The following is a 124797-nucleotide window of genomic DNA, read 5'->3' as shown; positions in this document are numbered from 1 at the left end:
GTGAATGGGGTACGGGCAGGTGTCTTTCCCCTGCAGCCCGACAGACTGGGAATGGGTGGGGTGCCTTAATCGGGTTATGCCTGGAGCCCTATGACTGGGTAAAGCTGGGAGGCCCGAGTGTGTGCAGGGAACAAGTGTGGGTGTTTTTCGTGGCCGAGGAGTTGGCGTGGGCGTGCGGTTCCTCATTAACTCCCCTGCTCCAGCAGCCCAGCTGCAGTCTCATGGGTGGCTGCCTGGCCCTTTAAAGGGAGGCGGCTCGCAGCCCTTCCGGGCCCCAGCCAGCTCACCTGGTGCTCTGCTTCTGGCCTGGCCTCTGGGCTAGAGAAGGGAGAGCCGTGGCCTGGGCCAAGAGATCCCAGGGACTTCAGCAGGGGCCTGGAGAGACAGCAGAGCACGGGAGAGGTGACTCCAGCAGCTGGGGGAGGGGCAGGGCATGACCTGCTGGGGGGCTGAGGGAGTGAGGCTCGGAGCCCGGGCAGGGAGCCCGGGTGGGCAGAAGGAGGGGTGGGAGGTGTCTGAGTGACTGACAGAAGGAGGGGCTGGGTGCAACCTGAGCGGGGCCAGAAGACTCTGAGGTGTGTGTTGTACACCCAGCTGTGACACAGCCAGCAGGGGGGGAGGTGCAGCAGCACCTGGCCAGGTGCCTCTCCCGAGCCAGACCAGACAGCCAAGTCATGGAGGGGAAACTGAGGCAGGGATGCTGCAAGGCCACCCCATGCCATGGGGGGTGCGCCGGAGGCGGTGACCCCGTTACCTGCAGTGCTATGGTCAGGGCCAGGAGTGAGGGAGCGCTGGAGAGCGGGGCCCGGGGCTGCTGCAGCCGGGAGAGGCACCTGGCCAGGTGCTGCTGCCACCTCCCCTCCTCCCCCCGTGCCGGTTAATGACAATGGCTGTGTCACAGCAGAGGCGGATGGGGCTCCCGGCCCAGCCAGGCAATGGGCAAGGGCTGGGGTAACGGGTGCACGGGGAGGCAGGGCCCCAAGACATGGCACTGGAGCTGCAGAAGGAAGGTGAGTGGCCAGCCGGGGGGCTGGGGCGCTGCTTAGTGGCTCTGCAGAGGGGTTTGCCACGCCCCCCTCAGTCCCTTCCAGGCCCCCCTAATCTAACCTGCCAGGCGCCCCCACGTCTCTGCCCCAAGTCCCAGGGGGCAGGATGCAGAGTGGGGGCAGCTGTGCTGCGTCACGTACCTGCTCGGAGCACGCCGGCCCCTCGCGGCACCAGGGGGCGGCCCCCACCCAAAGAGCTTTTCGGGGACAGGTGGGGCCAATGTGCGGCTGGAAGCAGCGGTGGGGCTGGCAGGAGAGCTGCGGGCTGGGCGTCAGGAACGGGCTGGAAATGGGAGAAGGTGGGTCAGGCCAGGCTCCCGCGGGGTTTGCTGCTGCGGAGGGGTGGGGGGCATCTCTGTCACCCCCCATGGATCCCTGAGGCCCTGGCCAGGGGTCGGGGCCAGGATCCAGGGGCGCCCTGCAGGGGGCAGCAAACCCAAACGCTTCAGCCCCGTCCCTTCCCGCGCTGTGTTCAGTGCCCAGGACTGGCCCGGCAGGGGCGCAGGGCTCAGCTCCCTCCAGCCTCTGCCCAGGGAGCTGGGGGTGCTGGCACCCAGGGGTGCCCAGGCCAGGAGGCCCCCTCCCCAGATCAGCAGCCTTGCCCAGTCTGGCCCTGGGTAACCCTGTTCCTGACTCCAAGGACGGTCCCCCCAGGCGATCCCGGCTGGGCAGCCGAGCCAAGAGCTTCCCGCCCCAGGCCACAGCTGATGGGGCATGGCCAAGGTCCTTGAGCGGAGCAGACAGCTCCAGGCCAGCCCTAGTGTGAAGGTCACATGACTGACACCCCCCGCCCCCCAGCTTTGTGCTGGGACCGCCAGGGACTGCCCCTCAGGGGTCTCAGACTTCGAAATATTCGGCTGCTTTGTCCAGCCTGGCCCAGAAACCTCAGTTTGAAGGGCACCGTCTCCTCCGACAGAACCAGGGCTGAGCAGAGACGCCCCAGGGCCGCATGGGGTCCCTGCCCCCTACCTATGGGCCACAGGCCCTGTGCCCACAGCGTGCTGTGGGAAGTTGAAGCAGCTCCAGGGCCAAAGGCAGCTGCTGGTGCAGCTGGGGGCCTGGGCCGTGTGGCTCACACGTGAGAGCGGTGACGGGGAGATGGTCCCTGCCCGCTGTCCGCGTCCCTGACTGTGTCATGCTCCCCCCGCCTGTTGGGCCGGTGCCCGGCAGAGCCCTGGCTGATCCCCTGGGGGGTGCAGAGCTTGAGTGCCAAGGCTCCCCTGGGCTCTTCAGGGCACCGGGGAGGCAGGGAATGGCCCCAGCACCCAGAGCCGAGCAGCAGGCATACAGTGGTGGGGGCGGCAGGAGTGTGTTCTCTTCTGCCCTTGATCCCTGGCTCTCTGCAGGGAGACATGGCTACCAACGCCGTGGGCAGGGAGGTGAGCAGCCCCGAAGGGTGTATGGGACCCACAGCTCAGCTGCAGTCCCCTCTCCCTCCCTGCAGGCCAGGACTCGCCTCGACAACCTGTCAGCCCAGCCTCTGCAGTCCTGTGCTCTGAGTCAGCCTGGGGCGGGGAGCCAGGCTCTGTCCCTGGATGGCAGCACACAGCTCATCTCCCCCCTGCCCTGTGGGGCTCACCTGGGAGGGGAGGGACTGCGGGACTTGGGGACAAAGAGGAAGGGTGCCACTAAGTTCTACACCTGGCCCCTCAGAGGGCAAGCCCGAGCCCGTGGCCCTGGGCAGCAGGCGCAGAGGTGGCTGACCAGGGTGAGACGAATTGTTCTTTTTGGGGTTACCTGCAGTGCCCGGGGTGAATCGCTGCCTCCTGCTCACGGCTCCCGGAGCCCAGCTCTTTCCTGGCACTAGCTAGCTATGTACACACCCCACTTGTCTGCTGGACACCGGCACCGTACCTGCTCTGCTGGTTTCACCACCTGTCTGCGCTAGAAACCTAAGTCGACCTAGATCAGTAACTACTGGGGTGGTTCACATCCACGCCACCCTCTTCGGGTCGGTGCTGCGCGTCCTCACCAAGAACGCTTCTACCGACCTAAGCGGGCAGCGTGGGGAGTGGATGCTGGCAGCTCCCAGTCCCTGCCTGCTTCCAGGCTCCTGGTGGGCTGCCCCCCACTCCACGTTTCCTGTGGGAAGCAGGGGGAAACTACCTGGGGCTTCTTGAGCCCCCGTCTTCCCCAGCCCTCCAAGAGCTGGGCAGCCTTGTCAATTCTGGGAGTGGGGCCTGAAGCCACCTGGGACTTCTCACCCCGCCCCAGCTCTGAGCCCAGAGCAGGATCCAGCCGTGAAATTGACAAGACAACCAACAGCTGGCGCAGCATCTACACAGACACTGCATCGCCCTAACTCCACTGAACACCTCTGGAGGGGTGGAGTTCTGGCGGTGTAGTTGGTGTCGGTGTTACATGGCAGGAGGAAGGCTGTTGTGTAGACACTGACATAACGAGGTTGACATAAGCTGCCTTATGTCGACCTAACTCCGCGTAGACCACCTCAGTTCAGCACTCTCCGTCGCACCAGCTGCCTAGACACGGCGATGCTAAAACCCAGTTAAAGTTTATTTAACAGAGCTTGAGAATAACATGCAAATTACAGGCAAGTAGAGGGATTTGGAAACAGTTACAGGGACGAGAAAAGCAGGTGATGCACTTTATAGCCAATGCTTATTAATGAGGTCTCAGCCTGGCTTAGACAGGCTTTCTCACCCAGTGGTTGGTCCTTACAGGAGACGGGATCCCCTTTTCACAAGAGGCTCCTGCTGGCAGAATGATACCCCGTGAGGGATAACATCGTCTGCCCTCTCGCCATCTCTTGGACAGTTAGGGAAAGGCCCGTCCAGAGAAATTTGCAGCCCTGGTACATCATGTTCATTCGCCCCGTGCTCTCCCATTTCACTTTATTTACACACGTTACAGATGTTTGGGGGGCCCTGAGCCCCAGGCCCCAGTTCAGTTGTCCCCACTTTCCCCCACTCTTGTCAGCCCTGGGCATAGACCATTGCCTCTCAGCCCAGGGTCCCCTATTCAGAGACGGTAACATTCAAGCCTCCTGTGTGCGCTGCAGACAGTAAACACAGGCCGTGGGCTAGTGGCAGTGGTGCTCCTTGCTCTCCGTGGTGATTGAGGCAGGACGGAGACTCCCCCACCTGGGGTGATGAGTTTCGCTCCCCCGTTGGGGAACCCAATAGGCCGGGCGTTGCATTGCTCTACAAACGTCTTGCAATAACCGTCACATTCAGTTAGCAGGGCCCTCCACGCCCCCCTGCGGTGGAACACAGAGAACACGGTCAGATGTCACTCCCTGCTCCTGTGAGATGCACCATGGGCAACGAGGGGTGGCCACCCCCTCCATGGCACAGGGCCTGGGTCTGGATCTGGTGCTGGGCACTGGAATCACACCTGGAGCAGCACAAGGGAGCGCATAGCCCAGTTTCCTGCGCTGGGACCTGGCTGCTGGGGGGGATTTTTGCCCTTGTCCAAAGCTGTGAGGAGTCCTGGTTTGCCCCGGGCAGGGGCAGCATCTCTCCTCTTTCCTGCCCAGCAGGGCAACTGTCACAGGCCGAGAGCGGGACCCAGGTCTCACACAGGCCCCTGACAGCACTGCACTGCCCGGGGGCTGTGCCAAAGACGAGGCGCTAGGTTTGCTTCGTCACTGCCGTGGGAAGCAGGCAGGAAGGGGGGGCAGACCCACAGCAAAGGCCTAGGGGATCCCAGGGGGTTCTCTCAGCTACCCCTTCCTCCACCCATCTTACATTCTCCCCCCAGCACCACCACTGGGCAGGCGGCACCTGGGATGTTGGCAAATACCCACTTGGGGCCGGGGGGTACGGGAAAGCCAGAGCCCGGCTTCCACGGCCGCAGGGGAGGGATACACAGGCTGCGCTCTCCACTCCCAGGGCGTTTCGGGGGCAGATGGATCCAGCCGGGCCTCGGGCCCCCCACCCCACAAGGTCACCATGCTGGGGGCGGATTCCCAGCCCTGCCACCCCCACCCGCCTGGACACAGAGAGCCTGGGAAGTCCCCTGCCATCACTGTCAGCATGGAAACCCCCCTTCCCGGGGAAGAGGCCCAGAGGGACTTTTCTCTAGTTTCACTTCCTGGATCCGCTGGGTCCCACAGGCAGCACTTCCCAGTTCCCCCGGTTACCAGCCTGGGCAGCCCTAGAGACGCCTGGTCGCTCAGACGCCCTGGCTGGTGCCCACAGGCAGCTCTGCACCGGCCCCCGTGTGCCGAGGGGGCACTTTGAAGGGTCACAGCTTCCCAAAGGGGCATTTCCCCTCTGCTCCTGTGCCATGTCAGCCAGGCGAGGGGCCGGAGCAGCCCATCTGCCTCGCACAAGCCGCCCTGGGAGGCAGAGAGCAGCGTGGGGACCGGCGGCGGGGCCCAGGGGCCAAGTCCTGCTCTGCAATTGCTTTTCCTTCCACCTGGGAGCTGGCGCAGGATGCAACTGCCGGCCTCGTCCGGCCCCATCCCCGTCTCCCTGCCCAGCACAAACTGCCTGCCAGGCTGCGGGGCCCTCCCAGAGGAGCAGGACCAGCCGCCTGGGAGCCCTGGGCATGGTGGCATGGTAGCCAGCTGGAGGGCAAGGGGTGAACGTGAGGGGTGTGTCTGGCCCCCTTGGCTCCGAGCTCTGGCCCCTGGCACAAGGCTGAGCGGCCAGGATCCTGCTGGAGCCCCAGGCAGCGGCTGAACGTCAGCGAGTGGCTCTGGCAGCCCCGGCCTTTCCCTGAGCCTGGGGGCAGCTGGAGCCCAGTCCCCAAAAGCGGCCTCTCCCCTCCCCCTCCGGGGACACACACGCGTCCCCCTCATGCACATGCTCCCTCGCGCGCACACTCCCCGCACCCACTTCCCCTTCACGTGCGTGTGCACACACACACTTCCCCCCACACGCATACACCTCCACATGCTCCCTTGCGAACACCCCCCTGCACACCCACTCCCCTTCATGTGCGTGTGCACACACACACTCCCTCCTCACACGCTCCCCCCCACACGGACACATTCTCCCACACACATTCCCCCCAATTTCCCCTCCCCCTCCCTCTCTCACACACACACACACACACACACACACACACCAGCTGCCTTGGGTTGCCAGGATTACTTTAGCTCTGCTGGGCCCAGACCCTTCGCCAGCTCTTGGCAGGAAACCAGTTACAGCTGAGTCAGCAGATCCGGCCGATTATTGCTGGGCTGCTGTTCACGGCGCAGCCAGGGCCTTGGCTTCTCCCAGCCCGGGGCCTTCCCTGGGCTGGCTTCTCTGTGCTTTTTGCTAGCCACAGAGCACCTGCCAAGGCAAGAGAGGCTGCGAGCTGGCCTGGGGAACAGACGGCTCGGGGGCATTGTCCCAGGGGGTAGGCAGCCAGAGGGGGGGCTTGGCTGGGGAACAGCCACCGTCACTGCTGCAGGGCCTGGCCAGTGTGCTCTGTGCTGGACAGAGCCGTGAGGGGGCTCTGTCACGCCCAGGACAGGGGGACAGGCGACAGATTCTCTTGTGGTGCCGGGAAGGGAGCAGGTGGGTTAATGGGCCTTTAGCTCCCTATTCTGCGGTCTGGCAGCAGGAGACAAGTACAAGACCCCCAGCAGCCTGTGTGCAGCCCGTCCCCCAACCCCCAGCACCCCCAGTCAGTGCTCAGCCACTCCCCGCAGCCCATAGCCCCAGCAGGACACAGCATGGGGGCCTCTGCCCCCCATACACTTCTGCCCTTGGCCATGGCCGCCAGCCTCCCGGCGCTGCTCAGCTCCAGTGGCCCAGGCTGGCTCAGACCTGCTGGGAGCCGCATGGCCTGGGAGAGTGGGCGGAAAGCTGGCAAGCCTTGCTATTTCCTGTGTGTGCATCCCGGCCCCCACGGGCTGCTCCCAGAGACATTTTTGACCCAACAGCTGTAGGAAACCCAGCGCCAGAGGCTGAGGGATTTAACCCCTTCGGAGCCAGAGCAGGCGTGGGGAGGAATAATACAGGCCTGAGAGCGCCTGAGCACGCAGAACCCAGGGATTCAATCAAAGGAGGCCAGCCCAGGCATGAGGGCGACACAGCCACGGCTGCTGCTTTTGCTGCAAGTGGATGCTGGCATTTGAGGGTGGCTTGGGTCACAAGGGCCCAATCCAGCTGCAGTTCATGTAGCTGCAGCTTGCCCCCGTGTCGAACCACTGTACCTCCGTGCAGGGGCTCTGCTGGGGCTCACAGCAGGGCGGCTGTGTGGCCATAGCAACCTCAGGGCAAAAATCCCACCTGGAGAAAGGGTTAGAAGCAGGTTGCCTGGGTGGGTGACCCTGCAGGTACTGTGCAAGAAGGATCCACACGTGGAGGGCTCATGGGCCCTGTGGGATCCCCCCATCTGCCCAGCTCCGCTGCAGACTCTGCCACTGCCCTGGAAAGGACCCCAGCAAACACCTCTAAGGGACGTACACTCAACCGCTGTGCTCCACTTGGACTGGCATAACTCCTCCTTCCCTGCCTGCCTGCCTGCTGGGGGGCCTGCCTGGGGAGAGCTCAGACCTCCCCCAGTGTGAAGTGCCTGGTGGGGGGAGAAGGGAGCATCTTCCCCAGCCAGACACAAGTGTTTCCTGTGGTTTGATCTCTCTGGGGCTAGGCTTTCCCGCCGCTGCTGCTTGGCGCTTGTGGAGCTGGTTCTAAATTGTCCAGCACTAGCTCACGTTGCGATAGATGTCTCGGAGCGGATGCTAGACTGATTGGCTTAGATGGGGCAGGGGCGGGCTGGCTAGCAGGGGTGTGTGGGGACAGGTGAGATACGGCTTGCTGTATTTCTCAGCCCAGGCAGCGCTTTGCGATGGCACCGTCAGAGCTGGGTTGAGTTTCCTTCACTCTGGATTTTCAGAAAGTCGTTTCCTTCAACGAGCCCTTTGAAAAATCCCTGCGAGTGTTTGTTACACGCACACATGCACATGCACACTTAGGTGCACGCACACGCACGCATGCACACACCTGTATTTAAATGAGGCTGGGGGCTGAGAGAAATGGAGAGTGAACTAGCTGCTCCTGCTTTCTCTCACCACAGGGTCCCCCTGGGCGTTAGCTGCCTCAGTGGGTGGGTCTGACATGGCCTTGGCACAGCCGGGCGAGAGCAGCAGTACTGCACGGCCAGTTTAAATTGGGTTTGACATCAGTTCTGGTTCGAATGTTTGCACGTAGATAAAGAGTATCTTGGGTTTGGGGCTGGGTCAGCTCGTAACCCACCAATGCCCACTGAGGAGACAATGCTGCTCCCATGGCCGTGTGTCTCCCAGGTGCGTTCCAGGCAGAAATCCCAGGAGCTGCAGTGGGAAGTCGCTGCAGTCCTTTGATAACCCACAGCCTCCCTGACATAGCTACAGGCGGAGCAGCACGGCGTGTAGGGGCAACCACCACGTGTGGACGTGACTCAGTCAGTTGATTCTGGCTCCTTGGGCCAGTTTGGCTCTTGCACACACGGTTCATTTGAGAGCCAGCCAGAGGTGGGGGGGTGGGGAGGCTCCGTGGCCTGCGATGTGCAGGGCTCAGACTAGACGATGGTCCCTTGCTGGCCTGAGTCACTAAAGCAAACAAGCAGCAGCCCCTCCCTCCCACTTTCCCTCTGGCTGCACAAAACACTTTGCAAATGGTCATTTGACACAACCGGGTTCCCCGGAGCCATGGGAGCAACAAAGGAAGCGTTTGGTTGGGTTTGGTTCTCTTGCTTCTTGTCACAGCCCAGCCCTCCAGCCCGGATACTCTGCTGAGACTGGGGAGAGGGGGAGAGTTCTCCAGGCCCTTTTGCCAGTCCAGCGACCTTCTCCCCCCGTGATGTCAAAGCCCTCTGCCTGTGACGTCAGCTGTCGCTGTGGTGACCAGCAGTGAGGTCACAGGACAAGGGAGTGAGCTGGGGCCGGGCCGGGCCGGGCCGGGCCGGGGAGCTCTTTGCACAGAGTCCGGAGTCTGGCTGGCGGGCGCCTTTGCTCTCCCCAGCAGCCGGGGCTGACTCAGCCTTTGTTCCTCCCCGGCCTGTACCATCATCCCAGATGGGCCTACGCACGTAGGCGGCTCGGCTCGGCGGGACCTCGGGGAGCGGGCCAGGCTTTCCCCTTCCCTCCCCCGGATCCCCCCCGGTGTGTGAGCGGCGGGGTGGCGGGGGGCCGTGGCAGGTCAGACCCCAGGCGGGGGCGCAGGCAGCGACTGAAGACAAAGGCCCCACCCAGGGGCCAAGCTCTGCAGGGAGCCTTAGCAGCATCGGGCCGAGCCCCCCCGCCTCGAGAAAGCTGCTGCGTTGCCCCCCGCGGAGAGCTGGGGGGGGGGGGGGAGTCCCAGACACGAGTGGCCACATTTTCCCGTGGGGCGCGCGCTGGGAAGGGGGGGTGACTCTGCCGGCACCGTCCCCCCGCCCGACAGGGCCCATGATGCAAGAGGCCCCGGCTGCGGGCGGGTCTCCTCGGGCACCTGCCAAGCGATTGGCTGCGCCCCACGACGCGCCCCGCCCGGGGGCGGAGGGAGGCGGGCCGGGTCCCCCCAGTCGGGCTGGGTCGGGCCGGACCGGGGGACTGGAGCGGCCAGCGGGAGGCCGAGGCTGCCCGGCCGGATCGGGGCTCCGCAGCGCACCAGGCTCCCCGGCCCGACCAGGGCGCACCGGCGCTGCCCCGCCCCGCCCCGCAGGGGGCCCGGCCGGCCCGGGGTTGCTGGATGCCGTTCCCGGGGGGGCTCTGGTGGCTGCTGTGCTGCAGGCAGGGCTTCACGCTGCTCCGGCGGGACTATGGGGAGCCGGACAAGGAGGCCGAGGAGGACGAGGAGTCCTTCGAGCTGCGAAATAAAGGAGAGCAGGTGGGCAGCGGGCCGGGTGCCCAGCGCTTTGCGCCCCCGAGGGGGGAGGGAGGGAGGAAGGGGGGCCGGGGCTGCCCAGCGCGCGGTGCCCCATGGCCACTGGCTGGACGTTTGGGGGCTTGGCAGGGGCGGGGGGCGCTGCGCTGCGCTGGCCCGGCGCTCCCCCGCTGCGCGGCGCGCTCCCCCGCTGCGCCACTTGGAGAAGGGGGCTGAGCCCCCCGGCGCCGCGCCGCGCCGGCCGGGCTCGGAACGACCTGCCGCCGGGAGGTGGGGAGGTCCCGGCCCGGGGCACGGCCCCCGCGCCCCCCCTGCCCGCCCCGGACGCAGCCGTTGCACCCGCCGCCTCTGCGCGCTGGCGGCTCCCCGCCGTTGTGCGAGTCTCTTCCCGGAGCGGCGGGAGCCGGGCACCGGCAGCAGCGGAGATGCGGCGTGAAGGCCCCGCGGGCCCGGGCCCGAGCTGCGCTCAGCCTCCGGGGGAGGGGACCCGGGGTGTCTGCGGGGCCAGCCGCAGCGCCGGGCTCGGCTTGGCTCCGAGGGGGGCTGGGCGCGCTGGGGCTGGGTCCCGGTGCCGGCAGGGACCCCCAGCCCCGGCTCTGCGGTCCGGGCACCATCTGCCCCCTCCTCCCTGGAGGCCGGTGGCAGGTTGAGGTGGGCGCCCGCAGCCCTGGCCGGGCTGACCCAGTGCCTGGCTCTTTGGGGAAGGGCTGGTGCAGACCCCCTGGGACCTGGGGCACCCCACTCCCGGTACCCCAAGGCAGAAGGGAGGGGCAGCAAACTGTACATCAGGAGAGCAGGACTCTCCCTGGGTCCTAGCTTCCTGGGCCGCTTGCCAGGCTCCTGCCAGCCCTGCTGTGGGGCAGGTTGGGGCTGGTAGGTCTCCCCAGGCTCTGTCCCGCCTGGCCCGGCTGGGCTGCCCTAGGAAGCTCCTGCGCCCCCCTGGCAGGTCGTGCTGCGGTACAGACCCTCCCGCCTGGATCCTGGCACCGCCTGTGGGAACAGAAAGTTACTTTGGACCCTTCTCAAGTGTCAGGGGAAGGCTGGAGTTGTCGTCTCCCCCCCTTTCCTCCCCCCCCCCTCGCTGCTCTGTGCCCCAGGGCTGGGTTGGGCCTGCAGCTCTGTGTGGCAGTGCCGGGGGGTTGGTCTGGTGCTGGGTTCGCTGCTGGCGTTTGGGTTGTCCCCGGGCTGGCTACGCCATGTTTCTTTGCACTGGTTTCCAGCCCTTCCCTGGCGAAGCAGCGTGCGCTGGAGTCCCCTTTTCTCACCTTCCCAGGCAGGCGGCTCTGCAGAGGGAGCGTGTTGAGGCAGGCACCCCTGAGCTACCGGAGCCAGCCCAGGCTCTGGGCAAACATTACTGAACTTCTTCCTGTGGTGAGAGGGGCTGGCTGGGCTCTGGGGACCCGGCTCAGTTTCCTGGCTTGGCCTCAGGCTCCCCGGGGGCCTCTGGACAAGTCGCTCCGGGCCGGATTTGCACGGGCTCAGCACCGGCAGATGGGGCCGGGTTTACAGTGTGCCGAGGGGCCTGGATCGCTGGGCCTCGGTTCCCTGCCTGTGAAATGGGGATGATGAACCTGCCCTGCCTCGCTGTGTCTGTGCAGAGCCTGGCTCAGGCCTGGACCTGCCATTAGCTGCTGGATTCTGCCCCCCTCCTGTCTCGCCGGAGCCGGAGCCGAGCCTGGCATGACGAGGCCCTGGTCTGTCTGAGGCCTCTGGGCGCTGCTGCTGCTATCCCGAAATGCTTGTTGCTCTCTGGCATTTTCCCTTCCAGGACCTACGAGGGGAGAAGTCCCACGACTGCTTCCTTTGCTTCAGAGCCTTTGGGGGAGGGACCCTGTGGAAGACCCTGAAAGTCCAAGTCCACTCTCTCCCCTGGATCGCCTTGTCCACGGGCTTAGTGACCCCAATGGCAGGATCTCCCTTCCCAGGGGGCTGAGGCCCGGGTCAGACGTGTGCAGGGACTGGGTGTGCCCCGGTGCCTCCCTTTGCAGGTGTGTGCAGAAGGGGGGCGAGATGCCCTGTCTGCCGTGCCGTGCGAGGGTCTGGCCCAGCACAGCCAGGTGAGCTCAGCGCTCAGATCTCGGTGTGCGTTGCTGGTGATTATGGGGAGGAGCCTCGCTTGCCTGGGGCTCTCCAAGACGTGGCTTATCCTGAGCCTTGAACAGAGGGGCCAGAATCCTCCACAGAACCCCAGACCAAAAGGAGTCTCCCGCTGCGAGCGCCCCAGGCTGCCCCAGGCAGCTGCCCCAGCTGGGTGCGGGGCAATCAAGGGCAGAGCCTTCCGTCCCGTGTTGTGACTTGCTCGCTGGCCAGGCCCAGACCGCTGCTCACCGGCTAAGGAGGCTGGGGGTCTGCCCCAAGGCGGGGGGAGAGGGAGCTGCTTGTTTCTGCCCCTTTAATGCCACTTTGGTGTGATTCAGAGCATGTGAGAGCTGGCGCGGGGCCTCCGGTGCCAGTCCCCCGGGGGCTGAACGCGTGAGCTGAGAGCTAATCCTGCCCATGGCGGCGATGGGGAGCGGGCAGCCCCGCGCCGCCCTGTCTGATTGCCCAGCACAGCTTCCTCTCAGCCCTGCGCCACGGCCCCAGCCTCGGGCTGAGATCGCCAGCGTTCGAGCTGCCCCACGGTGGTGTGGGGGAGAGGGGAGACGGTGCCCCTGCTGCCCCAGAACTGCTGCTGGGGGGCTGGGGGATGGAGCCAAGTGCCCCTGCAAATTCCTGGCTAACCAGAGTGACCGGGTGGTGGGGCTGCTGGATGGGGGGGGCAGGGGGTCATCGGCTGCTGGCCCTGTGAGTGGTCGGGGGGGGGTGTCGGCTGTGAGCCAGTGGGAGGACACAACTGGGGCTGGGCGAGCCCGGGCAGGCGTCTTTGCAGCTGCAGCCTCCAGGCACTGCCACCTGGGTTAGGGTGTCCTCACCGCAGGGGCTGAGGTGTGGCGGGACCCTCCCCCGTGGGCGGTGTGTCAGGGGCAGCCCCCGTCTTGAGCGATGGCTGCCCTTGGCGCCTGGAGCACCCGGTAGGTGGGGGCAGGGTGGTTGGGTCGCTCTGTCCCGGTTGGCCCAGCTGTGCCGTTCCCAGCCAGGCTGGCGGTGCTGGAGGTCGCTGGGAGCTGAGCCAGAGCCCCCCCTTCCCCAGCCTGTCCTGGAGCCAGGGGCCAGAGCTGAGCACAGCAGGCCCTGGGCTGGCCGGTGTCTCCCAGCCGGGTCTCGGCTGCAGCCTCTGCCTCTCGGATCCCTCCATGCTGCCCGGGACAGCGTGGGCCGAGGATCCTCCCATGCCAGCGCGCCCGGCTCGGCTGGGGATGGCTCAGAGCAGAGGGCGGGTGGAGACGGGTCCCGTCGGCGTGCAGGGACCGGCAGCTCCCGCTGCTGCTTCCTCCGGTCCTGAGGGCAGAGCGGAGCCGGGGGAAGCTGCTGCCTGCGGTCAGGCTGCCCGTGTGCAGGAGGCTGATAACGCGGGGAGCCCTGCAGTGCTTGATAAGATTCTAGGTGCTTCCCGTTTCCCAAGGCCTGAGCAAAGGGGAGCTCGGGGGACCCTGAGGGCCTGGGTGACAGCTGTGCAGCACCCCGTCCAGCTGGGGCGGGCCGAGCGGCAGGCCGTGCCCTGCCCCCACCGCGCGCTGTGCGGTGAAGATGTTATCAACGCAGGACGGGTCATGTGCTGCCTGGGGCGGGGCCGCCCGCGCTGCCCTCCTGGGGCCCCGCTGGGTGAGCACCTGTCTGCGGCTCCTGGCCCAGGGCCCAGGTGGGCGGGGACGATTGCCTGGCGTACGGGGCTGGGACCCGGGGACCCCGGCTCCATGCAGTGCAGCCGGAGGGGGTGCGAGGGAGGCTGGTGCCCTCCTGGGGCGCACACCTGGGCACCTGTCGCCAGTCAGCTCCCCAAGGCTTGGCACCTGCCATTATCCAGGCCTGGTGGGAGCAGTGACTCCCCGTGGCAGCTGCCCAGCTGTGGCTCTTCAAGGGGGGGCAGAGCTGGGTCCTGAGAGGAGTGACGCTGGCTGCCGTCCGTGCTGGGAGCCGCCTGGGCCGTCGCCTGCCTGGGGAGCTGGGCTGGAGGCTGCGACTAGGTCGGGGTAGTGGCTGCACCAAACGTCCCTCGGGCCAGCTTGGTCCTTAGAAACCTGGCCATGCGGGAAGCCCCCCCCCCCCCCCCCCTCCTGGGAGCAGCCCCCTCAGCCCGGCGTATGGGGACGGTCTCCTGCACGTTATTTATATCGCTGAGAAAGCACCCACGGCTCCCGCACGTCTGGGAGGTCAGCCAAGGCCCCCCCTCGGCAGAGGCATCTTCCGGGAAGCTGTTCTGGTGGGACGGGGGGGGGGGGGGATCCTCCCCCTGCCCTGGGCTGGTGACAGGGGGGCCCAGCCAGACCTCCCCGGTGCTGCTGGGCGGCTGTGATTGAAGAGCCAGGCTGTCAGTGCAGGGCTCCGGTTATATTCGTAACAGGTGCTGCTAATGCCACAGGTCAGCCGAGCTGGTCTCCCCTGGGCGCTTCTCAGTACCTGCTGGAGCGCCGCCCCCCCCTCCCCGCCCCGCTCTATTTTTAGCTGCAGCCTCCTTTGCTTTGCTGGCGCTTCCAGTCAGTTGTGTCGGTTCCCGCACCCGCCTGAACCACGAATGGCCCATGAGCTCCTCCCTCACTGACAGGCCAGGGCTCCTTGTGCGGCTTTGTTCTCGCTGTCTACATCTGCCAGTGCCCACCTGCAGCCCCCCGCTTTCTATTGCGGGGGGTGCCCTCTGCCTGAGCTCTGCTGACACCCCTTGGTGCCCCCACCGTGTCCCCCCACGCCCTGCCTCTCAGCCCAGCAGCCTGGGGTTTCACAGGCCCAGAGCGGGGAGGGAGGTGGCGTCCGGCTGCAGGGCTTGGCTCTACGCGGAGGATCCTGCTGCTGGGCCGGGGACGCAGGCGGGCGGGAGTTACCGTGGGACTTTGTGCCGGGAGGGAGCGTGTTACTCAGCAGCCAGCCTGTGCGGCGCTGCCCGGGACGGCGCCTGCCGGGGTTAGCTGAGGATATAGGGCCAGCTCACCGGCCGCTGCCCCGGGCCCTGCGGGGGATGGGCCCAGCTTTGTGGTGTATGGAGGGTCTCCAGCCAGTGTCCAGGGGCCAAGCCTACATTTGCACCCACCCCCCGCCTCGCGCTCCCCCCATGCAGGGCAGGAGGGGTCTCGGCAGTGACCCCCAGCTGCCCTGGGGAGGGGGGCTCTGTACCTGTGGGGGAGGGGAAGGTGTGAGGCCTGGGGGGGGGGGGCGCAGGCTTGGCTCCACCACACCCCCCTCTCCACACTTACCTGCTGCTGCGAGGTGCCTGCTTCTCTTGCTGCAGCCTGGCACCAGCCTGGGGTGGGGGGCTGGGCCGGCCCTTCACGACGCGTGGGGGGAGGGGGCGCGGGAGGCTCTGAGGGGCGGCGGGGGGGGGCGCGGGAGGCTCTGAGGGGCGGCGGGGGGGGCGCGGGAGGCTCTGAGGGGCGGCGGGGGGGGGTGCGGGAGGCTCTGAGGGGTGGTGGGGGGTGGGCACAGGAGGCTCTGAGGGACGCTCCTGCGTGTCGTGAAGGGCCGGCCCAGTGCCCCGCCGTAGGCTGGCCCCCGGGGGCCTGGCCCCCTGCACTCTCCCCTTGGTACGCCGCTGCTTTGTGGGTTCCCCTCACTTCCTCCGTGGCAGTGTCGGGGGGGGGGCCGCGGGGGGGTTCACCCGTTCCCATGGCAGTGGGCACCAGCCGGGCTCTGTGCGAGGCCTGATGCGGGGCCGGGGGGCGTTTGCGGGCGGGGGGAGCTGGACTAACCCTGCCTTTGCTTTCCCCCCAGGGCCTGCTGCCGGTGACCTTGACCCAGCCCGCGCATGCCAGCAGCGGGGCCGAGCGGTGAGTGACCGGACAGCCCAGCAGCCCCGTCCCTTGCCCCCACCCCCCCCGGGTGACGCCAGCCCCTCTGTGGAGCTGCCGTGGGCCCAGACTGGCGGCTGCTCCTGGGAATGGCCCAGCAGCGCCAGGAAACCCCCCGTGGGGCCGGGGTTAAACCCTCAGCCTGGTACGGCCACCCGGGGGGGGGGAGGGGAGCTAGTTTTCCCCTTGGCTCGTGCTGCTTGAGCCCGGCGTAGGAAAGGGGTCCCGTGCCCAGCCCTGCCTGCCCATAACCAGCTGCCGTGTGGCTGGGGCCTGGCTCAGTGGCTCCTTCCCCAGGGGGATCTGGTGGAGCTGGCCCCCGTCCGGCCCCTGCTCCTTGGACGGCAGGTCCCGGCTGGCGAGGAGATGCTCAGCGAAGGGACTGTGACGCCCCTGCCCGTGGGCCCTTGCCCACATCCGCCCTTCCCTCTGGGCCCCTCCCCACGGTGCAGCTGGCTTGCTGGCACCCCGAGCCCCGATCAGCCGTGGCCCAGGCACCGCTCCTGGCCCGTGTTCCCCTCCCAGGGGCTCTGAGCTCCCTCCAGGCGGCGGCTGTGCAGGAAGCTCTGGTAGCAGATCCAGCCCTGCCCGGCGTGACCCGCTGAGCGGGAGCCGGGTTCAAAGGGCGTCGGGCTGGGGTTGGCTTTGCTGGAAGCGGGGCAGTGCCGGTCTCTCGGGCTCCTCGGGCGGCCCAGGCTCTCTGCAGTGGGTGCTGCTGCTCGGCTCTCCCGGAAGTGACTCACTCACGGCTCATCTGCTGCCCACCTGGGCCTTGGTCCCTGTGTGGGACCAGGAGGGGAGCGGCTCCTTATCCAGACGGCAGGCTGGGGGCGGGGGAGAGACGCGGCAGGGGCAGGACCTCGCTGGCTCCCCGGGCCTGGGACGCCATCCCTGGCCTCTATCCCGCTCAGACAGCAAGGCCAGCACTCAGTGCCAGCAGGGGCGGGGTGAGGCAGCATAGTCTAGTGGGTAGAGCAGGGGGCTGGGAGCCAGGACTCCTGGGTTCTATATCCAGATCTGACTCTTTGGGTGACCTGGGGCTTATGTCCCTTCTCTGCCTTTGTTTCTCCTCTGTGGAATGGGGTCAGACTGGCTGCCCCGGGCGCTGCTGGGAGGGCTAACGTGTGGGGCTCGCAGCCTGGCACAGAGCACGGTTGCTGGGCGGGAGACTCCCCTGCGGGGCGTTGGGACGAGCGCGGGGGAGAGGCCTGGGGCTGAGCAGAACTGGGTGCTCTGGCTGGGGTCCAGAGGGGGGTGTTGGGGCCTGTGGGTCTGCTTGGGGGGCAGGTTGGTTGCTGCCCAGCCGCTGCTGCCGGCATTTTTCCTGCTTGTTCATTTTCCGAATTCCTTGGCCGGCCGGGAGTGCAAACAGCGTATTTTTAGCCGGGGTTATCTGCCGCCGATGCGCGGCTGCTTTCCCACCGGGGGGTCGGTCCGCTCTGGATGTGCCTGCGTCATCCCTGCCCCGGCACTGAGGCGTGGGGCGGGAGGGGGCAGGATCATGGGGGCTGACGGCCCCTCTCCTAGTCTGGGCTGAGGCCGGGTGGTTGGGGCTAGATGCTCCCCCCCAGTGGCCAGTCCTGGGCGAAGGCCCGGTGGGGATGCAGCTGGCCTCGCAGGGATTTGTTGGGGGGCTGGGCTGACATGAGCCATGAAAACACACACCCCCACACCCCCACACACACACACACACACACACACACACACCGGCCAGGCGAGGGTGGCCACGTGTCCTGGTTTTATAGGCACGGCTTTGTGATATGGAGGCGCCTGTTCCTCCCCGGCCCAATTTGTCACACGTGCGATGGGTCACCCTAACCTGCCGGTGCCCCCCAGGCTCCTTGGTGGGAGCTTGCAGCTGGGGCGTTGACAGGGTCCCCCCACCTGCCCGTTGAGCCACGCGGGCGGGGGGCGGCACCGGTCTCAGATCAGGCCAAGGCAGGTGAGCTACAGCCCCCTCTGGGGCCGGGCGCTGCCCCGGGAGAGGGTTTCGCTGCCCCCTACCTGCTGCCCCGGCCTGGCTGTCAGCCCGAGGGCGGGGGGCTGAGCGGTCCCACAGGGCCGGTGCCCGGCAGGCAGCGTGGGGTCCCTCGCTCACCCGCTCTCTTGGCCGCAGGTCGCTGCCGGTCTCGGAGGAGATGCGCTGCCTCATCAATGAGAAGGTCCAGGGGCCGGCAGAGGAAGATCCTGACGCCATCGTCAAAGGTGGGGGCGCGGCAGCCAGCAGGGTGCCCTGGCCGGGGGCGGGAGGGGGCAGGAGGGAAGCCGAAGGGCGGACGGATGCCTGGGCAGTGCCCCGCTTCCCGCGGCAGGGGAGGGCTCCAGGCTGGCGGACGGCTGAGCCAGCCCTGCTGGGGCTGAACCGAGGACTCCAGGGAGCCTGGGGTCTTGAGCCTGCAGCTCGGACAGCGGGGCCAGCCCTGCAGGTGCCCACTGCCGGGGAGTGGCTGTGGTCCCTGGCAGGGTGGGAGCCCTGGAGACCCCGGCGTGGCGTGTCTAGGCCCAGGCCCAGCTGGCCTGCAGCCCCCAGCTCTGCTCCCAGCTGCCACCCGGGGTCGCGTGGGGCTGGGCTGTGCAGCCCCCCCCAAAGCAGGGTCTGGTGTTGGGGAGCGGGGGGGGTCTGGCTGCCCATTGCTCTGCAGCGACGTGCCCGCCCCCCTCAGGTCAGCCGTGGGGGTGGAGTGGGGACAGCTCAGTGTTCTCCCCCTGCCCTCCCCCCACACCTCCTCCAAGGAGAGCCGCCGCGGGGGGGTTGGGGAAGAGCTGCCCACTGGTGGGGCCCTGCGGGAACTCACCCTCTGTCTCTGCCCCCAGGCTGGCTGCAGAGGGAGGCCCGGGGGGGCGTGAAGACCCCGTGGCTCCGGCCCCGGAAGTTCTGGTTTGTGCTGACCCAGGACTCCCTGGATTATTACAGCAGCAGCGAGGCAGGGGCCAAGCGCCTGGGCACCCTGGTGCTCACCAGCCTCTGCTCCGTGCTGTGGCCGGACAAGCAGAGCTACAAGGAGACCGGTACGGCCCTGCCGGGGGTGCGTCAGTCTGGGACACAAGCCTTGGCATGGGGCTGCTGGGAAAGCATGCTGCCTCCCTGGCCCTGGCCCCTGCTCTGGATGCTAGGCCCTGCCCCGTGGGGCCCGCCTGGGGGGTGGGCAAGGCCTGGGCCCAGGCATTTTTGCAGGGGGGGGCCAGCCCTGATGGGGGGGGCCCCCTGCAGTCTGGAGCTTGCCTGTGGCTTTGGCGAAGCAGGAGCTGCCTGGTGCCGGAGCTGGGGGCGAGCGGCGGGGGGCTGGCGGGGTGGGGCGGGGGGCCTGCGGGGTGGGGGGCGAGCAGCGGGGGCCCGGCAGGCTGTGTGAGCTCTGCCCTTCGCAGGCTACTGGAGCGTGACGGTGTTTGGGCGGAAGCACTGCTACCGTCTGTACACGGAGCACCTGAACGAGGCCGTGCACTGGGTGTGCGCCGTGCAGAAAGTCATCCACAGCAAGGCCCCCGTGGAGACGCCAACGCAGCTGCTCATGCGTGACATCGAGGTAAGCTGGGAGGGGGCGCGGGCCTTGAGATCCCCCCTCAGCTCCCCGGGACCTGCTCTGCAGCCTGGCCTGCTCCTTTGTCTCCCCAGGAGCATCGCGGGAGCCCGGAGATCCTGGCACAGATCTACCGCTGCAACCCGGTCCTGCGGCACACGGGCAGCCCGCTCTACGCGCCCCTGCTGCCCTTCCCCTACGGCAGCACCAACCAGAGCGGTGAGCGGGCGAGGGCCAGGGCCCAGCTCTGCGGCTCCGGGGGGGGGGTGGACGCGCTGACCGGGGGCGGGGAGGGGGCTGGACACGCTATTGCATTTAAGGGGAATGCACCGGATGCTGGGCGAGTGCTGGGGGGGGAGGGAACCGATGTGCCGCCCCAGGAGCACAGGGGTCCATGGACAGTGTGGGGGTGGGTGCTGCCCGATGACGGGGGGCTCTGAGGGCAGGGGGGCTGGGCTGCCAGGTGGCTCTGTGCTCTCGGGGCTGAGCCGTGGGAGCTGCTGCCCGGCGGCCCCCCCCCAACAGCTGTCCGGGAGATCCAGGGACTGGCCCTGCTCACACGGGGCGTGTGGCGAAGCAGGGAGCCAGACCTGGGCCTGCCCCGGCTAACGGAGCCTCCTGCCCGCAGCCCCCAGCGCCCGCGGCTACACCACCCTGCGGGACGAGGCCGTGAAGCTCTTCAACTCCCTGCAGCAGCTGGAGTCGGAGCGAGACCCGGTGCCCCTGATCCAGGGCATCCTGCAGACCTGCCTGGACCTGCCGCCCCTGGTGGATGAGATCTACTGCCAGCTGGTCAAGCAGACCACGGAGCCGCCGGCGCCTGGGGGCCCGGGCAGCCTGTGCTGCTGGCAGCTGCTCACCTGCATGAGCTGCACCTTCCTGCCCTCGCCGCCCGTCCTGCGCTTCCTGCGCTTCCATCTGGGCAGGCAAGTGCTGGGGGGGGAGGGGCCACGCTGGGCCTGGGGTGTGCTGGAGGGAGAGGGGCTGAGGTGGTGCATCTTTGCCCCAGAGGAGGTGCCATTGACGAGGGGTGAAGGGCCTCGCCCCGTGGGGAGCTTGCCGTGAGGCCTGGAGCAGGGGGGCAGGTGCCCCCTCCACTGAGGCTCTGGCTGCCCTCGGTTCCCATGTCCGTGTCTGAGCCCCTTTGGGTCCTTCTGAGCCTCAGGCTCAATTTGACCTTGTGGCGGTGAGTTCCACAGGTTAATGGTGCTGGGTGCCCCTAGACCCTCCAGCTCTGGTGTGGGAAACCTGGCTCCTCTGTCAGCAGGGAGAAAATCTGGCTGCTGACATGGCCCCTGAGCTCCCAGCCAAGCCAGGAGATGGGGGAGATCTGGGCGCAGCAGGGGATGGAGCAGCCACGGGGGCGGCATGCCGGGGGCCTGGTGCAGAGTGAGGGCCGAGGTGCTGGCTCCAGGGCACCCACGTTGTGTCGCCCGTGGCGTGGCTCCTGGGGTTGCAGGGATGGTGGTGTGTCCCTGGCGGCTGGGTTCAGGGCGGCACCGTCTGTACTGCTCCTTCTCTGATGCCCCCATGTCTCCTGCCGCAGGACGGAGAGCGAGTTCCCCGGCTCGGAGATGGCAGAGTACGGGCGCTTCATTGGGGCGGCGCTGGGCAAGACCAGGGTGCGGGAGTGCGTGCCCTCGCTGGACGAGATCATGGTGCTGATCCAGCGGCAGGACATGGTCTGCACCGTGCACTGCCCGGGCGCCTCCGCCTGCACCGTGGCCATCAGCTCCCACACCACGGCCGAGGAGGTGAGCGGGGCTCGGGGGGGCAGGGGCTGGCGCCTGCTGTCGGTGCCTGAAGGGCTGGGGGGGCCTGATAATGCAGCACTTTAGTGGGTGCTGGCTGGAACCCCACGTGCCCAGGCTGGGACGCCAGCTCTGAGCCACGAGCCGGCAGGTCCCTCCGTACCCGAGCCCTGTGTCGGGGGGCAGGCGGGGCCCTGGGGCGGGGGGCAGCCCTCGTGCGGGGGGCGGGTGGGAGCGGCCGGGGGGCGTCTCCGATTCCCGCCGTGACCTGTTTGTGTCCCTTTGCAGCCCTGAGAGCCGTGGCCCGGGGCGCCTAGTCACCGCGTGGTTGCCTTTGTCTCGCCCCAGGTGGCCCAGGAGCTGGTGGCTCGGCTGGGCTTGTCCCAGAGCCCCAACGTCTTTGCGCTCTACGAGCAGGGCCGGCACCACGAGCAGCCCGTGGGCAGGGCCACGCTGGTGGCCGACGTCCTCACCAGGTTTGAAAAGTAAATGTCCCCTTGTGCTGCCATCGTAGCGGGGGGCAGAGGGAGGGACGGCGGGCGCCCTGGGGAGGGAGGAGCCCCGTGGCGCGGGGTGGGGGTGACTGGGGGCTGGTCCCCATGGCGATAACGCGGTCCTGCCGGGGCGGGATGGGGGTTGTCTGGGTCCGTGGGTCCTGGTGCTAACGGTGCTTTGGCCTCGCCCAGCCTGGCGGGGGAGGAGACTGCGCGGGACTCGACCCGGAGGCTCTGCTTCAAGCACTACGGCTTCGTGGACACGGAGAACGTGCCTCGGGACAGCGTGGAGTTCGCCCTCCTGTTCGAGCAGGTGGGAGCCGGGGCCCCGCGCGGTGGGGACGGGGTTCCCGCGGGCCTGCCCCCGGCCGGGCGAGCCAGTGCCGCGGCTGCCCGGGACCCCCTGCGCTTCCCGGCCCACCCGCGGGGCCGCGTCACGATGGGTGGGGGAGACGGGCGGCCGTGCCCCCCGGGGGCTGGACGGATTAACGGGTGCGGGGCGTGGCATGCGGGCTACCCCCCCTTCCCTGCCAGCCCCCCTTTCCTGGCCTGAGCCCCCCACGGGACCTCTTGCTGGCTGAGCCCCGCCGCTCTCCCGCAGGCCCACCAGATGGTGATCCGCGGCCACCTGCCCACCTCGGAGGACACGCTGCAGTCCCTGGCCGCCCTGCGCCTGCAGTGCCTCAACAGCGACTTCTCCACGCACGCCCCGCTGCCCCAGCCGGAGGAGCTCTTCCCCGTCCACGTGCTGTGCTCCCGCCTGCGGGCCGCCCGCCCGGGCCCGGCCAAGCGCCCCGGGGCCCGTCTGCGCGCGGGGCTGCTGGCCGGCGCCCTGCCCTGGGGCCACGCGCTGGCCAAGCAGCTGGCCGAGCGGGACCAGCGGCTGCGGGGCCGCCTGCGCGAGGAAGGCGCCAGCGTGATGGCGGCCATCGTGGACAAGTGGAAGCTGCTGCAGGGCATGGGCCGGGCCGAGGCCATGGCCGCCTACCTGGCGCTGGTGCGGGAGTGGCCGGGCTTCGGCTCCACCCTCTTCGACGTCGACTTCCACACGGTGAGACCCACACACCCACACCCACACACCCCCCCCCGGGCTGGGGTCCCTGGGCGTGCACCTGTTCTGCCCCCTCTGCAGAGCTCCCTTCCCCACCCGGTCCCCCCAGCATTGCCCTAGGGCCTGGGTGCAGGGACCGGAGCTGGGGAGTGATGGGGCTGGCCCTGGGGGGGGCAGGACTAGGAGCTGGGGGGGTGGGGTGGGCATGGCGGAGCTGCCCTTGACTCGCTGTCTGTCTGCAGAGCCCGGAGGGCAGCTGCCCCCAGCGCCTGTGGCTGGGCGTCGGGGCCAAGGCCGTGTCTCTCTACAAGCCCGGGGAGGCTGAGCCCTTCGACAGCTTCTGCTATGGCCACATCTCGTCCTTCGGCGTGTCCGACAGCAGCACCTTCCGCCTCTCCGTAGGGGACAGGGACCTGCTCTTCCAGTGCGCCCGGGTAAGGCCCTTCCCGCGCCCCGGGAGCCCGGCTGGGCTGTGCCCCCCTGCAGGAGGGCAGTCCAAGAGCCCCGCACTGTGGGTGTGGGGGCAGGGACGTGGGGCAGAGGGCTCCTGGCTGCCAACCCAGGGCACTGGGCCAGGCCGGGCATCAGCCCCTGACAGGCCTTTGCTCCCTTACAGGTGGACGAGATCGCGCAACTCCTGCACACGTACCTCACCAGCCTGGGCAGCAGGGAGACGCCCCCGGGGGAGGTGCTGGCCGACGGCTGCCGCCCTGGGAACTCGCCGGCCTTGGGGCCCCCGGCCCCGCAGCAGAGACTGTGCCACCAGCCCGACACGGACTCCTTCCCCCTCTAGCGCACTGGCCCCGGCTGACTTGCCTTGGGCTGTTCCTGCACCAGCAATGGCCCTGGCGTGGCTCGCGCCCTGCCAGCACTGTGAGCCCCGGCCCACCTGGCGGTGGGAGGCAGCGGGGCCTGGTTTGGGCCGTGGGGTCAGAGCCCCAGTCCTACGTGCTCCATTCCCAGCGTGGCTTCGGTAGCCCCGGCTCTGAGCGGGCTGGGCTGGGGCGGGGAGTCCCAGAGAGACTCTATGCCCCGCTCAGCTGGCAGGTCGCTAGTTTATTTCCTTAATTTATTTGTAGACAAGCCAGCTCCCTGCACTCTGCCGGACACCCCCAGCGGGGGCAGAGGAGGCTGTGGGTGCCCGGCCCGGTGGTGCGCCAGACACTGCTTGGCACCTCTTCTTTCTGGCTGTGCCTTGGGTGCCTGCTCGGGGATGGGGGGGGGAGAGAATGCTGGCAAGGTGCTTGGTGCCGGCGCTAGCCCTGGGCCGATTGGTTTGTGGTAGTGCCAGTCCCTGCCCAGGCTGGGGATTCACCCGTGCGAGCCCTGCTTGGCCCGTGGGAGGGGGAGTGGCGGTGCAGCCCCTGCAGTCTGTTGATGCTGCCGGCGACGGTGGGCGCCAGCGCTGGTCTGACGGGCCAGGCTCTGCAGATGAGGCCGGCCCAGGTGCCGTGGGGGTGGGATGGTGGCCCCTTCGCTAGCACGGGCTGGGCTGCTGTCGGAGCCCGTGCTGGTCAGGCGGTGCCTGGGGCAGGGTTACCCTTCCAGCGCTGGCAGAAGTCCGGGGCCTCGTTCAGGCCTGCCTGGGGCCCTTGGTTGGGCGGGCCGGTGACAGGTGCCGGGGGGGGGGTTGTTTCCCAGGTGCCTTTATGCTGTTATGCCGGACCCCCTGCAGAGCACAGCCCTGCACCCACTGATAACGCAGCATGCTTCGCCCAGGGCCAGAGCGCTGGCGACAGCAGCATCGTCCGTCCGTCCGTCCGTCTGTCCTGTGTGGCAAGCACCTTCCCTCTGCCCCAGAAAGCTGCAGGCGGCTTTTGGCCCCTCTGCATGGTGGCCGGTTACCGTGTGCTGTCCCCCCATGCTGTGCTGGCCAGGCTGCCCTGGATATGGACTAGCCCCAGAGGGGCAGGGCACTGGCCGTGCCCATGTTGGGGGGGCCTTTGTGTGTGGAGGGGGGGCTCACGCCTCTTACTGTTGCCTCTGTAAAGTTCTGTTCTGTTTTTTTAATAAACGCCCCAGGAAAGCGCAGGGCCTGCTCTGTTCTGCCACGCCGCAGCCCCGGGGAGCTGGGGGGGCCTCAGGGCAGGGCTTGGACGGGGCCCGGGCGGGGTGGGATGGCAGCCTGGCCTCTCTGCTGAGCCGCCCCTCATGTCCAGAGTCTGGGCCTGCTTGAATGACCGTCCCCTGCCTTTGTGCCTGTGATGAAACCGGGGCCAGAGTGTCACACACAGCAGCGCCTGCCTGAGTCTGCCAAGAGCCTGTGCCCCTCGCTCCAGGAGGGGAATCGCCTTGGGCGTCAGGGAGCTGGCGCCCTCAGGAGCCGAAAGCTTTCCATGTCCCGTGTACTGAAGCAGGTGCTCCCGGCACGACCGCGGCAGGATCTCCCTTCGGGGGCAGGGGTGAGTAGCCTGCCTGGGCTCAGGTACTTGCTCCACCGTTTGTGAAGGAGTCCTGCCCCCGACGGGAGGGAGGGGCATGGGGACCCATGGGGGCAGTGAGGGGAGGGCTGCTGTGCAGGCCCAGGGGCAGAGGGTGGTGCTGGGCCGGGAGGGTAGGTTGCCCTGCGCCACCGTCAAGCTGCACGCTGCCCCGGGGACTGGCCGAGGAGCTGGGCCCCCCTGCACTCTGTGCCCCGAGGGCTGGCCGGGCCCGGGCTAACGCAAGGGGCAGTGGCAGCTCCCCAGGCCGCAGGCTCCCTTCACACAAGCAGGGCACCAGCCTCGCCTCTCCCTCACCTTTGGCATTTAATCCGCACTGCAGCCGCCTCACCCGGTGCCCGCCCAGGGAGCAGGGGGAGGGGGTGGCCCCCCGCTTCTGCAGCAAGGGCCACCTGCGCCTGTGCCCAGGAGGGCGTGGGAGCCGGCCTGGGCACATGGCAGGGGACTATTTTTAGCTCTGTCTCTGTGCTGCTGGGGCAGAGGGAGCTGGGCTGGAGCCAGTGCCCTCCCCTGCCTGGCTCCCATGGGGCCGGCTGGGCTGTGGGGGAGCCCAGCCCCTCCTGTTAACTGCTGCTAACTCCAGCCCCAGCTGGGGGGCCCACCCCTGGCCCCCTCTTCCTTGGTCTGGCAAGGAGGGGGCTAGTGGCTCATGGGCCCCAGGAAAGCCGGGCCCCAGGCATTAGCCACTGCAGCCTGACCCCTTGCTCGGGGGGCAGCTCTGAGCCATGGGGGGGAGGCCAGCGGGGTGGCTGTGCGGTGCTTGTCCCAGCAGCCCCATCGGCTGGGCAGGTCCAGCACCCGTGGTCCCCCCGCGCCCCTTCCTGCTGGGCATGAAGCGTGGCTGGGCTGGCTCCACAACTGCCTGGGGGGGAAGGCGCAGCTGAGACGGGGCCTGGGCTCATGGGGGAAGCTCGGGTTAGTGGGGCTAGCGGGGCAGAGGGCTCCACTCGCCCTGGGCCTTCTGGTACGTCACTCGCTGCTGCCAGCCGCGGCAGAGCCGCAGCAGCCTGGGGTGGTGCCCACGCGGCAGGAGGGAGGTGGACAGAGCCGAGCTATGCCAACGAGCGATTGGGCAGGAGGCTGCCTGCCGCCAGCCGCCCCAGCGAGAGCTTACGGGGGAGCTGAGCCCAGGCTGCAAGACGCTGCGTGGGGAACACGCACTGGCTGAGCGGCTCAGCCATCTGCAGAGGAAGGGCTCCCGCGCCCATGGCTGGAGGTGGGCGAGACCAGTCCAGACTGGGACTCGGGCCGTGAGCGCAGTTAGCCCTTGGGACGCTCGCCGAGGGGGGGGTGGATTCTCCGGCAGGGGAAGTTTTAAATCCACCCTGACGCAGTTGGAAAGACGGGCTCTAGTTGAAAGGCCTGGGGGGGCAGGGCTGCCCCTGCGTTATCCAGGGGCTCGGGCTAGATGGTCCCAGGGGGCTTGGGTCTGTCAGTCCAAGGCCAAAGCCAGCGGCCCCCCTCTGCCCTCCCCCCGTACTCAGCGAGGCCCAGCTCTGGTCTGCCCACACTGCCCTTCACCCAGTGCAGCTGGCCCCAGCTCTGTGCCCTGGCCCCCAGGAGCAAAGCAGGGTTAGACTCCCCATGCTCAGGGGGAAGCCCTTTGACCCAGAGGAGGGCTGAGCTCCGCCCCCCCGAGTCAGTGGGGGCCCCCCGCAGCAGGCCTGGGAGGGGCTGGGGGAAGCACAGGGCTGGCCTCCCCTAGGCAGTTAGGGGGAAGCTGGTTTCGCAGGCCCCCCCGTCCGTCACCCCAGCGTGGTGGCCCTGGCAGTACTAGCTGGGGGGGTGGGGCTGTGGTCACCCCCTCCAGGCCCCAGACCAGGTTCAGTGCAGCAACAGCCTTTATTGACACACAATGATCTACAAAAATAGATACAGCCCCTCCCCCCGCGCCCGCTGCCCGGCACACACAGAACAAGGCTGCATGCCCGTGCCAAGGACCAGGGGTAGCTGAGGGGTCCGGCTTAGCTCAGCCAGGTCCCACACCTGCCCCTGCCCCCCAGTCCCCTGGAGGGGCTCTTAGCCCCTGGCCCTCTCCAGGCTGTGGCGTGTGGTTCTCGCCCTCCCCCCGAAGGGGAGCGCTTGGGGCCCAGCATTCCTACTCCCCCACATGTGGGGTGAGCCACTGCCCCCACTCCCAGGGCAGGTGCACGGCAGAGGAAAGGGAGCCCCCAGCACTGGGGCTGGTGTCCTGCTGTGAGCAGGGGCCTACAGGCTCTGCCCCACAACGGGGTGACTCGTGGGGTGCAGCGCTGCTGTCAGCGAGCCCCACTCTGTCCCTCCCGTGGGGCTAGAGGAGACACACGGGGGCTGGGGTCAGCAGAAACCATGAGGATACTAAACGGGGGCACGGTAGCTCCCGGCCCCTGAAGTGACAGGGAAAGTGGGCCAGGCCCAGCAGCAGCCTCCAGGCGCTCACTGCTCCTGCGTGCCCCACGAGATGTAGTCGGGGCGCGTGGCCGCGTGGTACTCGTCGATCAGCTGCTGCACGATCTCCCGGGAGTTGTCCAGCTCGTCGAAGTTGTCCTTGAAGATATCCTCCTTGCGGAACTGCTCCAGGAAGGCCTCTCTCTTGCGCAGCTTGTCATACTGCCGGCACGTCCGCTCGAACAGCTGCGCCAGCCCAAGCCGCCGTGAGTACGGGGCATGGCCCAGCCCACGCGTGAATGGTCCCCGGGCGTCCCTGTGGCCACGGCTACCCCGGCCCGTCCCAGCCCTGCCAAGGCACTAGGCCAAGGGCTCAGACCAGCACTACTGGCTGTTTCCAGACTCTCCCAAAAACTCTGCTTGTGGGGTTCCTCCGCAGCCAGGCTGTGACCCCCCAGCTGCTTTCAGCAGAGGGCTTCATGCTCGCCCAGGGGACAGGAGACTTTGCCAAGGTCCCAGAGGCAGGGGCAGAGCTGGAAAGTAGAACCCTGGAGTCCTGCCGCCCAGCCCTGGGCGTTAATCCCACACGGAGGCTGTCGCTCAAGCCGCAGCCTAGCCCCATGGGAGGAAGGAAATGCACCACAGGGTTACCGTACAAACCCCGCAGGCAGCGTCTGTGCCGGGCCCAGTGGTGGGGTCCCAGGGCCAGGATGTGGGGGCTGGGAACTGTGCCCAGAGTAAGGGAACACAGGAGGGTGACTAACTGGTTCCATCCCCCACATCCAGTCGCTGCCTTCTCCGACCTGGCTGGGGCCTCTCCTGGCTGCAGCAGTGAGCGCGGCCTGCTCTGGAAGGGCTGGGGCGGGAGGCAGCCCCCACCCTCCGCTCCCCTGCGGATCCCACTGCAGACAGCGCTGGCCGTGTGGGAAGGCACGTGGGAGCGGCTGAAGGTGGAAGCCCCCGCCCTAGCACCCTCCCCGTCAGGCATGCGGCAGGTACGTCTCGCTGCACGGTGCTGACAGCCGGCGGGGGAGTGATGGGGCCTGGCCTGGCACTCACCGAAGAGATGTTGGTGTGGTTCGCCATCATGAGGCCGCTGACCCGGTGAGCAGACGGCAGATACGGGGACTTCCTGGACAGCGCCACCTGGATGCTGGCAGGGCCCCAGGGGATGAAGTTGGCCAGCTTCCGCTCCCGGATCCTCTGCAGGCTCTTGTGGACCTGGGGAGACGAGAGCAGGAGCTGGCAGGGGGGCCACAGACCCAGCGACGCTCGCCCCAGCCACCTGCCCCGGCCAGATTCACTGCAGCAAAGGGCTCCAGGCCTGTCCCGGATGCTTAGCCAGGCTGAGCAAGGCACAAGCGACAGGCCCTCGGTGCAGCCCACCGGGCAGGGGGCAGCCCGCTGAGGGGCACAGTCCCCACGCTGCTCGTGGGGCAGGGGCTCAGCAACCACCTACTGGCAGAGGGTATGAAGAGGGGCGGCACCCCTGCAGCGAGGGCCCCAGATGCACCTGCAACGTTAGCCCTTTGGCTGGCTATGCCAGCAGCTGCTTCCCGCAGGGCCCTGCCCGCTCACACTCCAAGGCAAGGCCTGGCCTGCTCCTCTGCTGCCCACGTCCAGCCCTAGCAGCATCTGACTGCCTGATGCCCAGGGACGCACCACAACGAGCTGCCCTTTTCTCTGGAGCCCCCCAGCGCAGGGAGAGGGTCGCAGCTCCCTCACCTGCGTCGGGTCCACCTCGCCCTGGATGATGTTCAGGATGGCGATGTAGCAGTGGTTGGTCTGTCTGTCCCGCCCGGTGGAGACCATGACGTTCTTCGGCTGCAGCAATCTTCTCATCACGTCCAGGACGGTGGTTTTGCGCACGCTGGCCACCTGCAATCCAGCATGGGGCACTCAGGAGGGCCTGTGCCCTGTCCAAGGGGAACCGCGTATACACACGGGGAAGGAGGCTGTGTGGCCTCCGGCCCAGCCTCCGTACAGCCCACCACGAGAGAACCGCACGCCCCTGTGAGACGGGGCCAGTCGCATGCACAGGACCGGCGCCACATGCAGGACAGAGCGATGCCTGCCGGCCCAGGAGAGCAGAGGCCAAGCCTGAGTGCTTGGAGCTAGGCCCTTTCAAGTCAGCGCTAGGGAGCCAGTCACGTGTCCCCCCGCCCCCTCCCGGCACGGCAGGAGTCCGCTTTATTCTAGCTCAGAGCTAGAAAGCAAAGGCCTGGGACCTGGCCAGCGAAGCGCCTTGCAGGGCGTCAGCACCGCAGGGGCATGGCCTTGTGCTGTGCGGGGGGGGACCCACTGGGAGCGGAGCAGCCAGCCTGTAGCGCGGGCCTGGGGCCAAGCACAGCTGGGTCCCGGAGGGGGGGAGAATGACTGCACGCTGCGGCATTCTGGCCTCTGCTGCCCCCCCATGAGCACGGGAGCAGGGCGGGGGGTGGTGGGCTCCCACGCTGGGAACACTGCCAGCTTCCCTTCCCCCACCCCCTTCTCCACAGGGTGCCCGATTAACCCTGCGCACACCAGTCTTGGCCGCAGCGGTCCTGAAATTCCCGTAATGCCCCTCGGCTGGCTGCCGCTGGGAAGGGTGACTCAGCCGCTGCAATCCCTCGGGCACAGGCCTGAGGCAGGGCCCATGTCCTGGCCCTAGGCTGGGGCAGGGCTGCTCTGGGTGAGTGAAGGGAGCACTGGCGGGGCTGTTACGAAATGCCGCGGCACTGGGGCATTGGGAAAGGCTGGCTCCCAGGCCGGCAGGCATGAGAACAGCCAGCCTCCAGCTGCTCAGCCACTGAGTGCTCTGGGAAAACAAACCCCCTTCTCGCCCCCACAGCCAGGAGCCGAGGCCTCACTGGGAGGCGTGTGAAGGCCCATCCCCGCCGACCCGGGCTGGGCATTCTGCACTCCACTGGCCAGGCTTCTGGAAGTGGGGCTGGTCAAGAAGCTACAGCAGAGCGCCCCCCCCCGGCCAGGAGAGGACACACCACACTCGGTACCCGTTTGAGAGCCTGCAGCCTTTCAGATTTGCTTCTCTGAGCAATGTCCTGGGGAAATGCACATCGACAAGAGGAGAGAGGGCACGGTTAGCTCAGCAGAAGAGTGACGTGGAGCCAGGCCAGGGGCGTCATCTTCCGACCCAGAATGCTGGCCCAGCCTCACTTTGCTACGGCCCAGGGGGGTCCTGCTCTGGCTGGGCTCAGATCAGGCGCAGCACAAGCAATGGCCTATGGCAGCACAAGCGTCCTGCTCACCTGACCTCGGGGGTAATGACACCTGCAGAGTGGGTAGGTGCCTGTGCTCACCATGGGGGATCTCTGGGGCCGGGCTCTGGTACTCCCATCCGTATCCGTGCATGGCCAGGCACCACGGAGTCCGGACCACTTGGCCTGAGAATAGCCCCACTGGGACGGACGGGGCTGCCAGTGGATGCCCTTCCCTGAGGCATTTACAGGAGCATGGCGTGGGGCCAGGCAGAGCGGGGGCAGGGGTCCCAATGTGCCCAGGGGCCAAGTGAGGAGGGTGGGGTTCACGCTAGCACACAAGAACAGAGGGAGGGAGAAGCTAAGCTGCAGGGAGGTTCAGGGACACAAAGGAGGAGTTTGCTGACGTGCGGGCGTGGCCAGGAGCCCGTGTAGGGATGGCCCAGGGGAACTCCCACCAGGCCCGGGGCAGGACGGAGCCCTGGGAGAAGAAGCGGCGCGTACCGACTGGTCGGTGGTGAGCGGCGTGTACCCCGTCATCAGGAAGTGGAGCCTGGGGGTTGGGATGAGCGAGGCGATCAGCCCAATCAGGTCGTTGTTCATGTAGCCGGGATACCTGAGCGTGGTGGTGCTGGCAGACATGATGGTGGAGACCTGTGCCGAGAGGTGAGAGACAGTCAGGCCGCAGGGCACCGGAAGGACTCCCTGGAGCCAGAGCTCAGCTGTGACTGCCCTGCTCTAGCCAGTAAAAGCACAAGTGCAGCAAGGGAAACAGCCCAGCTCCTCCCCGCGGTCCCCAGTGGAGTTATTGGGCAGCGAGCAAGGAGAGGAGGCCCAGCCCACAGATGAGGGCCTTCACTGCTGGCTCCCGGCCCAGTGGCTCAGGAAGATCCAGGCCCTGTAACTCTCGATGGAGGCAGGTTTGACCCACGCTGAAAGACACAAGGCTCCGTCGCCAGTGACCACGCCCCAATGGGGCCTGCTCACCAGCTGGTTGATCTGGGAGAAGGATGGGTTCTGGATGTGCAGCCGGTCTGTGGCGATCCGATTCAGGGCTGTGTTGTCCAGGACCACCTACAAAAAGAGTCGGCCCCGTCAGAGCAGCTCTTCGTGGAGGCGTGTGGCCAAGCCACAGAGCAGGTCAAGCAACTGGCTGAGGCCAGCGCCCCAGGCGAGAGCACGGAGATCTGTGCAGCCCAGCAGGCACGTGACACCAGGCGCTGACTCTCTCCTGGGGCGTAACGGACACTGTCAATGGAAAGTTCTCCTCCTCCATCTCGTGTGCTCCCCGGAGCCCTCCCAGGACAGCGCAGGCCCAGCACATCCATCCTCTCAGCCCAAGGTGGGGGGAAAAGGGAGCTCTGTGCAGCCTGCCAGGGCTTGCCAGGTCCCTCAGCCCTGCTACAGCGCATGTACCCTGAGGTGCTCTGCGGCTGCTGGCCCTCGCCTCGCAGGGGGCTGCGTTTCAGGGCAGTTACTGACTCAGGTTGGTCTGTGCAGGTTGGAGCCTCGAGGGCTCTGGTACGGAGAGCGATGGGCAGCTCGGGGCGGGCTCCGTTCCGGCTAGCGGCAGGACCCTTACCACACAGTCGGCATTCTGAGTCAGCCTCTTGAGCGTCAGCAGGGAGTTGTACGGCTGGACCACCACATCGCTCATCTCGTCCTGGTTGGGGAAGACCGAGTAGGTCTGCACCAGCTTCTTGGGATACCTGAGTGAGGAGGGCGCCCGGCCATCTACATGGTTAATGTCACGGAGCCAGCTGCCTAAGCGCATCCCTCTCCCCAGCTGCCCTTCAGTCTCCACCGTTCAGGGCGGCAGTGAGTCACCCGCCCGGCATGCCAAAGTCTGCTCCAAGGGAGGAAAGGAATTTGTCCCAGCAACGCTGCATCTTACAGCACAGGGGGAAGCTGCCAGACAAAGCCACGGGCGAGGTGGAGCCAGCCAGCGGCTGATTAAGCAGCTGCTCAGAAGCCTTTTCTTGAGGCTACATGCTGGGACAGGCAGGGACGGCAGCACAGGGACCTTGGCTGCAGCCTCCCACCTTGCCCAGAGTGGGCAGGCTGCGGAAGGCCGCCATCCCCTAAGAGTGGTTCAAGAGGAGAGCATGGCTCTGATTCCAGAGCTTCCCCAGGGCACCCCAGGAGCCGGCCCTTCCCCTGGGCAGCCCGCCAGGGATTGCACAAGAGGGTGTTTGGGTGGGGGCGGCGGCCCCTGCTCTGCGTCAGCGTTCTCCAGCTCCACGCTTGGCAGGCCGCCCAGGCAGGGCCAGCCTCCGCCAGCGGGGGACGGGGCTAACGCTGAATACTCACCTGTCATTCAGTCGCTCCAGCAGATAGGAGCCCAGCCCCGAGCCTGTTCCACCAGCAATGGAGTGGCACAGCACAAAGCCCTGGAACCAAAGGGAAGGCAGGCAGCTTCGAGGGGGGCTAACCTTCCCAGGCAGAATGGAGCACAGAGGCTAGCCCCCCACTGGCTAGGCCAGGCAGATGGCAGCTGCCTCCCTCTGGATCTGTGCCAAGGAGCGCTGGGAGGGATCAGTTACTCACAAAACACCCCAGCTTAGTCCCTGCCTCTGCCCGAGGCAGAGAGAGCTGCCAAGCAACTGCACCGCTTCTGTCTGCACGGCAGGAACTCGTTCTCTGCAGCCGCTGACAACAGAGAACAGTCTGTCGCTCCGGACCTGCCCCCCACCAGCCAGAGCTCAGTGCGGCCCAGGTGCCAGCCGGGCGCAGGAAGGGGCGCTGCCACCCCAGGGCCTTGTCAGTTAAACAAAGCGAGCTCAGGCTCCCTCAGCCTGCACCTGCCCCACAGCCCAAGCCCCCTCCCCACCTGCTCCTTAGTCCTCTTGCCAGCTGTTCTCATTTCCCAGTCACCTTTCCTCTCCCCCTGCCATGCAGCAGCCAGATGTAAACAACCAGGGCTCTGCCTATTCAGAGTAAAGGGGAAACTGCTGACAGCCAAGGTGGTATCAGACGCACAGAGTAACCAGCTGAAGGACAGAGATTCCCTCCTCCCCCCACATCCAAGGTACAGAAATCTCAGGTTCAGACAGTCAGGCCTGCAGGCGGGGGCTGAGGGGCTGAAGCCCTTTTAAACCAGCTTGAAAAAGAATGCAGCTACAGCTGCCCTGGGCTCGTCAGACCCGATTGCAAGGCGCACAACAGCCTACGCTGGCCCAGGCCCTCTCGAAAACAGCGGCACGCTGCCACCCCGTGGCACCGAACTGAACATCTGGCAGACTGCGCCCAGCCCGCCAGGCCCAGGCAGAGCCGGCAGATGCCATTTCAGCAGAGCTCTCCCTAACTGGAGGAGGGTGTCAGTGGAGGCCAACCTGGAAAGATGGCCGCAGAGAGCACAGGCACCGTGCTAGCAGGTTCTCCTTCTGGAAGCAGAGAGAGGAATGGTTCAGGCTGACACTAGGGGAGACAAGCGGCAGGAGTGGGATGAAATGACGAGACAGTAAATGAAGGCCAAATGTCTCAAACCCTTCCTCGGGGTGAGCTCTGCTAAGTGCTGATCAGCTCCCCTGGGAAGAGCCCGACACGGGTTATTTTTAACTGGATTTGTGGAGCGCACAGGAGGGACAACTCCTTCCTGCCTCAGGAGGGCCTGGAGTTGAGGGAAGGCTGAGAGGACGCGGTAGGAAAGGGAAAAGTCTCCTTTCTAGGATTAACTCTCTCCACATGCCTATTGCCTAGTGCCCTGCCCCCAGAGACCGTCACGCCTGCCAGGCTTCCCTAGAGACTTCGACTCCATGCAGACAAACCAGCAGAGATCTTACGGGGGCGGCTCTCCCTCCAAAAACAGCAGCCTGGCTCACAAAACAATGGACAAGGGAATCTGATCTGTGGCCTCCTCGTTTACTTACCTCTAAGCTGTCACTCCCATCAGCCTCTCTGTCTATGATGTCAAAGATATCTTCGTGGATTTTTTCACCCTGCAAGATAAAACCAAAGCAAGCTTCGGTCTATTTACTTTCCCCAGAGGCAGCCACAAGGAGATGCTTCCCAGGCATAATGCAAAGCCAAGTCAACTGGGAGACAAAGCTTCCAGCCCTGCCAGCAGATCCTGGTGGTGGCGAGTTCTCTCCCAAGAGTCCCTGCCATGGTCTGGCACTTGCTACAGAAATCACATACCAGCGTCTGCTGGGAGACAAGGAGTCCTTGATTAAAATCTCTAGCCCGGGATCTGAAATACAGTTGCACACGGCAGCTCCAGCCCTGTTACCTGCGAGAAGCCGCTAGCCCAGTTGTTCCCAGCCCCCCCGCCATGCTCGGAGAGGTAGATGTTTTCCGGGTTGTACAGGTTGGCGTACGGGGAGTTCAAAATGGAATGGATCACTCGAGGCTCAAGGTCCAACAGCACAGCTCGGGGGATGTAATGTTCATCATCCGCCTGTAACGGAAGGACAAGAGGGCCTAGGAACATGCCAGGGTCACAATTCCTGACACTGTCGCACTGCATGAGAGAGAACGTGACGGGGCCACCCGCGGGTTGGAAAGGCATAACACAGACCTCTACTGGATCCGGCCCCGGGGGCTGAGATAAAGGAACTAATATTTATTGTCTGCACTGCAGCAGACCTACTAGCCCAGTCATGGGCCTGGCCCCCAGCACGCTGGGCATTGTATCCCAGAACAAAGAGCTCACAATAGGAGTAATTATGTAACCAGGAGGAAATGTTTCTTGAATCCCCGCCCTCCATTGCACAGCAGGCTGCAGGACAGGACAGCACGCAGATCCCGGCTGAGATGCCAGTGAAGGAGATGAGCCCGGGGCTGGATTGAACTTGCCAGCCCCTTTCACACTGAGGGCGGGCGGGGCTAAAACCTCCCCAGTGTGTCCTCGGCAGGAGCAGCCGCTAGAGAGGGGGTTTGTTCTCAGGGGAGGAGAGAGGATCCCTCAACAAGGAAGGGTCCAGACTGAGGGATGGGCTTCGTGAACTGAAATAAGTGGGTCTCACTACTGCTGAGCGCACAAGCCAGGCTGGCTCCAGCCCGCGAGAACACGGGACACGTGCACCAGACGGTGGGGGGGTTGCAACTCTCAAGGAGAGGCAGCCCCGAGGGAAGGAAGAGGGCGTCTGGCCCAGGCGGGGCTGGAGCTGAGGGCTGGGCTCCTGCCGGGGACGGTTCAGAGCCATGCTGCGTGTGCAGCGCAGAGCGCGCCAGGCACGAGCACCTGCCTGACCTGGTAGAAGAAGACGTCTTTGCGGTCGGTGCCCTCGGTGGCGAACTCCTCGACGATGCCCTCGGGGCTGATGCCGTGCTCGGCGCACAGCTGCTTCCAGAACTCGAACCCGACTGCAGGAGAGACCAGCCGCCTCAGCCGGGGGGGGGGAAGGGAGAGCCCCCCCGCTGCCCCAGCACCAGACCCCCGCCCCCCATGGGGCCAGGACACCTGGCATCTGGGGCCAGCTCCGCCGCTACCTGCCTGGGTCACAGGGGAGGGGAGAGGAAGGCCCTGCTCCGTGCCTCAGTTTCCCCCTCCCCACGGCACCCCCTCTCCCTCATAAGCCCCGCCCCTTTAGTATAAGCCCTTCCCCTTTAGTATAAGCCACTCCCCCCTCCGCCCAGGCCCCGCCTCCAGCCTCACTCTGGTTGCCGCACTGGCCCAGCTGCAGGGTGATGATCTCTCGCGGCATCTCGGCCGCTGCGCCCCGGCCCCGGCCTCGCTGCACCCGCCGCCTTCACGTCCCCCCGTGCTCCCGCCCGGCCTGCCGGCGCCCAACGGAACTGAGCATGCGCGAAGCGCACTTCCGGGAAACCGCCGCCAATCCGGCCCTTGACCTTCGTCTTGACAACGCGCATGCGCAGTAGGAAGACGCTGTTCTTCCGTATAGCAAGATGGCTGCGCCCTGTCTTTCCCCATGGGCCCCACCATGTCGCTCTCCGCGCCGGGGTGGGGGCGGTTGGTAACCCCGCGAGGGGCGGGGCTGACCCGGCCCGCCGCTGACGCGGTGTCGCGCGCGGCGCGGCGCGGGCCGGATGTTGATCCCTGACGCCGGGGGACGCGATGGAGGCGGCGGCCGGAGGGAGCCGGGCGGGCGGCCCCGGCGAGCGGGAGCGGCGGGTCCGGGCGCTGAGCGCCGCCCTGCGGGCCCGGCTCGGGCCCTACGAGCCGCTGCTGAGCGCGCTGCAGGCGGCGCTGGTCTGGGAGCGGCCGGGCCGCAGCGCGCTGGGCTGGGCGGGGGCGCACGGCGCCTTCTGGTGAGCGGGGGCGGGGGAGCCCCGGGGCACTGGGCGGGCGGGCCCGAGCCTTGGGGCCGGGGCCGGGCGATCCCTTGTCCGAGCCGGGCGGGCGGGCAGAGCTCAGAGGGTCTGGCGGCTCCAGGACCGCGCTCCCCGGCCGGGAGGGTCGCGTGGGCACCGGGCAGCCAGCAGCGGGTCGGTGTCGGTGTCGGTGCCTTGGCCGGCCCCCGTCCGGTCACGCTGCCGGAGCCAGCTGTGCCCCATCCCGCCCCCCCCTCCCGGCAGAGCTGGCGGGCGCTGGCCGACCGTGCAGCGCAAATGGGAGCCTGGGGGAGGAAGCCACGTTCCCCTTCGCTACATGCCCAGAGACGCCGCCGCTGCCGGAGCAGCGCACACGTCTGCCGGAGCAGCCCTTGCAGCGGTTATCCATAGCCAGCCTGCCGCTAGCCCCCTCCGAAGTGGGCTGGCGTGTAACTGGCAGCTCGGGGTGTCTGCCTTTCCCCAGCACCAGTCCTGCTAGCCTCCGTGACACGTGCAGCAGGAGCTCCCTCTCGGTGCCTGCCCCGCATCTCCTGTGGGGTTTAGTGTTGTCTGAGGTAGCTGCAAGAAGAGCTCTTGTGCAACCCTTCAGCTGTGTGCACCGCAGGGGGCAGCAGCACAATGCTTGTGCTAAATGCTGGGGAAAACCCAGTGCAGCACTCGGCATGGCAGATCTTTATCCCAGGGCTTTGTAGGCCGGGTCCATTCCCAGCATGTAGTTTGTTTAGTGAGGACGAGGTCTCGGGCATCAGTGTCCTGTTCACAAAGTTTTCTAACACTAATTACTGGTTTCTGCCTAAGTCTCAACTAAACTTAGCTTAATGTGTGTGTGTCAAATAGTCTGTCAGCAGCCAGGTAAATCTGTGGCACTGAATGGATTCTCATGAAACTAGTAAACAGGCCTTGTGTTGGTCTAGATTCTTTGGCAGTTGTGCAGGCTAGTTCGTGCAAATAGCCATTTCCTCCTCTCCCACAAAGAATCACGTGTATTGCTTTCTCTCCTGTAGAAATACGTGAGCGTGGAGGCTGTTCTAATAAAGACAAGTGTGTGATTAGTCTGGTTCAGTGGTGTGTGTTTCTGGTAGTCAAACTACTTCCTTAACGGGGCACGGTGCCTAGAATGGATGTTCAAGTGTCTTTCAGGAAACTTATTCTGATCACTGTTAAATGGCTGCAATTTGTTTGTGGCATTTAAGCATGTGCCCCTCCCTCACCTCCCTGGGGATTTTCCACATCCTACATCAATCATCCTGCTTCTAGCTGCCAGAGAGTGATGAGCTCCCGAGGGAGTCCCAGCCAATGCTATTAAATTAACCAAATGGGATTGTTGTCTGGGTAATTACAAGTGAAGAGCCTCCCTCCAGGGGCTGAGCATAGGGGTTGTGGGGAACCAGCCCTTCATGGCGAAATTGACTACAACTTAGGCTGCTGGGCCTGGTCCTACATCTTCTAAATAACAAAGAAATGGGAAATTAACCATGACTTTATCGCCAGGTGAAGTCAAGCAAAGTTCTCATGGCAAAGTATGGCCAGCTGGCAGTTTCATTGTAAGAAACAACGCTCAGGTTATACAAAAAGTAGTAAAATGCAGTAGCGTAAGTGTGAGTTAAAACTCCCTGAGGATTGTTGATGGGGATCCCACTCTTAAGTAGGCTCTGCCGAAGTCTCAGGATTAGGGAGAGGGATGACCGACATTCGGAGCCCTTTCTAGCACGTAATGTCACAGAAAGTAGGAATTGTATAACAGGGTTTCCTGTTGATCAGCTTTGGCTTCCAGATGTTTAATTTGTTCATCAGAAGATTGTATTATCTGGCAGTTTTCAGTCTGTGAATCTTACAAAAGCAATGCTGTTTAGACTCCAGTTTTATACTGGCAGCAGTAGAAGGATGAGCACATAGTCATGCAGTCAGAAGGCTTTATTGAACTGAACAATCCTTTACCCAGTTATCAGTCTGACAGTACGCGGTGGTAACTTGTTTTCTGAGTGTGACGGTTTAAAACTGGGAAGTGTTGCCCAAAGTAACTCTTGAAATCTCTTAACTTGCTTCTGTGTTGGCTGGTTATTGCAGTGGTCTCATAAGTTCAGTCTGCAATATCAGTCTCCGGGGGGGGCCAGCAAAGGACTAAATGGGAGTCGTGTGTATGGCAGGGAGCTAAGTAGGGGGAGACAGTCATTATTCAGAGCTGCCACTGCTGGGTGGTACCGCTGTCATTCTCTGGACACTGAAATGGACAAAGCAAGGAGCAGCTGGGCAGTGGCAGTGAGTGGATGCAGTTCATTGTTATGGACAGGAAGGTTGTGAGGGTAATTGGGAAGTAATTCCCAACCTGTGACTTGAGAAGACCCTACTGATCTTCATGTTTTGTTCAAAATTATAAAAATACCTAAAACGTAAGTTTCCTCAGTACATAACCATAACTGTGCTGGAGTTCTTGGAACACACCCTCATTACAGTGTTTATACAGAAAACGTGGCTGTGTCAAGGGAGCGTAAACCATCCCTGATATTTAAGCTGCAGGCAATTATCTTCATAGCTTCTTACACTGTGCTCATCAGTGGTAGCCACATGCCTCATTAGTTTGATTTTACTCTTCCAGTGTGATTTCCATCTGCATTTCCTCTGAGAGGGAATTGTGAAGTGACCTTAGAGAGGCGAGTCAGTGGATGCTGTGCCTGGCCAGAGGCACTGGAAGAATTGCTTTTACTAGGCAGTCCTTCATAACCATAAGTGGCTGGTCAAACGCTCTTGTTTTTAGAGCCAACACTTCACTGTGGTGTTTGTCTAATACCAGGTCATGGTAGGAAGGTTTATGTGAGATTACCTCTTCTGTGCGGTATCTGTTTCTCTGGACATTCAGCAAATAATCTCAGAATTTAAATCATCATTTGGGGAGGGAATAAACTGTTTGCATGCATGCCTAATAAAATGGCTGTGTAGACCCCCTTGGCCGTCGTTAATGATTGCTGGCTATAATTGACCTTTCTGTGTGGTGTTACAAAAACAAAACACCTGCATGCTGATGTTTGGCATGGGTGGCATAGCTATATCTTGTTGCTGTGTCGTGTCCCTGTCTGATTCTGGGCATATAGCTAATCTTCAGAATTCAACCATTTCTGGTGCTTTCCTTTTGTACATTTGCTTTCTGCACTGTGTATTTGTCTGGCTGGATTTCAAGGCAGTCTTACTCATATTGCCTTACTGAATGCTGAACATTTGAACCTGGGGCTGTGGAGTTTAAATGATCTGCTTTTCTACCGAAACTGGATTCACAGCTTATAAGATATCACACTTGGGTGGGAGAATCTAGTGCAGAACTGAGCCTCAGAACACAACATAAGGATGGCCATGCTGGTCAGACCAATGGTCCATCTACCTCAGTCTCTTGTGTTCCGCCAGTGCCAGATGCATCAGAGGGAATGAACAGAATGAGGGCAGTTATGGAGTCATCTGTCCCCTGGTGTGCAATCCCAGCTGCTGGCAGTCAGAACTTTATGGGGACACAGAATGGGGTTGCATCCCTAATTTGATGGACCTATCCTCCACAAACTTATCTGATTCTTTTTTTAACCCAGTTATGCTTTTGGCCTTCACAACATCCCTTGGTGATGAGTTCCAAAGGCTGACTGCATTGTGTGAAGAAGTACTTCCTTATGTTTGTTTTAAGTCTGCTGCCTATTAATTTCATTGGGTGACCTCCTGGTCCTTGAATTATGCGAAGGCGTTAATAACATTTCTTGATTCACGTTCTCCACGGCATACATGATTTTATAGCCCTCTGTCATATCCCCCCCGCCCCCCAAGTTGTCACTTTTCTAAGCTGAACAGTCCCAGTCTTTTTAACCTTTCTTGAATGTATAGATGGTTTAATTCTTTAGTTTCTTAAACTACTGGAATGTGTGCTTGTTTTGGTTTGGATTTTAAACTCTAACGGGCATTGTACCATGCTGTGACCATGCTATTTGTATTCCCTCCATGGGACCCCTCACTTACTTGACCCTACCAGCTGGTGCTTTGTGCTAGACACACTCATGTCCTGAACAGTCCGGATGACTGTGATTAAATAGCCTTGGTACTGAACCTTACTATTGTCATAATTAAACAATAATCCCTGCAGAGTCCGTCAGTTACCCTTTGACTGGTTTAGTTAATAGCCTGAGGGGAAGCTGAGAAGACTAGCCAGGCACTGAGTTTGTGAGCTATTTCAACAGCTGAGGAGGATGAGAATTAGGGGTACTGGTGTCAAAGGGTTGATTACTTTTTTTAGAGCCTTAGCAGCCAACAGTTCCAGCTGAGGAGCACCATTACATTGAGCTTTCTGTGTAGGGAATAGGAGACTCAGGGAGGGGCCCCCTCTGCAAGCAGAAAAAACGTCAATACTCAAAACGACAGTAACTACCTTTTAAACTAGAAAGTGGGGAGGAGGGTGACAGTGTGTGACTTGGGACCACTGATGGCCGCCATCAGACTAGCTGTAAACTGAGGCCTTGGCACGGAAACCCTGAACAAACACGAAACATTTCTTTAGGATTCTAGAGGTAACTTGGTATAAAAACAACCACTCCTTATAGCCCGGCTAGGTGAGTGGAGGACTGGTTTGTCTTTGGTTCCTCCATGACATAACTCCTACCAGGCAGGCTGGTTAGTCTGAAATGCAATGAATGACATTCAGGAACAATCAGGAATAAAACTGTTTTGCATCTCCTATTTCCTGCTTAATTAAAAAATCAGTTTGAAGCCTGACTCAGAATTGGAGGCACCTGTCAGATTCTGGGTCGTGCATAAAGCCAGGCATCTTTGATGTTAATGTGGCTTTTGGCAACGCTGACAACCGAGTGCAGTAGTGCAAATGTCACCCCTCTCAGCCTGCCTCCCTCGGGCAGTGCGCTGCCCTCTGTCAGGTTATGCTGTATGCCCTGCACATTCAAGAGAACAAGATAAAACTGGTGTTTGTAAAGAAAATGTAAAATTATTTTTAGAAATGAAACAGGATAAACTCCTAGCACATGGGTAACAGGAATATCCAGTTCCATTAGATCTGACACCAGTTTTTATTCTAGGTGTCTGCTGCCCCCAAAGACTGAATGAGCTATTTTCTTTCTTCACCCAACCCAGTTGGTCATTGCATTGAAATAGGGGGGCTAGTTTGAGAGGCCTTGTATAACAGTAGAAACAGACCCATGTCCTGACTTTCTTTTTCTGCTTCTTTTTTTAGTTTTTTGGCACTGACTTCCCTTCGCCTGGTGTTCTTGGTTGCATTTGGCCTGATAATAATAGTTTGTTTAGATCAATGGAAGAATAAAATCTGGCCTGAAATTAAAGGTAAGATACAGCAGTTTGAGCTGGCCCCTGAAGATGACACCTGTTTCTCAACCCCCCAAGTACGCTCTCTCTCTGCACAGTTTGGTTTTAAACACGGCTTGGACAGAGTCATGAAGGGCTGCATTCACAAACGGACTCAGGCAGATAAATCCCAGCATCGGGCCCCTCTGGGATTCACAAAACCCCTGCAGACCTGCTGCCAACCCTCCACGTGTCCAAACTCGCTCGGCACCTAAGCTTTTGCAATGAAAGTTCTCTAGGTGCCCATGGTATGCCCCTGAGCATGTGCACTGCAGCCTCATGTCTGACATGTGAACACCTCAGCCCAGGGCAACGCCTGAACCGGGGAGAGGTCGTGGGGCCCAATTCGGTAAACTGCTTCAGAGAGGGCCACAAATGTGAACCTGCACAAAGTAGCTGCTGGGGTGGGGGGCTTCCCTCATAACTTCTAGCCCAGTGGTTAGGCTACTCAGCTGCAATGTGAGAGAGCCCCTGGTTCAGGTTCTCTCTCCCCCACAGGTGGAGGGGAATTTGGACAGGGATCTCCCACCTTTCAGGTGAGTGCTGTAACCGCTGGGCTCGCTCTCTCCTACTGAAGATTTCCACTGTGAATAAATCATGTAAAAAGTCATTGGAACAGGAGGGCTGGATCCTGGGTGAGCGCTCTAACCACTAGGCTTTGGGGGCATTCTCAGGTCTGCGTGCTCTTGTGTACACTTGTGCTCGCTCTCTGGCCCCATGACTTTTTAAAATGATCTTTGCACAGTGAGGTAGTCCCACATCAGAGTATCCTGTAGCCCAGGGGTTTATGGCACTCACCTGAGAGGTGGCAGATCCCAGTTCAAATCCCTTCTCCCGCTCAGGTGGAGGGGGGACTAATCGGGGATGTGGGAGGAGCCCCAGTTTGAGTGCGCTAATCACTGGGCTAGAAGCTATGTAGGAGGCTGTCGTCCTGTCCTGGCACAAGCTGCGTAGGTGCCTAGTGCCAAGCGAGTGTGTTTGCAGCTGAGAATCCCTGCAGAGAGAGGTGCCTCTATCTAAGTGGCAGGGCTTAGCACACACCCCTCAGCTTGGTTCTTCCCCTTGGCTAGCCTAGGTGAGGAACCTCAGTGTTCTGGTTTCTATGAAGCCCATTGTAATGCGCCTATCTCTCCCCATTCATTATATAGGGAGCCTAACAGTTTGTGAATCCCAGTGATTTTCCTAGGCACCTAGAAGAATCCCCTTGAGGCTATTTTATATACAGTAGTGCCCACAATGGATTGACTGTGTAGAAGACAAGTCTCTGCCCCAGAGAGCTTCCAATTTAAGAAATCAGAGCTTGTGGAATAGGACTGAATTAGTTTTCTCATTTGAGTACACTGGAAATTTTCCAAGTTTTCAAAAGGTAATAAATGGTGATTGTCAGAGACCTGCTGTTAGGACTCCCCCACCCTTTCCCTTGGTTCTTATTTCGCAGACAGAAAGCAGCAGGCCAGAGCCCAAAGGATGGGCGGGAATGCTAACAACAAGCCTCAACATGGACATTCTGAAAGGGGAGTAATCTTCAAGGGCTGTCAGTTACTTGAATACCTACTTGTTTAGTAAATCACCTCTCTAGCTAGAACTCAGCCATCTTTGCCTTGAACCTGTGATAAGATCTGATGCACTTCCCGCTGACCACTTCAAAACCAATCCGTTGTGTGATGTGCGTGCTCCGAAGGGGTAACTCGCTGGCTAGCTAGTCCACGTCGTGTAGTAAGCATTGTTAATGTTTTCCAAGAGACGAGACAAGCTGAGGCATAGAAGCTGGCAGTGATTCCTGGCTTCAACTTCCTTTGGAAGCTAGGCAGACTTGTGGTAGCTGTGTGCTCCTAGAGCTGTTCTACTTATCTTGAGGGTTGGATAGTCAAGTCCCTCAGTAGCCTAGAGTTCTGCCAGGAATCTAGGCTAGCCTGTCCCTTACCAAGCCCCAGTCAGGAAGTGAAGGGTGTCCTGGATGTCTCCTAATAACGAGCAAATTGTGCATTCCTGAGCACAGCCAGCGCAGTGAGGGGTGTGTAGGCTGCATGCTGAAACAAGACTGGTAGTTCTTGCTTGTGGTTAAGAATAAAATGTGCTATTAGCGGCTCGCAGAGAATAGCTGTCCACTCGATGTCTCTAATGGTAGCTGTTGTGGTGCAGAGGGGAGGGCTGTCTCAGGCTGTCCTATCAGAATATGATGCAGAGCAACAGATTTTTGGTTAATTACCTTTTGCTGTCACACTGGCTGTTTCCTAACCTCATACAGGTTTTACTTAAACTCCCATTGGCTAAGCATTCTCACTGCAAAATTCTTTGCAACTAATTCAGTGTCTGTTCTTAATATTTTAGTGGCAAGACCTGACGAGTTAGACAACGAGAGGTATGGAACACTAATTCAATCCCTCCTTTTCTGGTTTGCTGCTCTCTTGGTATTTTGTGTTATGATGACAAAACATACTCACTTTTTGCGCATGCTTGTCATGTCTGCTCAGTTTCAGAGGGAGTCTTGGAGGGGTTCTGTTCTGCTTCTGCCACGAGCTTTTGTAGTGACCTTGGGAAAATCACTTAACCTCTCCCTGCCTACACAGCCTCTTGTGTAAAATGGGGATAATGTTCATGTCAGCGTTGTAAAGTTCTCTCTACATTAAAGAAGTTTTCGGTAGTGCCTTTATAGTGCACTGAGAGCTTCCTTGCAAGTGTGACAGAATAACCCTCCTTGAAATGAGAAACTTGTCAAACTCCTGTGACCAAAGCTGGATGCACTGCAGGCTTCTCCTGGTGGTTAGTGAGAGCCAGAGTGCGGCATTAATGACCAACTAGAACTCTCCTGCGGGGTTGTCCTCCATAACAGAACTTTCCTCTCTCCGGGCACAGCTTACATAAGAGAGGCCACACTGGGTCAGACCAATGGTTCATCTACTTCAGTATCCTGTCTTCCGACAGTGGCCAGTGCCTGATGTCTTGGAGGGAATGAATAGAACAGGTCAATTTTGATCCATCCCCAGTGGTCAAGTCCCAGCTTCTGGCAGTCAGAGATTTAGAGGCACCCAGAGCATCGATTGCATCCCTGAGCATCTTGGCTAATAGCCATTGATGGATATATCTTTCATAAACTTATCTAATTCTTCTTTTAACTCAGTTATACTTTTGGCCTTCACAATATCCACTAGCAAGGAGTTCCACAGGTTGACAGTGTGTTGTGCGAAGAAGTACTTCCTTTTGTTTGTTTTAAACCTGCTGCCTATTAATTTTATCAGGTGGCCTCTAGTTTCTTCTGTTATATGAAGGAGTAAACAACACTTCCTTATTCACTTTCTCCACATCAGTCATGATATTATAAATCTCTGTCATATCCCCCCCCTTAGCTGTCTGTTAGCTTTTGTTGTCTGCTCTGTTGGTCACTTGCACTAAGTAGCCAAATGAGTCTTTCAAAAGTTACACTGTAAAACTCCTCAAATGTTAGAAAAGCACCTAATAAACAGCCCATCTCTGGCAAGTGACCCACGCGCAGGAGGAAGCTCTCTGCCGCAGGCACAGATACCACGTGACGTAGGGCTAATGAACACCAGCAGAAGCTGCCAAAAGTAGCCTCTCAAAAATGACCATGAATTTCCACTAACTAGGTCACGGGGCTCCTTGGAAACCTGGCACTGAATTCTTACAGTGGGGGTGATGTAAACACTGGGTCAAGAGACCAAGCCATAACACTAATGGCCTAGCGAAATCCCCCGATTCATTCTGAGCTGAACTAATGGATGAAACTTCAAGCAGGACTTCCCTCCATTTCACTGCAACTCATTCTAAGCTGTGTTAGTGATCACCAAAATCCTGCTGTACCCTAGCAGGGACGCACATGGTTGCTCTCAGAGTTAGCACAGCATGAGGCCTGCCAGCTGCTTTTGACATCCGACAACTTCAAAGCTCTTGCATTCGAATTGACGTACTTGGGTAGCTAATTATTAGCTGTCTGTCCTTTAAAGAAAAATGGGCTACATATTGAATGGCATATGGGACTAGCTATTTGATTTTTCCAAATGCTACGTCTGGTCTTCCAGACTTTGGGCAGCTGGCAGAGGGGGAAGAAAGTGGTCCTGAAACAATGCTTTTGAAATGATGAGTGCTGTGTTACTCAAGGTCATTTTAGTAACACCACGTGGCTCAGTAGACATCTGCTCACTAATTATTCTGCCTTCTTTGTAGCTGGGGCTATGTTCACCCTCAGTTGCTGAGTGTGCCAGAGCTGTGTCACCATTTAGCTGATGGATGGGTTACTGGGGCCACCTTCTTAAGGAATCTCTTCGTTTTCAAAAGGCAAAATCCTGGCAAGGTAAGAGCACATGTTCTTAGGCAAACTAAACACTTGGCATTTAATCTTTGATGCAAGCAGTCATTATGTGTATTGCAGGAGCATCCCGAATGGAGTACATGCATTCCAAACATAAGCTGTTCCCTGCTCCCAATCTGAAAAAGGGGGATGGAAAGGGATAGAACATACAAGCAAGCGAGCGGGGTGGGGAAGCGGCACCTTTGCATGTTGATTTCATTTTGTTTTCTTTAGCTGTAAATGTAGTGTTCCTTCTGTGGCTGTTTGTCTGTAGTGTCTGCTGTTAATGTCACAGTTCTCTCCAAGAGTCTGGCTTTTAATAACATAAAATCAAAGCAGGAGGAAGTGGTATGAGAATCTTTTTTCCTCAAGTCCTATAGAAAAGAGAACCAGTGTTGACATAGCGATACCTGTGCCTGTAGGGGTAGTATAAAGAGTCTGAATACTTAGACGCTTATTACTGTGATCACAGCCTCATGAAGCATGCTGCTATACCCTCCTTTGGGGAGGGGACCATCATCCCACAACCTTCTCGCTGCTTGGCCGCACAGATGTTGTAGACTCCTACCCTACATAGAGCACTGAGCAGTAACTTAAGTTCCCGTTACACTGCCATGGTGTCTAGGGATGATAGACAGACTCTTAAAATGAGACTGTTTTGGTACCTATTATAATGGAATATCACCGAAGAAGACGGGAGTATTGGAACAGTGTTGCTGATATTTGATCTGTCACTTTATTGCCTGGAACACTGTAGAAAACAATCTAGTTACACCAACTGAAGTCACCTGACTTGGTTATTTTAATGCTATGGAAACTCATGCTTTCTCCTATGCCTCCAGTTTTGCCTTTTAGTATGTGGAGTCTTTACTTTCTTGGCGGTTCTGGGACGGTACATTCCTGGACTCTTGCTCTCATACCTTATGTGTAAGTACAATATTCCTCACCCAAACGAGAGATGGTGAACAGAGGGGTGGGGCAGTCTTACTAACTCAGACTGAAAGGTGCAGCTGATATGAATGGCTAAAATTCTGAAAAGTACAATATAAAATTCCCCTTGGAATGCAGTAGCTCCTGTGCGAGCCGGTTACAGTGCTGGACTGGGCAGAGCATGTCTGGGGCTAACTGGACAATGGGCAGGTCGGTCAGGCAATGCTCTGGTATGTTAGTTCTAGTGATTCAGCCCAGATCTACACTGTCCTGCTCTGTGCTGAATTCCGGACGCGTTGGCTTGTGTGCATACAAGACTCCATATTTACCTGTGCTATATCTTTATGCTGCATCCCAAAACACTTGATTGACAGATCTGTTAAGTAGCACGGGCAAGTTTCTAACCAGCCTCCCCCTTTACCTCAGTGCTCTTCATCCTGCTATGGCCCCTCGCCGTGTACCATAGACTGGGGCAGCGCATGTACATGAAGCTGGAGCCAGCTCTGCAGCGGCTGGATTTCAGTGTACGAGGCTACATGATGTCAAAGCAGCGAGAGAAGCAATGTAAGTCTCCAAAGTGTATCTGAAGCTAGCAGGATCAACAGCTGGCCCTTGAAATCTGCAACAGTTGCTGAAATGAATCCCCAGTCTTGGGATCTGACAGCAATTGCCATTTGATTCCTCTTCTCAGATATTCCCAACCCCTCCACAGAGACGAAGTTCTGCAACTCCAGTGGGTCTCTGCTTCAGATGAGAGCTTGGTACAAATTCACAACGGCTCTAAGCCTTTCCCCCTTTCTCAGCCATGGAACGCAGCGACACAACGCGCTGCTTATTGAAAAGCTGGTTTGTCTGTAGCATCTCTCCAGCGTCACGCTGCTGCTGAGCATGTTCCATCTTGGCATTAGATCTAGAGCAGCCCAAACCAGAAACTACAGAGCCCACTGTTAGCACAACAAGCTCTTTGGTCTGTGATAGATTGACACCCCTTGGTTTAAATTTGAAGTGATTTTCTGCTCAGCCCAGTGTTTTGCTTAAACGTTGCCTCTTCTGCCCCTTCAATAATGGGAGATTTCTGCTCTGACCCATGGCAGTGCGTCAGCGAGCGCTGAACCAGGACCCTGCTGATGCTGGGAGTGACAGTGAAGAAGAACTTGCTGCATTCTGTCCCAAGGTAATCAGGCAAATTTCAAAATCAAGCAAGAAAGCCTCCAATGCATTGATGGCCATTGTGTGTCTTGCTCAGCAGCCTTGGAATGCTCTCTGGCCCCAAACCTAGGGTATCAGGTGGAGAGGAACATCTTGGCAGAGTCTGACTGCAGGCTTTTGGACACTGTCAAGTCTTCGTGTGATCAGAGATTGGTTTGTCTGCAGTTCTCAGCCCACTTAATTAAACCCACATCTTGTTTGTGTATCTTAAAAGCTTGAACTGACACCTTCCTTCCCAGTCCGAAGAACCCAACTCCCAAAGGTATATCTTCTACCTTTCCACACCCCTGTTATGAATCCTGTCCAAAGCCAGATGCTGCTTCTGAATCGGGGTATTGTGGAGCCAGCATCCCCCACCCGCTCCTCTTCCAACACCGTAGGACTAATGCCCCAGTGCTCCTAGCTCCGGGGTAGCAAAGCGCCAAGCAAGTCTCATGTGAATTCCCCTTCCATGTGGGAGCATGTCATGCTGGGCCATCAGACCCTTTCTAGCTTGGAGCACAGAAACAATCCTAGCCATTAGGGCTGATCTTCTTTTAACTGTATTTTCTTCCCTGCTTCGTAGCTGGATGATGCTGTAGTTGCTAAGGAACTCACTATCTCCGACTCTGAGCATTCAGATGCTGAAGTTTCCTACACTGAGAATGGGACATTTAACCTATCAAGGGGACAGACTCCACTGACTGAAGGATCTGAAGGTGAGTGAGAAGGAAGTCTCCTAAAGGCAAAGGGACTCCACTCGATACACTTTAGTGTGGTGGATGGTAAGGAGGGAAATGAGGAAAACAGACCAGGTGCACTCCTGAGATTTGAGCTATGGTGTCTAATGTTCACCTGCTAGCTGCAACAGAATGAAGAGCTCCCTGTCCTGTCTGAACAGATCCAGTTTCCATCTGTAGTCCACATGCAGTGTCTAGATATGGCACTGAGTGCTTTAGAAGAGCAGCACAAACTGATCCTGGCACAAAGTGATGGGTTTAGCATGTTTCCTATTCACACGCCATTAGTGAACGGAGGCAGCTAATTCTCTGCTTTAAAGAATACTTGTGTTCTGTTTATAGCTACTGAAAGAGGGAATGTAAGCTGTCAGGCCAGGCCTTCTGCAGGATGGTCTAACTAGAAAGTGTCTGCCAAGGTAGGCCCACAGATGATCTGAGCCTTTTCAGTAGGGAAAAGTTGCACCGGTTTAACTAACAGTGTCATTTTAAACCAAGCCAGTTAAATCCATGCAAACCCCTGTGTCAATGTTTACTCTGGTTTGCCTTAATCAGTTCCTAATTAACTTGAGATCAGCTGAAGTAAGCCTGGTTTAAACTGAGATGACTGTCAACACAGGGGTTTGTCCCAGTTCAGTTAAATCCGTTCAAAATATACAGCTCCAGTGAAAGCAGTGCATTTACTGCTATAGATGAGCCCTTGATCTTGGTGGGTTCCACACCTGCGCACCCTCGACTGACTGAGTGCGGAAGAGATCTGGGAGGCTGTGCTCTCTCTCAGCACTAGCCATCCCCTGCAGTACCCTCACTCTCCTGGACAAGAGCTGGGAGATGAACCAAGCAGCTGTTACTGTCTGTCATGCCTGTCAAAAGAGAGCGACACTGTCGCTTGGTCAGAGGCAAGCAGATGGTGTGTTGGGGAGCAGAATGATGGCTGAGCTCTGCAGAGGATTAGCATGTCGCTGTCAGTGGCACTTGCCTGATGGGTTTGGCCGGCACAGGCTATAAGCTTACAGCTGTTTCTTTTTCCCTTCTAGATCTTGATGGTCACAGTGACCCTGAAGAATCTTTTGCCAGGGATCTCCCTGACTTCCCGTCCATAAATCCAGAGGTGACTGGAATAGATGATGAAGATGACACCAGCATTGGGATTCCAAGCCTTGCTTACCGCTCGCAAGGCATGGAAGGTCTGCGTCGTCCGCATGGCCAAGAAGAAGCTGTCCCTGAGCTCCTATTTGGGGCACTGCCATCTGCACACAATCTTACAAATAACTTAGCTGGATTTGTCACCAGGGGCATGATAGAATTAGCCTTGTCAGGAGCCTCTCAGCCAGGCCCTGGATGCAGTGACAATCCCCAGAGAGGCACAAAAACCTATCTTAGAACCTCCAGCTCTGACTTGGACACTGATGCAGAAGGGGATGACTTTGAACTGTTGGATCAGTCGGAACTGATTCAGCTGGATCCTGCTGGCTTACGAGGCCAATAAGCAATCACACCACCTTCCCTATTGGTTTTTTTTCTGTCATGAGTAGCGGAAGGGAATCTTCCGAAGAAAAAGCATTGTACAGTAATCTAAATTGTTTCCTGTGGGTACAAGTAGCATGACAACCAGTCCTGGCTGGGTACATCACTGTGACGTGAATTTGTAGGGCAGGCTTGGAGTTTAAAATAAACCATACTTTGGTAATTCACAGGGCAGGGGCTTTTGATGTGGTAGTCCCAGGAGCACCCACACATCATTCTGATCATCTGCTGTATGCTCCTTGCCCCAAACAAAACTTGATCACTTGAAACAATAACTGCTGTGAATGTCTGCAGCTATCTGCCCCCTGGGTGGACTGACTTCAGTGTCCGTTAGGAACGTTCTTGCAGCAGCCCAGTCTCGCAGTGAACGGGACTGGTTTCCTCTTAAAACCTGCATTACTGCTATTTTAACTAAAAAAAGAAAAAATTCCCTGCTACCAAGTCACGCACAAAAAAACTGAGACTTCTCCCTCCTTAGTCAGCAGTATCCAGCTGTCTTGGGTAGAACAACCAACCTTGTGATCACTTCCTATGTATCACTGATGTAACGGCAAAAGCAGTATCCCCGCAAGTAGTGACAGAATTCGTTTCTATCTCATCCAAATTCAAGTTTCCAGTGATGCTAGTGTGTAAAAGACACCATGGTAATAAGACATCTACTGTGCAAGCTCCAGCCCTTCGGGGAGCAGCTGCGGTCGCATGGCCTTTCTAAATTTAGTGGGCTTAGAGCTGGATTGATCCTCTGCACAGCAAATTTTTCCCCTTTTACTCTAGAGCAGCTACAGCCTGGGCAATAACAATACCATAGGCCACACCCTGCCCTGGCATGGAACTTTCTAGCTGCTATGGAGGGACTGCCTAAAGGGGCTGAAGGGGATTTGGTTTGCATGGCCCATTTGGTTCTTGGCCTCTGTGACACTGCCTGTTCTGAGGCAGCATTGTGCAGTGAGGATGCCTGTCCACTAGGAATTGACCAGAGGCCACCAGCTCATGTCACATAAGCCAACAAACAATTGGGAGATGGTAACTATTTTTAGTCACTTCTAGACTTGAGCCAGCAACCTGAAGGGGAGAGGCTCTGTAAACTGACCAGCCTGAGCCATCCAGCCCCTATCCCAGCCACTAAGTTTCCCAATGCTTGTCTCAGCCATAGACATTTACACCAATTATACTTGTGCAGCAAACAATTGATCTCTTCAGGAAAATTCTTTTGTTCAAGCATTAATTTTATTTGTGCACTTTCAGGTCACAGTTAGGCTGAATGTAGACATGGCCATATAGAAATCTCAGCTATAAAATGGACATAGGTTGGTACTGGATTTAAATTCAGGAGTTAGGTGACTTTCCTAGGTTATGAATAAGAAGAAAAAAACTGTGGTGGTTTTATCCATAACTAGTATCAAAACAGCCTGCTAGGATAAAAATCAACCTTAGCTATGGTGCAGCAATGGGCACCCCATAATAACCAAAGGGGACATGAGCCTACATTGGCATTGGAAACAATATAGCAATAGATCCAACCCCAAATCCTTAACGGGGCTAATTTGGACACTGTAAGTACTTAGTTTTTATAGTCTCAAAATTACTCATTACAAATACAAAGTTCTTGTTCACTGAGCTTAGAAAGGAATCCATGCAGCCTCTAGACGAGCCCTTCACCTACTCTCAGACAGGCTTCTAGCTGCCTCTGACAACACGCCTGCCTCAGTGCTGTGGTATCCAGTGTGCTTGGGATTATTCTGGTACCATGAATATGACTACAGAACATGCTTTGTATAGGCTGCCTTCTCAGAAGTCTCCTGGCACTGCCTACAGCTTTCTGGTCAGTAAATGGCCATTTCCCTTGGCTTGCAGGCTACATTAACACATCTTACTGGGGCAATAACTAAATGAGCCACTAACTAGCACTTTAAATTGTTTGAAACCATTAAATGGGGAATAGATACTAAAATCTACTTAGCATAGTCCTTCTGCTCACCCACAAGGCTCTGATGGTGTCTAGTGAAATTCTTACTAGTAAGGGAATTTCTAGGAATAATTCTTTAGCATAAGAGCAGCTTATTGCAGGAAACTACCACATTACTGGAACTGCTTTGCACCAAGGGTGTAGAGAGCAGCTCTCCGCCTGTCCTGGTGGACATGTCCGTCTCACTTTGGGGGTAGGAAGGGGTCAGAACAGGTGATGGGAGGCCTGTGGTACAGGGAAGAGTAGCTGCCTCTTACAATGTCGAAAACTAGATTCGGAAACCAAGCACAGCAAGAGCCAAGGCCTGCATGGCCTTAGTAAAGCCTGGCTGCAAACCGCTGTATCCTCCTTTTGTGGAACGAATGCCCGATATGAACAATGTGCTAACGCTGTTGTGACTTGTCATAAGACTTAATGTCTTGCAGGTTGTTTGAAGAAAATGGATTCTCACTGTGCCAAACTGTACTGCTATTGCACAAGTGACTCGCAGCACCAGAGGCTCAAACTTCAGGTACAACTTGACAAGCTGACTTTTTTTTTTAAAACCTGGAAAAAGTATTTAACTCTTCTGTGATACCTTGCCTTTTTCCTACTGTTTCCTCTATTCTGCTGGGAGGAAGAACAAACCTTGTATGAAATCAGCCTTTTACACACCCCAGTGGTATTAGTACCATGCTGTAAAATTACTCAGACGTTCTGGTGACCCAAACTTGAAAACAAGCTGGGCAGCTCCCCAAGTCAATGGAAGTGCTCTAAACTCAGCTGGCTTTATTGGACAACTGTCTAGATTAGTTGTCTCAAACCAGGGTAAAACAAGTAAATATAAATCTATGGTGGTGGGGGTCTCTGAAATATCCCTGTTTAACTGCATCTATTTGCAAGCAATCAGCATAATCAAAACTAGAACTGCAAAAATGATGCTTAGTGCTAATGATCTATTTTCAAAAGCATCTACTCTGGATTTAAGAGTCTCTGAATACCCGGTGTATTCACTGAAGCACTGGCATAACACTTCCTGTATCACACACTCATTTCTTCAGCCATCCCTTTGACCCCAACCCCCCCAAAAAGGCTGTGCCTGATGAGGGGGAGTTGTGCTATGACCAGAGCTAGGACACTGGTGTTCTGAGCATGGATCTCCTACGGATTGCCATCTCTGCCACTGGGCAAGTAACTTTTTGCTTCTCTATACTTCATTGTTCCTATTCATAAAAGAAGTTACTTACCTCTTATGGGGGCTCTCAAGGAAAAGAGAATAAACCAATCCATGATGAGCAGTGTAGGTTTCCCCAGACTATTCCCCCTGCTTTTGCCAGTGTGGGCTCCAAAATGAAGCTTCACAACACAGTGCTGTGAATTTTTGGCTCCTCACTTCCATGTTCATTACAGCACTCCTTGTCCATTGTGTAGTCACCATTGTGGCTTTTAAAGCTGAAGAATGCCGTACTCCACTTAACTCAAGAATTTTTAGAAATGCATGTCTTTACTAGTACACAGTATTGCTGTAGTGGTGTTGGTCCCAGGATATTTTGTGTCATTACTAGTGGCAGTCTCCCTGTCTTGTCTCTTGTAGAGCCAGATAAAAACCAACACCTTCTGGAGACTTAGGGAGTCTTTTTTTGTATTCTCTGCTGAGGAAAATGACTCTTGTAGCAAAACACCCCAAAGGATGTGACTATGGATGAGCGGTAAGCAGTTCTAGGTCACAGTGCTTACATTGCTGCAGTGCCGACAGGAAGAGCCCACACACTGTAACAAAGAGGATGTCTATTCTCAGCTCTGGCACTAGTGGTTTTGGGGTTGCTGAAGTACAATTATTTGGAATACTCCTGTGCTGGCCAGTCTTTTTATACCTCCCCCCAATTCTATTAAGTTGCTGTTTCTTATTAAAGATAGAAATGCAGAATCCTCTGCAGCAGTAAATGTTTGTGAATTGCATCTGTGTTCACTTTCTTTTGGAGCTGGGCCTAGTCGCCTGTAGTACCATTTAACACATGCTCTGCCTGGTCTCCAGGCCCCCCTTTAATGAGTTATGTTTAGACAGGTTGCTTTTTCTTCTCGTATGTGGTTAAAATGCAGGGACCTCTGTGCTATGGTGTAAATATGTAACTCTCCTTCATGACAAACCAGGTTCGTAGCCCCTCCTGGGAGCAGAACATGCCTCGCCCTGGTTGTGTGAACAAGGAAAGGGGGGATTGCTGACATTAACGGCTGTCGGGCAGTTCCAAGGTCTTTAGTGAGGTGTGAAACCAGGTACATTTGCTCAGCTGACACTTCCTGTAGACCGGCCTCGGCCCTGGGAGATTCGTGCCAGCCGCAGCTGCACCAGCTCTGGAGTTCACGGTGTAGCATCTCGGCCTTTACCTCACAGCGGTGTCGGACCTAGGCTGCCTCCCCGCCGCCTCTGCCCCACCAGCCCGGGAAGGCCGGGGGCGGCCAGTCACTGGGTGCTAGGGGCACAGGCGGGGGCAGGTCGGTGTGCGGCGCTGTCCTGGGCGGGGGGCGGGGGCAGATCCGCCTGCGTGTGCAGCAGCCTGCCGCGTGCCGGGGAGCGGGGACGGTCTCTCCACGGCGCCGCCAAGTGAGCTCCGTGCAATGGTGATAAGACGAACCTCGTCTGTCCGTCCGTCTGCCGGCGGGGCGGGGGTGACGTGAACAGCCCCTCAGTGCAGCGAGTCCCCTGCAGCGGGGGAGGGGCGGTGCCCGGGGGGGTAAAGGCGGTGCCGGGGGGGGGGGGTAAAGACGGGGGGCGGTGCCCTGGAGGCCGCGCTGCCTCTCTCGGGCTGGGGGGGGGCGAGGCGAGGTCAGGGAGGGTCACGACGCAGGCGCGGCCGGCGCTAGCCAATCAGGTCCCAGCTCTCCTGTCACGCTGCCGGCGCCTCGGCCCCGCCCCCGCCCGGATTGGTGGAAGTGGCGGCCGTGCGCCGGAAATGCGGACGGTAACCATGGCACCAGCTGCGGAGGCTGCGTTGCTTCCGCTTCCGCCTCCGCCGTCCTCTCCAGCGCTACGGGCCCCGCGCAGAGACCGCGAGGATGAGCAAGGCCAGGGAGAGCCCCGCGGCGACAGGTGAGCAGCCCCTCCCCCCCCGGGCTGGCTCCGCCCCCCACCCCCCACTCCGCCAGCCCCCCCTGCCGCCCACATCGCCCCCGGGCCGGGGCCCCTCTGAGGCGCCCCCCGCTGAGCAGCCGGCCCCCTTCTCCGCTCCGCCTGCCCCCCCCCCCCCCCCCCGGGCCGTCCTTCCGCGCGCGGCCCCCGCTGCCAGCCCGTCTCTCCTGCCGCCAGGCCGCCCCGCCCCGCCGCTCTCCTCACCCCCGCTGTGGCCCGGCCCCGGCGCTGAGCCGCTTGCCCGCGTCTCTCCCCGCAGGAGGAGCCGCCGCGATCCTGCTCCGCTACCTCCAGGACCAGAACCGGCCGCACAGCGCCCAGGACGCCTTCGGGAACCTGCAGCGGGAGCACGGGCTGGGCAAGACGGTGAGAGGCGGGCAGCGCCAGGAGCCTGCTCGGGTGCACCCGGCCCAGCGGCTCCCCGGCCCGGCTCCCCGCCCCGCGCTGTGGCTGCTCCGAGCGATGCCTCTGCAGCCCCGAGGCAGGTTGGAGCCTTCCACGTGAGCCAGACGCCGGTGGGGAGCGTGTTAGTGACCCTGCCAGGCCGCTGCCTCCCTCCCCCAGGGACTGTCCTGTCCTGTCCTGTCGCAGAGCCAGAACCCCCAGAGCCTCGCTCCGCTAGCCCAGGTCACAGGCAGGCAATAGGTGGTGGCGGGGCCCCTGGGATAGATGCACGGATGGCTGGCTGGGCAGATACCACGTCTGCACCTGTGCCAACGTACGCATCCCTGAAGGCCGGTCTAGTTCATCTCTCCCCTGCCTAGCCTGGTCCCCAGGGTAGCTTTCTGGTGTTCTGTCCAGTTCTCATATGGACTCCTCCTCTTTGCATCAGGCTGTGGTGAAAGCACTGGAGCAGCTGGCTCAGCAAGGGAAGATAAGAGAGAAGGTGTATGGAAAACAAAAAATATACTTTCCAGACCAGGTGAGACGGATCTGTTCAACTTTCCTAGGAAACAAAACCGTGTTCAGTGAAAAGCTAAACAGACCAACCCCAAGTCAAGCCTTTTGGTGAGGCCAGGCTTTCCCCTCAGAGTGTCACTGTGCTGCTAGCACGCTTCGTGCTGCAACAGGCACAGAGGAGACACTGCCAAGAAGCTTTTACTTGTATAGTGGTTCAGCACAAAATGCACTCTGATGTTTACATCTGGGCACGTGCAGCTTTCTTCACACTTGAAAGCAACACGTGCTGGTTTGCATTTCTTCCATTCAAATGTTTTGGTTCTTCCTTTTACTCTGGATTATTTGTTTAAAGTAACCCAACACTCCACTGTTCACAAAGGTAAAATTGCTGTTCTGTAACATCCTAGGCAATGTCACCAATTTAGACTATAATTCAATAGTTACTAAAGCTATGCCATGGAAGCCTATTTATCAGCCCTCTTCCATGTGGCAGTGAACTCCTCTGGTGTGCAAAAAGCCTGTCCCCTCATAGCGAAAGGATATTATAAATTTAGGAGCACACAGTGTATGACTGAGCTCGAGATAGCTGCAGTAGGTTGTCATGGGAACAAACATTTCTAAGATCTCTGTCAAGAATGGGTGGTAGTGACTGGACAGGGAACATAGATGTTCTATAACTCATAATGTGTCATCTTTCTTATCTGTCAGGATCAGTTTCCCACAGTGAGTGACTCTGAACTTAAAGCCTTGGACAATGAAATCTCAGAGCTTTCTTCAAAAGTACAAATCCTTCAACAGAGTTGCCGCCATATGGAATCAGGTGTGTTTGATTCTACCTCCAGGCTTATTTCCAAGTAGATTAGCTCTGAAGCTGACCCAGAATGGAGCTGCGTAGGGTGGCACCAGCATGGAGCGTGTGTTTTGGGCCGCGTAGGGTGGCACCAGCATGGAGCGTGGCATCGTGCAGACGTTAATGCTAGCTATTGGGCTTTAGCTGTTGACAGTCCTGGGTAACTAGTGATTCCATTCCAGAACTGAAGGATCTGAATGGCTCAATGACCACCCCAGAGATGATTAAAGAGATTGAAGAGTTAAAAAAAGATTGTGCCAGTTACACAGAGAAACTGGAGCGAATTAAATCTGCAGCCAACCATGTGACTCCTGAAGAGAAAGAGAAGGTAAAGAGCTGGAAGGGGCTGTGACACTGAACACAGCACCAGAGAGCCCAGCTCAACACTACTTGTCTTAACAAAATGCTGAATAAATTATCCTTCAATGCAGACAGGGAATAGCTTGTCCCTCCTGGACATGGCTTCCATTTCTGTAAGCCAGGTAGTGTGTCTGAATGTAAGGGTGAAAGGCACCTGAGAGGATTTCAATTTGACATCAAACACTGAAGAAGTGATTGTGGGAGAGGTTTGAAACTCCAACACAAACTGTCCTCTTCTTAATTCCAAATGTTCCTGTTTGTAGGCTATGGCTGTGCCTTAGTGGCTCCTCACTGAAGTCTGACAACACTACCTGGGCATTGCATACCAGGCATGCTCAAACGCTGTTCAGCTTTAAGTCTGGCTGACTCCAGCATGGTGGAGACAATCCCAGAGACTGATGTTGCAAATGTCTTGCTCCCTATGTTCTCTGCAGCGCTTTTGTGATGTGTGTCCTTAAATTGTGTGTATCTAGAGGAGGTGGCTGTAAGGCCATTTCCTAAGCAGGTTCCACAGTACCTCTTCCCTGCACCCCTTGGCTTTGGACTGTCATGAAGGTATTTTAAGAATACAGAAATTCAACGTTTTTGCCTCTGGCAATCCATTTTAAAAGGCGACCCACTTCCAAACAGCTTGTTTATCAGACTGTTGCCTGCATGGTGTGATGGTCCTGAACATTAAATAAATATTTTGCTCTACCCGGGCCTCCCCTCCTGGCAGGAGTTCCTTAGTGCATACTAGGCCTTTTTGAGGGAGCTGTTGAGTTTAACGTTACTCACTCAGTCTTGTTGGTTGCAGGTTTACAATGAGAAAAAGCTGTACTGTAAAGAATGGAGAAGGAGGAAGAGAATGGTAGTGACCTTTATTATGAATACTGGGTAGATGGGCACCATTGAGTGATTGTAATGATACCCAAGAGGTGATTGGTGTTTCATTTGGGAGGGAAAATGCGAGTTGCTTCATCATTTGTGGGGTAGCCCTGGATTCTGTGCTAGCTGATCAGCCAAGCTAACCAAGCACCAAAGTGATGTATGAATCTCTGCAGCACACTCCGCCTACGCTAGTCTTGAAGTGGTGATGCTGGGCCCTTCTGGTGTCATCCCAGGAGGAGAACCACAGTGCCACTTCGCCCACTCTAATGCTGCTGTTCTCTAGCTTCCATCCCATAGTTTCTAGTGCTGGGAGAACTGCCATCCTGGCAGGGAGAGCTCTGCTTGGGTTCTGCTTTCCAGCAACTGTGGTCCTTTCAGTACAAGTGTTGGCTCCAGTGAATCGATGGATGCCACAAGACAAGCTCTCAAACCATCCTCTCTGCCACTTGCCAGAGTCAACTTGTTTGGGGGGCTTTAGCTTTGCAGTCTAATGGTGATGCCAAACGGCCACTTTAAATGGCCCACTGGGTGACTGCAGCAAAACAGATTGTCATCCCTTAGAGCCTGAAATCGGTGGAGTGAAAGGAGTCCCTTAGCTGTCTGGTAACCGTTCATTTATGGGCCCATTCGCTGCTTGTTAGTGTGTAATGGCTAACTGGGAGGAGACCTGACTTCCAAGCCTGGGCAGTGGTCTCTGTTGGGGATGTGCAATGCAGGCGTGTGCCTTAGGAAGCCTCAGTGCTTTGTGCCCCTGGAGGCTAAGACTTTGGCCTTTGCTAAGTCTTGTATTTAAGGCTTGTCCCACTAAGCTGGTGGTTCTTCCGATTTATTTTGTCTTACCAGGCGACTGAGCTACTTGATGCAATTCTGGAGGGCTATCCCAAAAGCAAGAAACAGTTCTTTGTAAGTATGACCATATCCACCTGCCCTTGAGTGACACTAATCCCCAGGTATTCTGCTGCAGGTTATATACCCCTCAGCAAGGCCCAGTGCTGGCTGGGGGCCGTTTCTGAATTCTCCCCGTGCTGCTCAGCCTAGCTGTCCTTTGTGCTTCTGCTAAAGAGGCTGTGTTGTTCCTGTGCAGGAGGAAGTTGGGATCGAGACGGATGAGGATTACAATGTCACGTTACCGGTGGCCGTCTGAGTGGCTGACAGGAGCTGCTGCTCCAGGGGGGAGAATTGGCCAGTGTGGAACCCGACAGAAGCCGCTCCTGAAACATGCACAGTTTGTAGGGCTTGGTTTTGTCCTGCGTCTTTTATGTATGTTTATGGTTTAAAATGCTTCGCAGTCAGGAGGGTGGCTGGAGGGATGGAGGCAGCTCCGGGCCCTACTGTGTTCTCATTTGCAGTGGAGTCACATTTTTATTACCCTTTGTTGCAATGGGTGGTTGGGATGGTGCCTCTCCACTGGCCTGTGGTGTGGTGGATTGCCAGCAAGTAGGTGAGTTTGTTCTAGCAAAGGGAGGAAAGGAGTGTCTAGGAGAGGGGAAAGAAACTAGTTATTTGTTAACTTTGTAGGGTTGTACTGGCATCTCCGTGTATTTAATAGAGAAGGTGGGGACGCTTCCCACAGCATCTACCATGCCGTAATGCTGTATACAGGAGTGTGATTCATTAAACACCGTGTCCTCATCTTAGCCCTGCTTCTTCCGTAATTATTCCTCACCCTGCATGTCCTAACAGTAGCAAGACTGGCCTCCCAACTGCTCTCTGGAGCCCCGGCCGCTTTGCTTACACAAAAGGGAGGCTGTGTATATTTTCATCTGGTTTAACTGTGGCTTTCAGACCAGTCTGAGTCAGGCTCCCCAATAGTGGGAGATGAGTGGGGGGCAAGGGCTGTTCCAATACAGCTGCTATAATATTGGCTGAGGGGTCACGTTGGGCACCCAAAAATCACTAGTCACTTCTGAAAAATTGGCTCTTGCCTCATCAGCTCTGATAGCAAACCCAGTGATTGTGTAGAAATAAAGAAACTGGAAGTGAAAATCCTTAAAATGCTTAGCAAAAATTTATTATAATTACTTTTCATGATAGAAAAATATCATTTCCACCTGAGTGAGGTCTGTAAAAACCAAAGTCCTTTGAGAAATACACATGCCACTTATTAGTAAAGAGCACAGGCTATTGCTTCTGCAAAGAGGATACTTTCCTTACAGCAAAGCAACATCTTACAAGAGTTACGTGTCTGAGCGTGAGTATGGCTGTATCGGTAGCTTCCCCTGTTGTGTGTAATTCACTTCAACAGTTAGTTGTGTCCTAGCAAACAAACTCTTGGACTTTCGAGGGGCAGTACATTGCATGTGAACTGATGGGGACACTCAGTGCAGGCTTTGTAGAAGTGCTTCATTTTATAAAAGCCACGACCAATAGGAACGTTTCCTTGATTACATGGAAACAGCCGTTTGTTTAAACATGAGGCCCCTGCTTTAGTGTTTGAAAGGCAAACAGCCACACTGAGAAACAACCTTACCCAAACTGAAGGAGATGCAGAATAGCCACTAACATTGGATTTTTAGAGGCGTGGTAGGAAGGTAATTAAAAATCAACAAATATTGTTATAAGGGAGTCACTTTGATTGGGTAATTCCAATAGTGTCGCCTTGTCTGAGTAGTAAAAAGCCATTGCTGCTTTAGCAGACAGCTGCCGTCTCCCTCTTAATCATCTGCTGTGAACAGACCTGGGGGGCTATACTGAAAGAAACCATGTGTAACTGGTTTAAATTGTCCCAGACAAGCAGCTGTCTACAAAACATAAATTGATAACACATCAGTGTGATTTTTTTTTCAATATGTTACAAAAATCAAGGCTTTATTATATATAAACTAGAGCCCTAAACAGAGCAGATGTCTACTCAGAATTCACAGCAGTACTGTGCTACACTCTCCCACACAGTGTGACTCCATCAAAAAGTGCCACGTAATATAATGCCAGATAGAGATCGGCCTCTTTGCCGAGAAAGCTGGAGAAGCCGGTGAAGAAAGCTGCATCGCTGTTAATTTTTTAGAATCATGGCGAGAGTAGAAAAGGCCAAGTCAGCAACTGATTCAAACAGAGGCCGAGGCCATCCTCAGCTATGCAAGGGAGAGAATCCCTTCATCACTGGCTGGGATTAAGCGCATCTCCGTGTGGCAGTGATGGGCCAACCCACCCGACTCGCTTTGCATGGCCTTCCTGAAAGTCATTTGGCACCAGTAAAACAAGCAGCCTTCATCCCTAGGCAGAACTAGCCAATCAGGATTGAGGAGCACTGGAATTGCTGTTCCAGACCCCATCCCAACAGTGACTAGAACCAGCTGCTTCAGAGGATGGTGCAGGCAAGCTTGCAGTGAGGGGGAACCTGTCCCAAAGGAAGCTTCATCCTTAACCCTTTTCACAGAGGTCAGCTTGTTGCCTGCTACAGGAGGGTTTATAGCCCAGCCAAAACTCTTTAATCCTACTGTTGCAACTGGCTCTGGGGGCAGAGGTCTCCCTAACTATTGCTGGGACAGAGTCAGTGCCTCTCTGCTTCCATTCACAGCCCAGCATTGTCCTCTAGGGAGGTGCCTGGTAGCTGCACTGTCAGTGAGTGCTTATCTGGAAACCAAACAGCCTGTGTTCTACCTGTTCAACCGCTCAAGCCCAGGCTCTGTGGTTTGTAGGGCATGCAGCCCCCCAGGCAGTAGAGTTGAGGTGCAGGAAGTGCTAAGATGACCAGGCAGCAGTTAGATTGCAGGCCCTGTCCCCCCAGGGGAGCAGGACAGACAATCGGACTACTTCAAAGCAGATTCCTCCCAGCAGCTGAGTGACTGCCACTATTGCAGAGTCAGGGGCTCAGGCTAGGCCCCTTCTCCCTCCCTCAGGGCAACTAGGAGGATTGTATTTAAGCCACATATAAATTCTCTTCTCTGGTGACTGAGTCCCTCCCACCCCTCTGGTGACACAGACACTGACAGGGGCTGTGGAGATGTGCGTACAGCCCAGTTTTGGTTTTTGGTCAATATAATAAATAATTCAGAGAGAAGCTTTAAGAACAGCCAGAAGGGAAACAGCCCAGCCATTCCTGGAGTCTGTTTCCCCCATGCCTGCCTGCTGGGCTGTGCCCCGCAGCAGCACTGGGGAAGGATGCAGGCCCGTGCTGCTGGGGCGCTGGCAGGGAGAGAAGTCAGTAGAGCTGATTCTTCAGCTGATGCAGAACCCCGATCACGATGTCCCGCAGAGTCTGAGGAGAACAAGGAAGAGGATCAGTCATTCTGCGGGACAAACAATTATTCCCCTTGGCAACACCTCTCCGGGTTCCTGAGCGGAACAGGCCAAGGAATTCCTGACAGGGTAATGGATGGTATTTTACATCCCTCTTCTGTCCCTGCTAGACAGCCCCAGGCTTTTCATGCCCCTACTCGTCCTCTTCACCTGTCTCTACCTTCTGCTTGTGCTATGTCCTTTTTGAGATGGGGTGACTAGAACTGCATGCACTAGTGGGGGGGCGGAGGGGAGGGAATTATAATATTCTCCATCCTGGTCTTTAAACCACCTAACATTTGCTTGGACAGCTGCCGGGCGCTGAACTGGCCCTGGCGACAGTTAATGTAGAGCCCAGAAAGGTGTAGGAATAGTTCAAACAGCTCCCTCCAATGTGCATTGCTTTGCATTTGTCAGTATCTACGGTAGCTATCTGGCCCCATGCAAGAGCTTGCTCCGTGTTGTGCTGTGTGCAGCTCCTAGGCCTTACCTGTGGTTTACAATGCTCCTCAATCCAGCTGAAGACACATGCTGAAAGTTCCTGAAAACTTGCTACTGAGATGGAGGCATTAAATGACTGGAACAGTGAATCCATGATGCCTTGGAAAACATTAAACTTGACTTGGTCAGAGACCTGGTCTTTCCCCTCATTTGGATTATCCTGATGAGCTTTCACAATCTGCTCATAGTTTCTGAAACAAACCAAAGAAACCTGGGTAAAATGGCAGGCTGGGAAGCCAGCTCTGGCCTCGCTTTACAAAGTTCTGGTTTAGGTGTGAGAAAGACCCGTGGATGTGCTGTAGTGGTTGCTGAAGGGCTTTGTTCGGACCATAAAGCACCACTAAAGCTGGCTGTATGGTTAAGGTAGGGGGCTGTGGGCTTCAGGTCCTTTTGGGGAATAAATACAGGGAAATCATGGCCTCCCTTCTCTGTTGGAGAGGAGAACCAGGGGCAGGTGGGGGCTCATTGTTCTGAGTCAGCACATCCTATGGACAGCTCCCTTTGCTCAGCCATGCCCCTCGCACTGTACTAGTACCTGTGTCCAGTCCAGCTTGACGAGAGAGTCAGAGACTAACCAGCTCTAAGATGGAATTGCACAGAGCAGAGGGGGAGAAAAAGTTGAGTAACGTGGGTGACCGCTTCAGTACACAACAGTGCCTGCAACAACCGGGGTGTCCATCTCCCTGGTCTCAAGGGGGCGGGGTGTGCACAAGAAGTTGTGCCTTACATTTTCATGATCTTCAAAGCTGTGACATCTTTCCGGAGTGTAGAAACTTCCTCCTCTTGCTTCTTCTTCTCCTTGTGCAGGAACTGAATGTAGTCAATGGCTACAAAGCAAAGGCAGAGCGAGGACTTAGGATGCTGGGGGACGGTGTTGTCACCCAGCGGGGGCAGGGAGCAGACATTGAGGACCCTGCAGGATTGAAGCATGGCCTTAGATTTCATCCCTGCAGGTCGTGGGCATCCAATCTGGCCAGGAGCCCAGCACAGTTAACCTGCAGAAGGAGCCAGGAGGGGGCAGACGGCTCAGTGAGGCCTGGAAAAAGGCACCTGCCGTTTTAGTTTGGAATGTCTGCAGAGAGGCTTTACAGCCCAGAGGACTTTCCCCCTCGAACCACCATGAACTGAGGGCGGGTCCAGTTCTGGGTGGCCAGTGAGCAGTGGAGTGAAGACGTCCAGGGCAGAAGCTGTTTGACAGGAATGACAGAAATCACTGCCCTCCCCCCGACTCACTTTTCTGCAGGACGATGGCTTTGCTCAGTTTCTGGGAGCCGATGGAGAAGTCCTGCACCTGGCACGTGGGGACGATGGCCTGCAAGTCGTCATAGCCTTTCTGTGGGGGCAGAGCAGAAGTGGCAGGGTGTTTTCGATTAAACAGCACGGGCTGATGCAGCTGGCTGGGTAGACGCTTTAACAAGGTGTAAAGCTACAGCTCCCCCGGGTTGATCTGAACCCCTGCAGCCTCCTGAACTTTTGGGGACACTGAATTTAACAGCTAAATAAATAACACAAAGGTGCTGGTACCATGGAACCCTGGGCCCCCTGGGTCTGAGGTGAAAGGAAGGCGCTGCCTGAATTCTCCTGCAAGGGAACAGCCTGCCAGCTGCTCTGAGGTTACCTTGATGGCATCTCGTCTCTTCTGCTCGGCCTGTGTGTGGGCACGTCTGCGCCGGTCCTTGTACGACTCTTTGTAGGTTTCCTGGCGATAATCGCTGTCTTCATCATCTGCAGCAGCAGAACGGTCGCCATCAGCTCCGAGGGCACGTGGCAGCTCCCACAGCCCAGCAAGCAGAGACAAAAACTGCTCTCTGCACTTACTGGAGCAACACCGAGACCATGCAGTGTCCGGACTGGGAATCGTTTAGATACCTTTGCCAGGGACACCATCGGACAGACGAGCTCTAAACAGCTCTTCTAAAAGGACGGGGCCCAAACACAGTAAAGATCCACCTGTCCAAGGGCATCTCTGCTGGCAGCACCTCACGGCGTGAGTGAGCAGCTAGGGAAATGCACTGCAGGGGATGGCAGTAACAAAGATACCAAGTACCAGCTGGGCCCCCGGCTTCTCCCGCAAGCCCCTGTCAAGGCAGGATCCTCACTGGAAGGGCTCTACTGCATTAAAATGGCTCTGGAGCCCAGCCTGGGGATTTCAAGAGTGACGGCGGTGTCTGACCTGAGATCCCTTCCATAGACAGGCCAGATTCTCTGAAGGTGGGTGCTTAGCCCTGCCTGGAAATCAGGGCCTTCAAGGTATCTCAGTGCGGGTATCCATCAGCACTCAGCAGCTGAAAATCTCAGCCAAGAATTTTCTTCAGCCTTTCATCCGGCTCTCCTCTGTACTCCAAGGCCAGGAGCCTCCCATCAAACTGCCCTGCAGGAAGCAGACACCCCCTCCCTGGCTCCCCACTAGCCTCCCTACCCAAGTGCAAGCCTTGTGCTCCAGCGGGTAAAGGAAGCTCTTGCAATCACACATGACCCAGTCTCACACAGAACAGATACCTAAGGAGACTGAACAGGAATACAAGTGAGAGAGCGAGAAAAGCCCCTGTTAACTGAAGTGCTGGAGAAGCTGGTGGAACATAGAGAAGGGACCATACCTGTATTGGGGACAGAGGAGGCACTGGTGGAGCCAATGCTGTTAGCGCGGGAGACTATGCTTCCTTTCCTAGTGCTTTCCACGAAGAGTGCTGAAAGAGAAAAGATCAGAGCATATTTCCTTAAGTGGTGAGTAAGTGTCACTAACCTCCGGGGATACTGCAAACTGGCCCAGAGAAGGGATCAATTCTGCAAGGCAAGTCACAGGGCAGCCAGCTCCAGGGATTAGCAGCTGTTGCAGTCCCAGTCAGTCTGCAGCTAGGTGCGATGCATGGTCCCATACTAAACCTCAGCAAACTAACTCGAACGTCCTTTGCCCAGATTGTCCTTCTAACAGCATAAACTCAGAGCAAAAGACAAGAGATGGTGCCTGCTGGCCCACTTAGTCAGATGTGACCTGACAGCGTTTGGGAGACGAGGACACAAAGCTACTTACAGGGATCCAGGCCACTGTCGCTGTATGCAGAATCCACCTGGTGCAGCATTGGAAGAGCGAATTACAGTGTGAGAAAAAAGGAAGAGAGGAAAGAGAAACAAATCAACCAGTCAATGAGGCAGTTTCTTATTCAGGGCATTAGTTTTTTGCGCAACATGTGACAGCAAGTGGAAACAACCTGGGTGGTCCCAGGAGCCCTACACAACACATCCACTTTCCAGAAAAACAACACTGCCCAATTCCCTTGCCTGCAGGCTGGAACACTGGTTTGTTGTTTGGTTTAACAAAGCTAGGATTGGAGGACTGATTTTGTTAGTTTTACTACACTTTATTCTAGGAATGTGTGGCCCGATTTTCCGAAGCATACGGACACTGAGGACAACAGGAGATGCTGGGTGTTGAGCAATTGTGAAAACGTGACCCTGGTTCCTGCGCAGACTTTGGACACTTGTGGACACATAGCCAAAACTATAAACATGTTTATACGCTTAGTGGGATTTTTGGCTGTTGAACACACAGGTTTTCTGCTTGGCATCTCCAGGGATATATATAAATGTTCTGTGCTCCTGAACCCCTGGAGCATAGTTACGTGGTCAGCTGCCTTTTCTTGTATCCACTCTTAAAACTCAGATAACTAACACTTAAAAAGAGGGGAGGAAGTGGTGGCTATGTGTCCACAAGTGCCCAAAGTCTGTGCAGCATCTCCTGTTGTCCTCAGTGTGCGTCTGCTTTGGAAAATCGGGCCATGTATTCCTCTGCATGGTTAGAGAGTGTCCCTGCGCCTTCAAGAGTTATGTAAGGACCCTAGGGAGGAGCCAAGGACCAGATTTATAAAAGTGTTTAGCTGCCTGAAGAGCAGAGGGGCAGCGAGGGCCGTAGAGAAGAGCCTGGGCCTGATTCCACGGATCTGAGGAGGTGGGAACCCTCCGAGGCGTCTAAACGTCTTTACAAACCTGGCCCGATGCGGGGAGCCAAGACGTTGCTGCGATGCAAATGCAGAGCTGTGGAATAATGCACCGGGGGCAAGTTCCTCCCCGCCCCAGGCCAGCAGGGCAGAGATGGGGCGCGGCCGGCGGCTGCAGGAGGGGTCCTGTCCCCGGGGGAGGGCGGGGGGGGGTTAAAGCTGCCGTGGTAGAGGGGGGTGTCTCGATACAGGAAAAGCCAAGATGAGACGGTCCGGCCCCGCCAGCGGCTTCGCCTCCGATCTGCGGCCTCCGCAGCTGGGAGGTGGGAGCACAACCCCCACGTGCCCCGCGACCCGAACACAACACCACACACACAACACAACACAACACCACCACACACACCACACAACACAACAAACGAACACCACACAACCCGCCTGCCCGGCCCCCACCACCAGGCCCCTGCGCCCGCCCGCACCGGGAGTGGGGGGCGGGCCCGGCGAACGGGGGCGTGGCCAAGCACCGGAGGGGGGTGCCGCCCTCCCCCGAGGGGAGGGGCCCGCGGTCTGTCCCGCGCCGGCCGCCGTCCCGCCGCCGGGGCTCACCTTCCCCCAGGGGTCCTCGGGCGAGGCGCTCGACTGCTCCGCCATCTTCCCGCAGACACGGGTCATATGACCTCCTCGCACCAGCCAATCACAGCGTCCCGACGAGGGAGGGGACAGGGACATCCGGGAGACGCCTGCCGCGGGGGCGGATGGGAGATGTAGTTCCGCCGCGGAGGCGGATGGGAGCCGCAGTGAGTCCAGCGCCCTGGCCCGTCTCAGCCACGAGGGGGCGCAGCGACACCGGGGATCCTGCCCAGTCCAGCGCGGGGCTCCGCGCCGAGCACGCGGGGCCCCGCCCCCTAGACGTGTCAGAGCTACGGATAGCGAGACACGGGGCGGAGGGCCCGCCAGGCTCCTGGGACACCCTCCGTGACCTCCAGTGACCCCCATTCCCCGCCCAGTGACCCCCGCTGACCCCAATTCCTGCCCTGGGTCATCGCCTGTGACCTCCCCCTCCCCACCGGCGACACACCATTCCTCCACCGGGTCTGCCCCCTGGCCTCAGATGACCCCATTACCCCCTCAGTGACCTCACGTGACCCCAATTCCCCTTCTGCAGCTGGGCCTGTGTCCTCAGATGACCCCAGTAACCTCACGTGACCCCAATTCCGCTTCTGCAGCTGGGCCTGTGTCCTCAGATGACCCCAGTGACCTCACGTGACCCCAATTCCCCTTTCGCATCTTGGCCTGTGTCCTCAGATGACCCCAGTGACCTGAGGTGACCCCAATTCCCCCTTTTGCATCAGGGCCTGTGTCCTCAGATGACCCCAGTGACCTCACGTGACCCCAATTCCCCCTTTTGCATCTTGGCCTGTGTCCTCAGATGACCCCAGTGACCTCACGTGACCCCAATTCCCCCTTTTGCATCTTGGCCTGTGTCCTCAGATGACCCCAGTGACCTCACGTGACCCCAATTCCCCCTTTTGCATCTTGGCCTGTGTCCTCAGATGACCCCAGTGACCTCACTTGACCCCAATTCCCCCTTTTGCATCTTGGCCTGTGTCCTCAGATGACCCCAGTGACCTCACGTGACCCCAATTCCCCCTTTTGCATCTTGGCCTGTGTCCTCAGATGACCCCAGTGACCTCACGTGACCCCAATTCCCCCTTTTGCATCAGGGCCTGTGTCCTCAGATGACCCCAGTGACCTCACGTGACCCCAAGTCCCCCTTCTGCAGCTGGGCCTGTGTCCTCAGATGACCCCAGTGACCTCACGTGACCCCAAGTCCCCCTTTTGCATCAGGGCCTGTGTCCTCAGATGACCCCAGTGACCTCACGTGACCCCAATTCCCCTTTTGCATCAGGGCCTGTGTCCTCAGATGACCCCAGTGACCTGAGGTGACCCCAATTCCCCCTTTTGCATCAGGGCCTGTGTCCTCAGATGACCCCAGTAACCTCACGTGACCCCAATTCCCCCTTTTGCATCTTGGCCTGTGTCCTCAGATGACCCCAGTGACCTCACGTGACCCCAATTCCCCCTTTTGCATCAGGGCCTGTGTCCTCAGATGACCCCAGTGACCTGAGATGACCTCAATTCCCCTTTTGCATGAGGGCCTGTGTCCTCAGATGAACCCAGTGACCTCACTTGACCCCAATTCCCCCTTTTGCATCTTGGCCTGTGTCCTCAGATGACCCCAGTGACCTCACGTGACCCCAATTCCCCCTTTTGCATCTTGGCCTGTGTCCTCAGATGACCCCAGTGACCTCACGTGACCTCAATTCCCCCTTTTGCATCAGGGCCTGTGTCCTCAGATGACCCCAGTGACCTCACGTGACCCCAAGTCCCCCTTCTGCAGCTGGGCCTGTGTCCTCAGATGACCCCAGTGACCTCACGTGACCCCAAGTCCCCCTTTTGCATCAGGGCCTGTGTCCTCAGATGACCCCAGTGACCTCACGTGACCCCAATTCCCCTTTTGCATCACGGCCTGTGTCCTCAGATGACCCCAGTGACCTGAGGTGACCCCAATTCCCCCTTTTGCATCAGGGCCTGTGTCCTCAGATGACCCCAGTGACCTCACGTGACCCCAATTCCCCCTTTTGCATCTTGGCCTGTGTCCTCAGATGACCCCAGTGACCTCACGTGACCCCAATTCCCCCTTTTGCATCAGGGCCTGTGTCCTCAGATGACCCCAGTGACCTGAGATGACCTCAATTCCCCTTTTGCATGAGGGCCTGTGTCCTCAGATGAACCCAGTGACCTCACGTGACCCCAATTTCCCCTTTTGCATGAGCGCCTGTGTCCTCAGATGACCCCAGTGACCTCACGTGACCCCAATTCCCCCTTTTGCATCTTGGCCTGTCCTCAGATGACCCCAGTGACCTCATGTGACCCCAATTCCCCCTTTTGCATCTTGGCCTGTGTCCTCAGATGACCCCAGTGACCTCACTTGACCCCAATTCCCCCTTTTGCATCTTGGCCTGTCCTCAGATGACCCCAGTGACCTCACGTGACCACAATTCCCCTTTTGCATCAGGGCCTGTGTCCTCAGATGACCCCAGTGACCTCACGTGACCCCAATTCCCCCTTTTGCATCTTGGCCTGTGTCCTCAGATGACCCCAGTGACCTCACATGACCCCAATTCCCCCTTTTGCATGAGGGCCTGTGTCCTCAGATGACCCCAGTGACCTCACGTGACCCCAATTCCCCCTTTTGCATCTTGGCCTGTCCTCAGATGACCCCAGTGACCTCACGTGGCCCCAATTCCCCCTTTTGCATCTTGGCCTGTGTCCTCAGATGACCCCAGTGACCTCACGTGACCCCAATTCCCCCTTTTGCATCAGGGCCTGTGTCCTCAGATGACCCCAGTGACCTCACGTGACCCCAATTCCCCCTTTTGCATGAGGGCCTGTGTCCTCAGATGACCCCAGTGACCTCACGTAACCCCAATTCCCCCTTTTGCATCAGGGCCTGTGTCCTCAGATGACCCCAGTGACCTCACGTGACCCCAATTCCCCTTTTGCATCTTGGCCTGTGTCCTCAGATGACCCCAGTGACCTCAATTCCCCCTTTTGCATCAGGGCCTGTGTCCTCAGATGCCCCCAGTGACCTCACGTGACCCCAATTCCCCCTTTTGCATCAGGGCCTGTGTCCTCAGATGACCCCAGTGACCTGAGGTGACCCCAATTCCCCCTTTTGCATGAGGGCCTGTGTCCTCAGATGACCCCAGTGACCTCACGTGACCCCAATTCCCCCTTTTGCAGCTGGGCCTGTGTCCTCAGCTGACCCCAGTGACCTCACGTGACCCCAATTCCCCCTTTTGCATCTTGGCCTGTGTCCTCAGATGACCCCAGTGACCTCACGTGACCCCAATTCCCCTTTCTGCAGCTGGGCCTGTGTCCTCAGATGACCCCAGTGACCTCACGTGACCCCAATTCCCCCTTCTGCAGCTGGGCCTGTGTCCTCAGATGACCCCAGTGACCTCACGTGACCCCAATTCCCCCTTCTTGGCCTGTGTCCTCAGATGACCCCAGTGACCTTGCATCAGGGCCTGTGTCCTCAGATGACCCCAGTGACCTCACGTGACCCCAATTCCCCTTTTGCATCTTGGCCTGTGTCCTCAGATGACCCCAGTGACCTGAGGTGACCCCAATTCCCCCTTCTGCAGCTGGGCCTGTGTCCTCAGATGACCCCAGTGACCTCACGTGACCCCAAGTCCCCCTTCTGCAGCTGGGCCTGTGTCCTCAGATGACCCCAGTGACCTCACGTGACCCCAAGTCCCCCTTTTGCATCAGGGCCTGTGTCCTGAGATGACCCCAGTGACCTCACGTGACCCCACGTCCCCTTTTGCATCAGGGCCTGTGTCCTCAGATGACCCCAGTGACCTCACGTGACCCCAAGTCCCCCTTTTGCATCAGGGCCTGTGTCCTCAGATGACCCCAGTGACCTCACGTGACCCCAATTCCCCCTTTTGCATCAGGGCCTGTGTCCTCAGATGACCCCAGTGACCTGAGGTGACCCCAATTCCCCCTTTTGCATCTTGCTGACATCAGGGCCTGTGTCCTCAGATGACCCCAGTGACCTCACGTGACCCCAATTCCCCCTTTTGCATCAGGGCCTGTGTCCTCAGATGACCCCAGTGACCTGAGGTGACCCCAATTCCCCCTTTTGCATCAGGGCCTGTGTCCTCAGATGACCCCAGTGACCTCACGTGACCCCAATCCCCCTTTTGCATCAGGGCCTGTGTCCTCAGATGACCCCAGTGACCTCACGTGACCCCCAGTCCCCTTGTGCATCTGGGCCTGTGTCCTCAGATGACCCCAGTGACCTCACGTGACCCCAAGTCCCCCTTTTGCATCAGGGCCTGTGTCCTCAGATGACCCCAGTGACCTCACGTGACCCCAATTCCCCTTTTGCATCTTGGCCTGTGTCCTCAGATGACCCCAGTGACCTCACGTGACCCCAATTCCCCCTTTTGCATCAGGGCCTGTGTCCTCAGATGACCCCAGTGACCTCACGTGACCCCAATTCCCCCTTTTGCATCAGGGCCTGTGTCCTCAGATGACCCCAGTGACCTGAGGTGACCCCAATTCCCCCTTTTGCATGAGGGCCTGTGTCCTCAGATGACCGCAGTGACCTCACGTGACCCCATATCCCCCTTTTGCATCAGGGCCTGTGTCCTCAGATGACCCCAGTGACCTCACGTGACCCCAATTCCCCCTTTTGCATCTTGGCCTGTGTCCTCAGATGACCCCAGTGACCTCACGTGACCCCAATTCCCCCTTCTGCAGCTGGGCCTGTGTCTTCAGATGCCCCCAGTGACCTCACGTGACCCCAATTCCCCCTTCTGCAGCTGGGCCTGTGTCCTCAGATGACCCCAGTGACCTCACGTGACCCCAAGTCCCCCTTTTGCATCAGGGCCTGTGTCCTCAGATGACCCCAGTAACCTCACGTGACCCCAATTCCCCTTTTGCATCTTGGCCTGTGTCCTCAGATGACCCCAGTGACCTGAGGTGACCCCAATTCCCCCTTTTGCATCAGGGCCTGTGTCCTCAGATGACCCCAGTAACCTCACGTGACCCCAATTCCCCTTTTGCATCTTGGCCTGTGTCCTCAGATGACCTCAGTGACCTGAGGTGACCCCAATTCCCCCTTTTGCATCAGGGCCTGTGTCCTCAGATGACCCCAGTGACCTCACGTGACCCCAATTCCCCCTTTTGCATCAGGGCCTGTGTCCTCAGATGACCCCAGTGACCTCACGTGACCCCAATTCCCCCTTTTGCATCTTGGCCTGTGTCCTCAGATGACCCCAGTGACCTCACTTGACCCCAATTCCCCCTTTTGCATCTTGGCCTGTGTCCTCAGATGACCCCAGTGACCTCCCCCAATTCCCCCTTTAGCATCTTGGCCTGTGTCCTCAGATGACCCCAGTGACCTCACGTGACCCCAATTCCCCCTTTTGCATCATGGCCTCTGACCTCAGATGACCCCAGTGACCTCACGTGACCCCCAATTCCCCCTTCTGCAGCAGGGCCTGTGTCCTCAGATGACCCCAGTGACCTCACGTGACCCCAATTCCCCCTTTTGCATCAGGGCCTGTGTCCTCAGATGACCCCAGTGACCTCATGTGACCCCAATTTCCCCTTCTGCAGCTGGGCCTGTGTCCTCAGATGACCCCAGTGACCTCACGTGACCCCCAATTCCCCCTTCTGCATCTTGGCCTGTCCTCACATGACCCCAGTGACCTCACGTGGCCCCAATTCCCCCTTTTGCATCTTGGCCTGTGTCCTCAGATGACCCCAGTGACCTCACGTGACCCCAATTCCCCCTTCTGCATAAGGGCCTGTGTCCTCCGATGACCGCAGTGACCTCACGTGACCCCAATTCCCCCTTGTGCATCAGGGCCTGTGTCCTCAGGTGACCCCAGTGACCTCACGTGACCCCAATTCCCCCTTTTGCATCAGGGCCTGTGTCCTCAGATGACCCCAGTGACCTCACGTGACCCCAATTCCCCCTTTTGCATCAGGGCCTGTGTCCTCAGATGACCCCAGTGACCTGAGGTGACCCCAATTCCCCCTTTTGCATCAGGGCCTGTGTCCTCAGATGACCCCAGTGACCTCACGTGACCCCAATTCCCCCTTTTGCATCAGGGCCTGTGTCCTCAGATGACCCCAGTGACCTGAGGTGACCCCAATTCCCCCTTTTGCATCAGGGCCTGTGTCCTCAGATGACCCCAGTGACCTCAGGTGACCCCAATACCCCCTTTTGCATCAGGGCCTGTGTCCTCAGATGACCCCAGTGACCTCACGTGACCCCATATCCCCCTTTTGCATCTTGGCCTGTCCTCAGATGACCCCAGTGACCTCACGTGACCCCAATTCCCCCTTTTGCATCTTGGCCTGTGTCCTCAGATGACCCCAGTGACCTCACTTGACCCCCAATTCCCCCGTTTGCATCTTGGCCTGTGTCCTCAGATGACCCCAGTGACCTCACGTGACCCCAATTCCCCCTTTTGCATCAGGGCCTGTGTCCTCAGATGACCCCAGTGACCTCACGTGACCCCAATTCCCCCTTTTGCATCAGGGCCTGTGTCCTCAGATGACCCCAGTGACCTCACGTGACCCCAATTCCCCCTTTTGCATCAGGGCCTGTGTCCTCAGATGACCCCAGTGACCTCACGTGACCCCAATTCCCCCTTTTGCATCAGGGCCTGTGTCCTCAGATGACCCCAGTGACCTCACCTGACCCCAATTCCCCCTTTTGCATCTTGGCCTGTCCTCAGATGACCCCAGTGACCTCATGTGACCCCAATTCCCCCTTTTGCATCTTGGCCTTTGTCCTCAGATGACCCCAGTGACCTCACTTGACCCCCAATTCCCCCTTTTGCATCTTGGCCTGTGTCCTCAGATGACCCCAGTGACCTCACTTGACCCCAATTCCCCCTTTTGCATCTTGGCCTGTCCTCAGATGACGTGACGTGGCCAACCCCAGCCCCTGGCAGAAAAATCACAAATCCACTGGGGACAACCCTGAGAAACCCAGCCTCAACCGAGGAGGGGTAATGGGGAGAAATCAGGTTCACCTGGGGGGATGGGGCCAGCATGGGCTGTGCTCAGATTAATTTCCGTTTATCCTGCTACCTCCAGGGGCTCAGCGCAGCATGTGCCAGGGGGGATCGCTGTGGGGCAGCTCTTTGGATGGAGCTGCCACCTCCCACCCAGAGAAGGCAGCGTCTCTCTGCTCCAGCCCCAACACACCAGCCCCGGTGGGTTAGCCGGGGGCACTGGGCATGGGTGCAGGCTCCCATCCCGTCCCCCTCAACTCCCAGCATGGAGCAGGCTGCAGGTGTCCTGCCTCAGGGCTGGGCGTTGGGCAGCGCCGTTGCCCCACAGCCGCTGCCACGTGAAATGCCACAGGAACCGTGGGCTCTCGTCCACTCCAGAGCACCTCAGCCCATGCCAGGCCTGCTGGGTCCCGCCTCAGTCCACACCAGGCCTTGCACACTGGTGGGAGAGGCTTCCTCCTGGAGGCTGCCACCCTTCCCCTCCGCTCTGGCTTGCCTCCAGCTGGACGAGCGCTGGGCACTGATTTCTAGGCTTGGCTGCCACGAAGGGCTTGGTCCAAGCCACCAGTGCCACAGCTAGGGCGCAGGGCCTGAGGATCGCTGCCAAATGGATGTGCTGAGGCCACCTCCTTGCTGTGACCAAAGCCCAGAGGGACCCAGCTCCATGGGACTCTGGCAAGGGGGCCCCTGCCTTGGCTGAGAAATGCTCCCGCGGGGCAATTCCAGAGAGACCCCTGGCTGGGAGGTCGCGGCCCCTGGAGCGGGGCGTGGCGCTGGGATTCCAGCTTCTGCAGGGCAGGGCACTGTGGGGGTTCATTGAGCATTGCACTGAGCAATGTCCTGCCCTGCTGTGCAGTGGCGCCCACCAGAGGAGGGGCTTTGAGCCACGCAGGCGGGGGGGGGGGGGAGAGCGGGATTGCAGCCAGTGGCTCAGCGCCCCATGGCGGTGGCTGCTGTGACACCTGCCCCTGCCCAGTCACCCCCTGGCACGTTTCTGCCTGGCCAGTGACGGGCCCTGCTCTGGGCAGCACGCGCCACAGCAGACTCAGCATTGGGCCCTGCCTCTGAGCCTCTCCCGCGTGCCCAGCAGCACCCGCCCGCTGGCTGTGCTGGCCTCCCTGCGTCCCAGGCAGGCGGAGCCGCCTGCTTCCTCACAGGGGGAAATGCTGGAGCTTCCCAGGCTGCTGCGGGGACGGCGGGGCTCGGTTCGTGTCTCACTCCCTGCAGCAGCAGCTCCTGGGGCAGACACAGCCTGCAGCACAGGGCTCAGCGCCCAGAGCAGGGGAGGGGGTCAGCGAGTGCCAAGGCTGGGCTGGGGCCTGGGCGTCCCATGTGGTACTGCAGGGCACGTGACTCCAGGCCACTCACCAAGGCCTGATTCAGAGCCGGCCCCTCTGCTGCGGCAGCTGGCCTGGCCTGACCGTGCGGCTCCCGGGGGCTGTTGGCACATGGAGCTGACAGGCAGACGTCACCCCTAAGCCTAGCAGAGGCCAAGCCCCTGAGGTGAGCCCTAGCCCAGGCCACGGAAACGGCTGAGCTGTGAGTGCCCTGAGCATGGCTGGCGCACAGGGAGGGGCTGCCGGGGGTCCAGCGCTCGGCTCTCGCGCTGCCCAAGGGCCCCCGGACTCGCCCTCCACAAAGACAATGGCGGCACAGGAACCATCATTGGCTGCTCCCTGCTCCCAGCCAAGCCTCAGGCCCCCCACCTGGGACACCAGGGCGACCCCTGCCCTGTGCACAGCTGCTGGGTGGCAGCTCAGCCTGGGCCGGCCTGCAGAGGGGCTCAGCCAGCCTCGCACGGCGCTTGCTGGCCCCAGCCTGTAGCCCCGGACCTGCCATCGCAGCGGGGTTTACCCGCACATCAGGGAACGCGGGGGCGCGGGGGGGGGGCGGGTTAGGTGACTTGCCCCAGGTCATGGCGCTGCCTCAGAGTCAGGAATCAGGGCCCAAGGCCGCTGACGCCCGTCACCACGGAGACCACGCCACCCGTCTGACTGGCGGGCTCCCAGTCCGGCACTGCCTCCAGCAGCCAGTGCCCAGGACTGCACCTGGCCACTTGAGCAATGCTGCTCCAGGGGAGCCCAGCCAGCGCCCCCAGTGCCCCCCACCCTGAGCGCTGGCCAGCAAAGCCCCTGCAGAGCCCCCTTGGTGCAGCACCCCTCCCCCCAGCACAGGGCCCAGGGCTGCGACTGGGCAGCGGGACCCCCCCCCGGCTGGGGCACCCACCGTGTTGATTCAGTCAGCAGTGGCTGCAGCACCAGCCCCCCTCCCAGTGCGTCAGCCATGACACAGGCAGCTCAGCCTCGCCAGGGGGGGACGGGACACACGGACGGACGGACGGACGACGACGACGACGACGGCTGCACCTGCTCCAGGCTTTGAGGAGAGACCATGGGACCCACATGGCCACAAGCGAACGCACCTCCCGCCTGCAGCCGTGGGGAGCTGGGAAGGAACCAGCCCCCCCCAGCCCAGCCACGGGTGCCGGCGAGAGGCGACAGTTACATGGGGGCAGGCATTCCCACAGCGCACCTCACGCCTCTTCTCCCTGCCCCTCGCCCCGGCCATCCCCCCCCCCGGCCCGTGTCCTGGCAGCGCGCCAGGCTGATACCTGCTGCTGCTAATCGTAACCCGCCTCCTGTCCCCAGCATGTCCCACCTGACGCCAGCTGCTGGGGCCTGCACACAGTCCACGGCTGACGTGCCCCCAGCCCGCCCAGCTGGCTGCAGCCCAAGGGGAACCGGAGGGCACGGGGGCAAAGGCTGTTTGCATCATTCAGACCATGCTCCCGTTGGGGCTGCACCGAGACATGCCTGCGCTGGGCTGGGCAGAGAGCACAACCCTCGCTGCCCCTCGGGGCTGGGACGGGGCAGCCTGGAGCCCCGACGGGGCAACGCTGACCCGTGCCTATAATTGACTACCTGTCCGGCAGGCACACACCCACGCTCCTCCAGCAGCTGGCACTCGCCCCACAAGGCCAGCAAGCCCCTTCGGCCAGGCCAGCGGCTCCAGCCATCGGCTCATCTGCAAGGCAGGGAGAGAGACAAGCGCTTCATGTGAACAATCCCCGCTGAGTGAAGGGGCCACACAGGGCCCGGGCCAGGCAAACGGGGGTTTCTACTGCAGGTGCTAGCTAAGTCCAGGAGGGACCCTGGAGCCGCCTCCTCCTACCTCCAGCAGCTCACAGGGCCTGGGACCTCACCTGCTAACACGAGGCACCGGCAAGGCGTTGTCCCCCCCGCCCCAACATTCAGCTGTATCTAGGCGGCTCCTTCCTGCAGCACCCCAGCAGCAGGATCTGTGCGGGGAGCGAGGAATGTTCCCGGGCCATGCAGTCCCTGGGGCCAGGCCAGTCCAGCCCTGCGCAGAGGGGCTGTTTGTGAGAGCTGCTGTGACGTACAGAGACTGGGGCAAGCGCCAGCAAGCCGTGACCTTCCCTCCCGCTGCCTGCAGAGTTCATGCACCTCGCCGGGCAGCTAGAAAACATTCAGGGGTGGGAGGAAAGCACAGAACACGGAGCCCAGCTCCCCCCCACACACACACACACTCCACCAAAACCAAAGCGCTCCCGAGCCGGGGCCATGGGGAAACGTGCTAAGCACTGCAGCCACTGGGGAGGAACCGGGGGCTGCTCCCCCAGGCTCTTGCCTGGATCTGCCTTGGTCCCACAGCCGGTGCAGCAAGAGACGGTGGGGCTCAGCGCTGGGGACTTGACGGCAGCCCCAGCCTGGTTTGTGCAGCCAGTTACACAGGAGCAGCCGCTTGCTCGTCACCCAGGGGAGGCTGAAATTGCGTCTGTTTTGGGGGGTCCAGTTCGCTTTAGCCCACAGCTCCTGGCTGCTCCTGGGGGAGGGAGGAGTAGGGGGCTCCCAGCTGGGCAGTAGCTGACTGGCCCCAGCTCTCCCCTCTGCAGTGGGAAGCCACCCACAGGGCCCCTTCCACCCCACAAAGGAAGAGCCAGCCCTGGCCCAGACAAGGCCCCCCGAGATCTGAGCACAAGCCTCAAGCCCAGCCAGGGCAGGTGGTGAGCAGCGCCCTGGGACCAGAGATTGAACTGCAGCCCTGCAGGGCGTGCGGCTGGGATCACCTGCATACACCCCCCGTCAGCAACGGGCAGGTGCAGTCTGAGAACCTGCCCCTCAGGCTAGACCCCTTCCCCCCCGGCACTGCAGCCCCACTGCCACAGCACGAGCGCAGAGATCAGCAGCATCCATGGAGCACGTTGCAGTGGTTCACACACGCTCCCCGCCTGGCCAGGGGTGGCGGCGTCTGCCTTGACACTGACGCGCTGGGACGCACAATTCACTCCCTGCAGCTGCCCCAGAGCTGGCTTCGCCCAGGCTGACATCGTCTGGGACCCCCCCACTCTTGGCGGCTCCAGGGGCAAACCCTGGCTCACACCACAGCAGCGCATCTAGCAGGGACTGGCCCTGGGGCCAGTTGCTGTCCGTGTTTTCGGCAGACGGCAGCTGTTCACTGTTGCACTGCTGGGTGTATTCAGTCCCCTAGGGACCTGCTGCCAGCACACAAGTGCCTCCCAGCTCTTCTAGCTCACCTCAGACATGACCCAGGGAGTTTCTGTGTGGGGCTGTGAAGGGGCCCGGAAACTCGGAGCAGCCCCTCCCTCTTCCCTAGACGCTGCCGATTTCCTGTTTGCCTGGCTAAGCTCAGCGCACTGACATCACACTTACTCAACTTCCCGGAATGGGGAAGGAGGCTGCTGAGAAGCGATAAGGTTCCCAGGCAGGACATAGCTGGGGGGTGAAGAAAAGTTCGGAACAAGCCTGCATTCAACCGTTTATTGCTGTCACATTAAAAATAGAACATTTAAAACCCAAGACGCGGAGTCTAGTCACATTTGATATTGCACCAGAGACAGATCAGGACAATGGGCTTTGGTCCTTGTGGCACCGACTTTAAATAGAAACAAAAAAGGATTAAAAAAATAAATTATTTCCAGGGTGTGTGTATTAAATAGACATAAATAGAGCAAGGAGTCTGGGCTGGTCCCAGAATGGCGTCCAGCCAATAATCTGGACAGAAGGAAACGAAGACAGGGTCTTCTGCTGAGCTCAGGGCCTCCCATCCTGGCAGGAGATGCTGGTCCGGAGGCAGCGTCACATGCAGCGGGCTGCCTGCAAACACTTCTGGGGATGCATGGCAGCCTGCGGCCCGTACATCTTCTCCGCCCACCTCTCAAAGGCCGTCACCATCTGCTTCACCACCTCATTGAAGAACAGGCTGGCCAAGTGGGAATGCAGGATGGACTTGAACTCAAAGGAGATCTGGCGAGGAAACGCAGCTCGTCACGGGGGGTTGCCATGGGATTTGTAGCCCCGCAATTAACCACACTACTGAGCGCCAGCCCAGGCGCTGCCACGCTTTCCCCCGCACGCAGACGCAGCTGCCCTCGACTCCCTGCAGAGGGGCAGCTGCCAGAACTGCAGGCCCCAGGGTCACTGGCGGGGCCTGTCCAAAGCATTCATGAGCCCACAGGGTAGCCCATGAAGAAGTGCTCTACGCAGGGCTACAGCAGCTCTTCCATCCCAATACCTCGGGACTGGCACCAACGGGGATACTCACATAGAACTCTAACGTGCAGGTATCCGGCTGCCCAGGCAGCCCTGGGCCAAACCTCCACAGCGTCTCCAGGTGGCTGAAGATGCGGCCATCATTGCACACAGCCTGCGGGAGGAAAGGGGGCTCGCGTCAGAATGACAAGTTAAGATGGTTCCTGCGACCCACCCGCACCCCAGGAGCCAGGGACACAGGGGCAGGGCTGCTGGGGCCAGTAAGAACCAGGTTCCCCATTTGCGTCTGTGTAAACATTTGCAGAAGCCTGTGAATGAGGAAATGAGTCACACACCCCCAAGTGGTAACGTGAGCAGCCATCCGGATCCAGGCTGGGCCTGCCAGCTCGCTTGGCAGAGCTTCCTGCCCCCAGCACCAGCTCCAAGCACTGACTTCTCCCAGTGAAGTCAGTGCATCAGCAGCTCATATCTGCCTGGAACTGAACCGGACACAGCTCGGCTCCAGGTACAAGCCCAGTTTTATCTGGCTCCACAGAGCCCAGCTGGGTGCGTTGGGGGTGGGGGGGCTGCATCTCACACACTGACGCTTTTCTAGAATAGTGCAGCGGGGTTTCACAGCCACAAGCACGCGAGGCCTGGGAACCACGCCTGGCCTTTTCCAAGAGCAGCCTCTGAATTGAGACGCTCCAGTTTTGAGTCCCAGCTTGACACGCCTCAGGCCAATCCTCAGACGTGCTCTGCACCTGCCAGCTAACCCCAGGGGCCTGGCGCTGGGCATCCATGAACCGCAGCTGCCGCCCCTGGCTCCTCGCTGGCCTCTTACCCGGATCTGGTGTTGGGGAGTCAGGGAGATTTCAGAGACGTAGCGCTCCACGAGCGGCGCAAAGCCGACCTCCAGCTCTGCCCGCGCACGGCCTTGGCGGCAGGACAGGACCTTGGAGCGGTTGCACCAGGGCACAAAGAGCTGGTAGCTCTCCACGTCCGCCACCACCTTGTACATCTGCTCGATGGAGTAGCTGGAAGGGAGGGAGAAGAAGCCCCGTGTGAGCAGGGCCGGGCCATGGGAGGCTGGCAGCAGAGCCCTGGGCGAGGGGGTTCCCAGGCCACTGACCGGCACCCACCCCTGCCCCAGCAGCAGGCCCTGGCCCCAGCAGCTCCCACCAGAGACAACTCCGAGGGCCGAGCCCGCAGCTGAGCTGCCACGGCCCCCTGGGAGCCTTGCTCCGGCTGGGGCTGGACACACGCCCCGCAGCTCCGCGCTCACCCCAGCACCCGCGCTTCCGAGTACTCCGTCCGCTTGCCGCCCAGCAGCGGCGCTGCCAGGTCCAGGAAGGTCCGTGCCGGCGGCTTCGGCCCCGACGCCGGGGTGACGGGCGGCCGCCTGGGGGCCGGCGTGGCCAGGATCCCGCAGGAACCGAAACACCTGAAACAAGAGCGGGCAGCGGGGCTGAGCGCGGCGCGGCGCGGGGCGGGGGGGACACCCACAGGCAGCTCCGCTCCGCTCCGCCTCCCCCCGGGGCCGGCTCGGCTCGGCTCAGCCCAGGGACATTCAGCGCCCCCCTCCCGGCCCCAGCCCCGGCCCCGGCCCCGACCCCAGCGCCTTTTCCTCGCAGCCACGTGGCCCTTTGCGGGGCCGCAGCTCCAAGACGCGGGGCCGGGGCCGGGGCCGGGGCCGGCCATCCCCGCAGCCCCGGGGCTAGGCGGCGGCTCCGAGCCTCTAGCGGCCCGGCGGCATCCCCCGCTCCCCTTCCCCCGGCTCTTACCGACTCCCGGCTCCCCGCAGCGCCCGCACCAGCGCTGCCCCGCCGCGGCTGCTCCCGGCCATGGCTCCCGAGTGTCTGCGCCGCTCCGCCGGCCGGCCCGGGAGAGTCACTGCGGGCTGGGGGGAGCCCCCACGTGTTCCCAGTGACATCACGGGGAACTTCCCACGGGGCGGGGCCGCGGCAAGGGTGGACACGCCCCCAGGGCAGGCGGCTGGGGGCAGGGGCAGGGGCAGGGGCGGTCAGGTGTGCCGGGCGGGGTGACCCCTGTGATAAATGGGGGGTAGGTGCCTGTGTAAGACAAAGCCCTGGATACCGGGACTGGCCCTGGACAACTGGGAGGTCTGGTCCTGCTGGCTGGGAGAGGGCACTGGACAGGGTGCGGAGGGCCCGGGCCCAGCTGTGTGTGTCCATGCGGGGGGTGCTGCTCTCCAGCGCCCAGGGATCAATCTGGCCCCATCCCCACCTGCTCCGAGCCTGCCCAGCACGCTGGCCTGGGTCCCCGCACATCCCTGGCGGCCCAGAGATGCTGTCAGCCCCTTACAGGTGGGCAGCTGAGACGTGCCAGATGAAGTGACTCGCTAGCCATGACTGACTCCTAAATCCCAGCCAAGAGGCCTTGCTTCCCTGAGGCAGAAAATGTCTCCACTGACCCTGCCAGGCCGGGGTCTGCATCCACCTACCTCCATCGAGGGGAGGGGAGGAAGAGACCTGGAACCTGCAGGGAATTCAGCTGAGCCTGCCCCAGCATCATTGCCCGGCTCACTCCAACCTGCTGAGGACAGGCGCTCACTGCAGAATTAACCGAGGCTTTACAGAGCCGCCGGGGCTGCCCGGTTCGCAGGACAGTGCCCCACACTGCAGGGACCCACGCCTCAGACCAACCCCAGCGCCGCAGGCCAGCTGCTTCCAGCAAAGGCAGGGCAGCAGCCACGACTGAAGAACAGGACAAGTACAACACCCAGGAAAAGCCCACTCAGCTTCCAGCCCAGGCCGGCATCCCCTGCGGTGCAGAGGAATGGAGGACCAGAGACGCCCCCCTGGCCCAATGGACAGGCACTAAAGTGCTGCAGTCACTCCTGGTTAATAGCAGCAGCACGTCACCACGCTCTGAAGTTATGGGCTCGGGGGACAGGACACGTCTCACTTTTCCTGGTGCTGTCTCGCTGTAGCCTGGGGCAGAGGTGGGGCAAGATGCCAGGTCGCTGTTTGCAGAGGGAGCGTGGGCAGGGGGCTGCGTGTGTGAACACAGGGGCTAACTGGCAAGGAAGCTGCCGGCAAGCAGCAGGGCTTGTTTTCTTCAGGGTGGGGTAATACAGCTCCAGCAGGACTGGGGCTACACGTGCAGCGGGGAGCACATTTCCCACCTGCACTCTGCCCGCAGGGGCCGTGACAGCAGGCGCACGAATGAGCTAGACAATTGCTTTTGTTACAGCCGAGGGGTCCAGGTAAAACACCAACCTGATCCCCCCTCAACAACCGCGGGGTGGCTGGAACAAGGGCTCGGTTTTGGTTGTGTAACAGTCACTTCGCAGGGCCTGGCTCCCATTCAGATGATGACTCACACCCCACGCATGTGGGCCAGCCTGAGGGAGCAGGGACCGGGACAAAGCCAGCTCAGCCGCACCTCCGGGTCCAGCTACTCTGCTGCAGTGAGGTTGGAATTTAATTTCCTCCTCCTCTCAGCTAGAAAGTGTTCTCATTTCCTGCCCTTTGTCCTTGACTTATCACCGCCGGGACGTACCCGCAGCCCACCTAGGCCTAGGGAAGGCTCCATTTCAGGCACACTAGAATGGAAGCAGCAGCTCACTGCAGTCTTAAAACAAGATTCTCGCAGAGGTCCTCATGAGGCGCCTGTTCCCATCAGCGCTACATGCTGCTGGGGTTCCCTTGAAGGCAGCGTGGCAGCACTGGGAGAGGTTGGAGACCCTCCACGGCCAGCAGCAGGGAGTCCAAACACTGTCTCCTTGGCGCTAGAAGGGGCAGGTGAGGTCCCTGCTGGGCCTGTTTTCTAGGTGAGGCTGAAGCTCAGTCTCACTCGGCTCCGCTCTCCTTCTGGGCGTGTCTTGTAAAGCACCAAGCGATCAGGGTGGGACCTTTCCTTCACTGACCACGCCTGCTGGTGGACCCTAGCCTTAATGAGGAAGCCTCTGTGACCAGACCACAGCCCAGGGGAAGAGTGCGATGGGTTTGCTGGAGTGACCTATCGTAGGGCTGAACAGAGAGTGAACAGCACGCCCTGCTCCCAGCTGGTGAGGGCAGCTCAGGGTTTGTCTAAGGGGAGTGTGACCAGTTATACCAGTATAGCCCCACATGGACCATCATAGTCCACTATACAAGCAGCTTTTTTCAGGTTAGTTAAATGACAAGCTACGCTGAAAACAGCCCCTGGTCCCGTGTCCACAGGGAGGGGCACCATGTTGTTATGCTGTTGTAACAGTTTAAATTCACACGTGGGCTTATGCCAGCGTAACTTTCCCATGTAGACAAACCCTAAGACTCTGCAAGGAGTGGGGGCACGTCCTCCCTCCAGTGCTCGTATCCACGGTGCAAGTGACCTACAAGCATAGAGGGGGAAATGGGGTGGGCAGCTGGAACGTTTGCCCCATACCACAGAACATGGGGATAACACACAAGGGGAAATTAGAAGTGCTGCTGCGTACGTGGCATCTTTGTTCTTTACACCCATGGCAGACTGTCCTGTCTGACCCTCCGCTAACCTCGGTGGAGAAATGGTCCCTTTGATCCATGCAGGAGCCCACGGTGTCCAGCCAAGTTCTTTTTCTGCCATTGACACTGCCTTCCAGTGTCCATAAATGTGCATCCCCCGCTGAACCTCGGACCATGTGCCTTGCATTAGAGGTGCTAGTGGCAGTAAAGTGGTTTTCAGCAAAGCATTAGCTGCCAGCAAGAATGGCCGGTAATCTAGGGCCCTGCTCTGCGGTGCACTGCTGACAGCAGCTCCCTCAGCTGGCCACCTGGCCTGACTGCAGGGTCTAAGTTACGTAAGCGCGTCCGTTACTGATAACCATAGACAGCAGCCGTGGCTGGATCCCGCACACTGCTTTGATGCTGGGACAGTTCAGGTGTAACCAGCACTCTACTGCCAGGTCCAGAAGGGCTGGGCCTGGGAGGATCTGGCTGGGCTAATGAAGGATTCAGAGCTGGCTGTTTAGGGCACTATATGGACGCAGCACCTCAAAGGGCCACGCTGGGCATCTCAGCACTATCCGGGGCTCTGGGAGAGCAAGCCGGACACTCTGGGGCTGAAACTGAACAAAATTCAGCCTCTGCAGATTCCAGTGCACTGGCAAAGCTCCTGCTGCAAGGAGTGGTGATGGCAGCACACGCAGGGGTGTCTACACCACAGCTGGGACAGAGGGAGGCGCGTAGGGGCATGGCTGCTTTGCTGTCATGCGATTTGGATCGTTTCCCAGCTTTGTAACATCCCTGTGAACAGCCGCAAGCCAGCTTCACTGCAGCACTCGGTTCTGACAGCACTAGGATGGCGCTGGCCCTGCTCAGAGAACGGGGAAAAGCCCTCCTGGGCCCCCCTAGTTCAACACACCTCTGGCCCGGTGCTGGCCTAGTGCCCAGCCCCCGTGGAGACGTGCCCCTGGGCTGCGGTGTGACAGATGGGGGCTCGTGAAACTCCCATCACAAGCCAGCAGGATTCTTCCACAGGTTGGCAAGAGCTGCTTTACCTTATGTGAGTGCCGCACTGCAGCATGTCTGGGGAACAAGACACAGGCCTGGCAGAGCAATTACCACACCGAGACAGACTGTGCAAACCAGACCTTTACCTCTCACATGCCTACAGCATACACAGCACACCCAGAGCTGGCAGCCCGCACGGAAGTGGCCCATCCACAGAGAACAGGGGACAATCCAACTGCTACTGATCACACAGGGGAGGGGTGACTGCGCTTGTGTCCAGTGCAGCCCCAGGGTGATCTTGGTGGTGAAGGGAGCTGGGCAGCGTGGCACAGTGTTCTCTGGCTCCCAGGAGACCGAGGCCTCAGAGATGCAGAGGCCATCTGTCACATCAGACAGCGCTGCTGCTCCTTCCTGGCTTGTGCCCATGCTGCCAGCTCAGAGCGGCTGCCCCTCCCTGCCCGCAGCAGGGCACTGCCTCTTGGTCAGAGCCTTCAGCAACAGTGAAGCAGGATGTCTCTGCCCCCAGTCCCTCGCCCTCACCGCCATCAATACCCAATGAGACATTTTGAACACCCAGATGGGAGACCTGACCCGTGCCCTCCTTGTTCATGCCCTGCTGACTGACAATGTGTGATGCTAGAACATGGCGTGAGATACACAGGCCACTCAGCCCCCGGCAGCGGGGCCCATCAGTGCTGTGATGCCCAGTCTGGCTGCGCATGAAGATGAGATGGGAGTGATAAGAAAAACCAGCAGGACCCAAGACTCTAGTCTTGGCTGATGCGTTGCTGCAGGAGGGCCCAGGCCTTCTCCACCTGCCAGAACAAACACAGAACAGCAGGTCAGCACTAGGCAGCACGGAAACCAGTGCTGAGCTGCAAGGAAGGACACCAAATGCAGCTATGCCAGGGAGAGGGGTGTCAGCCTGCGAGGGCACTGGAGACGGGACAGGTGTGTGCTCCACTTACAGCGCGGTATGGGCAAAGGCCCCAAACCTTTCACTCCTTTTAGACTGTGTTTAGGGCCCATAATTCACCCGTGGGGGACCGGGGGGGAGATCAGCCAGGCACGGCTGTAGCATAGACAGGACTTGGGAGTTATCACCGGCAACTCCACTAACACCCGATTTCACAGAGCTAACGCAGCCATTGGGCTGCTTTCCAACCCCCATCCCTACCACTCTGCTTGGGAGGGAAACAGATGCACAGCCATAGCTTCTCCATGGGGCCTGGGATAAGGAAGATCCTGAGCGCCTCCTCTGATCCAGCTGCAGGGAACAGATGTTCCTTACGCCCCTCTGTCTGGAGGGGAACACCACTCTCAATGACCGATCTGATCGCTACGTGGCGGGCAGCGGGAGCGTGGCTAGTCCAAGGGTCTGCGGAGTCCTGCGTAGGCGACCATGGTTAACCGAATAGTATCTTGGCCCTCTGCTGAAGCTGCAGTGTAGGCAGGACTTGCATCTCTGCCGGAGGGATGGACCCAGTGGCTCCCCTCTGCTCCATCCCTGAAGTGAATCCCAGCTGGCCTGTCCCAGGCAAGAAGCAGGCAGCCCTGGAGCCCCCTTTGCCAGCAGGGCAGACCCTGGGCGCTCACCTGCTTGCGGGTGATCTCCGGTTCCCAGAGCGTGCACAGCACAACATGGGACTGCTTCACCCTCTGGCTGTTGCTCAGCTGGCTCTGCAGCCTGTTCCGAGCAGCCTCTTCACTCAGCCCGTCTCTGGCCATGATGCGTCTCAGGGCCTGCAAAGACCAAGAGGACGTTCACGTCCACGCGGGCACATGTGGAGCCAATCACTACCCGCAAATGGCTGGGGAGGGAGTCACCTACCTCTGTCTCCGGGACGATGGCCATCCAGACCTCGTGGACCATGTCTGTCCAGCCAGCCTCCAGCAGCACGGCAACATCCAGCACGCACACCGTTTTACCTGTGGAAGGAGGCCGTTCCCCATCAGTGGCAGGGAAGCACAAGAGCGCACAACAACTCCTCGAGGCTGTTTAGACCAGCCAGTCCAAGCAAGCCTGAAATGTCCCGAGTTCCTGCGTACTGGCAGCACAGAGACACTTCACCGCTGAGCAAGAGAACCCCGTGCAGAAGAGAAAGCAGCAGGCCCCAGGCTGTTTCCTGCGTAGAGCGCAATCATAAATACTCCAAGCCTAGCATGTGCACACAGGCTGGGCTGGGCAACATGGGAGTGTCTCCAGAGAAATGCCGGTCTGGCTAGCGATGCTCTGGGGTGTTCTAGTTCCCCAGGGAGCTAAAGGAATTCTCTCTCCAGGGGCAATCCCGCTGCCAGGATCTTGTATTAAACACACACCTGGAAAGGCGTGAGGGGGACGTATCCACCCCCTGAATTCAAAGGCTCCCAATCCAAGTCTGGCAGCAATTTGGCCCCCTGCATTTATCCAACTGCAGGAAGCAAAGTTTGGAGATTTAGTGACACCTGAGGGGTGGACGAGCCCCTAGGAAAGCACAGAAAGGTTTGAGCTGGGAAAACCTCGCAGCGCTAGGCTAATCAAGAAGCAGCTGCAGACTGGGGCTCAGGAGAGCATTACCCAAGGTCTCTGGCCTGTGCTGTGGTAATAGGAGGATACGGCCCAGTCCCCATTGTGTTCAGAGGGGAAGATCATGCTCACCCTGTGCTGCCGCTTCATTCAGCTGCCTCTGTGTCATCTTAGCGATCACAGGCCACATGATGTCTGTAAGAGACTTTAACCGCTCCTAGCGAGGGAACATGGCGGGGCTTCAGTTATTTGCTTTCAGATATGATCAAATGACATTTCCTGGGTAACCGGCAAGTTGAATGTGGGGAGTTGTCCACAAGCAGTCCTATTGCCCTCTCCCCTCACAAGCCCCCTGTTTCCAGCTTGCTAAGGTTACCCCTCAATGGAAAGTGGCGATGCTGCACTAGGAAGCAAGGTGCCCTCTTCCTCTTTCCTGACTCTCTAAGCTGCTCCAACAGGAGAAGTCACTGCGAGAGCTCTGCTGAGAGGAGCTTTGCAAGGATCTAGCGCTCACCCAGCGGAGGAAGCTATGAAAGTGGGAGTCACAGTCCAGTCCCCAGCAGAAAGGTGTCCACACAAGACTCCGACTCAGAGAAGCCAAGGAGTGAAAGGTCATGGAGACTGAACTCCCCTTCCACACCTCAGCTGCAGCTTAAAATCTCAGGGTTGCCACTCTTGGTCTGGCTAGTGAAAAGGGGAGCACAAGAGCAGAGCAATAGGCTGTATTTTCATCGCTGTGCTGACTAACCCTGCTCAGGGAAAGCCCAAGACCCAGAGGGTAAATCAGCCTGGGCCACATCTACACCAGCGCTCAGAGCAACAGTGGAGGACATCGTCCTAATTGTCAGCACAAGAAGAGCCCTAGAAGTGGGTCTCCCCGAGGGGGTGGCTGGTGCTGCCACTGCCTGGGCTACAGAGGGGATCCAGGTCTCCAGCACTGCCAGTACAACACCTTTACCCTAGAGACAAAAACAGCCCACGGGAGCTGAGCCAGAGAGAACAACAGGCAGGACAGCAGCAGCAACAGGACAAAGGTGAAGATAAACAAGCCTTGGCAGCAACAAGGACAAGAGAATTACGCACTCAGGAGATGAACTATTGACATTTCACCTGGTTTCCAAACACTTTGGCCCCAAGGATTTTCCTGTTTATTGTCCCATCTTCATTCAAAGTATCTGGAAGACAAAAGGACAACAAGAAAAAAGGACTCAGTTCAGCTGCTCATGGGACAGCCCTGTCCTGTGGAAAGAGCTCCAGCACTAGAGAAGCAGGGTAGGGGTTGCAGAATGGGGTCTCTGCCTGGCATCCCCTTAAAGGGATCTGCAAAGCCGGTTTCAAACACTGGGACTGGGCCCTTTTTGGATTCTTTAAGTGTACAGAGGGCAGGAAAGGGCTTTTCCCTTTACCTTGGGAATATTCGGAATGTCAAGTGCCGCTCTCCCTGCTCGAGCTGGAGAGCTCGTTGGGGGAGACAGCTGTGGAATCTCTCACCCTTAACAGAAACATCCTTTCTCCCAACTGTTTATTAGGCAGTGGAATTAGACAGGAGTTAAAAGCAGCTCCATGATCTCCCTGACTCTCTCCCACTCCAGGCCTTGCCTGGTCATGTCACATCGCCAGGTCTCCGGTCACCAGTCTCCGCCAGGGTAGGCAAGACCTGCATTTCTTATGGAAAAGACACCAGATTTTTGGACAGCCTTACAGCTCTCTCTCTAAGCCACTTCTCCTCGCCATCAGGTCACCTTTAAAGCAGCAGCGTGGCCACGGGACTCAACACCACGAGGCGCAGCATAGCCCTCATCTTTACTACAGAGGCAAGGCCAGCATGCTATGTTTCATCTTAAATGAAGCAACTTCTGCTTGGCTCAAGCTAGAGCACTGCATGCTGGGACCTTGTACTAAGGGTGAGGGCAGCTGGAGCTGGCACCGTTTTCAGCCAATCACGGGCAGCCTCTGTGCTACCACAAAGCTGCCCGCAACACAGTCCTTAGCTCAGCAAAGCCAGGGCACCCTCGTCTTAAAGGGTCTATCAAGCAATCTGGGCTCCCAACCCAGCCTATTTCAGAAAGAGAGTTCTCCTCTGCCAGGGGCATTCTCTGGATCCCACAGAGCCGTTTGGTTTAGCGACACCATCTACTGAGGACTCAGCTAGCAGACAAACTCTAGGCAGCCTGGTGTTTTGCTGCTTCAGTGGCAGCCAATATCCAGTACAGGGAAGCACGAGTTAGTGAGCATCCTGGGACAGGGCACGTAAGCCTGGATGGTGTGTATAGCCAAAGATGTCAATGGATGATAAACGAATTCTCTCCCGCACCTCACTTTCAACCATTAGCTGTTCACAGCCCCCTCAGCTGGGGAAGTGCAGGGTGCACTGACAACTCCCAGGCAAAGAGAGGGAGAGATCTGGAACTCAGCGGTTACTGAGATGATGCGTCCCCTAGCCTTTGCTGCCGCAGTGCTCTACACAGGATACACTCGTACCTTCTCCGAACTCCTCCACCACCTGCTCATACGCAGGGCCGCCCAGGGCATAGGCTTCATGACCCAGTTTGTCAACATCGATGAGGAAAGCTCCTAAGCGTTCCAAGTGTCTGGCAATGGAACTCTTCCCACTTCCACTTCCTCCAGTCAGACCGATGACATAGGGGCGAGAAGCCAGGGCTGGGTCTGTCTATACAAGAAGAGTAACAGGGTCAGAAGGTTCCAAAGCTACTCAGCTCTGGTGGGGGCAGGAGGGGTTGGGGAAAAGAGGCCCTGATTGTGAATACCACATGACCTCGGAGGATGGATGTGAAAGTTGATGTAAGCTGGCAGCTCCTCCATGGGACTGTGAGCAGAGACACGGTATGGTCCGGTATCGGTATGGGTCATGGAGGCACCCAACACCAGCCTCTTCTGTAGCAAGGAGGCGGCCCTGGCACACTCCATCTCCAACATGCCAAGCTGCCACCCCGCCTCCAAAACTTGCTCAACATTTGGCTGCACTTTCCCCTGTTATTTATGATCACAGTATCCAAAGTCCACTAAACCCTGGGACCTCCCTGTCAATCTCCTGGCAATAGCGAGCCCAGGAGGAGGACGCAGTTCCTGGACCTCCCCACAGCCCTTCTTCCCAGAACTCATTGTGCAGGCACTTGGGCAGAGTTCTTTTAGACAGTGCCAACTGACTCCATTGACCCCTCCTTGGAGCAATGGGCATCCAAAAGGGTCCAGGCCCTGCTGCTTGGTGTTCCCTTGTGTTGTCTGTGTCCCCACTCTCATCAATGCCCTTGTTACTTGCCCCAGGACATGCAGCTGACCTCTGTTGTCTGCGTGTCACCTCTCTCCCGGGGGAACCATTGCTGTTGCTAGTACCCAATCACTGGAGATCAAGTAGACCATCAGGGCCAGGACACACAAAACCCAGCAAGCTGGAGGGCTCTCGGCAAACGGGGTTGAGTGGCTATCGCAGTACCTGTGGTGGCCGCAGCAGGGTTCCCAGCAGCCTCTGCCGGATGCTGGAGGAGCTGATCTTTTCCTCTTCGTTCTCGCCATGCCCAGAATCTCTAACCAGCAGGATCTCGTGCAGCACCAGCTCAGAAAGCCCCTGCAAATGGAATGTGCAGCCCAGGGCAGTCAGAGGGCTGAGAGCCACCAGCACCCAAGCACTCAGACTTCCCCCAGGTGCCACGGCCCGGAGCAGAGTCACGGTGATGCTGTGGAAGCCTCCTGCAATCAGCCTGCTGGTGGGCAGTTCTGCAGCTAGGCTGGAGGTTGCTGTCTCCTATAGATTAGTCACCACAGTGCAGTGGCAATGCACAATGGCTGTGCTACATACTGCTGGTGGGTAAGGGCAGGGATGCCAGAAAGGGGACTCTGGAATCAGGCGGGAAAGCAGCAGCCAGTGAAAGTGAGGGAATCAGGATCTTCTACAGGACATAGCTCCCTCACTAGCCTTCAGGGGCCAGGCCAACCACTAACTGCCTGGGCCCAGGAAAGAGCTTCCCCATGGGCAGGCTAGTCCATAAACTGTCCATTATTGGGGATTTTTGCACTGGGCACCAGTTGCTGTTGGAGACAGGGATCCCCAGCTAGGCCAGTGGCCCATCTGAGGGATTTGGCAATTCCTGTGCGTGACAACGGACAAGGAAATGGAGCCTGGGCAGGGACTGCTGAGTTCCCAGGCATGTCCTGGGGTGCTCGCACTCAGGGCAGAACCAGAGAGTGGAGATGAAGGGAGGAAAGGCTCCCCCTTGTGTAGCTCCAGACAGGGTGTGGCTGGAGGGGCAGCATTTTACACGTCATGCCTAAACTCCCCAGATCCCCATGGGGGGGGATGTTTCTGCAGAAGGTCAGTCCCAAAGAAGCGGTACAACCACAGCTGTCCCCACCGCACCCCTTCAGGGCAGGCTCCTCGCCAGGGAGGGGAATCTCCATGGAGCTCAGAGGAAAGAACCCAGTAAACTGTCTGACCCCAACTAACCCTTGCACTCTCAGCTCACTCTGAGGTTTCGTGCTTTTCCTCCGGAACCAGCTGCACCCTCCCTTCACAACACACTTAGGAAGGAAAAGCCAGCTCCTGCTACGATTTACAGGTCATGATATAACTGAGTGGCACTGGCAGAGCTGAGTGTGTGTGTGTGTATGTGTGTGGGGAGGGGAGGGGACAGGGATAGCAGGGAGCTGGAGGTTGGGATTGGGGGGCATCAGCAGAGCTGAATGCGTTTGGGGAGCCCAGGCCTGGACCAGCAGAGGGGAGTGCAGGTCAGGACTACACTTCACTGACACAGCCAAACTGCGGAGCTTGTACTGCCCCTGCCTGCACCATGGCTGGCTTTGGTGAGACCTCCCAGACCCTCCCAGGCCACACAGGTAAGGAGTGAACAGCAGGAGAGGGGGGTGTATTCTGCTAGGTCAGCTTTAAAGGCATTACATTTTCAAGTCTCTTCTTGTTCACGGCCACCCCTCCCTTGCGGGTCTCCTCACTGACTACTATACACTCCAGGTCAGGGTCCGTTATCGATGGACCATAGGGGTCTACCAGAGGCACAATGTCATAACGCAAAGAGGGCTTCACGTCCACCAGGAACTCACAGAGCTTCTCCACTCGTTGCTCATGTGGTTGGATCAATTCCTTCAGCATCTTATCTGGAAAGGACAAGAAACAGGGAGGAAGCAGAAGGGGATTCACTCAACAGCATGCAGCTCCCTGCACCCAGAGCTGGCAGCAGTCACAGAGATGGTTAAAGGAGGGGAGATGTCACTCAGGGTGGGAGATGTGTCACAGTGATGGTTATCTTGCTCGTGTCCCTGGAGCATGCTTTGCTATCTGCATTATTGTGTTGCCCTTTTTCTTGAGTCGCTTGGAGTTAAATATTCCCTGCCAAGCAGAACAAGGCTGAGTCACTGCTGCTTTGTGCAGAGAGTACAGTGAACCCAAGGGACTGCAGCACTGTCATCTTGCCAGAGTAGTGCCTTTATCCTCCGCACAGAAACCTGGGGAGCCTGATCTCCTTTGTGAGGGCTTGGATCATTCCAGGGGTGGCTAAGCAGGGATGCCATTCCGTCTTCCTGCGCTTAGCTCAGGCAGTGGAAGTAGTCCGGTGAGTCTCACTGATCACCTCTCAGGCACAAACTGCAGGCTACTGCCTGGGCTCGCAGTACTGCCAGCGAAAAGCTAACAATAAAAACCACCGGAACGTTGCTAATCCTATTAGAAGGTTTACAAGATCTCTTTATAAAAGCCACCAATCCTAACTGTTGGGCCGAAATGACTCTCCTCTCTCGTTAATAAATGATGCTTCTTAATTACTACTCTGCCCACATTGTTCAAATGTACTTTACTTCTCTGCTGGTTTTAGTCTGTCTCTCCCCCTTCATTCTCTCATGTGCTCTCTCTGAAGGTTCCCCTTTCTGTCAGTTACACACTCCACCTTTAAAGATCCTAGATGCTCGGGCAGCACACCTACTTCAGAGTCCATGAAGGCTGCTCCTAAGCTGGCCCAAGGGAACCACCACAGCGTGATAGAAATGGCTCCCTTCCCTGCCATTGGGAGCAAAAGGGATGGAGGAAGGATGGCCAGAGAATAATTAGCATAACTGGGGCTCTGTTTCCGGGTTTGGGAAAGGGGGCCCCACTCACTTTCCAGGAGATCCTTGTCAGACACACCAACCAGAAGCCGGTTCTCAGCCAACAAGCAGCATGCACTCAGAACGATCTTGTGAGCATTATGGAGTCTATCGAAAGTGCCTCCTACAACAACATCACTGTAACTGTGCAGGGCCCCGCCGTCCAAGTCTGGTTCCCATGGGGGCAGCTGCCTCTCGTCCACCATGGGCTCGTACTCCGGGTAGAGCAGCACAGAGATGAGATTGGGCCGACAACTGTAACAGCTGGTGGCGTAACGCTCCAGGCACTGCTTCACCGGGTTGTACTGGCCCCCATCACTGGTCTGAAAGTCGGTCAGGACCACCTCGGGCGGGTGGGAGAGGTTCTGCACCGAGGAAAGGGACTGAGGCGTCAGGCTCTGGTTGCGGATGTTTGTCAGCAGGACCCGCACGTCCAGGTGGCTGAGGGCGTCAGCATCCGCATACAGCTTGCTGATGAGGCTATAGACCTCATGCGTGGCTGGCACGTAGGTGGACCGGGGCTGCGAAGAGCCCGTCAGGCTGAGGCCTGGCTGCAGGTGAACGTAGAGCGTATCCTCCACGAGCCGAGAGGCCGAGGCCAGGATGGGCACGAGGCGCAGAGACAGGGCAGAGAGCGGGGCCGTGAGCACCAGCAGGCCTGAGCGGAACACAGACATGCTGCCTGGAACGGACACACGGACAAGCAGGGCAGGGCAGGGGGTTACACATCTGACAGCAAGGTGTGCACGCCATCAGCACGCTTCTGAGCTTCCCTCACACTCATCCCAGCTGCACCCTCACCTGCTCCGCCACTCCCAGCCCCCACCTCACTCCCAGCCCCCGACTCACCACCCTCACCCTCCCCGCGCCCAGCCCCCCCACTCCCAGCCCCCCCTCACCCCCAGCCCCCACCTCCCTTCCCTCCCCGCGCCCAGCCCCCACCCCCCCACTCCCAGCCCCCAACTCGCCACCCTCACCCTCCCCGCGCCCAGCCCCCCGACTCCCAGCCCCCCTCCCTCACCACCCCCAACCTCGCCACCCCAGCCCCCCGTGGCCAGCCCCAGCCCCCCAACCTCACCACCCAACCCGCGCCCAGCCCCCCTGACTCGCCACCCCCAACCTCCCCCCGCCCGGGGACGCTGCCGCGGGCTCCCCGCAGGGCGCTCAAGCCCGGGTGGGGGGCACGGCCGGGCAGCCCGCGGGGGACGCTGGGTAACGGCCGGTCCATACCGCAGCTCGGGGGGCGGGGTTCACGAGCCGCGGTCTCTCTCGCCGCCGCCACGCCCCTGACCCGGAAGCGCTACCCCAACCCGCCGGAAGTGCGTCACCGCCATTAAAAAAACCTCGCTTTACATTGCAATACAAACGGGACCGACTTTCCGAGCCCCCTTTGACCGCGGAGATCTCGCGAGAGCGGGCGAGACTTCCGGGGTGCCGGGGGGGGGGGGCACACTTACGAGAGCGAGGTTGGGGCGGAGCTTCCGGAGAGGGCGGGGCCAAAGGACAGGCATGGGGCGGGGCTCTTGGAAGGGGTGGAGCTCAGAGGGAGGGGGCGCTGGAGGGGGCGGGGCCCGTGGAGGGCGGGGCTAACGGTGGAAGATGAGGGTGGGGGTCTTGGAAGGGGAGGGGCTAGTGGGTGGGGGAAGGGCGTGTCACGGTCAAGCCCCGCCCCTGTCATTGAGCATCACGTTCTCCAGCCCGGGACCCGTCCCGGGACCCGAGCCGTGTGGCGCTGGCTGGGCAGCGGTGCCCGGGGCCAGGGCAGCGCGGAGTCCCTGCGGCGGGGTCCCTGCGGCGGGCCAGCCTGCGGCTGCCTGGCTCTGGCCGACCACAAAGACACCGGCCCGGACACGGCGCCCGCAGCCATCGCTGCCATGGACGCGCCTGCCAGGGGTCCCCCGGCTAGCCATAGACAGCGGGGGGGAGCCCCGAGCCCCGAGCCCCGCTCAGCATCCTCCGCTGGAGAACCCACCAGACAAAATAAACACCCGCAGCGAGGGAGCCCTAAACCGGCTCCAGCAGGATTCACCGCTGAGTCCGGCCCCGCCTCCCTTCCCGCAGTCAACCCTGATGGTAGACGAGAGGGTCACACGCATTGCTTCTGGAGCCAAGCGTGCTGCACACGCCGGGGGCTCCTTGCATTGCTCTATCCGCCCCCCCAGCCCCAGCTGCGTCACCCTCCCATTCGCCTCTATTCAGGGACCTTCTGCAATCCCTCACGTCGGGGGCTCTGTGTGCCCCCCCATTCCTCCCTTCCCTCATAGCCCCTCTGACACAAGCCAGGGCTCTCTATACCCCCCTTCTCCCATGGCCCTCACACCAGGGTTCCCTTTCCCACAGGCCAGGGATTCTGTTGTGCACCCCCATTCCTCCCATTATGCTCATGTCTTTTCTTTCTGCCTGGGAAGGAAGTTTTGCAGGGTGTCAGCCTTTTAAACGGTGCTGGGTGGAAGGGCAGAGTGAAAAGGTGCTGGTGGGAGGATAGGGTTATGCTGGAAGGCTCTTAGTGGCTGCCATCAACTGTTCTTTGATCTGTAGAGGCAATTACAGTGATGGTACCAGCAGACAAAACAAAACCAAAATGCATCAGTAACCTCTTCTACAGCCCCATCCTGGCTATGACAGGCTGCAGGACTGTGCCAGGATCCGGTGGATGGGCCCTGGGAATTCCTGACTGCAGGTGCCTGGGACTGGGCGGTGTTTGTTATTTTGATATCAAGGCATCAGGAGCTGTGGGGGAGGGACGGGAGGAGACCTGTCCCAGGGATGGCACTCTTCAGGGACTTGGACAGAACCTCGCGTGGTCTGAGTCCTTTCATGACAGCAACAAAGACACTAGAGAAATCTGCTTTTAAAAGGTCCAGACAAAATTTCTGAGTTAAAGAGCTGACGCAGGAGCCCAGTGTGCCCCCCAGAAAGAAAGGGGTGGAGGGTAGAGACCAGATACTACGGTGATGGGCGCATTATAGACAATTATTATGGTAGCGTGGTGGCTACACCCTCATTCCGGCTCCAGCAGGTTGTCATCATCTTAACAGCGCTCTGCTCATCCCCTGGAGGCAGCTCAGTGACCGGCTGCTGTTTCTTGTCAACACATAGTTTTGAATTCTCCTGTTTGTGTGACAGACAGTGTGAATCCTTCGCTCGTCTGGGCAATGGGGTAAGGAGCAGGTATTTCACGGGCTGAGACCCAGCTCATCTGCTGCTAGTATTCACAAGGAAGGTGAGATGGCAAACATTAGAGAGTAGAATTTATTGAATCCAAACCCTACAGCACAGCATTGCAGGCAAAGCCAAGCAGATATAAAAAGGTCAGTGTGTGTGTGTGTGTGAGAGAGCGCACGTGTGCGCAGCAGCACAGCGCAGGAGGGAGGGAGTCAGTGCATTGCTGTGAAGTCCTCGGAGGCAGACGAGATCGTATTGATAAGACTCCACCTAACTGGGAAAGGACAACGGTGGCGTTAATCCGTGCTAGACTCACGTGGAAGGCAGAGTGCTTGTAAAAGAGAAACAGAGCATTAACGTGCACACTGGAGCCCAGCATGGGTATCCCACGTCCCACAAAGGGTCAGGGAGGGGCTAGAGAACACTTATTCCTGCCATGAGAGCAGGGGACTGGACTAGACGACCTCGCGAGGTCCCTTCCAGTCCTGCGATTCCATGATTCCTGTCACAGCAGGTCAGACCCTCAGGCCCATATCATCTGTTATCCCACTCAGCCATCGGCCCATCTTAGCCAGTAACCTGCCTCCAGTCGTGTGGACCAGAACTTGGACTCCTCTAGGCCAGGTTCTGCTTCCAGCAATGGCTTATACCTGGCACGTCACAGAAGGCATAAACCCCCACGATGCACCTGGTCCATCATGAACATTGTCTGGAATTTGGCCTGTTTCTTTTCTGATGGGACAATCACTAGGACAAAGCTGGCACCTGGGTCCGCCTGCCCCTTGCAGTCGAACTGGAGGGTTAGCAGGTACCAGTCCCGACCACACTCCTCTAGCCCTGCTGCCGCTGCAGCTGTTACGCTGGCTGAAGAAGTGACAAAACTGCCTGACAATGGGACGCTCACAGGAGCAAACGGGGCCCCCTGTGTCCCCTGGCTTATGAGCGTCCAGCCAGCTGGTCCTGAGCAAAGCCAAGGAAAGGGAGCAATTACCTGCCGTCAGCTCTTCCGAGTCACCTAGCCCCCTCTCGGGGTCACCAGTTCTTGCTCCTCCTGGTGCCCCGCCGGGTCACGATTCATCATGGCCAGCATGAAGGCTGGCGCTGTCTTTTCTACGTGGAGCCCTCTGCTGCTGAAGTAGCTCTGCAGGGCACTGAGGAACTGGGGGGAGACCAGGCCTGAGTCAGTTGGTGCATTAATAACCTGGGGCCTGCTGGGAGCTGCCCTCAGTCCTGGGGCCGAGGGGCTGGGCTCCGAGCTCGCCAGACGATGCACAAAGCGGACTAGGGAGCATGCTGGAAGCGAGTCGTTCAGACACAGGCGTCACGGGGACAGTCCACAAACACACCCGGCACAAAGGGCGGCTGTCCCAGGCCCTCTGCTAGCTGGAACTCAGCTCTCCCTGAAACATCCAGCCCCAGCCCACTTCTGCGAGGGTCCAGGGCCCCCACGTGGGTGGGGGGGGAAGGGTACACTTTACCAGGACCCGGAGACCCTACGGAGCCCGGCCCAGGCTGCACCCCCCATTACGGGGGGGCCTGTGTTAAAAGTTTGTACTGGGCCCTGTGAGGGCCCCCTCCTTCTGCACTGGGCACCTAGGCGTATTGGTGACTGCGTGGCCGTCAGGGTCGGCTTGTTCCTGCCGTGAGTGGTTTTCTCCGTCCAGCAGTGGCAGCCGGGGGGGGACATCCCGAGGTGTAAGCGGCCCTGAGCCTGAGGTGACATTTGGGTCTGTCTCGTTCGGGCGGAAGGGGCTTGCCCCGTTCCTGACCCATGTGGCCACGGGAACATGCGGCACTCCACCTCACCCGCTCGGGCTGGCTGAGAGCCGGGCGGCTGGGGACCGCTTCGGGCTGGGCTCTTAGGGCACACCCCACCCCTCCGTGTGTTGGCATGGCCCCTCGGGGCCCCTCACATGGGGTCCTGCAGGGAGGCAGAACAGGGGCTCCTCGCTGAGTCAAGCTGACGAGCGCGAGCCGTTCCCAACGTGAGGGCGACAGGCCATGGCCTGGCCAGCGTGGATCGCACAGACACCACGTGTGCGCCGGGTGCCCTTTGAGTTTGAGCCCCCACCGGGGAGGGTGTCTCGTCCACGCTCTCCCGGACAATGCAGGGCCCGCTGCGGCATTTGTCACTGTGGCGAGCGCAAATTCATCTGGCGCTCACATGTCCGGCACAGGCGCTTCTCTGCCACGTGCGCCAGGACTCGCTCGTCATTAGCGAGGCCTAATGGACACTTGAAACGAAGCCTGCTGTACTTCACACGTCTCCAGAGACGCGGCGAGAGACACGAGCCCCCTCTCAAGGGCTTGGCTAATGTAACATCGCCCCAGAAGTAGCTCACTGCCTCCCCGCTTCCTTTGATCCCTGCCACCCCCCCCCCCACCATCCCCTAGCCCAGTTACAGAAAAGAAAGAGACCCCCCCCCCTTCTCTGCATCTAAAAGCTACAAGGGAGCCGCGATCAGTTATTCAACCAAAGCCGTTCCACGCCCCAGCCTCAGGCTTAGTGGGAGCTGCTTCCAGCCCAGCTCAGCCCCACAGTGTGCAAAGAGCTTCAGCCCCCGATCTAGGGGGAGAGCCCAGCCCCCCTGCCCCTCACCAGCTCTCTGTTCTGCGGCAGGTCCAGTGCGCTCCAGCTCTCACTCTGCAGGGACCTGTTCTGAACCCAGCCCTGCACCCGCAGGCACAGGAGGCTGAGGAAGGTGACGTGCAGCACCAGGTTCATCTCTGGAAATAGCCTCTGCCGGCTGTAACTGAAGAAAACGTGCCATGTCACGACCCCTGTGGGGTCTCAGCCAAAGGCCGGGCTGGAGCAGCCGCAGCACCCTCCTGGGGGTGTCCGCACAGCGCAGCACTTCCACCATAGCTAGAGAAAAGCCTTTGGCGCTGAACTCCTCGCACTGCCAGCCTGCTAAAGGGCAGGGAGCGTCAGTGCTGACCTGCAGGAATAATGCAGCCCTGCGCCCAGAGCTCCCTGCCCGGGACACCTCAGCCAGGAAGGAATGGATTCCCCTGACCAGCGCTGGCGTACAGGAAGGGGCAGGGACTCGCCCATGGTCACAGAGCAAGTTGCTGGCAACGCCGGGAATCCACTTCCCTGCACTGGCCACTGCTCCCCACTCCCGCTGGCAGCCTGGAGAGAGCGAACCAAGCCTCCAGCAGCCCCGAATGAGCCCCGGGCCCTTGCTGTTATTTCCCTTGCCAGGCCACCCCTGTCCTCAATGGAAGCAGCTTGGCAGAGAGCGGGAGCAGGAGCCTGCATGGACAGTGGCTATCCCTATGCCAGGGGTTCCCTGCAACACAGGCTCAGCATGGGCAGCCTGGGGAGATCAAATCGCTGCAAAGAAAGACCAAAGGAGCCAGCCTGAAAACCGCAGCCTGGCTGTCTGCTGCCATGAGGGGGCCCGAGTTCGTGGCTGGAGCGCACGTTATGTGTGGCAGCGCCGTGTGTCTTCGCTGTTATCCTCCTGCTGCCACTTGCGGGCCCTGCCTGCTCCCGCCTTTCCTGCACCCGGGCATTGCTCTCAGCACAGCAGCTGGCACCAGCATGGAGCAGCTCCCGGAGATCCTGCCCCGAAGCTCAGCCCGTGCTGCTCGGTAACATGGTTTGTTTGTTGGGCTGCTGAATTATTGTTAGTGTTTCTCAGCATCTTGTCCGGGAGCCTTTTCGTGGGGAAAAGTCCTAAAGTTTCCCAAGCACAGAGTCTTTGCCAAACCCTGCAGCCAGCCGGCTGATCTACCTCAGCGGCAAAAAGCAGGGGGGCCCTGAAGGCCAAGTGGCTTGCTTTAATTTAAACAGAAGGGAGAAGGATGGGGGTGGGGCATAAAATAGCAGCAAGGAAGCCCCTAAAAGCAGTAAGGGGCCCCAGCCCCCCTGTCATTTGAGCACCGATAAGAAAGCAAATACAGGAGTCTCTCCCCCCCCCCCCTCTTCCCGAGGGTGGCTGTAACTCCGGGTGCGGGGGGGGGAGGCTCTTACCGTCCTCTGGTCTCCCCTGGCTCTTGCCGTCCTGACTGCTGACTGAAGTGTCAGGCAGGCAGCGATCCCTCTCCTTATATAAGGCCCTGCTCCCCGGGTTGGGGACGTCGGAAAAGAGGGCGACATCACCCTGCACGTGGCCGCCCGCTGCTCAGGGCGGTGGTGGGTGGGTAGGTGTTAGCCAAGCAGGTTGTGTCACCCTCTTGCGGTTCATCTGCCAAGCTCAGGCTGAAGAGGCGCTGGTCACGGGCTCTGTCACTGAGCTGGACGGCCAGAAGACACGCGCCCACTCCTCTGGCATGGGGAAATCAGCCGCCTGGCCCAGGGCAGGCACAGCGGGGCTCTGGGGACACAGGAACGTAGCCGCACTGTGCTCAGCGACTCTGAAATGGGCTTTGTGCAGGTAGAGGCAGGCAGGGGCTGGAGCCGTGTGTGCAGTGGGGTGCTGAGAGCCACTGACCCAGACTGGAAAGCACTTCAAGTCAGGGGCTGCCCCCTTAGTTCCAGTCCCCCTGGGTGCAGGTAGTCATTGCCCTGGGCAGCCTGGCACTGGCGGGGGACAGCCGCAGGCCACCTGCTCTTCTCCACGCCCTGAGCGACGTGGTTTATTTCAATGCGTGGAGTCGGTGCTCGTGAAAAGGAGGAGCTGACAGCACTAGGGGGAAGCAGGTACTGCATGGGCAGGGGCTGTGCGAGCAACCCATATCCGGCCCTACTGACTGGTGCCCATCATCCCAGCCTGCAGACCCCCGTTATCCCAGCCCTGAATGCCCCCGTCCCACAGCTCTGCCAGGGCACGTAATTGATGCAAACGTCCATTTTGCAAATACTGAGCCAAACCGCTCGCATTGACTCAGGCACAGGGGAGCCTGACCCCTGTCGCGTGGCCCTAGTCCCAGCGTATCAGTGCCCACGAGCTGGTTCTGTTCACACCCGTATTTCTGTAGGAATCCTGAGCCGCTGTGAATGCCGGCAGCGCCAGGCGTTGGGGGAGTACAGTCTGCCCTCAGTGACCGCCCAGCAGGAGGGGCACAGACCCCCATTGTCATGGGACCCTGGACGGTTGTTCTGCGGGATAAATGCATTGGCGCTGGGCTCAGGCACACGCGCAGAGACAAGCACTAAGAGAAGCGTGCTGAGAAGGGCTCCTAGGCCGGGCCGAGGAATGGAGAACCAGCCTCCGAGAGGAGACAAAGCGTTTGGCTTGTGTGGCCCAACCAGACGAAGGCTGAGCGATCTAGGCTTGCTCGCTCTAAATGCATCAGAGGGACAAATACCAGGCAGGGCGAAGGGTTGTCTAAGGTCAGTGCCCATGTGGACACAGGAACACGTAGATAGAAATTGGCCACCCCCAAGTTCAGGCTCGAAATCAGGCGCAGGTTTCTGACCCGCAGAGGCAGGAAGTTCTGGACCAGCCTCCCAAGGGGAGCTGGGGGGCAAAAAACCTAGCTGGCGCAGATGGCAGGCCTCACGGCTGAGGTCACCTGGGAGGTGAATGGAGCCAGGAGCCTTGGCGGGAGCAGACGGGTTTATTGGAGCCACATGGCGGGGTGATGGCCCCTCGGGGGGTGCACAACCCCCTGGGCAAACCCAGGGCAAGGTGGGGCCGGGGCTCCTTCATCCCAGGCCTGCTCCTGGCTGGCGGACGGCCAGGCTGCTCCCCCTCACTCACGCCCGGTCCCCCGGGGCCTCGCCCGCAGAGAACACGAACTTGTGCATGGCGCGGACGTAGGCGGAGCCGTCGGGACTCGCCAGCTTGAGCCGGGTGAGCGGCATGAAGAACTGGGTGGTGAAAGAGCGCAGGGGGGGGCAGGGGGCGCGGATGGCCTCCAGGAACACCTGGGAAAAGCAGAGAGGGTGTGCGTCAGGGGCAACGCCGCGCTGGCTGGAAGAGCAGGGCCATTGACCTGCCTTGGGCTGCATGGACCCCCCACACACCAGGCAAGCAACCCCCACTGCAGGCCAGGACTCTGCTGGGAAAGGTCCCAGCCAGCCCCCCCTCGCCCCAGGTGGCCATGCGAGGTCGGGGGGAGGGGGGACTGCACCTTCCTCAGCCGACTCATGGCTCGCCTCCCTGGGGCTGGACACAGCTCTGCCCGGCCCCTCCCCAGCCGCTCTCCGGTTTAGACTCGTCTCAGCCCCTGGGTCCTGCCCCGCTCCCCTGGGCACAGCAGTAGGAGCCGGGAGCCACCTGCAAGACCTCCTCGGTGTCCTGGGCCGCATCCCGGAAGAGGCTCTGGCAGTGCTGGAGGTACTGGCCGTACAGGGCCTGGGTCTGCGGGTCCAGGCCTTGCAGAGCGCTGCCCTCGGCGTCCACGCGCTGCAGGTTGGCCAGGAAGCTTGTGTTGACCGGGCCGCACTCGATCAGCGTGACGCTGCAGGAGGAAAGAGCAGCAGATGGCAGTGCAGATGGAGCCAGGACCCACGGCCCCGCGCAGGGGGGCAGAGCCCCGAGGGACACCCTACAACATGCACAGGGGGGCAGTCCCAGCAATGGGGGGCAATTGCATCAGTTCTGCAACAGGGCACCTCTGCCCTTGGCCCCCAGGGGCTGGGTGGGGCAAGGGGAACAGGCCCAGAGGCAGGGAATGTTACACGCTGGGCGCAGGGTGATGGCACGGCCGGAAGGCTGGCACACGCAGATGCCCCCAATCCCTCCCCCTTTCCCCAGGGCATGGATGCAGGGTTCCCCTCTGCCCCTGGCTGTGCAGGAGCAGCGCTAGCAGGCTGCGTGCAGTTCTGGGGCAAACATTGTAAACAGGGTGTTAAGAACTTGGGGTGGGTGAAGGAAAGAGCCACAAATCCGCACGCAGGCTGGAGAAGATGCTTCACAGGGAGAGACACGGAGCCGTTTAGCCACTCGAAGGAAGCGGTGAAGGGGAGAGGACTTGGACACAGCCCATCAGTGCCTTCCCCAGGAGAAAATACCCAGGACTAGCAGAGAGGCAGAACAGGCACCAGCGGCTGGAAGCTGAAGCCAGACAGATTCTAATTAACCGTTGTTAACGGTGCGGGACGGGTGATTAGTCACGGGAACGAGCTCCCAGGGCAGCGGTGGGTTCTCCATCTCCTGGCGTCTGCAGATCCAGGCTGGTGCCTTTCTGGACGATGCTTTAGTCAAACACCAGCAACTGGGCTCAGAACAGGGGGAACCGGCAGGAATGCGCTGGCCCGTGCCATGCAGGAGGTCAGAGTGGGCGATCGAATGGTCCTTCCCAGCCTGACCTCCAGGAATCTAGGAACCCAGCGATTTGGGTGCTTCCCTTCTCTAGCCATGAACTGCCCCTGTACTGCCAGCTGGACACAGGATTATTCTTCCTTCCTCTCCTAAACTATTGAGCAATATGGCTGGGCAACAGTTGCCTCATTCCACCCCAGAGGTGGCTGCACAGCAGTGACTGGTAGTGACGGTTTAAAGCACTTTGCATTGCTTCCGACCCTTTCGCTGCGAGCTCCCTGCGGTACTCACTGCACATTGAACTGCTGCAGGACGACAGCCAGGCTCTCACACAGCCCTTCCACTGCAAACTTGCTGGCGCAGTACACGGCGTTGAACGGGACCCCTAGAGCACAGCGGGAGGGATGGGTGAGAACCAGCAGACAGCCCAGCTGATACGCTGGGCCCCACCTTTCACCCCCAGGAGGAGGGATTTGCCTCACCCACAGGTCAGTTGGCACAGGGCAGGGGTAGTGTCACACAGCAGCCTTGGGGCTGCCCTGGTATGCGCACGTGGGGGGGAGTGGCTCCCCCTTGCCCCCCCTTCCCTGCCCAGCCGCAGCAGCTGCTCTGGCCTTTGTTGCTGTCGTGTGTTGCGAGGGACCCGGTCTCCCCAGGGTGCCTGGCGGATGGTGAGGCCGTGCACGGGCATAGCCTCCCTCAGGGGGTGGGGCAGAGACCCCCCAGGCTGCAGCGAGGGGTGGCCAGCTCTGTGCAGTTCAGGGGGCAGCGAGCAGGCGCCCGGGGAGAGGGCAGGGCCGTGGGGTTCCATGGGGACAGGGCTGCCGCCCGAGCCTGGCCCGGGAAGCGCCTCCCCCCATGGGGCCGGGGGCACTTGCCTTGCAGCGCGCCCACACTGCTGGAGAGGATGATCTTGCCGGCCTTGCGCTGCTTCATGCCGGGCAGGAAGGTCTGGATGGTGCGGATGGTCCCGAACACGTTCACGTCGAAGACACTCTTCATGGCCTGCTGGGAGCAGATCTCCAAGGGGCCCATCAGCCCCACCCCGGCATTGCACACTGCGCGGGGCACAGGCAGGAGCGGCCGTTAACTCCCCGGGGCCCACGCGCCCCGCAGGGGTTCAACCATCACGAGTCAGCCCCCGAAACATCATGAAATTGGCTTACACCTCCGCCGCGTGGGGCTCTGGTCACTGGCCCTTGGGGTCGGAGCCCCTGGGGGTCGCCTTTCCCAGCCTCCACCCATCCCAGGGCTGGAAACTGCGGTTTCTTTTTCAGTGAAACCCGTGAGTCTCGCCCAGTCACAGGGCTCCGGGCACTGGGGCTTTAAGACAAACCCCAGGGGCAGCAAGACGGTCCATACCCCCTCCAGAGACGTGCCTATCTGATGGGAGGGCTGGGGCCCCCCTGGACCCCTCCCCACGGCTCTGGGGGGCCTCCCTTTCCCTCAGAGGCTCTGCAGGCTCAGCCCAGGGGAGCTCACGTGGGGAGCCCCTCAAGGCCGGGGAAAGAGGGGTCTGAGCTGTGGGAAGCCCCCGGACATGCCCATGGCAGGCAGGAGACGCAGCGGGGGGCCAGCTGGGTAGCTGAGCCCTGGCGGATCTGCAGGCTCCCCCTTTCCCAGAGCTGACGGGGGGGCGGGGCTGGGGCAGGGGCAGGGTCGAGGCGCACGAGGCTGGTGGAGATGGGCTCACCCAGCACGTCCACACGCTGCTCCTGCACCTGCTGCGCGGCCGCGGCCAGCGAGAGCGGGTCAGTGACGTCCAGCTGCAGGATCTCCAGGGTGCTGGCGTGGCAGCCCCGCACGCACTCCAGCAGCCGCTCCTTCTTGGCCAGGTTGCGCATGGTGGCGTAGACTAGGGGAGAACGGAGCACGGCTTTGGGGCAGCGGGCAGGGGGTGGAGGGGCCTTCTCTGCCTCCCGGGGAGCCCCCCTCTGGGTACTGCCGGGGCAGCTCCAAGGCTTCGCTGCCGATTGCACCGGTGCAAGTCTCCCCCCATCCGGGAGGAGATACCTGGAGCTCAGACGCCCCCGCACACTGAAGGCCTAGCCCAGTGCGGCCAGTCCGCTGGCCCCAGGGGCAACCTCCCTCCAGGGCCACCAGGAAGCAGAACAAGCTACTCGACCCCCCCACCTCCCGGGAGGCAGCGGAAGGGGTGATCTGTGGGGAGACCCGCCTGCCTGGAACAAGAGCAGCTACCAGCCAAGCAGCTCGCTAGCAGGCCCGGGCTCCAGGCCTTAAAGAACCAGTCCCCTCTTCTCCCCACGACTCCCACATGCCCAGGACCATGTGCTCTCCTCCCCACAGCTGCGCTTGCTGTCCCCGGGGCATTCATTCCGCTGAGACTGCTCAGAATGAAGCAGCCTGGATGGACCCCATCTCCCGGCCCCCCATTCCTCTCTTGCTTAGAGGGCCTGTATACTGTCAGTAAAGGAACCCTCTGTCCCCCAGACCCCCCACCCAGCCCCATAGCATCCCCATTTCCAACCCACAGCTGCTCCTCCCATCTCCTGGGGGTGCAGAGCCCAGCTCCTGCCCTCCTGGGCAGAAACTCCCAGCTGGGGAACATGCATCGCCCAGCTTCTGACTCGCCCATTGCGGGGGCAGCCCCTGAGCGCACCCTCTGCTGGAGCAGGGCTGCCCCAGGCTCACTGCTGTGCCAGCCCCGGGCGGCATCACGGCCCCGTACCTTTAAACCGGCGGGAGGCGTCCGAGGCCAGGCGCACAGCGAGCCCCAGGCCGATGCCCGAGGAGCAGCCTGTAATGAGCACCACGGTTCTCTCCATCGCTGCGTCTGGCTCGGAGACGGAGCAGCCTCTGCAGCTGCAACTCCTGGTTCCGCCAGGCTGTGGAGGGGCACCGGGCTCCCCCCCGCTGGCTGCGCTCCCACCGCTATTTTGTCTACCTTCTTATCTCAAGGCTCAGCTCTCCTCAGCCCTCCTCCGCCCCCTGCAGATTTTCCCTTTTGCCTTCAGACTCTCCCGGCTATGGAGATAAGATTTCAGCAGAGGCCTTTGCTGCGGCACAGAGTGGGGAGGGGTGTGGGCAGCTGTCGGGGAGAAACGGCCTCACCCCCTGCCCGGGACACGGGTTCAGGGTTTTCGCAGCCTCAGGCAGGGGTGTGGGGAGGAATTAGGGCTGGTGCAGGACCATTCCGTGTGCGCGCCGTTAACTCAGACTCCTGGCCGCAGTAAAAGAGCTTCCTCTCCTGCGCTCGGGAGCCACCAGACTCTGGCCTTGTGAGGGAGACTAACCAAGACCACGGTGGCCACAGAGAGACCATGGGACTGGCCCAAGGGCAAACAGAGAGTCTGTGGCAGAGCAGGGAACTGAACCCAGGTGTCTCAAGTCCCAGCCTGGGGCCCTACCCACTAGGCCAGCCTTCCTCCTCAAGGAGAGGCTGATAATCACAGCAATGTGGGGCTGGAAGGGCCCTTGAGAAGTCATCATGTCTGCTGTCCCCTGAGCTGAGGCAGGCCCAGGTAAACTGGGACCATCCCTGACAGGTGTTGGTCCAACTCCAACGTGTTCCTAGAAACCTCCAGGGACGGGGAATCCACGACCTCCCCTGGACGTCTGTTCCAGAGCCTGCCTGAGAGCTCGAACGTTTTCCCTATTATCTAACCTGCATCTCCCTTGCTGCAGATGGAGCCCATTACGTCTCGTCCCCCGTCAGTGGACACGGAGAACTGAGCCCTGTCCTCGCTAGAACTGCCCCAGAATGAGATCAGCCTTTCTCCAAACTGCATCACAGTGCTGACTCAGATTCCATCCATGATCCACTAGAACCCCCTGAGCCTTTCCAGCCGTACAACACCTGGCCAGTCAGTCCCCATGCGTAGCTGGGCATTTGAGTTTTCCTTCCTAAGTGAAGTACTTTGCACTGGGCTTCACTGAATTTCATCTTACTGATTTCAGACCAACTCTCCAATGTACCCAGGTCATTCTGAATTCTAGCAAGCCCTTTGCAGGACAGGACAGGACAGGACAACCCCCCAGCTTGCCATCCCCCACCCCCATATAAACCTACACTGCACTCCATCAGCCAAGTCATTAATGAAAAGGATATGGCCCTCCCATTGATAGCTACTCTGAGCACCCTCTTTTCATCCAGGTTTGCACCTCCCTATAGTAACTTCATCTACGCCACAGGTCCCTGCTTATGAGAACGTCCTGCAGGGCCGGGTCCGTAAAATGGGGCTATGCCTGCTCTGCCCCCCCCCCGGCCGAAGAAGGAATCTCGGCTGGTTTGGCAAATCCATGTTGGCTCTTCCTTGTAACCCTCGTCTCCCGCAGGCGCTTACAGGGGCCTGGTTTAACGGTTTGTTCCAGCCCCCTTCCAGGTACCAAAGTTGGGGGCTGGTCGCTAACACCCTGCGTCCTTGCCGTTCCCCTTTCTCAAGGCGGCAAATACTGAACTTTTCTCCAGCCCTCTGGGACCTAACTGGGGGGCAGGAGCGACAGATCCAGGGGCATCCTCCGCCAGGGCCAGGCAGCTGAGTGCTCATTTAAGACCCACAAAACAGTCCCTTGGTCATGCCCCTCTGGCCACATTCCACCGGCTTGCGGAGCCCGGGAGCTGCCCAGCGCTGAGCCGAATGCTGCCGTGCCACGCTGGCGTGCGACTGCGGAGGTGGCGAGACAGCTGGCTGGAATGCGGCCGTGTTGTGGCTGGCTGCTGCTGTGAACTCCAGCCTCTGGCTGTTCCCAGACACCTGTGCTGGTTCACAGCTGCCCCTCTCCCTGCTCCGCTATGCCAGGCGCACACGAGCCGAGAGCCACAACCCCCGGCCTCCAGCTGCTAACAATGCCAAGGGGGGCGGGAAGAGACACCCCCCCGCCCCCACCACACACAGAATCAACAGATTCCAGCCCTTTAATTGGCAGGCACATTGCAGGTGTCAGAGTCTCAGAAAAGTGCTACCAGTTCAAAAAGAGACAAAAACGTACACAAGCGTATAAAAATCATTCGGCTACAAGAGAGAGAGAGACCTGCAGCCCAGAACCGCAGCTCCGGCGCACCACGCACACCAGCAGAGCTGACGGCTGGCGCTGCCTGGGAGGAGGAATTCCCAGCTCGGCTTGGTGGCGTCACAAGCTGGTCGGGAAAAGGGCCACGGCCCAGAGGAGCGCTCTGGGCGAGGGGGGGCTCCCCGGTGTAAAAATATACTATCCTTGTACAAAAATACTCGCAAAGTCTGGTGGTGCTTTAGTACAAAGGCACAGAGGCCTGGGGGCGGGGGGAGGTTCAGAGCGGGGAGCCGGCCCCCAGCCCGGATGGGTCTTGGCACTACGAAGAACCACCCCATGTGGGTGACCTGCTGTTCCATGGCAGATCTGCCAGAGAGCGTGTCTAGGGAGAAGCGTGGGGACAGCCCCTGTAACCGCTCTGACATGCAGGGGCTAGGACAGGACTTCTGGGGGGAGGAGGGGGGCAGACGAGGAACAGGGGGATTTGAGGCAGCGCCTCCTAGCCAGGGGCAGCTGTGAGGTGTGGGCGATGCAGTGCCTCCTCCCGGCCCCGGGCAGGGGCGAGATTCGCAGGGACCAGGCCCTGCCCACCAGCCAGTGGGCGCAGGGACCCCGCTGCAGCCCACACTTTGCAATGGGCATTAAAGCAGCAGGACCGGGGCTTTCCGGCCTTCCTGCTGTGAACAGCAGCATGTTAACACGGCCCCCGGCCATGCCCACCTGGCAGAGAGACTCTGCTCCGGGGCTGGGCAGGCCCCCATGCTCATCCTGCCTCTCGGCCTGCTCAGAAGGGGTTCTCCCCTCCGTGAGCCTCCCCCACCCCTGGGGCTGCCAGTGGGGGTGGGGAAACGGAGCGGGTTTGTTTTTCAGCCTGTAGCAGCGAGGGCACCACCTGCCTGAGTCCATCCCAGGTCTGCAAACAGTACCTATCACAGCATCGAAGTGTCCGCCCCGAAGGAAGCAGGGGGCTCAACCTCTGTCCCGCCTGCCCCTGCGACAGACATGAATCTCACCCGCAGCCCCACATCCAGTGGCCTCCCCAAGACGCTGGGATCAGCCTCCAAGCCGCGAGGCTGGGCCGCTGGAGACACTGGTCAGGTCAGGTCAGAAGAGCCCGAGGGTGCTGTGCAGGACCGGTCCCTCCGCACGTTTCCTAGGGCCCTTTCCCCAGGAGCTTATTCCACAGCCGGCTGCACTGCCCGGGCAGGAAAGGTTTCCAGTCTGCTCCTGCCCGCGCGGCAGAGTCACTCACACACAGTGCAAGGCTCCTGCTTCGTTTCCCTTCGGGCCCCAGCCTTCGGGCAGGCTCCGGCGGGGCTGAGGGTGGATAGGAGCCAGGGGACCGGCATTCCAGCAGCTCTGGCACAGAAGAGGCCAGGTCAACCGCAGAGACGCTCGTGTCCCGCAAGGACGCCGTTCCCACCGCCGCAGGAGGGTCCCTGTGCCGCAGAGCGGCCCAGCTGCCGTCACGCAGCCCCCGCCCGGCTGCGCTGCTCGGTGCGGGGATAATACTTGAGGAAGATCTTCTTGACGATCTCCAGCGTGTCGCCGGCCGGCTTGGAGGGGTAGCGCTTGCCGTTGTAGACGAAGCCCCTCTCCACCTGGAAGACGGCCTGGTTGAACTGGTCTTGGTGGAAGGGCGTGCCGGTGCTCAGGCTCTCCGCCAGCACCGAGACGAAGAGGCTCCAGCGCACCCCGTAATAGTCCAGCACCAGCCCCCCGAGCTGCTTGTTGGCATAGTCCAAGATGTTGCCGTTGGGCCCCCACAGCGTCAGCTGGTTGCGGGCGTTCAGGTCGTACAGCTCGGCCTCCTTGTCGCTGGTGGCCGCGGCACGAGCCTCCTCCAGCCAGCGGCCCAGCAGGAAGTGGCGGTCGCTGGCCAGGAGGCCATCCAGCTCCGGGAGCAGGTCGTACACCAGGACCCCGCCGGCGGTCAGCAGCTCCGGCAGCGAGTGGCTGGCAAAGGCCTGCCTGATCTCCAGGTAGTACTCGCTCACCAGCTGCTGCAGGGCCTGCCGCGTCACGTCCACCAGGTCGTAGCGGAAGGTGGGGCTGGCGCCCAGCTCGGCGGCCGCGCCCAGCAGCAGGCGCCAGGCCTCGTAGACATCGCTCTTGTTGTACCACAGCTCCGTGGGCATGCGCAGGGAAGGCCGGCGCACCAGCGGGCTGCGGTTGTGGTTGACGCAGAGCCCTGAGCAGTTGTAGACGCTGCGGAGCAGCAGCTGCCAGGCGCCGGCAGCCCCCGCGTGCCTGGCTCCGTAGCGCCGCTCGGCGTAGTTGGCGATCCACTGCGTGAGGTTGACCGGCTCCCGGCGCCAGCCCAGCTCGCTCATCAGCTCGTACACCACGTCGTTCTGCTCGATGCCCTCCGGGGCCAGGCCGGTACCCACCATGGTGGAGTTGGGGAAGCGCCGTGCGGCGAAGGGGCCCTGGTTCATGCTCTCCACCGTGCCGAAGAGGCCGTGGTTGCCGCCGAAGTTGTGCAGCATGCACCAGATGAAGGGCTGCCCGTAGAAGGACTCCGTCCGCAGGTACATGGGCTTGGACTCCGCAAAGAGATCCAGCACCAACATCCTGCCGGTGGGCACGCCGTGCAGCAGGGCCCGCACCTGGGCTGGCTGCCAGAAGTCAGGCTGGTGCTGGAACAGCCAGCCCTGCATGAGCCAGAGCGCCCCGGGGTCGGCTGGGGACAGACACACACAGAGCCGTTAGTGTTGTGCTGTCCTCCCACGACAGACAGCCGCCCCCAACCGAGCACCCCCCTAGAAAGTGCCCAGCCTGTGGGCTGGCGTTCGGCTCTGCGCCGTGCCAACCCATCCCTCGGCACGGGCGTCTGCCTGCCTGCCGGCCCCCCCGGAGCTCCCGCTGTGGCACAGACGGGTGGGTGAATGCAGCTGCCAGGTCCTGTCCCCAGAGCAGCTGCAGCCCAGCTGGGCTCCCCACGCTCTGTCCTGCCGGTCCCGCTAACGCCCCTGCCCCGCGGAGCCCTCTCCAAGCTCCTTCTTGGCTGAGGCTGCCCAGCGGGGTACAGCCAGCCCCCACGGAGAGACAGAGCTCACGACATGCCAGCCCTGGCCTGAAATCACCAACTCGTGCAGCGAAGCACTGAACCAGCGCTTGCTGCAGCCCCTCCGGGCAGGAACCGAACGGCCTGAAATCCAGACCAGACCTGCCCCAAAGCCCTAGGGGCGAAAGGCTCCACCTGCCGCTCCCCTGCCCTGTGCTCCCAGGGCCTTGGCTGCCTCGGCCCAGTCCTGCCTGCGTGGGGAAGCCAGCGCCCCTTCGGATGAGCCTGGTCCTACTCGGGTCCCACCTCCAGTCATGGAGCTGAAGACGGCAGCGCTGACTGCCGAGAGGTAGGCGGGGTCGGCGGACAGGGGGCTCATCTCATTGAAGGTGTCCGCGCTGTAGACGTGGTCCGTGCCGAACTGGCTGATCAGCTCCTTCAGGAAGAGGGTCCCGATCACTTGGAACATGGGGTCTGCGGGGTCCAGCAGGTAGGCGCACGAGTAGGTGCAGTCGAAGCTACTCCAGCTCCCCAGCCGCGTGGCGTTGATTCGGGGGAAAGCCCTACGGCACAGGCCGGAAGCCGGCGGTCAGACCGGGCCTAGCGCTTCCCCAGCCCGCCCCACAGCGCCCCACACGCCAGCTGCAAGGAGCTGCCTGGGAAGGCCTGAGGGGTGTGCATAGCCCCGGCAGGCCCCCAGGTCCCTGGGAAGGGGTCTCTGCTGCTCCCAGACACATATTCAGCACTGCCTGGATTCGGGGTGGGTGCGGGGGAAAGGGGAGGATGGATCTCACCCTGAGCCCAACCCACAAGCGCCCACAGGTCTGCAATACCTCAGGACGCCCGTGGGGATGTGTCCTGCGAATGCCGGCAGCACGGGGACCACCCCCAACGACCGCATTCGCTCCAGGATCCTGTACTGGAGAGAGGAGGAAAAGCAGCATCAAGGGAACCGAAGGGAAGGGAGACCCAGTCGCATTGCTCTGGGACCCCTCAGCCCATCTCAGGGAGCGGCACACGCCACGTGACCAGACTAGTTCTGTCTCCGGCCCCCGGGGCGGCCCTGAGCAAAGCTCTGAACCCACAGGCACCAGCCAGAGGGGAAATGACAGCATGGCCCGGGCTCCGCATCGGCTGGGAGCCTCACCAGGGAGGTGCTCTCAGCCCAGAGGGACTAGGTTGATGGAGACAATATCCAGGTCAGATCAGAGCGTCCCAGTGCAAGACCACTCCCTCCAGCACGTTTCCTAGGACCCTCCCCCCAGGAGCTTATTGCACAGACTGCATCCACCCGGCAGCTCCGGCTGGCTGAGGCAGCCTGGCAGGTCTGAGCTCTGCATGCACAGCTGTCGGCGGGGACGTCTCCATGACATACAGCCTTGCCCAGCCCAGCAGCAGCCAAGGTCAGGTACCTGCAAGTACAGCTGCTTTAGGTTCCAGGCCAGGGGCAACGGCCCCGCCCAGGTGTGCAGGTTCCCCATCCGGTTCCACGCGAGGAAGGCTGGCCCAGTGAAGTACTCGTCTATTTCAGACTGGTTCAGGCCCAAGGACAGATACACCTGGAGCGAGCGAGGGGAGAGCACAGGGAGTGAGGTCAGCTGCTCAAATGAGACGGCCAGGCTCAGCCGAAGCCCTTTGCTGCTCCCTCCCGCAGCTCCCAGCTGCTGCTGACACGGCGCTTGCCCAGCCCCGCAGGGTGCGCTGCGCCTGGAGGTGCCCAGTGCAGGGAACGCTCCCCTCTAGCCAATCCCCGCACGCGCAGCACCAGCTCAGCCAGCACTGCCCGGAGATAGCCGCGCTGCCGGGCAGCTGCTGCCCCACAGCCTGCCAATGCAACCCAGCTAGCGGGGCAACAAGGGGCTGGGTCACTCCCCAGATAGCAGCCCTCCCGGCGCTGGCTGCAGGACGATCTCCTGAGAAGCCCCAGCAGGGCCCACGTGTAACATGGCTTCACTAGAGACACGAATCAAACACTCAACCCGCTGCCAAACAGCCTCCTGCCCGGTGAAGGCCAGCGCCAGGTTGATGCCGTTGAGCGCCATCCAGTCGATCTCCCTTTCCCAGCGAGCCCAGTCCCACCACACGTAGGAGTAGCTCTGGGTGCAGACGTTCTGGTAGTAGCGGAACCTGGGAGCGGAGAGAACAGATGTTTCAGAGAACACGCCAGACTTCTGAGCCTACCCCGGGCACCACAGCCGGGGCGGTGCAAGTGAAAGAACTGGGGATGCAGGCAGCTCCTCAAAGGGAGGTGAATACGCATCCCGGCGTCGTGTCTAGCCCTGGGCCCAACTCGGACAGGCTCTTCCCGCGGGGTGAACGTTACACCCTGGTGCTAAAGACAGGAAATTGGTTTTCTTTTTGCCATTTCCACTGAGACAGGTTTTTGTGCCGATTTCAACTCGAACACTGGGGCTCACGCAACATCTACCCTAGCAGGGAAACCGGCCCGGCCGTTGGCGACAAAGCACAAGGCCCATCCTCCGCGTTACATGGAGAGTGACGGGCATTGTCCAAGATTAATGAAGGGCAAGCAGTGAAGCGTGGCAGTGAGGACAAGGTGCTGAGCCCCCTGCAGTGGTCTCGGGCAAGGCAGAATCTCTGCCCGTGAAGCGTTTCAAACCCACAGTTCCCCTTGAACCTCTCACTCGTCCTGCAGCGTGGAGGGAGTTTCTAGCTGAACTCGAGCGGGAGCCACAAGATTTCACACACAGCTTGACCGTGCGGTAAGGAACCACGCCAAGACCCTCCCTGTAACACCCCGCCAGCAGCTCGCTGGGATCCAGGAGTGCAGCAAGTGTGACAGGCTGCAGGGCTTTGCCTTCCGGCTGAAGGGGCCCTAAGCAAAGCTTCCCGATTAGCCGCACCAGATCACAGGCTGAGGGCCAGGGCGGCTCCTGGGTCCTTTGTGGGAAGATGACTGATTTCCAAGGACCTGCCTGTGCAAACCCTCTGCTCCAGGATCCTTCCTTCGCTTTCATGTGGCAAAACCCATCAAGTCACGCAGCCCCTATGGCCCTGCCAGGACCTTTGTCAACTTACACGCCAAGGCAAGGCTCCCCTAACGAGCCCCAGTGGCTGAGCTAATTGGGTCGATCTTTGCTGCAGACAGCACGGGCACGGCCAGGACTAGTCTGTACGAGCCGCACAGCGAGGACCCAGGCGACTCGGTTACTGCCGCTGGGGCGGCTCCGGGACAACAAGACATTTCCACTCGCCCGGGAGAGCTCCAGGCAGCTGACTGAAGTTCCCTGTTAAATGGGGAAGTGCCCTTTCCACAGCAGAGTCCTGGTCCCTCCCTCGCCCCCGAGGGGCTGCACAGTGAGCAGAGCAGACACCATCCTTCTCCCACCCACGGCTCCGTGATACGAGAGGGATCCAGCCTAGTGCCAGCGCCATCCACTCCGCTCCCTTGCACCAGTCACAAACTGGGCCCGGGGTGTCTAAAGTCCTGTGCGTTGTCCCTAGCTGGCTATGAGGGTGCGGGGAGTAAGAGCCCCCCCGTGGCAGGCCCAGCGAGTGGAGGTAAATGAACCAAACCGGTCCATGCCATCGCCAGCTGCTCCAGGCCCGGGGAGGGGGGCATGGACCACTGCAGAGAGTGCCTGAGCCCCTTGTTAAAATCCCCCATGGCATCCAAGCGCAGGAAGGGCTGGTGAGCAGTTCTCAGCCCCAGGGCTGCAGTAGCCTTGGAGGTGAAGATGTCACAAGGAGTGGCACCCCGGGGTCCCCTGCGAGGGCCTCGCCTGCCCCAGTCACGCCAGCTAGATCCTGGGCAGCACGTGCAATCGACACGCACGAGGGAACCCTCGGCAGGTGCCACCTTCAGCACTTGCTCCTGCGGCGCCGGCTGTCCGTTTCCACGCCACGCAGGAGGGGAAGGGCTGCACTGCACATCCCTCTGCTCTCCACTGTGCCCGGAACAGCCAACGCCCCGTCAGACCCTCGCCCACCCCAGGGGCCAGGCACCAGGCGAGGGGGATACAGCGCCCAGTTGGGGGGCTGGGACTCTGCAAGGGGCAGCCGCGTGGACCAGGATTTTCCCCGCCAAGCGCCAGTTGCTGCTCTCCGGTTCTGCCTGCAGCTCAGCTCAAGATCAGCCGCACCTGCCACCGACTGCCCCAAGGGACCCAGTCACCCAGCCCTGCCACTCCGGGACCAGCGACTGCCCCACGGACCCGTGTCGGCCTGGGCCACCTCCCAGGAGCCAGCCGGGCCCTGCCCCACGGAGAGCCCTGCAGGCTGGAGCCCAGGGCCTGGCGCGGCGCCTCTCACGCAGCGACTTCCAGGCACCTGCCGGGGCGGTGTGAGGGTCCGGCCGCCCGCGACCCCAGGGGCAGAGGCTGGAGGGAGGGTGCCGGTCCCTGCCGCGTGGCGCGGGTCGGGCGGACAGACAGACAGACAGACAGACAGACGGGCGGGCGGGCAGACAGACGGACGGGCGGGCGGGTTACCTGTTGGGGCTGGTGGCGCTGATCACCCCGGGCACGGCGGGCAGCGGGTCTGGCAGCCGCAGCTGCGCCCCGGACCAGGAGACGTGGCAGCCGCAGAGCTCCCGCAGGTAGCGGTAGATGCCGGCGGCGGCGGCCACCCCGCTGGACCCGGCCACCCGCACCCGCTCGCGGGCGCCGGGCGGGGAGCTGAGCCGGTAGGTGTCCAGCCCGCCGGCCGCCAGCGAGCGCGTCACCACCACGGCGAAGCCGGCGGCCGCCCGGGGCCCCAGCAGCCGCTGCAGCAGCTCCCGCACCGCCGCCTCCTGCCGCGCGTCCTCCGCCTGGGGCCGCGCCAGCGCCTCGGGGGCCGGGGCCGGGGCCGGGGCGGCCGCCAGCAGCAGCAGGAGCGCGGCGAGCGCCATGGCCACGTCCGTCCAGGTCCGGGTCCGTCCCGAGTCCCGCCCGCGCCGCCGGGCTTCCGCCAATCCGGGCCCGGCCAGCTGGGGGGCGGCTCCCGCGGGAGCCAATCAGAGGCCGGCCACGCCCCCCGATGTATCACTGTGCCCATTGGAAACAATGTTACCAACTCTTCCTCCCTCCCTGCCCAGCCCAGCTCCGGGATCCCGGCCCCCCAAATCAGGCCAGGGTCGGGGTGTCTAGCCCTTCCCCCTAGTGCCCCCCAACAGAACCAGAGAATCCCTGCCAAGGGACCCCCCCAGCCCTCCAAACCCAGCCAGGAGCCACCCCTGACCCCCAGAAACCCACTGCAGCCTCTCCAGCTCAGGGTGTCTGTCTTCTCATTAAGGATTGTGTCACTGACTGCTGCGTACTGATTGTCTGTGCTGTGGGCAGGGCCCAGGGACCTCGTCACCGATTAGGGCCCTCGCGCTGGGGACTGCACACACAGAGCGAAGAGATGGTCCCTGCCCCAAAGAGCTGCCAGTCCCAGCATCGGGCCTGGTCTACTCTTAAACATTAGATTGACCTAGCCAGGTCCTCAGCGCTATGAAAAGTGCCATGCCCTGAGCACCGTCGTTAGGTCGACCTCACACCCAGTGTAGACACAGCTCACACCCAGCACAGACACAGCTCACACCCAGTACAGACACAGCTCACACCCAGCGTAGACACAGCTCACACCCAGCACAGACACAGCTCACACCCAGTGTAGACACAGCTCACACCCAGTACAGACACAGCTCAGTTGACAGCAGAATTCTTCCAGCATCAACCGAGCTGCTGCCTCTGGGAGAGGCGGGTTAACTACACAGATGGAAAAACCCTGCTGTCAGCGTAGGAAGCGTCTGCACCCCAGCAGCGGCGCTGTAGCTGCCCCGCCGTAGTGTAGACAGTCCTGCCTGTGTGAGTGTGATTTAAAGGTGCATCGTTAGCGTGTGGAACGTACGTAACCAGCGCTGGCTGCCTTGTTTGCCAGAGATCAGAGGCCACGGGCAGCACTGTCCAACCATGTGGCTCACACTTTGGCTACTCCAGGATTCTTGGCAGCTCTTTCTTCCTGCTCTGGGCCTGATTCTCATCCCACAGAGGTCATGGGAGCAGGATGGGGATCGATGCTGAGGGCACCAGGAAGGAGCAGCAGGACAGTACCACTGATCCCGAACCAGCCGGAGACTGGGGCCCTGGCTGCACGCTGAACCGTGAGCCCTGAAAACCCCAGTCAAAGCGTGCCCATGGGCCTGTTTGTGGGGCGCATCTGTGTGTGTCTGAACCGAGCAGCTAGCTGAGCGTCTTCTCTCATCTGGAGAGGGGCCTGTTCCTTTTTCCGTCATTTTGGAATTCCCCCAGCACAGCCAGCAGTGGTGCTGCGGGAAACGTGTATTTATATACACCCTGCCCCCCAGGAGATCACATGGAGACATCACCCTGGGACAGTCATGGGCAGCTGATGTCCCAGACGGCAGAAATAGCAGGTCATGGTAAATGAGCCAGCCTGGCTGCCCGGCGTGACTATGCCCTCTCCAGAAAATGAAGAATGCAGCCTGTTCCCTGCACACACTCGGGCCCCCCAGCTTTACCCAGTCATAGGGCTCCAGGCATAACCTGATTAAGGCACCCCACCCTTTCCCAGTCTGTCGGGCTGCAGGGGAAAGACACCTGCCCGTACCCCATTCACACTCCAGGCCTCAGGGTCACCCATTCCCAGGCTGTCGGGCTCCAGACGTAACCTGGTTAGCTGAAGCACCCACCGACACGCTCCCAATTCGTCGGGCTCTGGGGTATTTTTACTGCAGGCTTGTGGGACCTTCTACCAGTGACGGAGCCTTACAGAGCAATATCCTTATTCTCCTTTATTACCAGTTACCAGCCAGAACACACCCGCTCGGCAGCCAGAGCTCACCACTCCCAGCAAGGCAGACAAACTCCTCCCGGGTGGGGGCCAGTCAGGATCAGACCATCTGGGGACTCCAGTCTGCCCATGCGGTGTGCAGGGTGCTGAGCTCTGGCAGATCTGACCTGGGCTGTGCCCTGGAGTTCGGGTCAAAGAACTCCCTGTTGGACCCCAGTCATACACAGGAGTTAAATGTGGGGCCTGCTGCGCCGTGCCTTGGCCAGTCATTTTCAGCTGAAGTACCACAGAACACGGATCCTAGCCGTACAAAACAGTTCTTAACCAACCCTACCCCACCACCTTCGCTCATTGACATATTGCATCCTTAATTATGCAACAGACACAAGCAATCAACGAGCCAGACAGAAACCAACCGAGAAGTGGAAGCGTCAGAGCGAACAATCCGAAGTGCAGATTTTACACCCACAAGAGCTGATTCCTGGCCCGCCAGGTGCCAGCAAACCAGGTTTGCTGGAGATCTTTCTTTCCTGGTGGCGGCAGGTGCTGGGGGGCGGCAGCACCTTCGTAACAGCCCCATATTACAGTGTGTGATGTCATGCAGCTGTGCCCACCTGCAGCTGAGCTCCTGGCTGCTGCTGCTTAGCCGAAAAACCAAGGCCCCAAACCTTCCAGGCTGCTGCGGTGCACGTCAGACCAGGGGAGCAAGGCTGCAGCGGTTGTTGTATGCAGGACTGGGCTGGGTGGGTGTGTTCGTATCCTGGGGTCAGAGCTGGGTTAGCCGAGACGAAAGGCCAGGCCCGCTTTAGCCTGCACTCTGCCAGTGCCAGTGCGGTGAAAAGCCTTTCAGTGCAACAGTCCTGCTTCAGCTGTCCCACAGCGCAGCCAGGCCTTTCGGACCCTCCCAGACCCTTGTGTCCGGGGGCCAAGCAGCTAGAGGGCCGTGTCGGTGTGGTGGTTAAGAGCAGCCCCACTGGGGTGGACGTGCAGTGGGTCAGCCCACGGCTAGCGCTGACCCTCTGCGCTCAAACGACTTCTGTCCAGCTGTTCCCTTCAGAACAAGCGAGGTCCCAGGGCCCGAGGGCGGCAGGCCTAGGCAGGCAGCCCCGTTCTGCTCTCTGCGGCGCTCTGCAATGGCAGAAGGGGCTAGATCTGTCTGGCCTCCCTCAGCTCAGGCATGCACTGGCCTTTCGGCACGAGCCGCAGCTCTGGGGCTGGGAGCCCGGGAATATTTTCTCCAGTTGCCATGGCATTTGTATGGTGCTCAGATGCCCCCTGCTGGAAGGTGGCAGGACAGCAGGAAAAGAGGCCCGCTTGTGGGGCAGGCCCCCGGCCCCCGGCCCAGGCTGTCCTGGCTCTGCAGATAGCGTTGGTTCTGGTTTGACCTCCCCGTGCCCAGCTGCCACTCCGGGACCCGGATCGTCCAGAGATGCTCAGAGGTCACAGCTCCCCTGGGTCTCAGCGTCAGCCACGGGTGCACCACAGGGCAGGGGCTCCCAGGGACTGGACCGGAGCACCTGTGCCCACTGGCATTTCTGGACACCCCAGTCCCTCGCTCTGCTCTTGCTGCCATGGGCCGGCATTCTGGCCAGGCCGGGGGCAGCAGAACACTCTGGCCATTGCATGTGTGCCGGCACCCCCAGCTCTCCGGCCACCAGGAGCCTGAAAGGTCCGTTGATGCGGCCCCCTCAAGAACTGCAGCCCCTCACTCAATCCTGCTCCTAGGGGGGCACGCAGCAGCTCCAGCGGGTCTCCATGGTGTAGGACAGGAAGGGGGGGACTGCAGCAGTTCCCTCCATCGTGAAACACACAGCGTGAGCCCGGTGACCAGTGGGAGGCAGGGGGCTCAGGGGGGAACTTGCTGGGCTGGTGCTCAGAGAACCGTGCTGTCCTTCTCCCTTTTGCAGAGCGATTTGTTTTCCAAAAGCCACGTGAGCACGGAGCTTCCTGTCCCGTTGTGCAGCCCGCAGGGGAAGCTTTGACATTTCCAGGAGGAAGCCAGCTTACATCACAGCGCTGTCGTTCCTAGCATGCTGAGGAAGCCCTGAGATGCATGGGGCGCAGGCTGGGGGCGCAGGCAATTAGTCCTCTCGACTCACGGGCTGGCTTCCTCCTTGAGATACAGCACGTGCATGTGCAGAGAGGCGCATCGCCCTGCACGGCAAAGCAGGACCTGGGAGCACCTCTCCACTCTCCCCGACTCCTCTGGCCTTGCTGGCCGGGCTGGGGTGAGCCCCTGGCCTTTCTCAGCCCAAGGATGCAGGGGCCAGCTCTGTGTGTGTGTGTGTGGGGGGGGGGGGGGGGGTGGTTTGCAGGCTGTAAATTCCCTCGCTCCCCCAATGCACAAAGGCCCCAAATGGCTCCACTCGGAGCCGCCTCCTTCCCATTTTCCTGTTTAGTTTGGCCGTTTTCCCACCTCACCATGAACAATGGATGAGGAGGAGAATTCAGTCTCTGCAAATCCCACCCGGCAGAGCCCAGCTGCCTGCCCCTGCCGTGTCCTCAGGACTCCTGGGTTCTAGTCTCATCTAAGCCACTGAGTCAGTGGGGCTGAGTCAATTCCTTGCTCTGTGCCTCAGTTTCCCCCTCAGTGAAATGGGGCTACGGGCCCTGCCCATCTCCTGTTGGCGGGTGGGGGGGGGTTTCTACCCATGAATGCCGGTGCCAGCTGCAGGGAGAGCTGCACCTGCCGGTGGAGGTGTTGAGCTGGCCCAGGGCTCTGAGCTAACGCTGTTTCATAACTGCTTCCCGCTGCGGGATGTTCCCAGGAAATTCAGTAACCGTCAGCGGAGGCGTCCTGGGTGGGTCTGGGTTTGCAACAGATCAGAGCATGAGACACCCAGAGAGGCTCCCAGCTGAGTCCAGCCCTGCTCGGACCGGCCCTGCTGGCGTCGCCTTTAGGGCTCAGCTGGCAGAGCTGCCCTGTGGGGCTCTGGGGCTGAGTTTGGACGCCCCTCCCTGGCAGGGCTGACTGGCCCAGGGCTCTGCTGTGGTGTCATAGGGGTCTGGCCCCACTCTGAGGATGCAGAGAGACCATCCGCCTCCCGGGCTGGCGCCCCTGCCCCTCAGCAAATGGCTCTGGCAGAGGCTGCCTCAAGGAGGCAGGTCTGGGCAGGCCCCAGCCGGCCCGTCTGGGGCGAGGTCGTTGGGTAATTAACGCCCACTCACACTGTCATTTATGTAACTGTCCCCGGTGCTGAGCGATGCCATGTCCACCTGCAGGACGGGGAGTGGGGGCACCTGCCAGGCCCAGGGCCCCAGCGGGGATAGGAGGGCAGGCGTCGGCAATGGCAGGACCTGCTCCTTGCGGGCTCCGTGCTTTGCTCTGGGAGCAGCGAAGGCTAAAGTGACCAGCTCGGGTCAGGGAGCAGAGCAGGGCTTGGGAAAGGGGAGGCCGCTGGAGCACAGCTGCTCCGGGCAGCGAGGGGCCAAGCCTGGCTGGTCAGGCCCAGGGTCAGGGGTCTCACGCAGCCACGCCAAATGCATCCAGTCCCCCACATCCCAGCCTGGACTCCCCACAAACACAGCTCTGCTGGTGCCCCTCAATCCCGACCCGCAGCCCAGCCCCGGATTCCTTCCCCCCAGCTCTGCTGGTGCCCTTAACATTTGGGCGGAGGGAGACCTGGCTGAATTCTTCTTTTCCTCCTGGAGACAAAATATTTTCTAGCCTGAGGGTCCCTCCAGGGTCAGGAGGGATTTTTCCAGTGACGCAGCTCGTTAAAAACCCCAGCAACAAACAGCTAGGAATTCAGAGCCCCTCGCAGCCCGGGGAGGCGGGGCCGCCTCCTGCAGCCCTGCCCACACCAAGCACCCACCGCAGGCAGTGCTTCAAAGAACGCTCTGCCCGCAGGGCCCTTCCAGCCGGCTGCTGGCACACAGCGCCCCTCTCCCGCCAGTTCAGGGGTGCCCGGCAGCACTGGGGGGGGGAGAGTCTTGCTCCAGCTGCAGGCAGCCTCCTGTTCCCACGACCCAGGGCCCAGCCACGCCCTCAGGTCGCTCCTGGCAGGGCGCGTATCAGATTGGCCCCCTGCCCACCGGGAACACAAAGGCTGGGGGGCGATTGGCATCTCAGCGCTGGGCTGGGCTACAGGCGCCTGCAGCGGCCCAGCCCCCCCAGACACCCCCTGATTAGCTCCCTGGTTCCCTGCGCTCGTGATGGGAAATGCACGCCCCAGAGAGCCACGCTTGGCACCCCGCTGCCATTACCTCATGGGGATTGTTCCTCTCTGAGCTGCTTTTTCCTGGCTGATTCCACAGCCAGGGGGAGGCCACCTACCCAGCCAGTAGGATGGGGGCTGGGAGCCAGGACTCCTGGGTTCTAGGCCCGGCTCTGAGGGAGTTGGGGCTAGTGGGTGAGAGCTGAGGCAGGGGATCCAGGGCTGGCCCTTCGCAGACTCCCTGCCTGTCTCCAGGCCTCCCTTTCCCCTCGGATGGGGGTGCTGCACCCTGGGACCCTGCATTGAGAGGCAGTAGAGATGCCTGGGGGGGTCGGGGGCCTTTGCTCTCCCAGCTGCTCCCTGGTCCCCCGTCCCCTTGACCAAGTCAGGGTCTGGCTCGGTTAGTCCCCCGGGAGAAGGGAGGGGCCTGAACTGGGGGCAGAGCAGGGGCTGCCATGCTCAGGCCAGCCAGGAGCCAGTCCCGTCCTCGCCCTCCTCGTGCCCCCCCAGACAAGAATGAATTCCAAGCGGAGAGCGTGCCAGGCAGGAAATGCCTGAGTGCTGCCAGGGGAATCGGGGCCAGCTCTGAGCCCGCCGGCTCCTTCTGCGTGGGGATGGATGCAGGCTGGGCTGGGGGTGTGGGACCGGGGCCGCAAGGGCCAGGACGCATAGGTCTGGCCTCCCACGGGCAGCCCCAGAGTTCCCCCCTCGGGCGCAGACATGCCAGCGGCCCGGGCTGTGCCCTGTGTGGGGCCCATGGCGGGAAGCACAGCCATATACCAGCCCGCTCCTGGGCAACGTGGGGCTGGGCTTGCCAGTGAGCGAGGGGGGTCTCTGCCTTTCTTACCCCAGGCCCCCAAGCAGCCTGTTACCAAGCCGAGGGGTCACTGCTGAGTCTGTGCGTGTCCCCGTCGGTTTAACGGGGACGTAGATCCCCCCGTGGCTGGGCACCACAGGCCCAAACCCCCCATCGCAGCCGA

At 60.1% G+C, this 124797-nt stretch overlaps 9 protein-coding genes across 15 annotated transcripts; 3 read left to right on the top strand and 6 right to left on the bottom strand.

The window, feature by feature from the left end:
- Positions 1–8012: 8012 nt before the first annotated feature.
- Positions 8013–24509, top strand: PLEKHH3 (pleckstrin homology, MyTH4 and FERM domain containing H3). Of its 2 annotated transcripts, none has more exons than XM_067541375.1 (13): positions 8013–9793; positions 15590–15645; positions 17783–17871; positions 18481–18675; positions 19033–19190; positions 19280–19403; positions 19813–20110; positions 20731–20938; positions 21284–21411; positions 21622–21742; positions 22031–22480; positions 22723–22914; positions 23097–24509. In XM_067541375.1, exons 1-13 carry the CDS (start codon positions 9656–9658, stop codon positions 23271–23273), a joined length of 2334 nt encoding a protein of 777 aa, XP_067397476.1. In that variant the 5' UTR covers positions 8013–9655; the 3' UTR covers positions 23274–24509. The 2 variants fall into 2 exon arrangements, with proteins under 2 accessions (XP_067397476.1, XP_067397475.1); XM_067541374.1 differs by having other exon boundaries at positions 21284–21420.
- A 1565-nt stretch (positions 24510–26074) lies between these two features.
- TUBG1 (tubulin gamma 1) lies at positions 26075–36217 on the bottom strand. Its single transcript, XM_067541376.1, has 11 exons — positions 36082–36217; positions 35677–35789; positions 34714–34881; positions 34355–34423; positions 32796–32875; positions 32068–32194; positions 31473–31559; positions 30990–31139; positions 29014–29166; positions 28348–28509; positions 26075–27534 (listed from the first exon to the last, which is right to left on the bottom strand). The coding sequence occupies exons 1-11, from the start codon at positions 36128–36130 to the stop codon at positions 27337–27339; spliced, it is 1356 nt and encodes a 451-aa protein (XP_067397477.1). The 5' UTR covers positions 36131–36217; the 3' UTR covers positions 26075–27336.
- On the top strand, positions 36114–53108 carry RETREG3 (reticulophagy regulator family member 3). Of its 2 annotated transcripts, none has more exons than XM_067541379.1 (9): positions 36114–36301; positions 41932–42038; positions 44391–44421; positions 46242–46368; positions 47208–47292; positions 47722–47859; positions 48390–48469; positions 49070–49202; positions 50258–53108. In XM_067541379.1, the coding sequence occupies exons 1-9, from the start codon at positions 36114–36116 to the stop codon at positions 50707–50709; spliced, it is 1341 nt and encodes a 446-aa protein (XP_067397480.1). In that variant the 3' UTR covers positions 50710–53108. The 2 variants fall into 2 exon arrangements, with proteins under 2 accessions (XP_067397480.1, XP_067397478.1); XM_067541377.1 differs by lacking the exon at positions 36114–36301 and adding an exon at positions 36410–36695.
- Positions 53109–55666: 2558 nt separating this feature from the next.
- Positions 55667–60436, top strand: PSMC3IP (PSMC3 interacting protein). Of its 2 annotated transcripts, XM_067541371.1 has the most exons (8): positions 55667–55780; positions 56079–56185; positions 56652–56741; positions 57428–57539; positions 57752–57897; positions 58726–58779; positions 59643–59702; positions 59884–60436. In XM_067541371.1, exons 1-8 carry the CDS (start codon positions 55747–55749, stop codon positions 59941–59943), a joined length of 663 nt encoding a protein of 220 aa, XP_067397472.1. In that variant the 5' UTR covers positions 55667–55746; the 3' UTR covers positions 59944–60436. The 2 variants fall into 2 exon arrangements, with proteins under 2 accessions (XP_067397472.1, XP_067397473.1); XM_067541372.1 differs by lacking the exon at positions 58726–58779.
- Positions 60437–60959: 523 nt separating this feature from the next.
- On the bottom strand, positions 60960–68152 carry MLX (MAX dimerization protein MLX). Its single transcript, XM_067541373.1, has 8 exons — positions 68060–68152; positions 66550–66586; positions 66116–66205; positions 65137–65243; positions 64752–64851; positions 64246–64345; positions 63508–63709; positions 60960–62997 (listed from the first exon to the last, which is right to left on the bottom strand). The coding sequence occupies exons 1-8, from the start codon at positions 68123–68125 to the stop codon at positions 62941–62943; spliced, it is 759 nt and encodes a 252-aa protein (XP_067397474.1). The 5' UTR covers positions 68126–68152; the 3' UTR covers positions 60960–62940.
- An 11693-nt stretch (positions 68153–79845) lies between these two features.
- LOC137148504 (coenzyme Q-binding protein COQ10 homolog B, mitochondrial-like) lies at positions 79846–82519 on the bottom strand. The gene is made up of 5 exons (XM_067541369.1): positions 82355–82519; positions 81856–82014; positions 81415–81607; positions 80644–80745; positions 79846–80345 (listed from the first exon to the last, which is right to left on the bottom strand). The coding sequence occupies exons 1-5, from the start codon at positions 82501–82503 to the stop codon at positions 80178–80180; spliced, it is 771 nt and encodes a 256-aa protein (XP_067397470.1). The 5' UTR covers positions 82504–82519; the 3' UTR covers positions 79846–80177.
- A 4114-nt stretch (positions 82520–86633) lies between these two features.
- Positions 86634–95973, bottom strand: COASY (Coenzyme A synthase). Of its 2 annotated transcripts, XM_067541367.1 has the most exons (10): positions 95853–95973; positions 94636–95304; positions 93427–93641; positions 91969–92100; positions 90996–91185; positions 89625–89689; positions 88647–88731; positions 87840–87937; positions 87605–87751; positions 86634–86823 (listed from the first exon to the last, which is right to left on the bottom strand). In XM_067541367.1, exons 2-10 carry the CDS (start codon positions 95297–95299, stop codon positions 86776–86778), a joined length of 1644 nt encoding a protein of 547 aa, XP_067397468.1. In that variant the 5' UTR covers positions 95300–95304; positions 95853–95973; the 3' UTR covers positions 86634–86775. The 2 variants fall into 2 exon arrangements, with proteins under 2 accessions (XP_067397468.1, XP_067397469.1); XM_067541368.1 differs by lacking the exons at positions 86634–86823; positions 88647–88731 and having other exon boundaries at positions 87613–87751.
- Positions 95974–97925: 1952 nt separating this feature from the next.
- On the bottom strand, positions 97926–107778 carry HSD17B1 (hydroxysteroid 17-beta dehydrogenase 1). Of its 3 annotated transcripts, XR_010918498.1 has the most exons (8): positions 107634–107778; positions 106638–106799; positions 105823–106002; positions 105236–105329; positions 103958–104141; positions 100387–100534; positions 98779–98946; positions 97926–98061 (listed from the first exon to the last, which is right to left on the bottom strand). XR_010918498.1 is itself a non-coding variant. In XM_067540943.1 (7 exons), exons 1-6 carry the CDS (start codon positions 107728–107730, stop codon positions 100427–100429), a joined length of 825 nt encoding a protein of 274 aa, XP_067397044.1. In that variant the 5' UTR covers positions 107731–107778; the 3' UTR covers positions 98674–98946; positions 100387–100426. The 3 variants fall into 3 exon arrangements, 2 of the variants coding, with proteins under 2 accessions (XP_067397044.1, XP_067397043.1); XM_067540943.1 differs by lacking the exon at positions 97926–98061 and having other exon boundaries at positions 98674–98946; XM_067540942.1 differs by lacking the exons at positions 97926–98061; positions 98779–98946; positions 100387–100534 and adding an exon at positions 103226–103605.
- Positions 107779–109802: 2024 nt separating this feature from the next.
- NAGLU (N-acetyl-alpha-glucosaminidase) lies at positions 109803–117800 on the bottom strand. The gene is made up of 6 exons (XM_067541366.1): positions 117374–117800; positions 114902–115049; positions 114335–114481; positions 113756–113841; positions 113229–113485; positions 109803–112598 (listed from the first exon to the last, which is right to left on the bottom strand). Exons 1-6 carry the CDS (start codon positions 117772–117774, stop codon positions 111382–111384), a joined length of 2256 nt encoding a protein of 751 aa, XP_067397467.1. The 5' UTR covers positions 117775–117800; the 3' UTR covers positions 109803–111381.
- Positions 117801–124797: the final 6997 nt, after the last annotated feature.

Source organism: Emydura macquarii, unplaced genomic scaffold (assembly GCF_026122565.2).
Source record: "Emydura macquarii macquarii isolate MOO-44397 ecotype Brisbane River unplaced genomic scaffold, CSIRO-AGI_Emac_v2 contig_629, whole genome shotgun sequence".
Taxonomy (NCBI): domain Eukaryota; kingdom Metazoa; phylum Chordata; order Testudines; family Chelidae; genus Emydura; species Emydura macquarii.
The sequence above is the reverse complement of the archived record's forward strand: the minus strand, read 5'-3'. Positions and strand labels throughout refer to the sequence as shown.

Coding starts and splice junctions, on each gene's coding strand:
- PSMC3IP (XM_067541371.1), top strand. CDS start 55,747: ATGAGCAAGGCCAGGGAGAGCCCCGCGGCGACAG. Junction 55,781..56,078: donor GGAGAGCCCCGCGGCGACAG/GTGAGCAGCCCC, acceptor CTCTCCCCGCAG/GAGGAGCCGCCGCGATCCTG. Junction 57,540..57,751: donor TTGCCGCCATATGGAATCAG/GTGTGTTTGATT, acceptor ATTCCATTCCAG/AACTGAAGGATCTGAATGGC.
- NAGLU (XM_067541366.1), bottom strand. CDS start 117,774: ATGGCGCTCGCCGCGCTCCTGCTGCTGCTGGCGGCCGCCCCGGCCCCG. Junction 115,050..117,373: donor AGCGCCACCAGCCCCAACAG/GTAACCCGCCCG, acceptor CTCCGCTCCCAG/GTTCCGCTACTACCAGAACG. Junction 113,842..114,334: donor TAAAGCAGCTGTACTTGCAG/GTACCTGACCTT, acceptor TCCTCTCTCCAG/TACAGGATCCTGGAGCGAAT.
- LOC137148504 (XM_067541369.1), bottom strand. CDS start 82,503: ATGTCACTGGGAACACGTGGGGGCTCCCCCCAGCCCGCAGTGACTCTC. Junction 82,015..82,354: donor CTGCGGGGAGCCGGGAGTCG/GTAAGAGCCGGG, acceptor CTCTTGTTTCAG/GTGTTTCGGTTCCTGCGGGA. Junction 81,608..81,855: donor TCGGAAGCGCGGGTGCTGGG/GTGAGCGCGGAG, acceptor CCTCCCTTCCAG/CTACTCCATCGAGCAGATGT.
- RETREG3 (XM_067541377.1), top strand. CDS start 36,502: ATGGAGGCGGCGGCCGGAGGGAGCCGGGCGGGCGGCCCCGGCGAGCGG. Junction 44,422..46,241: donor GACGAGTTAGACAACGAGAG/GTATGGAACACT, acceptor CCTTCTTTGTAG/CTGGGGCTATGTTCACCCTC. Junction 49,203..50,257: donor ACTGACTGAAGGATCTGAAG/GTGAGTGAGAAG, acceptor TTTCCCTTCTAG/ATCTTGATGGTCACAGTGAC.
- HSD17B1 (XM_067540942.1), bottom strand. CDS start 107,730: ATGGAGAGAACCGTGGTGCTCATTACAGGCTGCTCCTCGGGCATCGGC. Junction 106,800..107,633: donor CGCCTCCCGCCGGTTTAAAG/GTACGGGGCCGT, acceptor GTTCTCCCCTAG/TCTACGCCACCATGCGCAAC. Junction 105,330..105,822: donor CAGTGTGGGCGCGCTGCAAG/GCAAGTGCCCCC, acceptor GCTGTGCTCTAG/GGGTCCCGTTCAACGCCGTG.
- MLX (XM_067541373.1), bottom strand. CDS start 68,125: ATGACCCGTGTCTGCGGGAAGATGGCGGAGCAGTCGAGCGCCTCGCCC. Junction 66,206..66,549: donor CGACAGTGGCCTGGATCCCT/GTAAGTAGCTTT, acceptor TTTCTCTTTCAG/CACTCTTCGTGGAAAGCACT. Junction 62,998..63,507: donor AGGAGCATTGTAAACCACAG/GTAAGGCCTAGG, acceptor TGTTCTCCTCAG/ACTCTGCGGGACATCGTGAT.
- COASY (XM_067541367.1), bottom strand. CDS start 95,299: ATGTCTGTGTTCCGCTCAGGCCTGCTGGTGCTCACGGCCCCGCTCTCT. Junction 92,101..93,426: donor ACAAGAAGAGACTTGAAAAT/GTAATGCCTTTA, acceptor TTCCATTTGCAG/GGGCTTTCTGAGCTGGTGCT. Junction 88,732..89,624: donor CCAAAGTGTTTGGAAACCAG/GTGAAATGTCAA, acceptor TTCCCTCGCTAG/GAGCGGTTAAAGTCTCTTAC.
- TUBG1 (XM_067541376.1), bottom strand. CDS start 36,130: ATGCCGCGAGAGATCATCACCCTGCAGCTGGGCCAGTGCGGCAACCAG. Junction 34,424..34,713: donor GGGCTAGCGGCTTCTCGCAG/GTAACAGGGCTG, acceptor TTTATCTTGCAG/GGTGAAAAAATCCACGAAGA. Junction 31,560..32,067: donor CTCAGAATGCCGACTGTGTG/GTAAGGGTCCTG, acceptor CTCTTTTTGTAG/GTGGTCCTGGACAACACAGC.
- PLEKHH3 (XM_067541374.1), top strand. CDS start 9,656: ATGCCGTTCCCGGGGGGGCTCTGGTGGCTGCTGTGCTGCAGGCAGGGC. Junction 20,939..21,283: donor CCCACACCACGGCCGAGGAG/GTGAGCGGGGCT, acceptor GTCTCGCCCCAG/GTGGCCCAGGAGCTGGTGGC. Junction 22,481..22,722: donor TCGACGTCGACTTCCACACG/GTGAGACCCACA, acceptor GTCTGTCTGCAG/AGCCCGGAGGGCAGCTGCCC.